The sequence below is a fragment of the Oncorhynchus nerka genome, linkage group LG4, assembly GCF_034236695.1.
Source record: "Oncorhynchus nerka isolate Pitt River linkage group LG4, Oner_Uvic_2.0, whole genome shotgun sequence".
In the NCBI taxonomy this organism is placed as follows: Eukaryota; Metazoa; Chordata; class Actinopteri; order Salmoniformes; family Salmonidae; genus Oncorhynchus; species Oncorhynchus nerka.
In genome coordinates this window covers 35,396,543-35,540,721 of record NC_088399.1, presented here as the reverse complement: position 1 = coordinate 35,540,721, position 144,179 = coordinate 35,396,543, and the positions used below count along the sequence as shown (strand labels likewise).

General features: G+C 42.3%; 1 protein-coding gene across 1 annotated transcript; it reads left to right on the top strand.

Moving 5' to 3' along the window:
• The first annotated feature begins 49,662 nt into the window (after window positions 1–49,662).
• LOC135571396 (astrotactin-2-like) lies at window positions 49,663–113,897 on the top strand. The gene is made up of 3 exons (XM_065017484.1): window positions 49,663–50,023; window positions 111,511–111,698; window positions 113,446–113,897. The coding sequence occupies exons 1-3, from the start codon at window positions 49,690–49,692 to the stop codon at window positions 113,548–113,550; spliced, it is 627 nt and encodes a 208-aa protein (XP_064873556.1). The 5' UTR covers window positions 49,663–49,689; the 3' UTR covers window positions 113,551–113,897.
• Window positions 113,898–144,179: the final 30,282 nt, after the last annotated feature.

The following is a 144,179-nucleotide window of genomic DNA, read 5'->3' as shown; positions in this document are numbered from 1 at the left end:
GGTACGAGCTCCGCAAATCCATTAGGGATGCAAAAAGACAATACAAGTCCAGCTGTGTGGTGCCCACCGAAGCCTCCCTCCACATTCTCTGCTAAAATCTAATGTTATTTGTTACATCCATCAACAGGTGTAGACTAACAGTGAAATGCTTACTTACACGCGCTTCCCAACAATGCAGAGAGGAAGACAATAAAGAAATAATAGAAAAGTAAAACATGTAGTAATACATCTCCACAAATTATATATACACTACAGGTCAAAGGTTTTAGAACACCTACTCATTCAAGCGTTTTTCTTTCTTTTTACTATTTTCTACACTGTAGATAAATAGTGAAGACATCAAAAACTATGAAATAACACATGGAATAATTTGCTACACGGGGAACCTGTACCGAGTTGATGTGCTGGGGTACGAGGTAATTGAGGTAGATATGCCCATATAACTAGGAATAAGGTGACAGATAGTAAACAGTAGCAGCAGCCTATGTGATGAGTCAAAAGTTTGTGCAAAAAAGGTCAATGCAGACAGTCCAGGTAGCGTTTTGGTTAATTATTCAACAAACTATTTAGCAGTTTTATGGCTTGGGTGTACAAGCTGTTCAGGGTTCTGTTGGTTCCACACTTGCCTTGCTGTAGCAGGCCCATTTTTTGGGCCTTCCTCTAACACTGCCTCGTATAGAGGTCCTGGATGGCAGGGAGCTCGGACCCAGTGATATAATGGCCAACAATTGCCATACCAAGCGGTGATTCAGCCAGTCAAGATGCTCTCAATGGTGGATCTGTATAGAACTATAGAAATCTTTTCAGCCTCCTGATGGGGAAAAGGCATCGTCTTGCCCTTTTAAAGACTGTGTCAGCGTGTGTGGATAGAGCTTTAGTGATGTGGACATGGATTAACTTGAAGCACTCGACACGCTCCACTTCAGCCCCGTCGATGTGAATGGGGGCGTGCTCAGCCCTCCATTTCCTGTAGTCCACAAAGAGCTCCTTTGTCTTGCTGACATTGAGTTAGAGGTTGTTGACCTTGCACCACACTGCCAGATCTCTGAGCTCCTCCCTATAGGCCGTCTCATCGTTGTCAGTGAACAGACCTATCACTGTCGAGTCGTCAGCAAACTTGATGGTGTTGGAGTCGTGCGTAGCCACGCAGTATTGGATGAACAGGGAGTACAGAAGGGGCTCCAAAACTGACAAAGCAAGCACCGCTGAGGAGCCTTTTTGATGGTCAGCATGGCGGATGTGTTGTTACCTACCCTCACAACCTATGGACGGCCCGTCCGGAAGTCCAGGACCCAGTTACAGAGGGAGGTGTTCAGTCCCAGGGTCCTTAGCTTAGTGATGAGCTTGGAGAGCACTATGGTGTTGAATGCTGATCTGCATTCTGCACATTACTGTGCAGCCGTATTCATTGATCTGGCCAAGGCTTTCGACTCGGTCAATCACCACATCCTCATCGGCAGACTCGACAGCCTTGGTTTCTCAAATGATTGCCTCGCCTGGTTCACCAACTACTTCTCTGATAGAGTTCAGTGTGTCAAATCGGAGGGTCTGCTGTCCGGACCTCTGGCAGTCTCTATGGGGGTGCCACAGGGTTCAATTCTTGGACCGACTCTCTTCTCTGTATACATCAATGAGGTCGCTCTTGCTGCTGGTGAGTCTCTGATCCACCTCTACGCAGACGACACCATTCTGTATACTTCCGGCCCTTCTTTGGACACTGTGTTAACAACCCTCCAGGCAAGCTTCAATGCCATACAACTCTCCTTCCGTGGCCTCCAATTGCTCTTAAATAAAGTAAAACTAAATGCATGCTCTTCAACCGATCGCTACCTGCACCTACCCGCCTGTCCAACATCACTACTCTGGACGGCTCTGACTTAGAATACATGGACAACTACAAATGCTTAGGTGTCTGGTTAGACTGTAAACTCTCCTTCCAGACCCATATCAAACATCTCCAATCCAAAGTTAAATCTAGAATTGGCTTCCTATTTCGCAACAAAGCATCCTTCACTCATGCTGCCAAACATACCCTTGTAAAACTGACCATCCTACCAATCCTCGACTTTGGTGATGTCATTTACAAAATAGCCTCCAATACCCTACTCAACAAATTGGATGCAGTCTATCACAGTGCAATCCGTTTTGTCACCAAAGCCCCATATACTACCCACCATTGCGACCTGTACGCTCTCGTTGGCTGGCCCTCGCTTCATACTCATCGCCAAACCCACTGGCTCCATGTCATCTACAAGACCCTGCTAGGTAAAGTCCCCCCTTATCTCAGCTCACTGGTCACCATAGCATCTCCCACCTGTAGCACACGCTCCAGCAGGTTTATCTCTCTAGTCACCCCCAAAACCAATTCTTTCTTTGACCGCCTCTCCTTCCAGTTCTCTGCTGCCAAAACTACAAAAATCTCTGAAACTGGAAACACTTATCTCCCTCACTAGCTTTAAGCACCAACTGTCAGAGCAGCTCACAGATTACTGCACCTGTACATAGCCCACCTATAATTTAGCCCAATCAACTACCTCTTTCCCAACTGTATTTAATTTATTTATTTATTTTGCTCCTTTGCACCCCATTATTTTTATTTCTACTTTGCACATTCTTCCATTGCAAAACTACCATTCCAGTGTTTTATTTGCTATATTGTATTTACTTTGCCACCATGGCCTTTTTTGCCTTTACCTCCCTTCTCACCTCATTTGCTCACATTGTATATAGACTTGTTTATACTGTATTATTGACTGTATGTTTGTTTTACTCCATGTGTAACTCTGTGTCGTTGTATCTGTCAAACTGCTTTGCTTTATCTTGGCCAGGTCGCAATTTTTAATGAGAACTTGTTCTCAACTTGCCTACCTGATTAAATAAAGGTGAAATAAAAAAATAAATAAAAAAATAGGTATTCCTCTTGTCCAGGGGGAAGGGCAGTGTGGAATGCAATAGAGATTGCATAATCTATGGATCTGCTGGGGTGGTATGTAAATTGGAGTGGGTCCAGGGTGTCTGGGATAAAAACAAATAAAACATGTAAAAATGCTGTTGATGTGAGCCATGATCAGCCTTTCAAAGCATTTAATTGGTACAGATGTGAGTGCTACGGGGCGATAGACATTCAGACAGGTTACCTTGGCGTTCTTAGGCACAGGGACTTTGGTGGTCTGCTTGAAACACAGGTATTACAGACTGGGTAAGGCAGAGGTTGAAAATGTCAGTGAAGACACATGCCAGCTGGTCAGCGCATGCTCAGAGTACACGTCCTGGTAATCCTTCTGTCCCATGTTTGCTATCGAGGAAGGCTCTGGATGACCAGGTGCTTTCGCTTTCCAAGGCTGATGTGAGAAGAACTCATAAAAGAGTGAATATTCACCAAGCCACTGGCTAAGATGGCATCCCTGGCCGCATCCTCAGAGTGTGCACTGACCAGCTGGCGGGCATCTTCTCGGACATCTTCAACCTGTCCCTGTCCCAGGCAGTAGTACCCACTTGCTTCAATGAGGCTTCCATCGTCCCAGCGCCCAAGGAAACCAAGATGACATGCCCAAATGACTATCACCCCATCACACTCAACCCTGTCATCATGATCAAGGCCAGCATGCCAGGCACAATGGACCCAGTCCAATTTGTTTACCGCTCCAACAGATCCATGGAAGGTGACATTTCCAATGTTATTCACACGGCCCTAACACATCTGGAAAAGAGGAACACCTATGTGAGAATGCTGTTCATTGACTTCAGTTCAGCATTCAACACTATTGTTCCCTCCAAGCTCATAGCTCTGGGTCTGGACACAACCCTCTGCAGCCAGATCCTGGACTTCCTGACGGGCAGACCACAGGCTGTGAGGATTGGCAACAACACCTCCTCCACACTGATTCTTAACACAGGGGTGTGTCCAATCCACATCAACGGGACTGTAGTAGAGAGAGTCAGCAGTTTAAAATTCCTTGGCATCCACATCACCGATTACTTGACATGGGCCTACAACACCAACACTGTTTTTAAGATTACAGCTCTACTTCCTAAGGTGACTGAAGAAATGTGGCATACCATCCGGGCCCTCTCCAAATATTACCGCTGCACCATCGAGAGCTCCCTGACCAGTTGCATCACAGCCTGGTATGGGAATTGCTCTGTCCACGACCGGAAGGCCATCCAGCCTGTGGTGAAGACAGCCCAGTGTTCCTACCTATCCAGGAGATCTACTTGAAGTCCTGCAGAATAATCAAGAACCCCATACACCCCAGCCACAAGTTGTTTACTCCGTTACCGTTGGGCAGACGGCATCGGAGCATGATGACTGATAGAAACCGTCTCTGAGTCTGTGGGTATCTACAAGCCATCAGACTACTAATCACACAACTGGACTGACCACCTGCACGGACTCTCCGTACCTTAACGACATGCACACTAGAGGTCGGCCGATTATGATTTTTCAAAGCCGATACCGATATCGATTATTGGAGAACCAATCGTCCGATTTAAAAAAATGTTTTTGTAATAATGACAATTACAACAATACTGAATGAACACTTTTTTAAAAACTTAATATAATACATCAATAAAATCAATTTAGCCTCAAATAAATAATGAAACATGTTCAATTTGGTTTAAATAATGCAAAAACAAAGCTGGTGGTTCCTTTTAACATGAGTTTTCAATATTCCCAGGTAAGAAGTTTTAGGATGTAGTTGTTACAGGAATTATAGGACAATTTTTCTCTCTATACGATTTTATTTCATATACATTTGACTATTGGATGTTCTTATAGGCACTATAGTATTGCCAGTGTAACAGTAGAGCTTCTGTCCCTCTCCTCGCCCCTAACTAGGCTCGAACCAGGAACACATCGGGAACAGCCACCCTTGAAGCAGATTTCCCCATGCAGAGCAAGGGGAACAACCACTCCAAGTCTCAGAGCGAGTGACGTTTGAAACCCTAATAGCGCACACCCCGCTAACTAGCTAGCCATTTCACATCGGTTACACCAGCCTAATCTCGGGAGTTGATAGGCTTGAAGTCATAAACAGCTCAATGCTTGAAGCACAGCGAAGGGGTCCTGGCAAAATGCACGACAGTGCTGTTTGAATGAATGCTTATGAGCCTGCTGGTAGCTACCATCGCTCAATCAGACTGCTCTATCAAATCATAGACTTAATTTTAACACAATAACACACAGAAATACGAGCCTTAGGTCATTAATATGGTCAAATCCGGAAACTATCATCTCGAAAACAAGACGTTTATTCTTTCAGTGAAATATGGAACCGTTCTGTATTTCATCTAACGGGTGGCATCCCTAAGTCTAAATATTCCTGTTACATTGCACAACCTTCAATGTTATGTCATAATTACGTAAAATTCTGACAAATTAGGCGGCTCAAACTGTTGCATATACCCTGACTCTGCGTGCAATGAACGCAAGAGAAGTGACACAATTTCACCTGGTTAATATTGACTGCTAACCTGGATTTATTTGAGCTAAATATGCAGGTTTAAAAATATATAGTTCTGTGTATTGATTTATGGTTAGGTAGAGTCGTGCAACGATTGTGCTTTTTTCGCAAATGCGCTTTTGTTAAATCATCCCTCCTTTTGACTGTCTTTGTTAAAAAGAAATAGTCTTCACAGTTCGCAACGAGTCATGTTAGCAGGCAATATTAACTAAATATCCAGGTTTAAAAATATATTATTGTGTATTGATTTTAATAAGAAAGGCATTGATGTTTATGGTTAGGCACACATTGGAGCAACAACAGTCCTTTTTCGTGAATACGCATCGATTATATGCAACACAGGACACACTAGATAAACTAGTAATATCATCAACCATGTGTAGTTAATATGTGATTATAATTGATTGATTGTTTTTTATAAGATACGTTTAATGCTAGCTAGCAACTTACCTTGGCTTCTTACTGCATTCGCGTAACAGGCAGTCTCCTCGTTGACTAATCAGGTGGTTAGAGCATTGGACTAGTTAACTGTAAGGTTGCAAGATTGAGTTTGAGTTTATTTTTTATTTTTACAGGGACAGTGCACATTAATCAACGTTTCAGTAAAAGTGCCGGTTTTAGCCAGCCGGCTAATTTTCAACCGCAGTCCCTGGGCAGGTTATTAAAAACAATTACAATATAGACAATAGCAACATAGAACAAGCAAGACATAGCAACATAGGACAAGCAAGACATAGCATACAGACAGAGCAACATGGGACAAGCAAGACGTAGCATACAGACAGAGCAACATAGAACAAAAAGCAGCAAGACAAAATTCATAAAAGCAACAAAGTGTTTCCACACCTCACAAGCTACAGACAACAGACAACATGGAAAGCGGCAACACACAGCTAGTCTTCAAGCATTTTGTGAAAGTGTGATATGTGGTGCAGTTATGTGTGTCTGATGGCAGTGTATTCCAGACATGGGAAGCTCTCACAGAGAATGCAGATTTACTAAAGGTGCTTTTCCTTAGGGGAACTATACAGTCACCTCTCATGGCAGACCTTGTGGATCTGCTGCCATATGTCTGGGTTTTCTGTTTAACAAAAATTTTGAGTGGAGGGGGAGCCAGGCCATTAAGGATCTTGAATACAAGACATGCGTCGGTGTATTGCACAAGATTTTCCCAACTCAAGAGCTCATGCTTTCTAAGGATTGAATCCCCGAGCTGATAAGGTAAAGATCTGTCATTCTGAACAAGGCAGTTAACCCACCGTTCCTAGGCCGTCATTGAAAATAAGAATGTGTTCTTAACTGACTTGCCTAGTTAAATAAAGGTGTTAAAAAAATACATTTAAAACAATTCAGCCAAATCGGTGTCCAAAAATAGCGATTTCAGATTATGAAAACGTGAAATCGGCCCTAATTAATCGGCCATTCCAATTAATCGGTCAACCTCTAATGCACACAGACACCCACACAGACACCCACACACAGACATACATACATACATATTCATGCTATAACTGCTGCTACCAGACTCGTATTTACTATTGCTAATACTACACAATTTAAGCATTTGCCCCCAATCCCCCCTTCTCTGATACATGTGTAAATATTGTACTATAAATTGTGCTTTCCTGTATTATACTGATGCTAAAATGATTATTCTATTCTACTGAACCATTTACTTTATGTTCGTATTCTTATCTTATTGTTGTTGCATTGTCGAGAAGGATCCTGCAAGTAAGAATTTTCTTGGACGGTGAATACCATGTGTATCCTGTACGACTAATAAAACTTGAAAGTTGAAATTGGTAAAACCGTGAGATTTTGTTGTGCATACAACATGACTGTTTTCCTTTTCATAGACATACCAGATGCAATGGTCAAAAGTGGTAAGCCTTGAAGCAGTATTGTATCATCTTTAAAAAATTTGATCAATACATATACACGGTATAATCAAAGCACAGAACATGTTTGAAGTTGAAAGTTGTCCTAACCTATGAACAAATTATATGCCCTATGAAGAGATGGGAAGATAATTGGTAAGTCTACCAAGGCCTTTCATATGCTTCATATTGCTCATGCACAGTAATTACTATCTTGTTTTGCATATCATCTTTGGTTTTGATACACAGCTCACCATTGCATGCTGCAGTGTTTCCAGATTTCTACGAAATATGTACCATAGTTAATAACAATATTAATTAAATCGTTTTTCCTTCTAAAATTATTTAATTAAGTATGTTAAAACGCAGCTTATCTGTGTTGAAATTGTGTGGGCATACTCAAACAAAATAATGGTGTGGGCGTATACTGGTTCTTAAAAATATTAATGTACAGTTAAAGTCGGAAGTTTACATACCCTTAGGTTGGAGTCATTAAAACTCATTAAAACTATAGTAATTTTTCCAACAATTGTTTACAGGCAGATTATTTCACATATAACTCACTGTATCAAAATTCCAGTGGGTCAGAAGTTTACGTACACTAAGTTGACTGTGCCTTTAAACAGCTTGGAAAATTCCAGGAAATGATGGCATGGCTTTAGAAGCATCTGATAGGCTAATTGACATTATTTGAGTCAATTGGAGGTGTACCTGTGGAAGTATTTCAAGGCCTACCTTCAAAGCCAGTGCCTCTTTGCTTGACATCATGGGAAAATCAAAAGAAATCAGCCAAGACCTCAGAAAGAAAATTGTAGACCTCCACAAGTCTGATTCATCCTTGGGAGCAATTTCCAAACACCTGAAGTTACCACATTCACCTGTACAAAAAATAGTGTGCAAGTATAAACACCATGGAACCATGCAGCCATCACACTGCTCAGGAAGGAGACGCATTCGGTCTCCTAGAGATGAACATACTTTGGTGCGAAAAGTGCAAATCAATCCCAGAACAATCGCTTGTGAAGATGCTGGAGGAAACAGTTACAAAAGTATCTATTTCCACAGTAAAACTAGTCCTATCTTGACATAACCGGAAAGACTGCTCAGCAAGGAAGAAGCCACTGCTCCAAAACCGTCATACAAAAGCCAGACTACAGTTTGCAACTGCACATGGGGGAAAAGATTGTACGTTTTGGAGAAATGGTCTGGTCTGAGGAAATAGAAATGTTCGGCCATAATGACCATCGTAATGTTTGGAGGAAAAATGGGGAGGCTTGCAAGCCAAAGAACACCATCCCAACCGTGGGGTGGCATCATCATGTTGTGGAGGTGCTCTTCTGCAGGAGTGACTGGTGCACTTCACAAAATAGATGGCATCATGAGGCAGGAAAATTATTTGACTATATTGAAGCAACATATCAAGACATCAGTCAGGAAGTTAAAGCTTGGTCGCAAATGGGTCTTCCAAATGGACAATGACCCCAAGCATACTTCCAAAGTTGTGCCAAAATGGCTTAAGGACAACAAAGTCAAGGTAGTGGAATGGCCATCACAAAGCCCTGACCTCAATTCTATAGAAAATTTGTGGGCAGAACTGAAAAAGTGTGTGCGAGCAAGGAGGCCTACAAACCTGACTCAATGACACCAGCTCAGTCAGGAGGAATGGGCCAACATTCACCCACCTTATTGAAGGAAGCTTGTGGAAGGCTATCCGAAACATTTGACCCAAGTTAAACAATTTAAAGGCAATGCTACCAAATACTAATTGAGTGTATGTAAACTTCTGACCCACTGGGAATGTGATGAAAGAAAGAAATGCTGAAATAAATCACTCTCTACTATTATTGTGACATTTCACATTCTTAAAATAAAGTGGTGATCCTAACTGACCTAAGAAAGGGAATTTTTACTGGGATTAAATGTCAGTAATTGTGAAAAACTGAGTTGAAAAAGATTTGGCTAACGTGTATATAAACTTCCGAATGTAACTAAGTAGATCGCTGATTGGTCAGTTCATCTTCCTCAGGAGGGTTACATCATCCTCTGAGGAAATGGCAGGCATTTTTTAAATGGCCTGTTTGAGGTGAGGTTTTTAAAGTGCTTTTCTCCTATTTATGCTTTGGCCACAAATAAGAGTATACGGTGAGTCAACGATTTAACAGAATATGTTATTTTAACAATGGACTGGACTGTCACTGGACAGTTACTTTAAGACATTGTTAATATGGCCACTGTTTTCATAAAAGAGCTCAAAGTATTCAAAGATCACACATTATTGGCTCCTATTTGCTCTAAGCATTATACTACTGATAAGAACTTGGATTTAGTTGATTCAGGTGGATATTGATTGACTAATGGTTCAATGGGCTTGAATAAAAGATCAGTCAAGATCAGTCAGTCAATCAACGTGAGCAGTAGATAGTATGCAAAAAAAGCTGTTACTATGATGTTTCTAACCTGTGTGATTTATACTTGTGGTATTGCCTACTGCCCTCACAAGTTACACTATCCAATCTTATTAGTAAACAGCCTATATTACAAAGCAAAATCAGTCAATACAGTATGAGATTTAACAACAATGGTTTGGAAGTCAGCAACACTGTGAAGTTATTTATAACAAACTGAGGCCTTCATTGTTGCAGCTACAGAATAAAGCCATCAGAAGCATGTGTGGCTTACATTTCCTGTCCACCTCTCAGGATTCAAGGTGGATTATCTACATCGCTGTAGTCTCGGAGGCACTCTCTTTCTGAATGGGCCACGGGCAGCCTGAATACTGTCATGGATTTAGCCAGCGTTTCAATGGCAGGGAATTAACAAGCGGCATAAACAGAACTCTCACTTATTAGCATGCAACAATACAATAAGGAGGATATTCCTGTTCCCCTGTGGCATTCTAGCTCAGTGCTTAATCCCATGTGAATCCACTCTCTCTCCTGCTGTTTTGTCCAGCCAAGTGCTGGTGGGGAGATTATTCATGCAGTTTTTACTGTTTAGGGGGTAGAGGTGGCACTGGCCATGAATGTGGCTTGTGGTGATTGCCTGGCTGACATTGTTCATCAAGTGATGGGGAGCTGGGCACATGCCTGACACATGGCTATGCAGATGCAAGCTAGATGCCTTCGCATGCTCGAGGGCATGTTCAAATACAGCCATCTGTTCTTCAGTTAAAATAATTAAGGGAAGGTGGCAAACCCACGACAACATCCAACCAAGACTAATCCACTGTAAGCAGGCCAGAACCAGTGGTATAAGGCAAGCTCTGAGCAAGCCAACCCCCCAGCTGTTGACAAAACTTACATCACTACACATTTTTGCCATGAGGCAAAAAGAAAAATGTGCAGTTTCATAGCTAATCTCATGCTATTCTACACATTTTGCCATGAGGCTGTGAGATAATGTTGCTGTTTTAAAGGTAATTTCCTGCAATTCTACACATATTGGAGCAGAGAGATGGAGCAGAGAGAAAAAAATGTGTTTTTTTTATAGATGTATAAATACTTTATAGAATTGTTTAAGCTAATTCCTGCTATTACTCAAACTGCCTACAACTGGTTGTGGATGGATATGGATGGATATATAAAAAAAAAAATGACAGAGCTATTTCATTGGCTTTGACAATCTTGTTCCACAATCTGCTTTGCACTCAGTTATTAACCTGGTATTAACATTGAAGTTTCCTGTGGTCAGTGTCCCTGTTTTTCTGACACGGCATGTTAAGAATGCTATGTTTCGGTAGCCTTGAAATGTCACTTATTCGTAAAATGTATATACTTCTTCCACAATTTCAAAGCAGTGCAATAGAAATAATAAAACAAATGTGTTTTTCTTTAAGTGACCTGTTCAACTGAAGAAAAACATTCACATTGTTTGCCCTTGCAATAATCTAAGTGGCTATGTAATTTAAAGAAAAGCTTTTTAGCCATCGTTGAATCTAAATAAACCGCCTGGAAAGTATTCCAAAGAAATACATTTGCTGGAGCTTAGACTGGCCAAAAGTTTTTATGAGGGAAATTATTTAGGCTTGGATGATTATATTATCACGTGTCAAGGTTGAGGTTTTTCATTATTTGTTGAGATGTAATTATGTTGCTCAAACGTTCCTGCTTTCTTTGTAGGGCTGAATGCGCTTTGGAGCAATAAAATACGATTTAATGGAGGAAGAGTTGTCAGGTCTATAGACAGCATTCAAGGTCACTAGCATGCACTTTAAATTAAGAAATATTTTAGCAGGAACATGCCATTAGACATGATTAAGGGCATGTCATTTCTTTGGATAAATTAATTTCATGATGGAAAAGACACTGAAGTTGAATGATGCTTACTCTGATTCTGAAAGAAGCCAGTAAAAAATAGATTTAGAAAGTAGAAGATCATTTTCTTCCCTGGGAAGTGTGAGAAATGGTTCATCCTTACCTTGCTCTGAATTTGTCTTCATTGCTGCTGCAGTTTCTTTAAAGTGGAGCCATTCTGAAAGAAACACAGAGGAAGTATTAAAGAACATATAAAAGCTGTAATACATCAAACTGTCTAAATAAATTGGCTTCTGGTGCCAAGCATTGGAATATTACAAGAGAGAGACCTGTGTCTTACATGTTAGCAGACGCTTTTATCCGGGCGCAATTAGGGTTAAGTGCATTTCTCAAGCGCACATCCACAAGGGAACATCCACATTTCACCTAGTCAGCTGGGGGATTTGAACAAGCAACCTTTTGGTTACTGGCTCAACGATCTTAACTGCCAGGCTACCTACCGCCCTAATGCAATGAACTTACTTAAGTCCAGGACTGGGCTTAATGTGTCCAAGAACTTAGCATTTTGCTATTTGGGAAATATAGTAGTCATGGCTCTCCATGCACATTATGAGTCCCAACGCAAAATGAAAAGGAAAAAGAGTTGATAAAAAACACTCAAAAACAAGCTGATATATACTCCTTGAAACATGTGGAACATATCTTTTACAAGTGCCATGAACACAGTCTTATAATTTAATTTAATTTTTTTCTGCTTAGACACTTGGTACAAGTTGGTACATACATTTTGGTTAAGGGGTTAATTAAGTGTCTCAAGACGTTAATGTAATTTCATCAAACCATATATACAAATTAAGATACTTATACCTCCACGTAGCTTAAACACAGCCGATTTCTGTGTCTTCTCAATAGGCTGTAAGCCCTTTACTTGGATAAAGACACACAATGGTTCCTTGTCTTGGGGTTAGGGAGAGACAGCTAATAAAAGAGGAAGACTATCTTAAGATGGTGAGCGGGATGCTAAAGTGAAAACGCCTTAACTCCGAGTAGTATATGGTCTAACAAGCCCAGATAGGCTTCTTGGCTGTAAAAAAAATAATGAGGGAGATATCGCTGAACAAAAAAGAGAAAGAAAAAGGGAAAAATTGGTAAGGGCACTAAAATGACGAAAGGTCAATTTGTTTTATAAATGACAACCATACAAGATTTCACAGGAGTGTATAATGCTCCAAGGTCTTGGGCTATACAGCAATACAAGTTCATTTGTTATTTCACAGCTAGGCCTCCAACTCAGAAGGATGGAGCCAACCAAAGAGTGAGGCAGATGTGTGGTCTGAATAGAAGGAGCGCAAGGCTAGGTGAGCCTTTGTTTTTTTCCTGCAGTATCACAGTTTGGCTTTTGAATTAGAAAGTCAGAAATAGGAATCAAGATTGGGAACTCTGTTAGTAGACTATTCCTAGCTCCTGGTTTGTCCTTTTTGTAAACCTTGGAAGTACTTTTACTATATAGGCTACAACAGTTTTGATTTAGAATGATTAGGCTATGTTATCAACTAATACTTCTGTAATATATTTGTCACAGTGTAAGGCAATGCTAGCCTACTCTCCCGGTAAAATGAGTTATTGATCAAAATGGTTTATTCATTTCATTTATGTAACGGTTTTCTTCTATCTCCTCCTCGGAAGAGGAGGTGTAGCAAGGATCGGACCAAAACGCAGCGTGTCGATTGCGATTCATGTTTTAATAAACAAACGTAACACGAATCTAAACACTACAAAACAATAAACGAAACGAAAACCGAAAACAGCCTATACATGTGTCAACTAACATCTAACACGGACATCAAGACACTCAGGACAATCACCCACAATACAACCAAAGAATATGGCTGCCTAAATATGGTTCCCAATCAGAGACAACGATAACCACCTGCCTCTGATTGAGAACCACTCCATACAGCCATAGACTTTCCTAGAACACCCTACTAAGCTACAATCCCACTAACATACACACCAAAACCCCCAGACAAAACACACCACAATATAAAAACTCCATGCCACACCCTGGCCTGACCCAATACATAAAGATAAACACAAAATACTTAGACCAGGGCGTGACAATTTATGGGAAGCTTATGAAGTAATTTTTTGGAATTGAGTTGGAATTCGAATTGAAATAGCCAAAAACCCACAGAATGCAGAATTTAAATTTGAGTTTGTGTGGTGGGAAGTATAATTTAATTCAGTGCAATTCAAAGAAATTCCACTCAGTCAGAGAACATGAGTTAAAAAAACAAAATACAGAGTTTGCTGCTTCAGTGTCTTTAGATATTTTTGTCAGATGTTACTATGGAATACTGACGTATAATTACAAGCATTTCATAAGTGTCAAAGGCTTTTATTGACAATTACATGAAGTTGATGCAAAGAGTCAATATTTGCACTGTTGACCCTTCTTTTTCAAGACCTCTGCAATCCCGCCTCTTGAGGATTGACCACAAGTTCTCAATGGGATTAAGGTCTGGGGAGTTTCCTGGCCATGGACCCAACATATTAATGTTTGGTTCCAGAGCCACTTAGTTGTTACTTTTGCCTTATGGCAAGGTGCTCCATCATGCTGGAATATGCACTGTTCGTCACCAAACTGTTCCTGGATGGTTGGGAGAAGTTGCTCTCGGAGGATGTGTTGGTACCATTCTTTATTCATGGCTGTGCTCTTTGGCAAAATTGTGAGGGTCCCACTCCCTTGGCTGAGAAGAAACCCCACACATGAATGGTCTCAGGATGCTTTTCTGTTGGCATGACACACGTTTCCGGACAAACTTTTTTCCGGATGCCCCAAACAATCGGAAAGGGGATTCATCAGAGAAAATGACTTTACCCCAGTCCTCAGCAGTCCAATCCCTGTACCTTTTGCAGAATATCAGTCTGTCCCTGATGTTTTTCCTGAAGAGAAGTGGCTTCTGTGCTGCCCTTCTTGACAACAGGCCATCCTCCAAAGGTCTTCGCCTCACTGTGCGTGCAGATGCACTCACACGTGCCTGCTGCCATTCCTGAGCAAGCTTTGTACTGGTAGTGCCCCGATCCCGCAGCTGAATCAACTTTAGGAGACGCTTGCTGGACTTTCTTGGGCACCCTGAAGCCTTCTTCACAACAATTGAACCGTTCTCCTTGAAGTTCTTGATGATCCGATAAATGTTTGATTTAGGTACAATCTTATTGGCAGCAATATCCTTGCCTGTGAAGCCCTTTTTGTGCAAAGCAATGAAGTCAGCACGTGTTTCCTTGCAGGTAACCATGGTTGACAGAGGAAGAACATTGATTCCAAGCACCACCCTCCTTTTGAAGCTTCCAGTCTGTTATTCGAACTCAATCAGCATGACAGAGTGATCTTCAGCCTTGTCCTATTCAACACTCACACCTGTGTTAACGAGAGAATCACTGACATGATGTCAGCTGGTCCTTTTGTGTCAGGGCTGAAATGCAGTGGAAATGTTTTTTGGGGGATTCAGTTCATTTGCATGGCAAAGAGAGACTTTGCAATTAATTGCAATTCATCTGATCACTCTTCATAACATTCTGGAGTATATGCAAATTGCCATCATACAAACTGAGGCAGCAGACTTCGTGAAGATGAATATTTGTGTCATTCTCAAAACTTTTGGTCATGGCTGTACTCTTTTGACCTTAGAGCTTATAATAGACAATTATACTTCCACCAAACATTTAATTTGTTTGGCTTATTTTTGAAGGCCTTAGGGTCAACTTGAGGGTTAAGCTAATGCATTCACAGAAATGTTGTATTTTCATCATATTGATCCACATTTAAGTGATTCATGAAATATAATAACTTAGAATATTCACATACAGATTCTGTTTTCATTCATTCTAATAGTTTGTCCTGAATTTTCTTTTAACAATATTTTAAATGCATGTAAATAACAACATGTCTGATGTTTTACGTAAAACATTAATATTTGTATAGACTACACCTAATATAGAAAATACATGGAATTTCACTGAATTCAATTATATTTCCTTTAATTTAAATTCGAATTGCAATTCTGTATCCTGTTTACTATTTCAAGTCAAGTTCAATAATATATTTGGAATTCATGACACATTCTCAATTCAATTGTGAATTGAGCCAAACCCTGGCTGTGTCGGGGACAACTGTAACATCTTATCTAAGCCTAACCCTTTTCCTAAACTTAACCTAATTCTCCTAACCTGCTACTTTAAATGTCTTAAAAGGATAGTTCACCCAAATTACATATTGGTTTCCTTACCCTGTAAGTAGTCTATGGACAAGGTATGACAGCAATGTATGGTTTGGTTTCAGTGCCAGGGAAATTAAGCTAAATCATCGATTGCTGCCATACTTTGTCCATAGACTGCTTAATACTAAAGGATAAAGGAAATCATTGTGTAATTTGGGTAAACTATCCCTTTAACCTGCTGCATTAGATTTCCTAACCTGCTATGTAAAGTCACAACCATAGAAGCCATCAGTTTCGATAAACCATCAATATCACTAAACTGGTGATATTTCTGGATTAATCTGTCGAAACAAACCAGGGACCTACATCATTTCATATAAATGGAAGTCTTTCACATAGCAAGGGTTAGAGAGTACAGTACAAAATGCATGACATTGACGTGGAACTTCATACCATTTCACCATGACAGCTAAGGTCAATTGATGACTATGCTCTTTGTCACAAGAAGAAGAGCTCTTTGTCACAAGTAATGGTATATATTTACTATTGTAAAGTGGCTGTTCCACTGGATGTCATAAGGTGAAAGCACCAATTTGTAAGTCGCTCTGGATAAGAGCGTCTGCTAAATGACTTAAATGTAAATGTAAATGTAATATTTCACATCAAACTGAGAAGCATTGTGAATCGCAGGAGCATGCGAGCGCAAATCAACTAAAACTATGATTGATGACGGTCAGGGCATGAAAATGTGTTTTTTTTATCCACTTCTTGAAAAAACAAAGACTATAAAAAAATTACATTATGAAATTACAGCTTTTGAAATATGATATCCAATACGAATTTCAGTTCCAGGTTCCCAAATAATGCTGGAAATGCATAATCTTACCTTATGCAGGAATTATCATAGATTGTACGTCAGATTGTGAAACGAAAACTCCCACTATATCAACAATGGACTAATAAAACAAATACTAAAAGATAGTTTTTAGATGGAATTTTCCTTTAAGTGTTGTACAGGCCCATTATGTGGACATCAACAATGGACATTTTGAAAAGCCTTTTCAAGACTTGATCATTCTTTAGTGATTAATTGCTTGTGCCAAGCTTTTACTGTGGGATTCTATCTACTACAAGATCACCTATTTTGAAGTAAAGTATGTATTTTCTGCTAAGTGCAAGTCTCCATGCCTAATGCCTTTCAACATAATTGATGTACAGGCTCTCACAAGTGCACCTTTTTAATGAAGTGGTGGGTTTTTAAAATCCTCTCTCAACAATAAGAAGTCACAGTACCTCTCCACTTAACATCTCTCCTTTTCAGTTATAGGGTCCTGTACTTATTGAAGTTTGACTGTATTGAACCTCAAATCCAGCGTTGATGTATACTGGATGTCGTGTAAATTAAACACTATTATAATGTATATTGCAGCTCTTATGCATGTACCTCTGTTAATTACATGTAGTTCTTTCAAAATTCAGTGTGCCATCATTAGGTCCTCAATACACAGTACTTATATTACTAAAATAAATGACATGTTTTATATATACAGTCAGATCCATAATTATTTCCACCCTTGATAAAGATGAGGAAAAACAGACTATAAAATAAATACAAATATTGAGCTATATTGTATGCAAAAAACAACAGGAAATTACATTGCATTCTGAAAATATTCAGACCCGTTGACTTTTTCCACATTTTGTTACGTTGCAGCCTTATTCTAAAATGGATCAAATCAAATGTTTTCCTCATCCTTACCTACATTAGTATTCAGACCCTTTGCTATGAGACTTGAAATTGAGCTCCGGTGCATCCTGTTTCCACTGATCATCCTTGAGATGTTTCTACAACTTTATTGGAGTACACCTGTGGTAAATTCAATTGATTGGACATGATTTGGAAAGGCACACACCTGTCTATATACATATAAGGTGCCACAGTTGACAGCGCATGTCAGAGAAAAAAAACAATTGTCCACAAAGCTCCGAGAAAGGATTGTGTCGAGGCACAGATCTGGGGAAGGGTACCAAAACATGTCTGCAGCATTTCAGGTCCCCAAGAACACAGTGGCCACAATGGAAGAAGTTTGGAATCACCAATCGCCTGAGCTCAATTTTGAGTCCCTTTGCAATATTTAATTTATATTATATTGTTTCTATTTTTTTATACATTTGCAAACATTTCTAAAAAACTGTTTTTCGATTAGTCATTATGGGGTATTGTGTGTAGATTTGAGGTATTTAATTGTGTGAATTTTAGAATAAGGCTGTAACGTAACAAAATGTGGATGAAGTCAAGGGTTTGAATACTTGGGTGTCTACTTCAAATATATTTTGATTTAACACTTTTTTGGTTAGTACATGACTCCATATGTGTTATTTCATAGTTCATGTCTTCACTATTATTCTACAATGTAGAAAATAGTAAAAATAAAGAAAAACCCTGGAATGACTTGGTGTGTCAAAACATTTACTGTATACTGTGTACTGTATACACCACCGTTCAAAAGTTTGGGGTCACTTAGAAATGTCTTTGTTTTTGAAAGAAAAGCATAAAATGGTGTCCACTAAATTATCTAATTGATCAGAAATACAGTGTAGACACTGTTGATGTTGTGTATACAGTACCAGTAGCTGGAAAAGGCAGATTTTGTTATGGAATATGTACATAGGCCCATTATTAGTAACCATCACTCCTGTGTTCCAATGGCACGTTGTGTTAGCTAATCCAAGTTTATTATTTTAAAATGCTAATTGATTATTAGAAAACCCTTTTGCAATTATGTTAGCATAGCTGAAAACTGTTGTTCTGATTAAAGAAGCAATAAAACTGGCCTTCTTTTGACTAGTTGAGTATCTGGAGCATCAGCATTTGTGGGTTCGATTACAGGCTCAATATGGCCAGAAACAAATAACTTTATTCTGTAACTCGTCAGTTTATTCTTGTTCTGAGAAATTAAGGCTATTCCATGCGAGACATTGCCAAGAAACTGAAGATCTCGTACAATTCTGTGTACTACTCCCTTCACAGAACAGCGCAAACTGTCTCTAGCCAGAATAGAGAGAGTGGGAGGCCCCGGTGCACAACTGAGCAAGAGGACAAGTACATTAGAGTGTCTAGTTTGAGAAAGAGACGCCTCACAAGTACTCAACTGGCAGCTTCATTAAATAGTTTCCGCAAAACACCAGTCTCAACGTCAACAGTGAAGATGCGACTCCGAGATGCTGGCCTTCTAGGCAGAGTTGCAAAGAAAAAGCCATACTGTATCTCAGACTGGCCAATAAAAAGAAAATATTAAGATGGGCAAAATAACACAGACACTGGACAGAGGAACATTGGAAAAAAGTGTTATGGACAAACATATCTAAGTTTGAGGTGTTCGAATCACAAAGAAAAACATTTGTGAGATGCAGAAAAAATGAAAAGATGCTACGGGAGTGCTTGACGCCATCTGTCAAGCATGGTGGAGGCAATGTGATGGTCTGGGGGTGCTTTGGTGGTGGTAAAGTGTGAGATTTGTACAGGGTAAAAGGGATCTTTTACAAGAAGGAAGGCTTTCACTCCATTTTGCAACACCATGCGGATGGTGGATGGTGCTTAATTTGAGCCAATGTCCTCCTACAACAGGACAATGACCCAAAACACTGCTCCAAACTACGCAATAACTATTTCGGGAAGAAGCAGTCAGCTGGTATTCTGTCTATAATGGAGTGGCCATCACAGTCACCGCATTTCAACCCTATTGAACTGTTGTGGGAGCAGCTTGACCGTATGGTACGTAAGAAGTGCCCATCAAACCAATCCAACTTGTGGGAGGTGCTTCAGGAAGCATGGGGTGAATTCTCTTCAGATAACCTCAACAGATTGACAACTAGAATGCCAAATGTCTGCAAGGCTGTAATTGCTGCAAATGGATTCTTTAACGAAAGCAATGTTAATAAAGGACACAATTTATTAATTCAATTAAAAATCTACATCTATAATGTTGTCAACGTCTTGACTATATTTCCTATTCATTTTGCAACTCATTTCATGTATGTTTTCACAGAAAACAAGGACATGTCTAAGTGACCCCAAACTTTTGAACATTAGGTTTTTTTCTTCAGATTTCAAGTTATTACACTTTTTATGATTTCAGATTTCCTCATGCAGTTACATACATTTAGATGGGTCAGAGGGTCAGGTACATTCAAGGTCATGGACATTTTTACATTGTTCAGAGCCAGTGCTTCTCATACCTGGTCCTGGGGAACCAAAAGCGTTCACATTCCCTTCCCCACACCCATACACCCAACCCCAATGAGGGCTCGATGGGTCCCCAGGGCCAGGATAAAATAAATGACATCTAACCAGTGGTTCAGAAGCTCAAAGACATACATTGCCTTCCTGTTTGCAACCAGCATTAACTAAAGTGTTAATATGCTGACACATTAGAATTGTTGCTGACAGGGTAGAAAGTGGATGAGCAACAATGTTGAGATCAGAATAGTGCATAGGGTATAGCGCTAGTGCCCTTGCTCCGTTCTCATGTGCTTTAGTATGACGTTTGTGCAATTGTTTTCAAATGGCAGAAAGCTTATCAGCAAGCAGGCCACAGTGGAGACATGGGGAGAGGCAATCATAGGAAGGTAGGTAATCAAGATGATAGCGGAGTAATGAAAACTTTCCAAGGAAAATGTGGGACCTAGAATAGCTATTCAAAAAAAATGAAATGGAAATTGCATCAGATCTGTCTCTGAAAACACCAACCTTGACCATAATATTAAACGTTCTACTCAAAGTGTGTGTAAATAAAAAAAGGTTCAGCATAATGCAGCTTTGGATTCAACCGCCATCATATTTACTAACATTGTTTTATGAATTGACTTAACGTTGTGATATGTATTCAGTGGAAAGGGCTCTGTGTATGTTTTACACCCTCTGTTCTTGACACAGATTTTATGTTATAGCCCAGGGGGGACTTGACCCACATGCTTTCCACTTGAAGTGGAGAAACACAATAAATAATCTGCCTTTTGTCAAGCAACGTTTTTATGGATCCAATCATGCAGGAGGCGCGCAAACAATAGATACACTATTTTATAGCGCTGTGGCTGTATATGGTCTTTGTAGCATGCATGTGGGGGCCATGTTTTATGCCATTATGTAACGAATAGAGCTGAAAATGTCAGCTTATGTCCCCAGAGATTGGTTGATCTTTTGTCTGTTAACCCTTTATGGGTGGTAGACTGTAACACAGCAAATGTTTGGTTTTGTTCATTTCTATGCTCTATACAGGGCGAAGGACATCGGTGAAGCCCATCTAATGATAATTATGACTCCGTTCAATTTATTGAAAGCAGTGAAGTGAAGGATTCAATTGAAACTTGTTCTGGAGAAAACTTCAACACATTTGTTGAGGTGAAGGATTAAATTGAAGCCTTAGCAGGAAGGAAACTCCATTTGTAGCTCATTGCCATGAGCAGGGGGTGATAGACTTCGGAAAAGACCCAATCTGATGATGAATTTACTGAATGTAGTGACGTGAAGGATCTCTATAAAGTCCACATGTATAGCTAAAGTGAATGATTAAATGTAAACTTTAGCTGGAGGATCCATCTGTAACTAATTTATGAGCTGAATGGAATGGTTGTAAGGGTCAAACTGTGGTTTTAGCCTTAGCAGGAGGAATTCTTGCATTTCTGTTGTTGTTTTCCTTTCACTCGCATCTATGATTCAATTTATTATTATGAATAGTACTGACGTCAAACTGGATCACCAAGGACACCGGTGGTTCCTAATGTTGTGAGATTATTGCTCGTGTTTACAGAACTGGTTCTGAGAGATTAGGATTGGGACCTGCAATTGTAACAGTAAAGCACTATAACAAAATGGATGACTGCAGTGTAGCCGTTATTATGAGCCGTTATTATGTTGAATGGATTGCTGAGGCATAAAAGTATGAAAGTGTGTAGTATTATTTTGAATGTATCTAGTGCTGTACCTGTCTATTAATGCTATGTTTTGTCAACATTGTGTATATATATATATATATATATATATATATATTTTTTTTTTATAATAATTTATGTAGTTCTGTACCTGTCTAATAATGTTATGTATTATGTCGAGTTTTGTGTTTAGTGTGTTACACAGGAAGAGTAGCTGCAGGTTCGGCTGTAGGTAATGCGGATCCTTATAAACTACTAAATATGAAATACACTTGGATGAGAACAGACGCAACACATTGTTGGAACTACTGAAAGCATAATATTTGCATTGAGACACCGGCATTTCTGGGTGTCCTGTGCATTAGCAGCATTTTTTACAATAATGTTGTTCCAGTGTAGTCATTATGTGATTTTTGTTTTCAATTGATAGAATAGTCTTACGTGCTTCATATGAAGGTTCAATTAATTACGTGATCAACATCAACATATTGTGAATAAGTGATTTCAAGCAATCAGTCATGCTGAGACCAAGGTCTCTTCAACAGATGATCCCTGTATACACGTTAATATACACTATACACATTAATATTCACATAAAAATTCACATCAATACATGAAAAGCAAAATACAATCATAGAAAACAAAAACATTCTTCAGTAAAAAGCTCCTCAGTTAGCCTTTGGAATTGCCCAGGAGGCACCAATTGATCACATTTTAGAGAACCTTTGAGAGTAGTAAAGTGCAAAAAAAACAAATTGCATATTTACTTAACTCTGTGGAGAAAAGGGATGTCCAGAGTTAGCCATCCCCGAGACCGGGTCTGGTATCTCGTACTTCCCTGTAAGTTAACAGTAAAATAGTCTGCGAGGGCTAAACTGAAAATGTGTTATACTTCTTTGCCGTCAAAAGTTGCAATAAATAGTCCTCTATTCAACATTTTGGGAATTTCAATTAGAGGTCGACCGATTATGATGATTTTTCAATGCCGATACCGATACAGTTTATTGGAGGACCAAAAAAGCCGATATCGATTAATTGGCCGATTTTTAAAATGTATTTGTAATAATGACAATTACAATGAACACTTATTTTACCTTAATATAATACATAAATAAAAATCTATTTAGCCTCAAATAAATAATGAAGCATGTTCAATTTGGTTTATTTTTTTTTAACCTTTATTTAACTAGGCAAGTCAGTTAAGAACAAATTCTTATTTTCAATGACAGCCTAGGAATAGTGGGTTAACTGCCTGTTCAGGGGCAGAACAACAGATTTGAACCTTGTCTGCTCGGGGACTTGAACTTGCAACCTTTCAGTTACTAGTCCAACACTCTAACCACCAGGCTACCCTGCCACCCCAAATAATGCAAAAACAAACTGTTGGAGAAGTAAAAGTGCAATATGTGCCATGTAAAAACGCTAACGTTTGAGGTCCTTGCTCAGAACATGAGAACAAATTAAAGTTGGTGGTTCCTTTTAACATGAGACTTCAATATTCCAAGGTAAGAGGTTTTAGGTTGTAGTTAATATAGTATTTATAGGACTATTTCTCTCTATACCATTTGTATTTAATTTACCTTTGACTATTGGATGTTCTTATAGGCACTATAGTATTGCCAGTGTAACAGTATAGCTTCCGTCCCTCTCCTCGCCCCTACCTGGGCTCGAATCAGGAACACATCGACAACAGCCACACTCGAAGCAGCGTTACCCATCGCTCCACAAAAGCCGCAGCCCTTGCAGAGCAAGGGGAATAACTACTCCAAGACTCAGAGCGAGTGACATTTGAAACGCTATTAGCGCACAACCAGCTAACTAGCTAGCCATTTCACATCGGCTACACCAGCCATTACGCTGATAGGCTTGAAGTTATAAACAGCGCTGTGCTTGCGAAGAGCTGCTGGCAAAACGCACAAAAGTGCTGTTTGAATGAATACTTATGAGCCTGCTGCTGCCTACCATCGCTCAGTCAGACTGCTCTATCAAATCATAGACTTAATTATAACATAATAACACACAGAAATACGAGCCTTTGGTCATTAATATGGTCGAATCCGGAAACTATCACTTCGAAAACAAAACGTTTATTATTTCAGTGAAATATGGAACCGTTCGGTATTTTATCTAACGGGTGGCATCCCTAAGTCTAAATATTCTGGTTACATTGCACAACCTTCAATGTTATGTCATAATTACTTACAATTCTGGCAAATTAGTTCGCAATGAGCCAGGCTGCCCAAACTGTTGCATATACCCAGACTCTGCGTGCAATGAACGCAAGAGAAAAATATGCTAAATATGCAGGTCAAAAAATATATACTTCTGTGTATTGATTTTAAGAAAGGCATTGGTGTTTATGGTTAGGTACAGTCGTCCAATGATTGTGCTTTTTTCGCAAATGTGCTTTTGTTAAATCATCCCCCAGCGTTGCATTGAATATATGCAAAGCAGGACACGCTAGATAAATGAGTAATATCATCAACCATGTGTAGTTATAACCAGTGATTATGATTGATTGATTGTTTTTTATGAGATAAGTTTAATGCTAGCTAGCAACTTACCTTGGATTCTACTGTATTCGCGTAACAGGCAGGCTCCTCATGGGGTGCAATGGGAGGCAGGTGGTTAGAGTGTTGGACTAGTTAACTGTAAGGTTGCAAGATTGGATCCCCCGACCTGACAAGTTGAAAATCTGTGGTTCTGAGGGCCCCTGAACAAAGCAGTTAACCCACTGTTCCTAGTCCGTCATTGAAAATAAGAATGTGTTCTTTAACTGACTTGCCTAGTTAAATAAAGGTATAAAAAATAAATACAAAAATTACATTTTTTTTTTTATCAGCAAAATCTGCTCCCAAAAATACCCGATTGTTATGAAAACTTGAAATCGGCCCTAAATAATCGGCCATCTAATTTCAATGGTCCCTGACTGTCTTGTGATTATTAATGAGTTGGACAGTCAAGAAACTATGAATGTAGGCCCATTAACTGCACACAGTGATTATTAGTGAGCTGAACAGTCAAGAAACTGTATGAATATAGGTTCTTTATAATTTCTACACAGATTTGATTTGGTTTTAGACATTTTAAAGTATACTGACTTTGTTCCCTGAACGATTGGGCCGAATGTTTGACACCCCTGATTTAGAGAACCCTCTTTTCCCAACATTTTGTCCTGTTCGTGTAATATTATAGCCTCATTCCAACATCCCCAATTATTGGGTGTTGTCCATTCTTTAGAGTTTAGAGATCTTTGTAGTGAAGTCTTATAAACATTGTGGAAATAGATGGTCTTATGATACATTGATGGAGCCAATGTCCTTGGTAGGATGCACTGATGTTTGCATAACACAGCACTAACTAAAGACATTTGTCCCTTTACCAGTTTCTGGTAAAAGAGCTTTCAGATAAGCCCTTTATTTACACCTACAAACTGGGTCAGAGCCTCCTTTCCAGCGAATGACTTTGACTAATTAATTACGTGATAAGGCACAAGGAGAATTTGGCCAATTCTGCAGTCTCCTCCCAGGACAAGTATTCCCTTGCATGATGTCATGGAGAGTACCCCTCTGTAGCTTTGTTGAGAAAACATGAAATACAGTAGCACTTGATTGTACAGGTTTATCATGACCTGGACCAAATCATAGTTTAACACAAAAGTGCAAAATAAATCACCACTTATTAATGCCATTGAGGTACAATAGTTCAAGCAAACAACATATTTAGAAAAAAAAGAAAAAGGTTCATAATAAATAATTTAATGGCTGCAACATTGGAAACCCATTAGACTGCTGGCATCACGGAAACTGAAGAGACATGCTAAAATGTACTCTGATAATACGTTTTTAATTATGACCATGATTAAAGTTCCAAGAAGAGAAGAAAGCGGACAAATAAGCCATTTTCATCTGCTCTATGGGAGGAAATTGTTAGTCTTGCTAACAAGATGAGCTCCGTTCAAGTTTATCCTACCAATAGGACATTAAAAACTGTAATATCTTATGTTTCACAGAGTCGTGGCTGAATGACGGTTTTCCATGCATCGGTAAGACAGAACAGCTGCCTCCTGTAAAACGAGGGGTAGTGGTCTGTGTCTATTTGTCAATAACAGCTGGTGCGCATAATCTACTATTAGAGGTAGAGTATCTCACGATAAGCTGTAGACCACACTATTTACCAAGATGTTGGCACTAACACCGCACTCAACGAGCTGTATAAGGCCATAAGCTTAACAAGAACATTTTCATCCAGAGGTGGCACTCTTAGTGGCCGGGGACTTAAATGCAGGCAAACTTAAAGAAACATTTCGGACCACCTTTACTACACACACAGAGATGCGTACAAAGCTCTCCCTCGCCCTCCATTTGGCAAACCTGACATTAATTATATCCTCCTGATTCCTGCTTACAAGCTGAAGCAGGGAGTACCAGTGTCTCGCTCAGTACGGAAGCGGTCAGATGACACAGACGCTAAGCTACAGGACTGTTTTGGTAGCACAGACTGGAATATGTTCCGGGATTCATCCGACAGCATTGAGGAGTATACCACATCAGTCACCGGCTTCATCAATTTTATTTTTTATTTTATTTTATTTCACCTTTATTTATCCAGGTAAGCTAGTTGAACAAGTTGTCATTCACAACTGCGACCTGGCCAAGATAAAGCAAAGCAGTGCGACACAAACAACAACACAGAGTTGCACATGGAATAAACAAGAGTACATTCAATAACACAATAGAAAAAAATTAAGTCTATATACAGTGTGTGCAAATGGCGCGAGGAAGTAAGGCAATAAATAGGCCATGGTGGCAAAGTAATTACAATTTAGCAGATTAACACTGGAGTGATAAATGAGCAGATGATGATGTGCAAGTAGAGATACTGGTGTGCAAAAGAACAGAAAAGTAAATAAAAACATTATGGGGATGAGGTAGGTAGATTGGGTGGGTTATTTACAGATCGACTATGTACAGCTGCAGCGATCGGTTAGCTGCTCATATAGCTGATGTTTAAAGTTAGTGAGCGAAATATAAGTCTCCAGCTTCAGCGATTTTTGCGATTTGTTCCAGTCACTGGCAGCAGAGAACTGGAAGGAAAGGCGGCCAAAGGGGGTGTTGGCTTTGGGGATGACCAGTGAGCTATACCTGCTGGAGCGCGGTCTGCGGGTGGGTGTTGTTATTGTGACCAGTAAGCTGAGATAAGGTGGAGCTTTACCTTGCATAGACTTATAGATGACCTGGAGCCAGTGGGTATGGCGACGAAAATGTAGCGAGGGCCAGCCGGCTAAAGCATACATGTCGCAGTGGTGGGTGGTATAAGGGGCTTTGGTAACAAAACGGATGGCACTGTGATTGTGTTGCTGAGTAGAGAATTGGAAGATATTTTGTAGGATCGGTAGAATAGTCAGTTTTACAAGGATAAGTTTGGTGGCGTGAGTCTTTGTTGCGAAGTAGAAAGCAGATTCTAGATTTGATTTGGGATCGCAGCTGTTTAACCTCTTCAACCTATGGGGGCGCTATTTCATTATTGGATAAAAAACGTGCCCGTTTTAAGTGCAATATTTTGTCACAAAAAGATGCTCGACTATGCATATAATTGACAGCTTTGGAAGGAAAACACTCTGACGTTTCCAAAACTGCAAAGATATTATCTGTGAGTGCCACAGAACTGATGCTACAGGCGAAACCAAGATGAAACTTCAAACAGGAAATTAGCAGAATTTTTGAGGCTCTGTTTTCCATTGTCTCCTTATATGGCTGTGAATGCGCCAGGAATGAGCCTGCCCTTTCTGTCGTTTCCCCAAGGTCTCTGCAGCATTGTGACGTATTTGTAGGCATATCATTGGAAGATTGGCCATAAGAGACTACATTTACCAGGTGTCCGCCCGGTGTCCTTTGTCTAAATTGGTGCGTAAATCTTCAGCTGCAGGCATTTTCCCATGGGATTCAGAGGAGAAAGCACACTTCCATGAACGATATATCATCGAAGAGATATGTGAAAAACACCTTGAGGATTGATTCTAAACAACTTTTGCCATGTTTCAGTCGATATTATGGAGTTAATTTGGAAAAAAGTTTGGCGTTTTGATGACTGAATTTTCGTTTTTTTTGGTAGCCAAACGTGATGTACCAAACGGAACGATTTCTCCTATACAAAGAATATTTTTGGACAAACTGAACATTTGCTATCTAACTGAGAGTCTCCTCATTGAAAACATCCGAAGTTCTTCAAAGGTAAATGATTTTATTTGAATGCTTTTCTGGTTTTTGTGAAAATGTTGCCTGCTGAATGCTAACGCTAAAAGCTACACTAGCTATCAATACTGTTACACAAATGCTTGTTTTGCTATGGTTGAGAAGCATATTTTGAAAATCTGAGATGACAGTGTTGTTAACAAAAGGCTAAGCTTGAGAGCCAATATATTTATTTCATTTCATTTGCGATTTTCATGAATAGTTAACGTTGCGTTATGGTAATGAGCTTGAGGCTGTAGTCATTATCCCGGATCCGGGATGGCACGACGCAAGAAGTTAATATGAGTCTGGAAGGAGGGGTTACAGTCTAGCCAGATGCCTAGGTATTTGTAGTTATCCACATATTCTAGGTCAGAACCGTCCAGGGTAGTGATGCTAGTCGGGCGGGCGGGTGCGGACAGCGAACGGTTGAAAAGCATGCATTTGGTTTTACTAGCGTTTAAGAGGAGTTGGAGGCCCCAGAAGGACTGTTGTATGGCATTGAAGCTCGTTTGGAGGTTAGTTAACACAGTGTCCAAAGAAGGGCAAGAAGTATACAGAATGGTGTCTTCAGCATACAGGTGGATCACCCGCAGCAACAGCGACATTTTTTATTTTTTTTATTTTTTTATTTCACCTTTATTTAACCAGGTAGGCTAGTTGAGAACAGGTTCTCATTTGCAACTGCGACCTGGCCAAGATAAAGCATAGCAGAGTGAACAGACAACACAGAGTTACACATGGAGTAAACAATTAACAAGTCAATAACACAGTAGAGAAAAAAAAGGGGAGTCTATATACAATGTGTGCAAAAGGCATGAGGTAGGCGAATAATTACAATATTGCAGATTAACACGAGTGATAAATGATCAGATGATCATGTACAGGTAGAGATATTTGTGTGCAAAAGAGCAGAAAAGTAAATAAATAAAAACTGTGGGGATGAGGTAGGTGAAAATAGGTGGGCTATTTACCAATAGATTATGTACAGCTGCAGCGATCGGTTAGCTGCTCAGATAGCTGATGTTTGAAGTTGGTGAGGGAGATAAAAGTCTCCAACTTCAGCGATTTTGCAATTCGTTCCAGTCACAGGCAGCAGAGTACTGGAACGAAAGGCGGCGAATGAGGTGTTGGCTTTGGGGATGCTCAATGAGATACACCTGCTGGAGCGCGTGCTACAGATGGGTGTTGCCATCGTGACCAGTGAGCTGAGATAAGGCGGAGCTTTGCCTAGCATGGCCTTGTAGATGACCTGGAGCCAGTGGGTCTGGCGACGAATATGTAGCGAGGGCCAGCCGACTAGAGCATACAAGTCGCAGTGGTGGGTAGTATAAGGTGCTTTAGTGACAAAACGGATGGCACTGTGATAAACTGCATCCAGTTTGCTGAGAAGAGTGTTGGAAGCCATTTTGTAGATGACATCGCCGATGTCGAGGATCGGTAGGATAGTCAGTTTTACTAGGGTAAGCTTGGCAGCGTGAGTGAAGGAGGCTTTGTTGCGGAATAGAAAGCCGACTCTTGATTTGATTTTCGATTGGAGATGTTTGATATGGGTCTGGAAGGAGAGTTTGCAGTCTAGCCAGACACCTAGGTACTTATAGGTGTCCACATATTCAAGGTCGGAACCATCCAGTGTGGTGATGCTAGTCGGGCAAGCGGGTGCAGGCAGCGATCGGTTGAAAAGCATGCATTTGGTTTTACTAGCGTTTAAGAGCAGTTGGAGGCCACGGAAGGAGTGTTGTATGGCATTGAAGCTCGATTGGAGGTTAGATAGCACAGTGTCCAATGACGGGCCGAAAGTGTATAGAATGGTGTCGTCTGCGTAGAGGTGGATCAGGGAATCACCCGCAGCAAGAGCAACATCATTGATATACACAGAGAAAAGAGTCGGCCCGAGAATTGAACCCTGTGGCACCCCCATAGAGACTGCCAGAGGACCGGACAACATGCCCTCCGATTTGACACACTGAACTCTGTCTGCAAAGTAATTGGTGAACCAGGCAAGGCAGTCATCCGAAAAACCGAGGCTACTGAGTCTGCCGATAAGAATATGGTGATTGACAGAGTCGAAAGCCTTGGCAAGGTCGATGAAGACGGCTGCACAGTACTGTCTTTTATCGATGGCGGTTATGATGTCGTTTAGTACCTTGAGTGTGGCTGAGGTGCACCCGTGACCGGCTCGGAAACCAGATTGCATAGCGGAGAAGGTACGGTGGGATTCGAGATGGTCAGTGACCTGTTTGTTGACTTGGCTTTCGAAGACCTTAGATAGGCAGGGCAGAATGGATATAGGTCTGTAACAGTTTGGGTCCAGGGTGTCTCCCCCTTTGAAGAGGGGGATGACTGCGGCAGCTTTCCAATCCTTGGGGATCTCAGACGATATGAAAGAGAGGTTGAACAGGCTGGTAATAGGGGTTGCGACAATGGCGGCGGATAGTTTCAGAAATAGAGGGTCCAGATTGTCAAGCCCAGCTGATTTATACGGGTCCAGGTTTTGCAGCTCTTTCAGAACATCTGCTATCTGGATTTGGGTAAAGGAGAACCTGGAGAGGCTTGGGCGAGGAGCTGCGGGGGGGCCGGAGCTGTTGGCCGAGGTAGGAGTAGCCAGGCGGAAGGCAAGGCCAGCCGTTGAGAAATGCTTGTTGAAGTTTTCGATAATCATGGATTTGTCGGTGGTGACCGTGTTCCCTAGCCTCAGTGCAGTGGGCAGCTGGGAGGAGGTGCTCTTGTTCTCCATGGACTTCACAGTGTCCCGGAACTTTTTGGAGTTGGAGCTACAGGATGCAAACTTCTGCCTGAAGAAGCTGGCCTTAGCTTTCCTGACTGACTGCGTGTATTGGTTCCTGACTTCCCTGAATAGTTGCATATCGCGGGGACTGTTCGATGCTATTGCAGTCCGCCACAGGATGTTTTTGTGCTGGTCGAGGGCAGTCAGGTCTGGAGTGAACCAAGGGCTGTATCTGTTCTTAGTTCTGCATTTTTTGAACGGAGCATGCTTATCTAATATGGTGAGGAAGTTACTCTTAAAGAATGACCAGGCATCCTCAACTGACGGGATGAGGTCAATGTCCTTCCAGGATACCCGGGCCAGGTCGATTAGAAAGGCCTGCTCACAGAAGTGTTTTAGGGAGCGCTTGACAGTGATGAGGGGTGGTCGTTTGACTGCGGCACCGTAGCGGATACAGGCAATGAGGCAGTGGTCGCTGAGATCCTGGTTGAAGACAGCGGAGGTGTATTTGGAGGGCCAGTTGGTCAGGATGACGTCTATGAGGGTGCCCTAGCTTACAGCGTTAGGGTTGTACCTGGTGGGTTCCTTGATGATTTGTGTGAGATTGAGGTCATCTAGCTTAGATTGTAGGACTGCCGGGGTGTTAAGCATATCCCAGTTTAGGTCACCTAACAGAACAAACTCAGAAGCTAGATGGGGGGCAATCAATTCACAAATGGTGTCCAGGGCACAGCTGGGAGCTGAGGGGGGTCGGTAGCAGGCGGCAACAGTGAGAGACTTATTTCTGGAGAGAGTAATTTTCAGAATTAGTAGCTCGAACTGTTTGGGTATGGACCTGGAAAGTATGACATTACTTTGCAGGCTATCTCTGCAGTAGACTGCGACTCCTCCCCCTTTGGCAGTTCTATCTTGACGGAAGATGTTATAGTTGGGTATGGAAATCTCTGAATTTTTGGTGGCCTTCCTGAGCCAGGATTCAGACACGGCAAGGACATCAGGGTTAGCAGAGTGTGCTAAAGCAGTGAGTAAAACAAACTTAGGGAGGAGGCTTCTAATGTTGACATGCATGAAACCAAGGCTTTTTCGATCACAGAAGTCAACAAATGAGGGTGCCTGGGGACATGCAGGGCCCGGGTTTACCTCCACATCACCCGCGGAACAGAGAAGGAGTAGTATGAGGGTGCGGCTAAAGGCTATCAAAACTGGTCGCCTAGAGCGTTGGGGGCAGAGGATAAGAGGAGCAGGTTTCTGGGCATGGTAGAATATATTCAGGGCATAATGCACAGACAGGGGTATGGTGGGGTGCGGGTACGGCGGAGGTAAGCCCAGGCACTGGGTGATGATGAGAGAGGTTTTATCTCTGGACATGCTGGTTGTAATGGGTGAGGTCACCGCATATGTGGGAGGTGGGACAAAGGAGGTATCAGGGGTGTGAGGAATAGGACTAGGGGCTCCATTGTGAACTAAAACAATGATAACTAACCTGAGCAATAGTATACAAGGCATATTGACATTTGAGAGAGACATACAGCGATGCATACAGTGAACACAGGTGTTGAATTGGGAAAGCTAGCTAAAACAGTGGGTGAGACAACAGCTAATCAGCTAGCATAACAACAGCAGGTGAGATGGCATTGACTAGGCAACTCGGCCGACAGATAAAACAAACAAGCAGAATGGAGTACCGTGATTAATGGACAGTCCAGCGTGCATCAGCTATGTAGCCAAGTGATCAGAGTCCAGGGGGCAGCGGTGGATGGGGCAGGGGGCTGGGCTGGCGAGTGTTATCCAGGTTAAGAAAACTAACAATGACTAAATAGCTAGAGAGCGACATCATTGATGTATACAGAGAAAAAAGTTGTTTCGAGAATTGAACCCTGTGGTACCCCCATAGAGACTGCCAGAGGTCCGGACAACAGGCCCTCCGATTTAGCACACTGAACTCTGTCTGAAAAGTAGTTGGTAAACCAGGCGAGGCAGTCATTTGAGAAACCAAGGCTATTGAGTCTGCCGATAAGAATACGGTGATTGACAGAGTCGAAAGCCTTGGCCAGGTCGATGAAGACGGCTGCACAGTACTGTCTTTTATTAATGGCAGTTATGATATCGTTTAGTACCTTGAGCGTGGCTGAGGTGCAACCGTAACCAGCTCGGAAACCGGATTGCACAGCGTAGAAGGTATGGTGGGATTCGAAATGGTCAGTGATCTGTTTATTAACTTGGCTTTTAAAGACTTTAGAGAGGCAGAGCAGGATGGATATAGGTCTATAGCAATTTGGGTCTAGAGTGTCAACCCCTTTGAAGAGGGGGATGACCGCGGCAGCTTTCCAATCTTTAGGGATCTCGGACGACATGAAAGAGAGGTTGAACAGACTAGTAATAGGGGTTGCAACAATGGCGGCGGATCATTTTAGAAAGAGAGGGTCCAGATTGTCTAGCCCAGCTGATTTGTACGGGTCCAGGTTTTGCAGTTCTTTCAGAACATCTGTTGTCTGGATTTGGGTGAAGGAGAAGCTGGGGGGGCTCGGGCAAGTAGCTGCGGGGGGGGGGGGCTGTTAGCCGGGGTTGGGGTAGCCAGGAGGAAAGCATGGCCAGCCGTAGAGAAATGCTTGTTGAAATGTTTGATTATCATGGATTTATCGGTGGTGACCGTGTTACCTAGGCTCAGTGCAGTGGGCAGCTGGGAGGAGGTGCTCTTGTTCTCCATGGACTTGACAGTGTCCCAGAACTTTTGGGAGTTAGAGCTTCAGGATGCAAATTTCTGTTTGAAATTTCTGCTTTCCTGAGTGACTGCGTGTATTGGTTCCTGACTTCCCTGAACAGTTGCATATCGCGGGGACTATTCCATGCTTGTGTAGTCCGCCACATTATGTTTTTGTGCTGGTCAAGGGCAGTCAGGTCTGGAGTGAACCAAGGGCTATATCTGTTCTTAGTTCTACTTTTTTGAAAGGGGCATGCTTTATTTAAGATAGTGAGGAAGTTCTTTTAAAGAACCGCAGGCATCCTCGACTGACGGGATGAGGTCAATGTCCTTCCAGGATACCTGGGCCAGGTTGATTAGAAAGGCCTGCTTGCAGAAGTGTTTTAGGGAGCATTTGACAGTGATGAGTGGTGGTCGTTTGACCCCGGACCCATAGCGGATGCAGGCAATGAGGCAGAGATCGCTGAGGGCAAGTTGGTCAGGATAATATCTATGAGGGTGCCCATATTTACAGGTTTAAGGTTGTACCTGGTGGGTTCCTTGATCATTTGTGTGACATTGAGGGCATCTAGCTTAGATTGTAGGATGGCCGGGGTGTTAAGCATATCCCAGGTCACCTAACAGAACGAACTCTGAAGATAGATAGGGGGCAATCAATTCACATATGGTGTCCAGGGCACAGCTGGGAGCTGAGGGGGGTCTTTAACAGGCGGCAACAGTGAGAGACTTATTTCTGGAGAGATTAATTTTTGGGCATTGACCTGGAAAGTATGACAGAACTTTGCAGGCTAACTCTGCAGTAGATTGCAACTCCTCCCCCATTGGCAGCTCTATCTTGGCGGAAAATGTTGTAGTTGGGTATGGAAATCTCAGAATTCTTGGTGGCCTTCCTAAGCCAGGATTCAGACATGGCAAGGACATCAGGGTTGGCGGAGTGTGCTAAGGCAGTGAGTAAAACAAACTTAGAGGAGGCTAAAAAGGCTACAGAGAATAAAAGGGGTGGATTTCTGGGCATGGTCGAATAGGTTCAGGGCATAATGTGCAGACAGGAGTATGGTGGGGTGCGGGTACAGTGGAGGTAAGCCCAGACACTGGGTGATGATAAGAGAAGTTGCATCTCTGGACGTGCTGGGTGAGGTCACCGCATGTGTGGGAGGTGGGACAAAGGGTGAATATGAGGCATGTAGAGTGGAACTAGGGGCTCCACTGTAAACTAAAACAATGATGACTATCCTAAACAACAGTAAACAGGGCATATTGACATTTGAGAGAGACATAAAGCAAGGCATAAAGCAACCACAGGTGTTGATGGGGGAGCTAGCTAAGACAACAATGGGTAAGACCACAACAGCAAATCAGCTAAGACAACAACAACAGGTAAAATGGCGATGAATGGGCAAAGAGGGTCGGTTAGCTACACGCAGGGCCTGAGTTCGCGGCTGGGGCCTACAGATGAGCAAAATTAAACAGAATGGAGTACCGTGATTAATGAACAGTCCACCAGGCATCAGCTATGTAGCAAAGTGATCATAGGGTCCAGTAAACAGCAATAGATCTGTACGATCCAATAAGTGCATCGATGACGTCGTCCCCACAAGTGACCGTACATACGCCAACCAGAAGCCATGGATTACACGCAACATCCACACTGAGCTAAAGGGTAGAGCTGCCGCTTTCAAGGAGCAGGATTCTAACCCGGGCGCTTATAAGAAATCTCCCTATGCAGGCAAAGCATCAATACAGGACAAAGATGGAATCACAGTACACCGGCTCTGATGCTCGTCGGATGTATCATGGCTTGCAGACTATTACGGACTAGAAAGGGAAGCTCAGCTGCAAGCTGCCCAGTGACATGAGCCTACCAGACGAGCTAAATTACTTCTATGCACGCTTCCAGGCAAGCAACATTGAATAACTCATGAGAGCACCAGCTGTTCGGGAGGACTGTGTGATCACGCTCTCCATAGCCAATATGAGTGGGACCTTTAAACAGGTCACAAGGCCACAGGGCGAGACGGATTACCAGGACCTGTACTTAGAGCATGCGCTGACCAACTGGCATGTGTCTTCACTGACATTTTCAACCTGTCCCTGACAGAGTCTGTAATACCTACATATTTCAAGCAGACCACCATAGTCCCTGTGCCCAAGAAAACCAAGGTATCCTGCCTAAATGACTACCGACCCGTAGCACTCACATCTGTAGCCCTGAAGTGCTTTGAAAGGCTGGTCATGGCTCACATCAACATCATCATCCCAGAAACCCTAGACCCTCTCCAATTTGCATACCGTCCCAACAGATCCACAGATGACACAGTCACTATTGCACACCACACTGCCATTTCCCACCTGGACAAAACAAACACCTACGTGAGAAGGCTGTTCATTGACTACAGCTCAGTGTTCAACACCATAGTGCCCTCAAAGCTCATCACTAAGGTAAGGACCCTGGGACAAAACACCACCCTCTGCATAAAATGCCAAAGACTCCAACCACCCTAGTCATAGACTGTTCTCTCTGCTACCACACGACAAGTGGTACCAGAGCGCCAAGTCTAGGTCCAAAAAGCTTCTTAACAGATTCTACCCCCAAGCCACGAGACTGCTGTACAACTCATCAAATGGCCACCCAGACTATTTGCGTTAAACCCCCCTTTTTTTACAGGGCTGCTACTCATTGTTAATTATCTACTTACTGTACATCAAATCACATGTTTTGGTCACATACACATGGTTAGCAGATGTTGATGCGAGTGTAGCGAAATGCTTGTGCTTCTAGTTCCGACAGTGCAGTAATATCTAACAAGTAATCTAACAATTCCACAAAAACTACCTAATGCACACAAATCTAGAGGGATGGAATAAAAATATTTACATATAAATATATGGATGAGCGAAGACCGAGCGGTATATTCAAGATGCAATATATGGTATATAATACAGTATAATACAGTATATAAGATGAGTATGTAAGATATGTAAACATTATTATAGTGGCATTATTAAAGTGACTAGTGATCCATGTGTTAAAAGTGGCCAATGACTGGAGTGTGTATAAGGGTAGCAGCCTCTCTGTGTTAATGATGGCTGTTTAACAGTCTGATGGCCTTGAGATAGAAGCTGTTTTTCAGTCTCTCGGTCCCAGCTTTGATGAACCTGTACTGACCTCGCCTTCTGGATGGTAGTGGGGTGAACAGGCAGTGGTTCAGGTGGTTGTTGTTCTTGATGATATTTTTGGCCTTCCTGTGACATTGGGTGCTGTAGGTGTAATGGAGGGCAGTTAGTTTGCCCCCGGTGATGTTTTGTGCAGACCGCACTACCCTCTGGAGAGCCTCGCAGTTGTGGACGGTGCAGTTGCCGTACCAGGTGGTGATACACCCGGACAGGATGCTCTCGATTGTGCATCTGTAAAAGTTTGTAAGGGTTTTAGGTGATAAGCCAAATTTCTTCAGCCTCCTGAGGTTAAAGAGGCGATGTTGCGCCTTCTTCACCACACTGTCTGTGTGGGTGGACCATTTCAGTTTGTCCGTGATGTGTTCGCCGAGGAACTTAAAACTTTCCACCTTCTCCACTGTTGTCCCGTCGATGTGGATAGGGGGGTGCTCCCTCTGCTGTTTCCTGAAGTCCACGATCATATCCTTTGTTTTGTTGATGTTGAGTGAGAGGTGGTTTTCCTGCCAACACACTACGAGTGCCCTCACCTCCTCCCTGTAGGCTGTCTCGTCATTGTTGGTACTCAAGCCCACTACTGTTATGTTGTCTGCAAACTTGATGATCGAGTTGGAGGCGTGCATGGCCACGCAGTCATGGGTGAACAGGGAGTACAGGATGGGGCTAAGCACGCACCCTTGTGGGGCCCAGTTTTGAGGATCACTGAAGTGGAGATGTTGTTTCCTACCTTCACCACCTGAGGGCGGCCCACCAGAAAGTCCAGGACCCAATTGCACAGGGAGGGGGTTGAGACCCAGGGCCTCAAGCTTAATGATGAGCTTGGAGGGTACTATGGTGTTAAATGCTGAGCTGTAGTCAATGAACAGCATTCTGACATAGGTATTCCTCTTGTCCAGATGGGATATGGCAGTGTGCAGTGTGATGGACCTATTGGGGCAGGTAAGGTGAGTCTAGGGTGGCAGGTAAGGTGGAGGTGATATGATCCTTGATTAGTCTCTCAAAGTGCTACGGGGCGATTGTCATTTAGTTCAGTTTTCTTTGCCTTCTTGGGTACAGGGACAATGGTGGCCATCTTGAAGTATGTGGGGACAGCAGACTGGGAAAGGGAGAGATTGAATATGTCCGTAAATACACCAGCCAGCTGGTGTGCGCCTTGCTCTGAGGACACGGCTAGGGATGCCGTCTGGGCATCCTTGCAAGGGTTATCATGGTTAAATATCTTACTCACGTCGGACACGGAGAAGGAGAGGGGGGGCCTGCAGTCCTTGGTAGCGGGTTGCGTCGGTGGCACTGTATTATCCTCAAAGCAGACAAAGAAGGTGTTTAGTTTGTCTGAAAGCAAGACGTTGGTGTCCGTGACGTGGCTGGTTTTCATTTTGAAGTCTGTGATTGCCTGTAGACCCTGCCACATACGTCTCGTGTCTGAGCCGTTGAATTGCGACTCCACTTTGTCCCTATACCGACATTTCGCTTGTTTGATTGCCTTGCCGAGGGAATAACTACACTATTTATATTCAGCCATATTCCCAGGCCTCTTTCCATGGTTAAATGTGGTGGTTCGTGCTTTCAATTTTGCACTTATGCCACCATCTATCCACGGTTTCTGGTTAGGGTAGGTTTTAATAGTCACAGTGGATATAACATCTCCAATTCACTTCCTTATAAACTCTCTCACCGAATCAGCCTATAATTGATGTTATTCTTTAAGGCTGCCCGGAACATTTTCCAGACCGCGTGATCAAAACAATCTTGAAGCGTGGATTCCGATTGGTCAGACCAGCATTGAATAGTTCTTATCACGGGCACATTCTGTTTGAGTTTCTGACTATAGGACATTAGTAGCAAAATTTAGTCATGGTCGGATTTGCCGAAAAGAGGGCGGGGGAGGGCCTTGTTATGCTTTGCAGAAGTTAGGGTAGCAGTGATCCAGTGTATTGCCCGCACGAGTGCTACAATCATTATGCTGGTAGAATTTAGGTAGACTTGCTCTCAAATTTGCTTTATTAAAATCCCCAGCTACAATCAATGCAGCTTCAGGATATATGGTTTCCAGTTTGCGTAGAGTCCAGTGAAGTTCCTTGAGGGCCGTCGTGGTATCGGCTTGAGGGGAATATACACGGCTGTGACAATCACTGACGAGAATTCTCTTGAGATCTAAGAGAGACTAACCTGTAACCCCGCACATTGACTCGGTACTGGTACCCCCTGTATATAGCCTCGCTATTGTTATTTTATTGTGTTACTTTATATTAAAATGTTTTACTTTAGAATTGTAAATATTTTCTCTAACTCTATTTCTTGAACTGCATTGTTGGTTAAGGGCTTGTAAGTAAGCATTTCACAGTAAGGTTTTTTTCACATATGTGACAAATAAAATGTTATTTGATTTTAACTGCAACCTGTTAACATCTCATTAAAAGACCTAGAGCTGGGGGCCTCCCGGGTGGCGCAGTGTGCCACCAGAGACTCTGGGTTCGCGCCCAGGCTCTGTCGTAACCGGCTGCGCCCGGGAGGTCCGTGGGGCGACGCACAATTGGCCTAGCGTTGTCCGGGTTAGGGAGGGTTTGGTCGGTAGGGATATCCTTGTCTCATCGCGCACCAGTGACTCCTGTGGCGGGCCGGGCACGGTGCACGCTAACCAAGGTTTCCAGGTGCACGGTGTTTCCTCTGACACATTGGTGCGGCTGGCTTCCGGGTTGGATGCGCGCTGTGTTAACAAGCAGTGCGGCTCGGGGGACACATGACTTTCGACCTTCGTCTCTCCCGAGCCCGATGAGACAAGATAGTAGCTACTAACAATTGGATACCACGAAATTGGGGAGAAAAAGGGGTAAAAAATACAAATACATTTAAAACATAATTTTTTTTTAAAGACCTAGAGCTTTTTGTTTTACATTGTGTTTCACTTTGAAGACTAACTATTAGTGGCAATGGCCCATAGTAAAGTAGACAGTCGAAATGGGCTATAATCTACAGTAAGTGATGCCTTCTCAACATTGCTCCTCATGTTTAATTCTCTCTGTCACTCAAATAATGTTCCCTGATACCAATTCTGAACATCATGTGCTCATATATAGTAATATTGTCTTATTTCACCAAAGAACGCAGTTCTCCAAGCTTACTGAAATTCTCCCGAAAGGTACGTTTTCATTTTGAGCCCTGACCCCTACAAAAAGACACTGTTGTTGGAGTGCTGACCATGACAAAAATAGGCTATAGATTGTTAATTCCCATCCTCATTCAGAATAAATGTATAATTGGTAACAATATTAAGATATTGAAGCACATTTGATTACTATTCTTGCATAAGAAAATGTTGTGTGTGGGGTTCCCATACAGTAGTTTAATCCAGTATAAGTACCCTTATGCTGCCTGTCACCCTGTCATTTATGATGCAGTCCTATCACTTTGCTTAGGCTAGTCAATGTCTTTCAGGCCTATCATGCAAAGGTGTCATGCAAACAAACACTTATTACTCATTATGTTTGTACAAATACAAAAACTTTCAATCAGTCATTCCCTGGTGTGCCATCACTATAATTTACATTCCAACATTACATGTATCCATCGCAGTGCCATTCTATACCGTCAAAGTACAGTTCTAGGTCATTGTACATACCATATGTAGGTCATATGGACGTCATCCACAACAATTCTGACGATTTTGGAGCTATATGACTGAGGCCAACACATCTCCCCCGGTTTTCCCAAACAGCCTTCCCATTCTTCCAAAGTCAAGGTCGCATGCACCCTCCATATAGCATTCTTGTCTTCCTTCACAACCACCGCTCTGAGACCAGGGCTGTTGCCTCACATATTTGGTCCTCCGTCCACCACAGCCTTTAGTGGGGAGACGACTGTCATTATTTAAGGTTGTTTTCCTAGCTTCTTGAAGAGTGGAACCAGCTAACTAGCTGCTGTGAGCGTACCAAGTAATTAGACGTCACTCTAAAGCGGGAAGGTGGAATAAACGAGTCAGGAAAAAGGTTTTTCTGATTGAACACGGTTCTCTATTGAGAGTATTTTGTCAACAAAAACATTCAAACATAATCAATGAAAAATCTTCCAAGGAAAAACACACATCTTCTTCTCCAGATGAAACAAGAACACAATAGGATAATCTTTAAACTACAACAAACATAAATCACGGTTTTGTCACCGTCTTAGTGGTTCTTTCAGCACAGCTTCTCTCTCTCGGTGGCCATCTTCCAGAGATAGTTTCCCCCCTCTCTTCTGGTTCCATTCTCTCTTTTATAGGGGAAGGAGAGTATCTCATTAGTACCGTCAGCTGTGCTTAATTGACTCTGGTTACCTTGTCTCCCAGGCTCTGTTGGGCAACTATCCATGAGCCCAGCCTGCCCTCTAGTGGTCCGTCCACATACCTTCCCCCCCAGGACCGAACCGGAGGGTCGGGCGCCAGACGCACCGTCTTGGTCGCGTCGGGACAGCGCGTCTGCATTCCCGTTCCTCGATCCGGCCCTGTGGATGACATGGAAAGAGAATGGTTGTAAAGACAAAAACCATCTGGCTATTCTGTTGTTATTGTTTCTCTTACCAGCCATCCACGTGAGGGGCGCATGGTCAGTAACTAATGCAAACCTCCGACTCAGTAGGTAGTACCGGAGATAATCGAGGGCCCACTTGATGGCTAAGGCCTCTTTCTCTACGGTCGCATACCTCTGTTCCCGATCGCTGAGTTTCCTACTAATGAAGAGAATCGGCTTCTCTGCTTCACCTTTACCCTCGAGGCGTCGACCTGCACAATGAACTCTTGTGAGAAGTCCGGAGCCTGTAGAACGGGATCAGAACACAGGCCATCTTTTAACAATTGAAAGGCCTCTTCCGTCTCGTCTTTCCACTCTACCTGGTTTGGCAGGTTTTTTCCTGATGAGGTTTGTGAGGGGGTTGGCAATGGTTGCATATCCCGGGATAAAACGGCGATAATATCCTGTTATCCCTAAGAAGGCCCGAACGTCTCGCTTGGTCCGGTGTCGAGGCCAGTCACGAATTGCCCTGGTCTTCTCTGCCTGTGGGCGTATTTTCCCATTCCCCACGGTGTACCCCAGGTATTCCGCTTCGGACAAACCCAGGCAGCATTTATTTGGATTGGCTGTCAACCCTGTGGCTTCCAAACTCACGAGCACCGCCCGTAATCGCAGGAGGTGACTATCCCAGTCCTCGCTGTGGATGACCACATCGTCTATGTACGCCGCTGCATACTCTTGATGGGGCCGTAGAATGGCATCCATGAGGCGTTGGAAGGTTGCAGCGGCACCGTGCAGTCCGAAGGGCATCCTCACATACTGGAAAAGCCCCTCTGGAGTGGCGAAGGCAGTCTTTGGGCGATCCTCCGGAGCCACCGGCACTTGCCAATATCCCTTCATCAAATCCAGGGTAGTGATGAACTTGGCCTTTCCTAAGCGCTCCAAGAGTTCATCCACGCGGGGCATGGGATACGCATCGAATGTAGAGATGGCATTCACGCCCCTAAAGTCGTTGCAGAGTCTCATACTACCATCGGATTTGGGGACCAGGACTATGGGACTGGACCACTCACTCGTCGAGGGCTCGATCACGCCCATCCTCAACATCTCCCTCACCTCTTTCTTAGCGATGACTCTGCGAGCCTCAGGAATCCTGTAAGGGCGGATATGCACCTTCTTGCCGGGTTCAGTGTGGATATGGTGGAACAGGACATCTGTTTGTCCTGGGAATGGAGAGAATATTCGACCGAAGTTCATAATCAGCTTGTCTAGCTGTCTTGACTGCTCCGGTAGGAGAGTTTGGCCACGGCGCACCTGTGGTAGAGCCTCCTCTTTTCCTTTGCCCTCCAGGGCCATCAAAGCCACCTCCTCCTCTCGTCCATGGTATGTCTTCAGCAGGTTTATGTGATAGATTTGGACCTTCTTCCTCCTGTCAGGTTGCTTGATGAGGTAATTGACCGGTGAGACCCTTTTCATTACCTCTTAGGGCCCCCTCCACTGCGCCAGCAAGCGATGTTCGGCCGTGGGCACAAGCACCATCACTTTCTCTCCCACGGTGAACTCACGGGGGTCGCAGACTTATCATAGGCCCGGCCTTGGGTCCTTTGGGCCTTCTCCATATGCTCCTTGACTATGGGCCACACTGCTGACAGGCGGTCTCTCATCAGGGTAACGTGTTCTATTGTGGATCGAAAGGGGCATGGTTGGGTCTCCCAGGTCTCCTTGGCTAAGTCGAGGATTCCTCAACAGGGTCTGCCATAGAGCAATTCAAACGGAGAGAATCCAGTGGATGCCTGGGGTACTTCTCGCAGGGCAAACATTAAGTGTGGGAGAAGCATGTCCCAGTTTTTCCCATCTCGGGACACCACCCTTCTCAACATGCTTTTTATCGTTTTGTTCAAGCGTTCACACAACCCGTCTGTTTGAGGGTGGAATATGCTTGTACGTATCTGTTGAACCTGATATAACCGACACAAGTCCTTCATCAACCGGGACATGAACGGGGTTCCTTGATCAGTCAAGATAGTCTTGGGAGGCCCACACGAGAGAACATCAGGAATAACTCCTTGGCAATTCCCTTTGACGACATGTTACGCAGGGGTATGGCCTCCGGGAACTTGGTAGCGTAATCTATAACCACTAGGATGTACTCGTGTCCTCTGGCGGATTTTGGGAGGGGTCCTACGAGGTCCATAGCTATGCGTTCAAAGGGAGTCTCTATGATGGGGAGAGGAATCAAAGGGTTACGTAGGTGTGGCCGTGGGGCTGTACGTTGACATTGATCACACGTCCTACAATACCTGGCCACATCCCGGGTGACCGGGGCCAATAGAATCTCTGCATGATTCTGTCAATAGTCTTGTCTCGTGCCAGGTGTCCTCCTAGGACGTGGGAATGGGCTAACTGTAGAACTGTATCTCTGTATGGCCTAGGCACCATTAGTAATTCCTGGTTTTCCCCCTTGTCGTACGACCCAGTATAAGAGACCCCGCCTGATTGCATAGTAAGGAAGAGGGGCTCACCTGATCCGTCGACGTTCCTCCCGTCGATCACCTTCACCTTCCTCATGGCCTCCCTTAGGTCTGGGTCTCTATGCTGCGAGGTGCCGAACTGTCCCTTTAATTCCTGGGGCAGGTCGACCTCGGTAGAGGGATGTGGAGGTTGTTCCACATCCCCATCAGGGATGACCGAGGAGAATCCCTTCCAGGTTCCCTCCTCGGATGGAGCTTCAAATATATCCCTTAACGCCTGGTTGCTCCTTCCTTCCTGCGTTGTGTATAGCCCTTCACATGTGTCTTCATCGGTGGTTTCTTGGAATATCTGTCGTAAACGTTGGGTCGCTATTTCTTCCTCTGCTGCAGAGGACGAGGACGCGGCTACGTCTCCTTGTAGGACTACTACCTCGGGCTTGGATTTTCTCTTCTTTCCTGTCCCCCTTCTTCCCGTGCATAACGTCATCTGCCGAAGCTCCTTATATAAGGGACAGTCTCTCCCGATCAATAATGGCACCTTCAGCTGCGGCACTTTCCCGGCCCTGACTGTACACCTTCCTTTTGGAGTGAGAATAGGCAGATTCACAGTGGGGTAATAGTGGGTGTCTCCATGGATACAGGATACGGCTACTTTGTCTGGTAGCAGTGTTGCGGAGGTCACCATCCGCTCCTCTACTAACGTAACCATACTTCCCGAGTCGAGAATAGCTACCACATCTTGTCCTTCGACTTGCACCGGAATCTCTGAGGCTGGGGCTATCTCTGCTAACCAACAGTGTTGATCCTGCCCCCTCAAAACGGGATGTGTGGGGGTAGGCAGTGATGACTCCGTGACCATGGGCTCATCCTTGCTAGGACATTGTGGGGCATAATGGTTGGGAGACTGACATTTATAACACCGACCCTGCTGTGTGGTGGCTGACTTCTCCCACCTCCGGGAGGGGCTTGGACGTTTCGGTGGCGAGCGCGCCGGGGTGAGTCGTGGTACGGGATTGCAAGACTCCTTCCGTTCCTCCTTGTCACTTTTTAACAACTCCCCTGTAGACCGATATGTTTCCACCGCCTGGGCTATGTCGTCGGCTGACAACGGGTTGGCTTGCCCCACAACCCTTTTTAAGTCACTGGGTAATTCTCTCAATATCTTGTCCACTACGAGAGTCTCTATCACATGTCCTACTCCCTTTCCAGGTTTTAGCCACTGTTTCATCAGTCGTATTAAGGCAAAGATCTGGGCACGGACGGGTTGATCAGCTGTATAGGTCCATTGATGGAACTTTACAGCCCTATCTCTGGCAGTCAGCTGGTACCGGGACAGGATCTCGGTTTTTAGTCGCCCATAGTCCGCAGCTTCGTGGGAATCCAGGTCAAAATAGGCTTCCTGAGCCACCCCGGTCAAAAGAGGGGCTAATGCGCTCGCCCATTCTGTGGGCGGCCACTCTTCCAAGGTGGCCGTCCTTTCGAAGGTCATGAGGAAGGCCTCAATATCATCCTCCTTGGAGAGACGAGGTAAGATGACGTGAGCAGCCGCTCTTGGCTTAACTCTAGGTTCTTCTAGTCGGTTCAGCTGTTGTTGCAGGAGTTCTATGGTTGTCCGCTGTGCCGTGATCAATTGTTGTAGTAGGGCGTTATCCATTGTTCTTGAATGGTTCCTCCGGGTCTACTGGAAGAATCTTGATTTACTCACTTATCCTTGTGTCACTCGTCCACCTAATGCCCGCATCCTCCACCAATGTGAGCGTACCAAGTAATTAGACGTCACTCTAAAGCGGGAAGGTGGAATAAACGAGTCAGGAAAAAGGTTTTTCTGATTGAACACGGTTCTCTATTGAGAGTATTTTGTCAACAAAAACATTCAAACATAATCAATGAAAAATATTCCAAGGAAAAACACACATCTTCTTCTCCAGATGAAACAAGAACACAATAGGATAATCTTTAAACTACAACAAACATAAATCACGGTTTTGTCACCGTCTTAGTGGTTCTTTCAGCACAGCTTCTCTCTCTCGGTGGCCATCTTCCAGAGATAGTTTCCCCCTCTCTTCTGGTTCCATTCTCTCTTTTATAGGGGAAGGAGAGTATCTCATTAGTACCGTCAGCTGTGCTTAATTGACTCTGGTTACCTTGTCTCCCAGGCTCTGTTGGGCAACTATCCATGAGCCCAGCCTGCCCTCTAGTGGTCCGTCCACACTGCTAAATGAGGCTTTTCCCCAAATCCTGTTGGCAAGACCACCAATAAATCCTCCCATAGAACAAAGGCTTGAAATGCTTGAAATTGCTACTATTTTAATTCAATCCCTATGTTGGTTGTTACTATGTGGTAGTGTCATCGTTATATATCTCCTTTTGAGAAAGATTAATCACAGTTTTTCTCCCCATAGTTTAAGTTAGCTATGCTAGCTAACTTTAGCTTGGCTTGTTTACCTCTCTAGTAGGGGCGTAGCAAGTTGACGAGGCAGGGGGTATATGTGCATTCAAATAGCGTGCATATGAGAACCAATCAAAAAGCAGCGAAAATCGCTCAATATTTGAGCTATCCTCCCCTTTTCAAGCCAGAGACTCCAGACCACTGAATCACAGCAAGCTGTGCAGTCACATCAATTGCGGGTCAACCAGGCCCCCTCATCTCTCCATAGATTAATCTGAGAGCCTGCCTTTACATAGCGCATGTCAAATCATGACCCGTCTACGATGAAAAAATAATATCTTATTCAATTATTAAGTTATTTAATTAACAGTTGCTGGCATCCAGGGGTTAAGTGTGTACATATAGTATCAGTCAAAAGTTTGGACACACCTACTCATTCAAGGGTTTTTATTTATTTTTGCTATTTTCTACATTGATAGCCCAAGTATCTATGCCATAATTAATCAGACATCAGAACTATGAAATAACACATATAGTAACTAAAAAAGTGTTAAACAAATCAAAATATATTTTAGATTCTTCAAAGTAGCCATCCTTTGCCTTGATGACAGCTTTGCACACGGTTGGCAAAATAAAATGTCCATCATGCATATTTAAATATAGGGTATTTGTTCCATGAACATAGAGAAATACAATTTGAGTCCAAAATACAATTTCATATGTTTATGTGCAATATTATGTTGGTGACATGGGGCATTACATCCGCCATTACATTGTGGTCGTTGACTGCATAGCTCCCTTAATCCCGAAAAGGGGAGACAAATTGTTCATTCCTTTTTAGGAAATCAGCACACACCCGTCTGTAGCTGTCCTGAAGAAGGGAAGAGACCCGGACTCATTACACTGTGTAAACCTGTTTAACTATCTCCGTCTAGACTAGCGGCCGTTGCCTTGTTGTCTGTCAAATTCAATTTTGGGGAATCAGAAGCCGCCTTGGCATGGAGGTCGAGGCAATTTCGCTGCCAATAAATCTCATATAACCAACAAGGGACTATGTTTAAAAGCCCTCCATTAGCTATTAAGAATGCAGAGATCTTCTTAGACTTGTTAGAGTTGCCCCTCGCAGTACCACTACACACACACAGACTCAGACATCTCCCCCAATGACGCTTGACCACTTGCATGCAAAAGGCCTACAGAGTTCTGTCAAATCCAGCTGCTAAGGAAGTCATGTCTCTAAAAGATATGTGCTCTGTTTCGAACACTGTGTGGCATCACTGTAGAGTTGTTTCTGCATTGTGTCAGCACTTTGGCTTTTAGGCTATTATTTGTAGTCAAAGATATGGTGGAGAGATGCTTTGACACTTGAATATGCTAACATCCTTTAAAGTAATATATAATGAGTTAAAATAGGACTATTTTGAACAATAGTAAATATAGTCCAAAATCAATTCAATATTAATCAAATATTAGGCTAAACATTTGGACATAGTTTATCCAAAGGACCAAGGCACTCTTACCAGAATGTTGATGCAAAGTTAAAAGCCATATAATATAACATAACTATATGGAAATGTTAAAACCCTAGCAGACCACTGCTGGACCAGAATCAGATGGGTTGTAGTAAAATGAATGGGTGGTAAATAGAGGCTGATCTGAGCCAGGTCACACAGCTGTCTGTCTGAAGGGCTGTGTCCTGTGGGAGAAAACATGAAGACTGACACATCTGCTTACTCTCTGTACAGTAAACTATTCACTCCAACACATTACAGTATTATAGTGAAATGACCAAGCACCCTGGTAGCAGCAGTAGAAAGGTATGAATTACGGGGAAGCCAGGGGGGGGCTCCACCCCCTTGAATGAGACTATAGCTCCCTTAAATGCAAAGATGTTCCTTAGTACTTCCTCATTTTCACCATTTGTTTAGCCTTTATTCCAACGGATTAGATTTATCATTGTTTGCTTTTGTCAGTCAGCTGTTTAGAGTGATCATTGCTTTGTTTTCAGGTGCGTGTGAGTACTGGTGTTCTCAGTGCCATCCGTGGACAGAAGTAGTACACCATTTATTTAGCTTTATTTATTTATTTTCTATCAATATTTTTTTTCTTTCCTGGATCAGCTGATGATGATGGTTGACAATATCACTAGACATCTAGCCTACAGCTTTAGACACCATTGTGCATCCAATCCATCCAACAAGTAGTCTATAAGTTAATGACAGTAGGCCCATAAGGTGACTCTTTTGGTTAGAAGAGGTTTTAACATTCAGTTAGAAGCATTCCATTTTGAAATGGCATAGGCCTAGATTGTTTTGGATTTGTGTACCCATGAACTGTATTCACGTCTAAACATAATTAAATGTTACATAGGTATAATTACACTTACAGTGCATTTACAGAGATGTCCAAGATCCAGGAATTATAAAGTGTTTAAGTTCAATGTTCTAATTCAATTGTTAAATGCTTAGTAATGATAACTAATGTGAGGGAAGAACCGTAGTGTTTCATGTCGCACGACCTGTGAAGACTCCAAGTATTAACTCGTGAATTATGGACAACTCATGAAGTAGAGTGTAAAACATGTTTTGATTCAACTCATGTATTATATTCAATGTAGGCTACCTGTGTGTGTTAATGTGTGTAAAATTGAGGGTAGGCCACGGGCAGTGGTGCCGGCCTAGTGGAGGGTAAATGCAAGTACATTCTGTGTTTTCTGCAGAAAGATGCACTGAAAGTATAGGGAGGGGGAATGTCCATAGGGGGAGCAAAATGTAAGGTAAGTGACCGTTGAGGGGGTGTGGGCACACTTTTTTGTGTTTTGTAACAATGGCTTTTTAGGCTACATGCAGTTTGTATGATGGAATTCTTTTGGAGTGAATGAACACAGGTAGCCTACTTTTTGAAGTGATTTGTTTGACAATCAGATGAAAATATCATGACTGGTTGTGTTAATACCGTTTAAATGACGTTTTTATCTTTAGGCTCAAGTGTGTGCACTCAATAAAGACCCCCGAATGTCATGGTGTAATTCCCACTCTGAGCAGTAGACTATCCTTTCTCCACCCTTACTGTAGTTGAAGTCGGGGATGGACTGGCCATCTGGCATTTGCCCAGCTGGTCCATTTTCAGCAAAGTGGGTGCGTTTGTGCAAACTGATCATATCCGGTCCTCAAGCAAACAAATGGGCCGGTGTGTTAGAAATGCCATGGCCGATTGATGGTCCCAGTCCGCCACTGGTTGAAGTGCATTCACAGACAGACACATGACAAAATAGACAGCCTAGCAAAATAGAAGTGACATTTGTCAATCCATCACAAACATAAAATGCTATTTCCCACATGCAAAACCCTTTGTAATTATAAAATGAATGCACCTACACGAAAAATCGAACTTTACCATCAAAACATACATTATAACTTCATAACAGTCGTGGAGACTCGACTTCCATTGGTTGCCTCGAAAAGCATATCCTTGATTGCGTGAAAAAGCTGTTTCAAGACAAATGTATTCCCTATTTCTTTCATTTCATATCTATGGTGAGGTCGCACAGAACCTTATATCCGCATTATGAGAAATGATGTGTATACATCAACACAGAAGGAAGCAAGTTGGAGAAAAAAAAGTATTAGGCTACAGATCTGACTACACCTGTGCTGCCGCCTCCTGGACAGACATGACTACCGAGCGCGTGCAGTGGCTGTAGTATAAACGAACAAGCAGTTTAAGTGCCGCACTCAAAGCTAGAGAACCGCGCATTGGGAGCGGGATGGCAGGGAGAGTAAAGCACCACGTCCTCCTCCTCATGGGGCTCTTGCTGACAGGGACCGCTACAGTCCGGGGAAGCAGAGTGGGAGCGATGCTTGATGAGGAGAGGGAGAAGGAAAACGACGCAGAGAGCCCGTGTGAAGTTAAAACCGTTACCGTTTCTACCCTGCCTGTACTCCGCGAGAATGAGTTCAGTTTCACCGGCGGTGGCTCGGGGAGCGTGGCCGGAGGAGGAGGGGAGTCCCGACTCCTTTTATTCGTTAGAACAGACCTACCTGGACGAATTTCCGTTATGGATGATCTTGACAACACCGCTCTCCCATACTTCACACTGGGTAAGAACATTATAATCTTACTGCCTCTTTACTGTCCCCCAATCCATCACTGGCTTTACAATGGTTGCTCGTAGGGACCACTAACATATGCCTGACCGGTGGTATAGACTATATTTACTGAATTACAATAATTGTTTTCGTACATTCAAAATGTAAATACTTATTCTACACAGTGAAGTGTCATCTGAAAATGATGGCAGTTTAATGTTAACAACATGATAGCCCAAGTAGAGGTGTGTTGGCCAATCAACGGGAAGAGCCACTGTGCCATATCTATCTGGTACAGGGAGTAAAACAGAGTTGGAAACTTATATATGTATCTAAACACCACTCATGTAATGAAAACGCAAGAATGAACTCGACACCATTAGTACATGGCTCTCTCACTCACCGCGCGCACATACACACACCAATTGGGTCATTTTTGTGTACTATGACAAATTATGACTGTAAGTGACATGCATAGCCTTAAGTATTAGGCAGTGAGGGAATGCATAGATTGCAATTTAGCTGTGCAAATCTGCATGAAATTGGTATTTTGTATTTTTATGAACACATTTTTCATAGCAGAAGACTAGGACATGTGCAGCATTGAAGGAAGTTAGATTAAGAAATGCATAATAATGTAAGCTTGCTACAGTGTCGTAATTTTCTCATTGCAAATTGCAAGGTTTAGGCCAGGGCCCACATATGAGGTTGACTCTGCCTTGCATTGATTGAGTAGTGTTTATTTGTGTCCCTTAGAAAAATATCTTTATAAGCACAGCAGTGGGCCACAGCTGTCAATCTTCAAATAACATACACACAGTTAATCCTATATGAAAAACAAGGTTTTGGCTTTCCACACCTCCTGCCCATGAATATAATATATGCGCATGTGTTTACCCATGTGGTTCTGTAATTGAATACCAAATGCCTTAGAAGAACTAAGGGGCTTCAGTGATTGGACAGTGACTGTCGACCGTAGGCCTGTGTTATTGTAATGTGATAGTAAACAGCATGACTGTTTTATATTCACATTCAGAGGTAGTAGTCATCTGTGTGTGGGTCAACAGACTGTGTCAAACTAGTTGATATGTACAACCATATATACATTCCCTGAGTATGAATCATATAGACCCCATGGCAATCGAACAATGCATTGCCTGTTGTGACTATGCACAACACCTGACTAATATAGTAACCCGCACATGTTGTGGAACCCATCTCTCGCTCTCTCTCTCTCTATGTTTCTCTCTCTGTCGGTCTGTCTCTCTGTGTCTCACTTTATCTCTCTCTCAGCCCAGCAGCATTGAGACTGCAGACTAAACAGACTGCAGGGTCTGGAGCATATGCTTGTAAATCACTTTCTTTTCTCATTAAGGACACGCGTCGACTCTTGAGTTAGGACTCTCTGTCCTTCCATTCAGCCAGCCAGCAAATTTGCTGTGCTCGCGCCATGACTGCTCTTTGTGTAGGGGGTGGGGATGGATTTAATCAGGTCTTGATTTAGATTAGTGCCTTCCGAAAGTATTCATACCATTTCTTATTCCACATTTTGTTGTGTTACAGCCTGAATTCAAAGTGAATTAAAAAATATAATAATATTCCCACCCATCTGCACACAATACCCCATAATGATAAAGTGAAAATATGCTATTTTTTGTTTTTGCAAATTTATTGAAAATTAAATACAGAAATATCTAATCTACGTAAGTATTCACATCCCTGATCAGTACATGTTAAAATCCGCATTGAAGTGCTAGCTGTGCCACTAGAGATTCTGGGTTTGAGTCAAGGCTCTGTTAACCCATTGGGCAGTGCACAATTGGCCCAGTGTCGCTCGGGTTAGGGGAGGGCTTGGCCAGCAGGGATGTCCTAGTCCCATCGTGCACTAGTGACACCTGTGGGGGGCTGGTTGCAGTGCACGCTGACACAGTCACCAGGTACACAGTGTTTCCTCTGAAATATTGGTGCGGCTGGCTTCCGGGTCTTGTGGGCAGTGCGGCTTGGTTGGGTTGTGTTTCGGAGAACACACGGCTCTCAACCTTTGCCAGTCCGAATGGGAGTTGCAGCGATGAGACAAGACTGTAGCTACCAATTGGGGAGAAAAAGGGGTAAAAAAAGAAGCACCTTTGGCAGCGATTACAGCTGTGAGTCTTTCTGGTTAAGTCTCTAAGACCTTTGCACACAATATTTGCACATTATTCTTTTTTACAGTTCTTCAAGCTCTGTCAAGTTGGTTGTTGATTATTTCTAGACAGCCATTTTATTCCATTTTAAATTCAGACTGTAACACAACAAAATGTGAAAAAAGTCAAGGGGTGTGAATGCTTTCTGAATGCATTGTAGAAGATCATTCACTGGGCAGCCTGGCTGGGTAGCGGTCAGACGTCAAGCACCACAGCATGCACTGAGGGATTTTCTGGCGTCATCAGAAGCCTTACCGGGTCAGTCAAAGGGGGCTCCAAGGTTATTTGTTGTGAATGGGGGGGGGGGGAGATATGGTAAGGTATCAGAATATTATTTTTGATGATATATTGTATCGTCTTGACAATATCACAATAATTTTTTTTGCTCGTTTTTTGTACCTGCACCAAAAACTCCCGTATTTTCCCTTCATAGCTTGTTTTCCATATAAAAAATAAAAATTGTGCAAATTAGTATGACTGATCAAAACTCGGTTTCTCATGGCTCCCTCGTATCCCGCTGCAGCAGACATGTAGTGAGCAATTTGTTTGTTACACCGAATTATAATTAAATCACAATTATCGAATGACAATACATATAGAATTGTGAGAAGCGCAATACAGATCATATCTGCACCTTAGTATCGTGATGATCTTGTATTGTGAGATCCCTGGAAATTCCCAGACGTACAGTTGAAGTCGAAAGTTTACAAACACTTAGGTTGGAGTCATTAAAACTCGTTTTTCAACCACTCCACAAATTTCATGTTAACAAACTATAGTTTTGGCAAGTCGGTTAGGACATTTACTTTGTGCATGACACAAGTAATTTTTCCAACAATCGTTTACAGACAAATTATTTCACTTATAATTCACTGTATCGCCAGAGAATGTAACGTTCGTCGTTGGGAGAAAGAGAGGAGGACCAAGGTGCAGCGTTGTAATTATTCATATTCTCTTTTAATGAACACGTATACTCAAACAAAACATGAGAACGAAACGTAAACAGTCCTGAACGGTGAAATACAAACACAGAACAGAAAATAAACACCCACGAAACACAAGTGGGAAAAGGCTACCTAAGTATGATTCTCAATCAGAGACAACAAACGACACCTGCCTCTGATTGAGAACCATACCAGGCCAAACGCAAAAACACAACATAGAAAACGGAACATAGACAACCCACCCAACTCACACCATGACCAAACTAAAACAAAGACATAACAAAGGAACTAAGGTCAGAACGTGACAGAGATTAACGTACTTTGGTGGGAAAAGAGCAAATAAATCCCAGAACAACCGTAAAGGACCTCTGAAGATGCTGGAGGAAACAGGTACAAAAGTATCTATATCCACAGTAAAACGAGTCTCCTATATCGGCATAACCTGAAAGGCCGCTCAGCAAGGAAGAAGACACTGCTCCAAAACCGCCATAAAAAAGACAGACAACGGTTTGCAACTGCACATGGGGACAAATATCATACTTTTTGGAGAAATGTCCTCTGGTCTGATGAAACAAAAATAGAACTGTTTGGGCATAATGACCATCGTTATGTTTGGAGGAAAAAGGGGGAGGCTTGCAAGCCGAAGAACACCATCCCAACCGTGAAGCACGGGGGTGGCAGCATCATGTTGTGGGGGTGCTTTGCTAAAGGAGGGACTGGTGCACTTCACAAAATAGATGGCTTCATGAGGAAGGAAAATTATGTGGATATATTGAAGCAACATCTCAAGACATCAGTCAAGAAGTTAAAGCTTGGTCGCAAATGGGTCTTCTAAATGGACAATGACCCCAAGCATACTTCCAACAAAGTCAAGGTATTGGAGTGGCCATCACAAAGCCCTGACCTCAATCCTATAGAAAATGTGTGGGCAGAACTGAAAATGTGTGTGAACAAGGAGGCCTACAATCCTGACTCAGTTACACCAGCTCTGTCAGGAGGAATGGGCCACAATTCACCCAACTTATTATGGAAAGCTTGTGGAAGGCTACCCGAAACATTTGACCCAAGTTAAAAATTTGAAGGCATTGCTACCAAATACTGATTGAGTGTATGTAAACTTCTGACCCACAGGCAATGTGATGAAAGAAATGAAAGCTGAAATAAATAATTCTCTCTACTATTGTGACATTTCACATTCTTAAAATAACGTAGTGATCCTAACTGACCTAAAACAGGGAATTTTTGCTAAGATTAAATGTCAGGAATTGTGAAAAACAGAGTCTAAATGTACTTGGCTAAGGTGTATGTAAACTTCCGACTTCAACTGTAGTTATTTGTAGGAAATGGATAGTAGCTGTATCCAAACTGGCAGTTGATATCCACTTACACGACAGTATGTCCTTGTTGTGGTTTATTTTTTTAAGTAAAGGGCACCTCAGTATGACAGTATTGACAAGTTAACATGAAGATAGATAGCCATACAGTATAGTGATATTATGTGTCAATATGGACTTTTTTCTCCAAGTAATGGTAGTACTACTGACAGTGTATGTGGTGGTATTCCTGACAGTATGTATGCCATGAGGCCATCATATTGTACTCTGTGTTTTTATTCTAAGTAGTGTAGTCTACTGTAATAGTAGCTGACATGTTCCTGATGCTCCCAACAATATAGCTGGCATATTTGTTTGATTTCTGATTGAGCAATAAAGCAAATAGAGGGGATTAAAGGGAAACATTAACTATGAAATCAGAATGACTTGGTGGGAGGGAATCCCACACTATCCCATCAGTATTTTTTTCCGTATCTGTTTTCCCTCTCCTTTCTTACATAACGACAAAATGTTGATGCCCCAGGATGATACCAAGACTTAGGCCTTACTGCACACACGCTAACACATTATGAAAACACAGACGGACACATCTCCCTTTATTCAAAAGCAGAATAGTGAGACTCCACTCGGCTCCCTCAGTTCCCATCTCTGCATTTTAATTTGTGAATGAAGTATGGTGGTCACAGGTAGGCTGGAGGGGGAGTGTTTCACTGACCAGTCTTTCAGATGCTCGCCCCTCTGGCCACAGCGCCCAGTCTTGATTTATTACCATGAATGTCATTGAGAATGGATGAGCATAGAAAGCACAGAAGGAAAAGGACGCAGAGGAATCCTTTCCCCCCCATTTTTCTCTTTCCCATTTTTGTGCATCATTTGAAAGCAGGGCGACACACCAGAGGTATTTCATATGCAGTGGCCACTGCTCTGCTCTGTGTTGGCATCTGCAAGATGGTGCATTTTGTTATGCCTTAGTGTTTTTGGTTAGATCTGTGTGTGGTTGTGTTTGTGTATGCAGTTTTAAGTTTCCTGTTTAAAATTAAAGGCTATAAATAATGCACCTTATAAACTTCTTACTGGCAAATCCAGATGATGAATTTGACAGATTTTAGAGCTACTTGGGCTCAAAGGAAATCACTTTGTTCAGTACTGTACATGGCTGATTTTGAAACACCTCATTACCGACTAACCTTATAAAGCACTGAGGCACCTAGTGGAAGACCAACAGTTCAAATTCAATTCTCCTTTATCTTTTCTGACATCTACACTGTTTCCTTTCTAGCACTTCTCATGTTTCTGTATATCATATTATCACTCTATTGGCTTGTCCTCGCGAACCCTTCCCCATCTCTCTCTCTCACTCACTCACTCACTCACTCACTCACTCACTCACTCACTCACTCACTCACTCACTCACTCACTCACTCACTCACTCACTCACTCACTCACTCACTCACTCACTCACTCACTCACTCACTCACTCACTCACTCACTCACTCACTCACTCACTCACTCACTCACTCACTCACTCACTCGCTCAAACCTGTCTGGCAGATAGGGGATTGAAAGCAACTGTGGAGAGTAAGGGGAGGGGAAAAAATAAATAGAAAAAGCAAGTTGGCTCCAGTGGAGAGGTACATACCCTGTGGCCCAGAGTGCTGTACTCACGGCGGTACGTCTCAATCACACGTCAGGGTTTGAGCTGCATACTGCTGGGGGAGCAGGGAGGGGTGTTGAGAGTGCAGGTGGGGTCAGGGTACACTGTGGAGCTAAGATGGGAGTCTGGAAGCCTCCTGTCATAAAGGACCTGGATCTGTCATGAGTCCCTGGATTTGTTCCATTGTGGGTTTGTGATCAGAATTTTCTCCGTCTGTTGCTTGGTGTTACTCATTGTCTATGACGATAAGAAAATATGTTAAACAGTACGGCAATGTCATATGTCAGTCAAATGATTAGCATTGCTTAACAATGACATCACCTCTCAGCCCTGAGGGTATAGTTGCCTGAGGTGTTGCATTTGTAGGCCGTCAAGTTCTATCGGGTCTTCTTCAGTTGTGTGTAACCTCTGGTCGGGTATTCTCACTACAGCTAAGATACATTCTCATTTTCAGTATTGACTATCACTCTTAGTAAAAGCATTTTTTAAAGAAAGCCATACCGTTATTATTAGCAAAAGCCTCTTTGTTCCACAAGAATTCAGAGATTGTTTCTCACCTTGCCAAACATCCAGTCATTGTGAGTGAACACAGGAAAGGTTGAGGGTGTTTTTGACTAATCAGTGTCAAGGCTCAAGCTCATAGTTAATGTGCCAATTTAACCAGGCTGCAACGGGCTAAGTGATGGCTTCAGCCGTGGAATCGGGAAGGAATTGTGGTCAGCGACCCATGATGATTGCATCTCTCCTCAGCATGACTTGTGTTAGTAATGGAGTGTGTTACAGGAAGCACCGCTCGCTCATGTCGCTGTCAAGTTGTGGTTGTTGTTCAAATCTGGAATCAGCTGGTTCTTTTGGCTATGTTGCAGGGTTTACATTAATTGTGCCATCTTATCCCATGTTAGTAGTAGTGTTGCTTTTCAAATGTTGTATTGTACTGTTCGTTCCTTTGTCCTTCCATCCAAAATGCATCTCAATGGATCAATCATTTATGTGGCAATCAGGTATTTGTCGGATGTCAATAATAGTGTGGGGTTCGTTCCTTGTCAATCATTGGCTCATTGGTGAAATTAGCATTCAGACTATATCTTTAATTAAATCAATCAAAAACCTTTATTAATGCAATTGCAAACAGAAGTTGACAACAGGAACATAGCATGCATGTTTCCGAGTAAGTTCTGCAAAATAGTAAAGGGTCCAAGTTATTTTATTAAGCCCGAAGTTCAGCCTTAGTGATGTCACTGCCTACGTCATTACCTTCTACTCACGAGACCAAGCCCATGCATACACAACTATACAAACAAGAGTTTCAGTGTTATCTAAAGGCTCAGCAGTAAATGTCCACTCCCCAAGTTGATTTATAGTGGAATGTCTGACTAGTCTCTTATCTCGTTCACTCCTTTGCAGAGTTCTGTCTCACAGTCACACATTTCTCAGACCGTTTCTTTATAAGAGGTAGACTAGAAAAGACTGTGGAATAATATTAAACCTTTATAATGAATATAACTATCTATATATCTATATCTGTAGTCTAGGACCCTATACATGTAAGGAGGGAGGGGTCTTATAACTCTTCCCCTTCTATTAATACAACATAAGCATAATCAACTATTATAATACATCAAACATTTGGTACAGCCCCTATCATGACCCCAAGGTGAACCCAACAATAGCTTCACATGAGCATAGCTTAAAGGGCGAATCCGCCACTTTTCAACCTCATTCATTATCTTCAGCACCAAACCAGTGTCTACATATGCGAAAATGGTGTTTCTATGATGTGGTTAAAAACACATGAGAAGAAAGGTCTTTAAAATATGCTTCTGTGACATCATAGGGCATGATTAAAAAGTTATAACCTTTGATGTCATCGGTTAGAACTTTTTAACTTCATTTTTTTTTCTATGTAGAAAGGTGACATTTTCACATAATGTAGACACTGGTATTGTCCTGGAGATAATGAAAATGCTGTTTGAAGATCTGACTAGAGAAAAACAAATGAATCGTTGTGCAAATGGGATAAAATTGCTAGCTATTTCTGCATTTAGATTTTGGCATGACATTTGTTTCAAAATACTGCTTGGTGTGACTGAGGCCAGAATTCAATAGTAACACATTGAGATATGGCGTAGGAGTAGAGAAGACTTTGTTCCCCATCCTCACCAGTCAGTTGCTGTGTAGCTAACACCTTCTTCCACAACCACTCATAGGGCTATATGACTGTCAGAGGAGATGTCATTGACACTCGGCTCACAATTAAAGATAGGCTATAGCTTGAGACGTGTCGAACTAATGACAGGTTGCCTGGTTACTAATCAAGTACCATTCTGTCAATCTGTATTCCACAGAGGCTCTTCTCTGTTTTTGCTCTGAAAGCTTCCAGAGGTTCAGTGACAACCCCAGTGATGGAGCCAGTAGAGGTCATCTTGCCGTCTTCACCTATCTCATCTTTGTTTGGTGTCAGTTGAAACCAGGGGTCCACACTCTTGTCATGACATCAACAGAAAAATAAAGTGCCAGCCAATCTTGCTTCCTCTCTGGCCGGATGAGCCCAATACTGACAGTCAGCCCTTTGATAGATTTCTGTTGGGCTTTGTTGCCGTGGTTATCATATAATATAGTGCCGCTATCCCGCTGTAACTGACTCCCTCCAAGCCCCTCAGTTACACGCTTCTGTCTTTATGGCCAACTTTAACATTCAGTGTAAGGGGATTGAATATCTCAGATGATTTAGCTTTATCTCTTCTTAGTCTGGATCCTTGTCAGAAACAGGAGGAGTGGTACGTCAATCAATCAAATGTATTTATAAAGCCCTTCTTACATCAGCTGATGTCACAAAGTGCTGTACAGAAACCCAGCTTAAAACCCCAAACAGCAAGCAATGCAGGTATAGAAGCACGGTGGCTAGGAAAAACTCCCTAGAAAGGCCAGAACCTAGGAAGAAACCTAGAGAGGAACCAGGTTATGAGGGGTGGCCAGTCCGCTAAATAATTCACCAAAGATGTATAAATGTTCTACACATATACTTTAAAGAGCTGTGCAGTCTGTGGGAAGTAAATGTATATTAACATGACACTGATTTATACAAGTTATTATGTTTAGTTAATCCGCTTGCTCTTTGGTCTGCTCTGGTGTCCCCTGCCACTTAATAAAAAGTAGACTTCCTAATGGATGCCCTCTTAAAATAAAATCATTTTTACAATAGAAGCCAAAGGATAAGGACATGGTGTGGAGTAGAGGGGGGAAAGGGGTGTGCTAGGCTGAATTCTGTCACTTTGCATTAAGAGGCTGTAGAGTGTTCCTCCTCGAACAAAACACTATTTGGATAACATGTTGAATAATTGAATAGTTTCAATGATGCTTGTACTGTGGTTTGGGTTTCCTCTAAAGTACTATCACTTCTGCAATGACAATTTGATTTGGGATATGACAAAAGAGGCTGCTTTTGAGATAACAAAAGACAAAGCTGAGTGACAGGCAGAGAGTAGTACGGAGGGGGGTTGCGGGTTTCAGAACTTAAAAGGATAAAAGAGAATGAAAATGCAACAAACAGTAAAAACAGAGAATTAACAGGACCTCATTTCATTACTGGGTATATTGTATAAATGAATACCAATATGTGGCTTCTACGCAAAGTCATCCAACTCCCAAGGTAGAATTTGATAAACCATGGCACAGATTGAAGCCTGCACTTGAAATGTACTATTAAAACCACTGGCTTTTCCTCCATTGATGCCATTTGACAGGTTATTGTTTTCCTATCCCTATTCCTATTGTACTAGGCACATTTTATTTCTGTCAATATCAGTCCGCGGCAGGCAGATTGAATTTTCAGTTCTCTGCAGTGTGGAATAATGATATGCGCATGACGGTGTCAGGTGATTGAGTTGTAACTAAGTCAACTTAACTTGTGTCTGCTCTCCTCTTCTCCTGTGCCATATACCCGATGCTCTGGCATGTTGTTAAAAACCCAACTGGTTATGCTGGGGGTAGTCTTTCTCCTAGTAGTCCTTCTATAGCTGACATGAGGCCTGTCTTACATGATAAACTGACAATAAACGACCAGGGCCCCCGCTTTAACACATCTATCCAGCCCTGGCAGGGGAAGCGGGTACCTCTGCTAGTCTGCAGATGTCCCTCCGTACCCTTGCTGATCCCCGGCCTGCCATGTTTCCTGTGCCACTCTGCCTGGGAGTCGGATGCTTTCAAACATCGGCGTTGTTTTCACACGCCGTCGTCAAAACCTACTTCTTATAACAAGCAGAGAATGCCACTATTTATTTAAAAAAAAATGTTTTGCTTATTCTACTCTCATCTAAGGACATACATTTTCTGTTGCTGCAAAAAAAATTGTATTTTGTTCCGTATGAGTATTTTTTTGCTTGTCGGTTAAGTAGGTTTAATTTCTCTGAAAAGCCAATGGCACCAGGAAAAGAAGGCCAATTCAATTGTTCAGGATTAGGAGAAAAGGAGAAATGAAAGTGAAATAGAAAATATTGCTTTGCAAAAAGCATTACAAGCGTTACATAACACCTTTTTTTAGATGATAATTTGGCCCTTTGCAATTACATATAGATTCCCAGTTAGTTCTTTCTCCCTTTTGATAATTCAGCTTCAATACATTTTTTTCAGTAAAGCCCAATACGTTTCCAGCATCCAATATTTTCATCGTTTATTTTTGTCTTAGACGATAATAATCTTAATCCTTTTGATACATTTATTTTCTCTAGACAACCAAGTAATCATGAATAAACAACATCAATATCAGATAGAGCCTACACAGTATTAGTATACCATCAGCTTCACCACACCATAAGTACGGACAGCTAGCTAGACAATGTCTAATGTTGGAAGAAGAGTGGGTTTCTACCAGGATCAAAGGCACAGTGGAATCAATGGTCTCTCGGTGGCTGACTCACTCAGTTGGACTGTCATCTCCATCTTCAGCATCAAAGCAAAATGAAATCCAAACGGCCAGCAAACGTCCTCCTCCGGGCTACCAGGCCCCGGTCGCTACAACACGGCCAGGATTAAACACCGTGCATCACTCTGTTTTTGGGCTCCAGTTGTTCTCCAGCTTATCCGAAGGTGACCTCTACCTCTAGCCTGAGTCTTTTTTAGCTACACTTCCTCCTTCTTTCATTTTAATCTGCAGAGAGAAGGCGTGCTGTATACCAGAGTAGAAGAATGATTCAGGGAGACCAAGCATATTTTAAAGCAAGGTGCCTGCTTGACTCTTAGTTTTTTATATTTTGCTGTAGTATGTGTGTAAAGTAATTGCAAAAATGAAATTGTTCAACTTTATTACAAATTGTATTTACTATTTTCATTATTTAAACATGTGGTAACATTAGAAATGGACTTTTAGACAAGCACAGAATCGAAATCTAAAGTGTGATTCATAATTGAATTTGACCATTGTCTTGGCTTAGATACATTATCACTCCGGTAAATATAAAGAACCTGATAATTTGATTCCCTACATAATTCCCTTTAGGTTACACCTTGGAGTGCCGCCACCACAACACATTCTCCCTATGATCACGGATCCCACAGATGCTCCTGAAAATTTTATCTATGCTTATGTATTTGTTCAGATATACCCTGACCTACCTCATCAGTTTCTGTCATTTAAAAAAAAACACAGAGAACAAAGGATAGCTACAAGACATGCAATTAGATTCACATCAGCCTTCATTTCACACCTTGGAGTGAAAACGGAGCCATGTCGTGAGGTACCGAGGTGTTTAGGAAAGTTCACAACTTTCAATGCGTTTTAACAGGGACATTTTACAGAGTCCCATTTCTATTTCCCCCCTCACAATATGTTTCTGTGAGATCCCATCTTAGCTGTAATTCAGCACAGCCAAAAACTACTGCAATGAGTCCCACCAAACATGCACTTCTGGTAAGCCTTGAGGGACATTGGGAGTTGGACCCCACACACTTATACACTATCTCTAATTCAGTCTCATTAGTATGCTATAAACTCTCTCACTTTCTCTATCTTTTCCATTCTGAAGCTTACACACACACACACACACACACACACACACACACACACACACACACACACACGCACACCCGCACACACACACACACTCCCAGTGTGAGTTTGACAGGTATTGTGTATATCTGCTCTGGATTAGTTGGGATCTTGCACTAATTATCCTGTAGAAGAAGTGTTCTAGTGCAAAGCTATATAATACCCAGGTCCTGTAGGTCCCACGTGTTTAGAGTGGGCTAAGAGCCGTGTCAAGGTGAGCGACGGTTACGTGCATAGCATGAATTTACAGCTCTGTGTGTGTGTGTGTGCGTGTGTGTGTGTGTGTGTGTGTGTGTGTGTGTGTGGGTGTGTGTGTGTGTGTGTGTGTCGCCGAGGTTAAGAATACAGGTCGGTGATAGAAACGGCTTGTCCCTCATCACCACTCGACACAACAGAATGCTTGATGTTTTATTTTATTTTATTTGTGAGTATTATGTGTACAGCGAAGGTTAAATCCTCTTGATGGAGGCTATACACAATCACAGTGGAAATTGTCAAGCATGTGTAGTTGAAATTGAGTAAAATTATGATTTTGTGTAATAACTAATACATTCTGTGTTGATGCAACCACATGCATGCGCTTGGGTAGCAAAAAAATAAACCAATGTGTCTCCATCTGGCTTGGCATTTTACCCAATATAAATCATGGAGAAAGAAATATGATCTGCAGTATTCAGCATGCTTTGCAAAGACACCCTTCATTTGGTTGGCAGAACGTTGCTCTCCAACAGGAACAGGTTGCCAACAGAGCTAAATTAAACAGTGATTTCGTGCTTCTCTCTCCCTGAATTGCCAGTTTGCAAAGTGTTTTGGCCTAGTTGTGGTGTCGTTGTGACCACTGGCTATTTGGATTCTGTCGTCCTAACAGCTATCTGTATGTATTAAAATCCCCATGGTGAGAACAGCTGTGTCTTTGATGGTGAGGAGGAAAGTGTTCATCTCCCAATCCCACTGCCAGAGGGGCTTATGCTGAAGTACTGCCGCTTTAACTAGCCATCTCCCCGCAGAGTCAACTTTTTTTTATTTGTGTCATTGTATTTATTGTAACACAATATTTGTTTTTAGCAAGAACGTCCTCACCTTTGATGTTGCGAATAACAATACGGAGACAAACAAATATTTCTGTTAAAATGGAGGTGAATCATAATTTCAGTTATAATGAGTTGATGTGAGTCAGTCAAGCATTCGGTTTACAGAACATCACGGCATCCAAGGCAACTTGGCAGGTTCTCATTTAAAATAATAATAATATTTCCCCCCTCACACACGCAAAACCCTACCCGTGGCGAGTCGAACTGAAGCCAAAGCCGAGCTGTGTGGTAATCGCGTCATGTGCCACTTAGGCATGCAATCAAACAGTGACCCGGGGCCATGAACAAGAGCTGGAGCAGCCATGATCAGGAAGTAGCAGCCTTCTCATGCAGAATTCACCACACTCCAATTACCATTCAGGTGAAAAGAAGGAGTGAAGACGGAAGGAATATTAATGACTTGCTGCTCTGATTCCTAGCTTCTATGGAACATAATGCTAGTGGCATCAACAGGCAGCAGAGAGCAATTTGGTCTGATTGCTGTTAAACATGAAGGCTAGCTAGTGGACACAATCAAGCACTAAATTAATTTGCATTTCATTTGGTTGGGTTATTTGCATCTTGGTTTAATGAGGAAGTAGTGGAAATGTGGAAGCTGTTAGCAAGTTGCAATGACGGGCCGACATCTTCATGTGGATTGTCCTCTCTGACCGTAGAGATCCTATTAAATTCTAATTCCTACTTCTTTGTTTCTGACAGCCGTGACATTAAGCTGATATTATTATATTATTATTTATATTATTATACTGACACAAACAATGGCAATATAGTGATAATGGAAATGCACTCATATGCAGGAATGAAAATACTTTATATAAATAACTAACTAAAATATGTATTTTTTTTTTAAATCTTGTTGGGAAATTATTTTGAAAGATACTTATTGTAAAAACACTTCCCAGCGTAGCATACCTTGAATACACAACATAACTTTATCTGTAGCCCATATGAGCCCAAATTAGCTTTGTAACATTGAACGTGCACCAGTCAGCAAATTTCCCCAGGATTAGTATGCTATTTGCTAAGGATCCCCTTTCATACCTAACAGGATTGTAAGCCGATCCAGAGCTTCCTCAATGTCCTGTTAGCCCACGTTCTTTTTTTTCTCCCATTCATAATCTCCTGTAACATTATTTTATGTGCTTTGAATTAAAAAGGCTGGGTGTAGCATGAGTGCGATTTTGAATTAGGGTACAGTAAGAATGATCATTTGTTTAAGCCTGGACTTCAAGGATACAGAGATACCATGGAAATAGGAGCTGATGGAGGGCTGTCAAATAAAGTGTTTCCATATCCTTTCAGATGTTGATGAAAGCTTGACTAAAGTCAAGTTGTTGCCAAATAGAACATCTCTGAATCCTTTAGCTTTAATCTCAATATCCTTATTTCCAAGACCCTTACTTTATTGAGCCATTAGCTGACAGTAATACACACACACTTGATAAGAACCCAAACAAACAGAAACAAGCTGTATATTGTAGCTCTTTTCACAGGTGGTTGCACACCATGCACAGTGCCTTCTCCACATCAGCACCCAGCAAACGTGTGAGCGCTCTTCCTTAACATGAACAAGTGCAAATGCACTTTTAACTCCATAATAGCGATTGCTCAACGAACATAATTAATGAAACAATTCAAAATGGCAGTCCTAACCAACTGGACACACCACTTGGGGATCCATAATAAAAGTTAGTTGAATTCCCAATGTGTTATCACTAAGATTCAACCATCTAAAAGCACAACCAAATTCCATTGGAAAAACAAACAGTCTGATTGTGGTTTAGTTGTCACCCAAATGTCTATTACTGTGCTTTCAACCATTTTAAAAGCACAGCAAAGTTCAAATGGGAATACTATGTCAGATATTTTATTTCATTTATACAACAGATTGTGTTATCGCTGTGCTTCATCTAATAGCAGAACCAAATGACCGGGATTGCAGTTGAGACTCTACATTAAAAGCACATGGTGGAATTGATCCTTGCCGTTCGAGATTCTGCGCAGATTATTACAGCAACTGTGAAGATCTCCACAGACCTGCGATGACCTATGCATGCTATCTTGAACATGCACACTTTACATGATTACATAGGAAAACATTTATAGTTACTAACCTCAACATGTGGCCATAGATGTTAATACATTTAAGGTTGAATGTTACATTAGTTTGTAAAATTTGCCTTATTTTTTTGGTTATTTATAGAGGCTACAGAAAGTATTCACACCACTTGCTTTTTTTCACATTTTGTTGTGTTACATCCTACACACAATACCGCACAATGTAAAAATGAAAATGTCACATAATAAGTTGCATGGACTTACTCTGTAATAGTGTTAAACATTAATTTTTAATAACTATCTCATCTCTGTACTCTACACATACAATTATCTGTAAGATCCCTCAGTCAAGCAGTGAATTTCAACACAGATTCAACCACAGAGACACAGAGACACAGAGACACAGAGATCTCGCAAAGAAGGGCACCTATTGGTAAAAAAAAAAGAAAAAGCAGACATTGAATATCCCTTTAAGCATAGTGAAGTTATTCATTACAATTTGTATGATGTACAGGCATCTTTCCTAACTCAGTTGCAGGAGAGGAAGGTAACCGCTCAGGGATTTCACCTCGAGGCCAATGGTGACTTTAAAAGAGTTACAGAGTTTAATGGCTGTGATAGTAGAAAACAACTGAGGATGGGTCAACGACATCGTAGTTACTCCATAATACTAACTGATTGAGTGAAAATAAGGAAGCCTATACAGAATAAAAAATATTCAAAAACATAGTTGAAGTCGGAAGTTCACATACACTTAGGTTGGAGTTATTAAAATTTGTTTTTCTACAACTCCGCAAATGTCTTGGTTGGGACATCTATTTTGTGCATGACACAAGTAATTTTTCCAACAATTGTTTACGGACAGATTATTTCACTGTATCACAATTTCAGTGGGTCAGAAGTTTACATACATGAAGTTGACTGTGCCTTTTTAAACAGCTTGGAACATTCCAGAAAATTATGTCATGGCTTTGGAAGCTTCTGTTAGGCTAATTGACATCATTTGAGTCGATTGGAGGTGTTCCTGTGGATGTATTTCAAGGCCTATCTTCAAACTCAGTGCCTATTTGCTTGACATCATGGGAAAATCAAAAGAAATCATCCAAGACCTCACAAAAAAAATTGTAGACATCCACAAGTCTGGTTCATCCTTGGGAGCAATTTCCAAACACCTAAAGGTACCATGTTCATCTGTACAAACAATAGTATGCAAGTATAAACACCATGGGACCACGCAGCCATCCTAATGCTCAGGAAGGAGACACGTTCTGTCTCCTAGAGATTAACATACTTTGGTGTGAAAAGTGCAAATCAATCCCAGAACAACAGCAAAGGACCTTCTGAAGATGCTGGAGGAAACGGGTACAAAAGTATCTATATCCACAGTAAAACGAGTCGTATATCTACATAACCTGAAAGGCCGCTCAGCAAGGAGGAAACCACTGCTCCAAAACCACAATAAAAAAGCCAGACTACGGTTTGCAACTGCACATTGGGACATAGATCGCACTTTTTGGAGAAATGTCTTCTGGTCTGATAAAACAAAAATAGAACTGTTTGGCCATAATGATCATCGTTATGTTTGGAGGAAAAAGGGGGAGGCTTGCAAGCCGAAGAATACCATCCCAACCATGAAGGACAGGGGTGGCAGCATCATGTTGTGGGGGTGCTTTGCTAAAGGAGGGACTGGTGCACTTCACAAAATAGATGGCATCATGCAGAAGAAAAAGTATGTGGATATATTGAAGCAACATCTCAAGACATCAGTCAGGATATTAAAGCTTGGTCGCAAATGGGTCTTCCAAATGGACAATGACCCCAAGCATACTTCCAAAGTTGTGGCAAAATGGCTTAAGGACAACAAAGTCAAGGTATTGGAGTGGCCATCACAAAGCCCTGACCTCAATCCTATAGAAAATGTATGGGCAGAACTGACAAAGCGTGTGCGAGCATGGAGGCCTACAAACCTGACTCAGTTACACCAGCTCTGTCAGGAGGAATGGAACAAAATTCACCCACCTTATTGTGGGAAGCTTGTGGAAGGCTACCTGAAACGTTTGACCCAAATGAAACAATTTAAAGGCAAAGCTACCAAATACTAATTGAGTGTTTGGAAACTTCTGACGCACTGGGAATGTGATGAAAGAAATAAAAGCTGAAATAAATCATACTCTACTATTATTCTGACATTTCACATTCTTAAAATGAAGTGGTGATCCTAACTGACCAAAGACAGGGAATTTTTACTAGGATTAAATATCAGGAATTGTGAAAAACTGAATTTAAATGTATTGGGCTGAGGTGTATGTAAACTTCCAACTTCAACTGTACCTAACATGCGGCTGTTCTGTGTTGAGCGGTTAACAAAGACATAGGTATTCCTATAGGCTTAATTTAGATTTATTAATGTATCTTTAGTTGTTCTACAAATGTTGGCTATATGTTTGGAGAAAATATCCTTTCTATTTTATTCCGCTTTTTTCAATTGTATTCTTCATACCATAAAATAATGGCACAGAATATTTACTTAGAATTCTATCACATTTCAGGGAAGACCCAGATGCAGACAATGTCAAAATAACAAAAGTTTATTCCTAGAACAGGGGGCAGACAAAACGACAGCTCAAGGGCAGGCTGAGGTCAGTAATCCAGGGTGGTGTGGCAAGGTACAGAAAGGGCAGGCAGAATGGTCAAAACCGGGACAACTTGAAACGGACAGGAGCAAGGGGAAACCCGGTGGTAGGCTTGACGAACAAATCGAACTGGGAACAGAGAACACAGGTATAAATACACTGGGGATAATTGGGATGATGTGTGACATCTGGAAGGGGGTGGATACGAGCACAAAGACAGGTGAAACAGATCAGTGTGTGACATTTTCTGCTGAATGAACTAGTGTAGCCCACAACCATTTGGAATGAACAGATCAAGACTAATATAAGGACAATTCAGAGTATGCTTCTCTGTTCTTCTGAAATATTTTCATCATATCATGCTTCTTTAGACCTGTCTAAAATAAAAAAAAATGGATGTATTGTGAAGGTGTAGGCTATATTACATGGACTTTTTTTGACTTTTTAAAATGTAGATGTTCCAAGGGTCTCCATCAGTGGCTTGAAGGCTATATGTGGAAGCCAGGAGATGCTAAATGAGTGTTTGTTCATTAACAGTCAATTACCGTGAGACTGGCAGTTATTTGCTTGACAATCACCGGCTGACAATTTTTTGACCACCACACCCCTACATACACACTGTCTGCCATCTGCCCAGTACAGTTGAAACCGGGATCCGTGAAGAGCATACTTCTCCAGCGTGCTATGGTGAGCATTTGCCTACTGAATTCGGTTACGACTCCGAACTGCAGTCAGGTCAAGACCCTGGTGAGGACGACCAGCACGCAGATGAGCTTCCCAGAGATGGTTTCTGACAGTTTGTGCAGACATTCTAGAACTATTAAGCCTGTAGAGAAGAGCATAGTCTTTGATGGGGCAAAGAAGGATAGCAGTGTTCAGTTGGTAGGCTAATTATACTGAGAAACACGATGTCAAGGCAGACCTGAACACGCGCTGATCCAGCACGTCTCCCCTCCTGCTCTTTGAAGTGAGGAAATGATGGAGGTCACCTCTCTTTCTTCATTTCTTTTTCCCACTTGTATTTACCTAGGAGCCATGTTCATGCATACCCTCCCTTCTAACATGAATAGAAATTAGTAAAGGAGTTGGACATTGCACCTGTTTCCACAGATTTGCATTCTTTTTTTATAGAAGGGAATATTTTCAACTTTTTTAACAGGGCTTCTATATTAAAACTTTGCTTCTTCCAACAACAAAAATACCCTATGTATGCTAACTGTATGAGGAAATGATTCCCTTTTGCTGACATGTATATGTACAGTATACAGTATAAACAGCTTTTAAAATGAGAAGACAAAAGTTCTTGCTTATAAAATTTGCTACACTATTTGTCTTTGTCTATTGAAGTGATAGATACCCTTGTGGAGATCACGTCCACTCTGATTCCATCTGCTTTTGATATACATGGTCAACTAATGTGAATTCAATGTGAAATCCCCCCCAAAATGCACCATGTCATTGGATTTAGGTTCAAAGTTGGGTGAAAAAATTACTCAATTTCCTTACATTGATGACTTTTTTCACATCCAATCACTTTTCCACATTGAGTCAACATCATCACATAGAGTTTTTTGTTGTTGAAATGATGTGGAAACGACATTGATTCAACCAATTGTGTCCAGTAGTTCTTGGCATATCCACAGACAACAGCCTGTAACTTTGTGCTCTTTGTCCTTTCTTCAGGGCTGTACTGGGACTGTGGGATCTGTTTCCCCCAATTGTCACACTCCCTTAAGCTTGCACTCTCCTCCAATTTATTTCACCACATATTTTACACCAGAGCTGTGACATGTTGTGGTCTCAAAGATACTGTAGAGTAACAGAGACACAGGGGTACTACTGCAACATGAGCTGTAAAGTAAGAGAGTAGCACACTTATGTAGATTGTTGTTTTATTAATGCAACAGGACGGCCTATCTGCCACCTAGCTCTTTTGTTATAGATCTCTATAGTATTGTTAGTTACAGTACTAATGTCATGTTTCTCATTATTGTTGTTTCAGGGACTGGCACACTACGGTCTTAGGTACTGCTTGGCCCAAGCTTACACAGTGATAAAGAGTTACACTGAGTGTACAAAATATTAGGCACACCTTCCTAATATTGAGTTGCACTGCCTTTTGCTCTCAGAGCAGCCTCAATTTGTTTGAGCATGGACTCTACAAGGTGTCGAAAGCATTCCACATGGATGCTGGCCCATGTTTACTCCATTGCTTCCCCCAGTTGTCTAATTGTCTGGATGTCCTTTGGGTGGTGGACCTTTATACACACGGTACAGATAAAATGCTTCATAAGTCATGTCAGCTGAGAGAAATGATGGACCAATATACAGTACCATACGTTGAGAAACCAAATGACGTTACTTCTTACAATGTAGCTCAAATTTTGGATGCCATGTTGTTGTGCTTGTGTGGAGTGGCTTTTCTGTGACTGACTTGGGTAGGGTGAGCTATCAGGGAAGCCCCCTCTGATAACATCAACACACCCCACAATCTGGAGAAGGACAAATAGCATACAGCATGCTTTGCACTGCAGCCGTGGTGGTGAACTTTCCATCGCAGCTCACTGCTATTAGATGCTAGCTTGTCTTTGTCCCATGTGTGTGAAATCAATCTGGAACTGGGGGTGGTCATGTTTTTTTTCAGGGTGATAAGAGTTGAAGGAAACGTTAGATTGTTTGTTTACATTTCATCCAAAAATTCATGTCATGGTCATTGAAGCTAACCGTTTTGGTTAAGTGAATGGAGCACCGCACATGGTGTGAGAGCCATTAGCAGTCAATACATGAATTCTTATCCTTTTCTATTCTTGCCACTCATACTGTATCTATTCTTCTGGCACAAGGGATAACCGTCCAAGATCCATGATTCAACATTAAGTATGATGGATACATTCCAGTGGAATTCCAGTATTATATCTACTGATCTATTGGGACTTGCAATGATGACTATGATGATGGAGTCAAATCAACGTCAGGCTGTTGCTGCCCATCCGTCACAATAATTGCATTTATATGTCATTATCTCGGCTCGATAATGGAAGTTACTCGCGGTGTGTTTCGGTCTCCCCAGCTGATGTACAGTAATTTAGTTAGAACCAAAGTTCCTTTCTCCCTAGCGAACTGCAAGAGGAGTGCTATGTTTTCTCATCTCTTGTCAAACGTTTCACTTCCTGTACTACTTAATGTTATTTGTCAGTGTATTTATTAAACATGTGTCTTTCGTTTCCAACCTATCAATTCGGTGACAGCAAAAGGTTACATGGCGTAAAGAAGTCACCTCCAAATGGACTGAGATCAAAACATTTTTAAGAACATACATTTTTAGGTTATTGATTTTTTAAACTGAAATTATATGTCTGCAGGAAGAGAGGAGACATGCTGCTTGTTTTTTTTTTTTTTTTTACTTCAGTTCAAAGTCATTCTCAATAACAGTCATAACCTTTGGTGGAGATGATCAGCTAACAGTTTCAGTCAATGCAGCTCTACAACTATTCACTTCAGTGAATTCAAGACCATGTTTTAAGTTGAGATAATTGGACTGAAGGTTGTCTGCAGGGTTACCTAGTTTTCAGCCTGCTAATTCACATATTTCTCCTTCTCTAAACATACTGTCCATTCCAACTCCATGTAGGCCTAATGCAGTCCAAGGCAGTATGGTCATTTCCATGTAAAAGGACTCGTTCGCCAACATGTGAAGTTCATAGGAGTATGTCAATTTGGGTGTCAAATGAAATCTGAGAGTTTATATTTTATTTGTATTAATTCATATATACATTTTTCAACCATTTTCCATCCCCAAAAAATGTGAATAAGCAAAGGCTTTGATTTCTGTTTATAAATATGGAAAAGGGGTCTTAGTGTAACGTCTGCTACCAACTCACACTCTCAAACACATAGATCCCCTGAAAGCAGCTCACTCTCCAGATCCCAATCACCTGAATTCTGATCACCTGTTCACACACCTGTATGTAATTATCACACACTATTTATTTCAGTTCTTTGCACCCCATCATTGTGAGGTATTGGTTTTGTAAAAGGACTCTTCTATCTGGAGCTCTGTTTTTCCTGTAATTTAATCCTCCAGTGTATGATTGCCTCACTAGTTTTTTCCTGTTATCAACCTATTGCCTGATCTCCTGAATGATGTTACTAGCCTTTTCCCTGCCTGTACTGTTGCCTATTTGGACCCCCTGTGTATGACCTTCTGCTTGCCCCTGGACCCAGCTATCTGCTTGCTCCTGTGGTCCTTTACAAATAAACACCTGCTGCTCCCTGTGCTTGAAACCAGCTCTCTGTCTCTCATGTTCATTACACTTAGAAAACATCTTAAAAGGTATAAGAAAGGCATCAAAACAAACACTTTTATATCTCATGTTGGATACATTTTTCTGCCTTCTGTAAGTTTTAGAAACATTGCTTTGTGTTTTGAAATTCCGTTACCAAAAACCCACATATCTTTAAGATATTTTCTTAGTTCTCTCCATCATGAGGAGGGAGGATAATGGAAGTTCACAGAAGTAAAGGTAGACCTACCAATTAGTTTGTGTTTTTACTATTATCAAATTTGTTTACCAAATCAGAATTAAAAAATATATAATTTATAAAATTTAATTGGCTACAATGGGAAATTATGATAGAGACAAACCACAGTTGGGTTCACAAGTTTGGACAGCACAGTACAGTAGATTTAAATAGTTCTTTATTATCTGAATTTCACTATTGCCTGTTTCTGAATGAGTGAATGTATCCCCATGCCCCTAATATCCTCCTTATTTGTTCATAAGGGTCAGTGTGTGTATGTGTGGCACAAATTAGTTTTTGTTCCGGACCAGTTTGCACAGGGGGAGTCTGTCGCTCTTCCTGGATGGCAGGAGCGCACACTGAGTTGAGCACATGGGAGAGGTCCTCTGCTATTTTGTTTGCCATCCTCAGCATGTTTGTGTGGTAGCTGTGCAGAAGGGTTTGGTTGATAGGCTAGCCAATTATTTTTGAGGCAGTTTTTAAGCAGACTTGTCACACTGGCTTTTGCCTGTACAGTGACACTGTTGTACCAAGCAGTGATGCAGTACTGCAAAACACTCTACAGTAGTGTACAGTACACAGTAGAGCACACTAGAGTTGAATACACTAATGTACTGTACTGAACTCTACTCCTCTGTGTTGTACATGTCGTGTCTTTGGCATCATTAAACTGAGGATTCATCTTTATCAAATGACTCTGTAATTATTATTACGCGATTAAACTGATTAATCATGTAACTGTAATTTAACTAGGAAGTCGGGGCACCAAGGAAAATATTCAGATTACAAAGTTATAATTTTCCTAATATAACTTTTCAGATATTTTCATATCTGATCAATAGTCTTCTGATTAATGAATTCTTCTTTACCTCACGTTAGTCTCATTCCAAATGTTGTAAATTGTTGGTTATCTGCACGAACCCAGTCTTCACTATGAGTCATCCATACATCAATTGTCTTGAAATAATTTATTTACTAACTAAGTAATTCACAGAAATGCATAACCAAACAGTAGATAGTTACAAGGAAATGATAACGGAGTTTCCCTAGTGGGATAAACCGGCATCGTGGAGTTTCCTTCATTAAACAGTCCAAAATCACATTAAACAATTTCACAAACCAGTATCATCCTCACTCATTCATCTTATACAACAATTAGATGTAAAGCCTCATATCTGAGGCTATAATTTGTAAGTCGCTCTGGATAAGAGCGTCTGCTAAATGACTTAAATGTAATGTAAATGCTATTATATAAACAAGAGTTATGTATTGTTTCACAGAATTGTACCAAACGGACCAGTTCATAGCTGGATTCTTCACCGATATTTTATACCTTTTTTTCTGTGCTCGAAAAAGCCTTGGTTTCATGCAGGTCAACATCAGAAGCCTCCTCCCTAAGTTTGTTTTACTCACTGCTTTAGCACACTCTGCCAACCCTGATGTCCTTGCCGTGTCTGAATCCTGGCTTAGGAAGGCCACCAAAAATTCTGAGATTTCCATTCCCAACTATAACATTTTCCGTCAAGATAGAACTGCCAAAGGGGGAGGAGTTGCAGTCGACTGCAGAGATAGCCTGCAAAGTAATGTCATACTTTCCAGGTCAATACCCAAACAGTTCGAACTACTAATTTAAAAAATTACTCTCTCCAGAAATAAGTCTCTCACTGTTGCCGCCTGCAACTGACCCCCCTCAGCTCCCAGCTGTGCCCTGGACACAATTTGTGAATTGATCGCCCCCCATCAAGCTTCAGAGTTTGTTCTGTTAGGTGACCTAAACTGGGATATGCTTAACACCCCGGCAGTTCTATAATCTAAGCTAGATGCCCTCAATCTCACACAAATCATCAAGGAACCCACCAGGTACAACCCTAAATCTGTAAACAAGGGCACCCTCATAGACGTTATCCTGACCAACTGGCCCTCCAAATACACCTCCGCTGTCTTCAAACAGGATCTCAGCGATCACTGCCTCATTGCCTGTATCCGCTACGGGTCCGCAGTCAAACGACCACCCCTCATCACTGTCAAACGCTCCCTAAAACACTTCGGCGAGCAGGCCTTTCTAATCGACCTGGCCCGGGTATCCTGGAAGGATATTGACCTCATCCCGTCAGTTGAGGATGCCTGGTCATTCTTTAAAAGTAACTTCCTCACCATCTTAGATAAGCATGCTCAGTTCAAAAAATGCAGAATTAAGAACAGATGTAGCCCTTGGTTCACTCCAGACCTGACTGCCCTCGACCAGCGCAAAAACATCCTGTGGCGGGCTGCAATAGCATCGAATAGTCCCCGTGATATGCAACTCTCCAGGGAAGTCAGGAACCAATACACACAGTCAGTCAGGAAAGCAAGGGCCAGCTTCTTCAAGCAAAAATTTGCATCCTGTAGCTCAAACTCGAAAAAGTTCTGGGACACTGTAAAGTCCATGGAGAACAAGAGCACCGCCTTCCAGCTGCCCACTGCACTGAGGCTAGGTAACACGATCACCACCGATAAATCCATGATTATCGAAAACTTCAACAAGCATTTCTCAACGGCTGGCCATGCCTTCCTCCTGGCTACTCGAACCTCGGACAACAGCTCCGTCCCCCACGCAGCTACTCGCCCAAGCCTCCCCAGCTTCTCCTTTACCCAAATCCACATAGCAGATGTTCTGAAAGAGCTGCAAAACCTGGACCCGTACAAATCAGCTGGGCTTGACAATCTGGACCCTCTATTTCTGAAACTATCTGCCGACATTGTCGCAACACCTATTACCAGCCTGTTCAACCTCTCTTTCATATCGTCTGAGATCCCCAAGGATTGAAAAGCTGCCGCAGTCATCCCCCTCTTCAAAGGAGGAGACACCCTGGATCCAAACTGTTACAGACCTATATCCATCCTGCCCTGCCTATCTAAGGTCTTCGAAAGCCAAGTCAACAAACAGATCACTGACCATCTCGAATCCCACTATACCTTCTCCGCTGTGCAATCTGGTTTCCGAGCCGGTCACGGGTGCACCTCAGCCACGCTCAAGGTACTAAACAATATCATAACCGCCATCGATAAAACACAGTACTTTGCAGTCGTCTTCATCGACCTGGCCAAGGCTTTCGACTCTGTCAATCACCATATTCTTATCGGCAGACTCAGTAGCCTCGGTTTTTCTAATGACTACCTTGCCTGGTTCACCAACTACTTTGCAGACAGAGTTCAGTGTGTCAAATCGGAGGGCATGTTGTCCGGTCCTCTGGCAGTCTCTATGGGGGTGCCACAGGGTTCAATTCTCGGGCCGACTCTTTTCTCTGTATATATCAATGATGTTGCTCTTGCTGCGGGCGATTCCCTGATCCACCTCTACGCAGACGACACCATTCTGTCTACTTCTGGTCCTTCCTTGGACACTGTGCTATCTAACCTCCAAACGAGTTTCAACGCCATACAACACTTCCTTGGCCTCCAACTACTCTTAAACGCTAGTAAAACCAAATGCATGCTTTTCAACCGTTCGCTGCCTGCACCCGCACGCCCGACTAACATCACCACCCTGGATGGTTCGGACCTAGAATATGTGGACATCTATAAGTACCTAGGAGTCTGGCTAGACTGTAAACTCTCCTTCCAGACTCATATCAAACATCTCCAATCTAAAATCAAATCTAGAGTCGGCTTTCTATTTCGCAACAAAGCCTCCTTCACTCACGCCGCCAAACTTACCCTAGTAAAACTGACTATCCTACCGATCTCAACTTTGGCGATATCTACAAAACTGGATGCAGTTTATCACAGTGCCATCCGTTTTGTTTACTAAAGCACCTTATACCACACACCACTCAACTTTGAGTGGCTGGCCCTCGCTCCAGCTCATCTACAAGTCCATGCTAGGTAAAGCTCCGCCTTTTCTCAGTTCACTGGTCACGAGGGCAACACCCACCCGTAGCACGTGCTCCAGCAGGTGTATCTCACTGATCATCCCTAAAGCCAACACCTCATTTGGCCGCCTTTCCTTCCAGTTCTCTGCTGCCTGTGACTGGAACGAATTGCAAAAATCTCTGAAGTTGTAGACTTTTATTACCCTCACCAACTTTAAACATCTCCTATCTGAGCATCTAACCGATCGCTGCAGCTGTACATAGTCCATCGGTAAATAGCCCACCCAATTTACCTACCTCATCCCCATACTGTTTATATTTATTTACTTTTCTGCTCTTTTGCACACCAGTATCTCTACCTGCACATGACCATCTGATCATTTATCACTCCAGTGTTAATCTGCAAAATTGTAATTATTCACCTACCTCCTCATGCCTTTTGCACACAATGTATATAGACTATTATTTTTCTTTCTACTGTGTTATTGACTTGTTTATTGTTTACTCCATGTGTAACTCTGTGTTGTTGTCTGTTCACACTGCTATGTTTTATCTTGGCCAGGTCGCAGTTGTAAATGAGAACTTGTTCTCAACCAGCCTACTTGGTTAAATAAAGTTGAAAAAAAAAAAAAAAACATAAATGTTGTTCAGACCTCAAGTTCTGTGAGGTGGAAGAAATTCCTTTGTTCTCTTCTACGAAAACTCTACTCTCTCTCTCTCTATACTGCGGCCATGAGGAGATAATCTCCTCCAGGAATTTACGACCGCTATCTGACCACAGCAGCCTGGGTGTAGGAGACAGGGAGAGGGGGAATGGGGCTTGCTCTACCCAAAGAGGGCAACGTCATGACATACTCTACTGAGCTTTACAGTGCTGTACTTTGATGTACAAGCTTGTGAAACATGTCGTGCCTTCAGAAAGTATTCACACCCCTTGACTTTTTCCACATTTAGTTTTTTTACAGCCTGAATTTAAAATGGATTAAATGTACATTTTATGTCACTGGCCTACACATAATACCGCACAATACCGCACAATACCACACAATACACCATAATACCACACAACACCACATAATGTCAAACTGGAATTATGCTTTCCGAAATGTTTACAAATGAATAAAAATGTTGAAGCTGAACTGTCTTGAGTCAATAAGTATTCAACCCTTTTGTTATGGCCTAAATACGTTCAGGAGTACAAATGTGATTAACCAATCATAATCATTTGCATGGACTCACTCTGTGTGCAATACTTGTGTTTAATATTGTTTTTAAACGACTACCTCATCTTTGAACTTCACACATACAATCGTATGTAAGGTCCCTCAGTCGAGCAGTGAAATTCAAAAACCGATTCGACCACAAAGACCATGGAGGTTTTTCCAATGCCTCAAAAAGAAGGGCACCTATTGGTAGATGGGTAAAAATTGTAAAAAAGCAGACATTGAATATCTCTGAGTATGGTGAAGTTATTCATTACACTTTGGATGGTGTATCACTATAACCAATCACTACAAATATACAGGTGTCCTTCCTAGCTCAGGTGTCCTTCCTAGTTGGAAATCGCTCAGGAATTTCACCATGAGGCCAATGGTGACTTTAAAACAGTTACAGAGTTTAATGGCAGTGATAGGAGAAAACTTTAATCATTAAGGACGGGGGAGTTTTTCAGGATAAAAAAGAAATGAAGAGGAGCTAAGCACAGACAAAATCCTAGAAGAAATCTGGTTGTCTGCTTTCCAACAGACACTTTTCCAGCAGGACAATAACCTAAAACACAAGGCCAAATCCACACTGGAGTTGCCTAAGAATGTTCCTCAGTGGCCGAGTTACAGTTTTGACTTAAATCTATTTTAAAATCTATGGCAAGACCTGAAAATGATTGTCTAGCAATGATCAACAACCAATGTGACAAGAATTTTGAAGAATTCTGAAAATAATAATGTGCAAATGTTGCGCAATCCAGATGTGGAAAACTCTTAGACTTACCCAGAAAGACTCACAGCAAAGGTGTTCCTACAAAGTTTTGACTCAGGGGTGTGAATACTTATGTAAATTATACATTTATTTATTTAATTTTCAATACATTTGCAAAACATTGTAATAACATGTTTTAGCTCTGTTATTATGGGGTATTGTGTGTAGAAGGGTGAGAAAAACAATCAATTTAATCCATCTTGAATTCAGGCTGTAACACAACAAAATGTGTAAGTCTAGTGGTATGAATGCTTTCTGAAGTCACGGAAGACGTCTATGATTGGTTCACATTTCTGTGTATAGTACAGACCAGGAACCCATGATACAATTCCGTTACCGCAATCCACTGCACAGAGTGTAGTTCAATAACCATAAGAATTACCGCAAACGATGTCAGTGTAAATTGTTAAAAGTTGTCCTTGTGCATAGAGCTGTATGGTTTGTTAAACTTTGAAATCAATTATTTTTGTTTGCATACTTTTTTTAAATGAAAAATCGGAGTCTCAGTGCAATTCTGTTACCATGGAATTTCCCATATGCATTTTTCCCCAATCTACATAAAGTACATTACATAGAAGTCAGTGCTCTGCATAATCAGTTGCCCCTAATGCTTCTATACTGTTCAGAATAGCCATCTAGCTAAATAGCATTCCATCTATGGCTTCATTCTGTCTGTTGTTTGGCAGAAGCCATTTGATTTGTGGTGGGCCATATTCACGATAATGTCAGATAGATCCAAGGTAGATCCCTAATGAGGTGTCACATGGTTTTATAGACTGACTCCTCCCCTGGGCAGTGATACGCAGCATTAATGAGGCTGACACTGAAGCTAGGTCCTCCATTGTACACAGTAGATATTCATATTCATTTAGATATAGAGAAGGGAAAAGTCATAAACAGGCCTTCACTTTGGATACACTTTTTATTTGCTCCTAATTTTTTTTTACCCAAGGAGATTGACTTCATTCACCTCCATGGAAACGACATTGGATCATATTTGAATGTGTCTTTCCTAATTTGTCTAGATATTGATTTTATGTATGTCCTGTTCTGCTAGTTGACATTGGCTGTCAGATAACTGAGAGCATTAAAGTGTAAAGATGAGATGGGGGGGGGTCGGTAGTATTTTTATCTATGGTCTATTTTCTATGGAAGAACCTTGGATGCATGTACAGCAATATGGATCACGGTTTTGTTCCAATACAGATTCTACGTCTCAAGTGTTCTGCTAATACAGAATGGCTCATGTCAATTAACTGTCATCATGAAGATGGGATGGGCGTATTTGCTTGTATTTTTATCTATTGTCTTGGTTAGCATGTCGACGCTGCCAGAACAATGTGAAACAATCTAAAGGTCCCTGGTTCGTTCCCGGGTTTCGACAGGCGATTATTTAAAAAATTGTAAACATTTTTTGCAAGCATTTCGCTACATTCGTGTCGTGTCTTTGGCTATGCCTGTTACGGTTTTCTTCTATCTCCTCCTCTGACGAAGAGGTGTAGCAAGGATCGGACCAAAATGCAGCGTGGTAATTTTCATACATGTTTAATAAAGATGAAAAAAACGAACAATACAAAAACAACAAACAGAACGTGAAAACCTATACAGCCTATCTGGTGACAACAAACACAGAGACAGGAACAATCACCCACGAAACACTCAAAGAATATGGCTGCCTAAATATGGTTCCCAATCAGAGACAACGATAATCACCTGCCTCTGATTGAGAACCAATTCAGACAGCCATAGACTATGCTAGACAACCCTACTAAGCCACAATCCCGATACCTACTAAAACCCCAATACAAAAACACACCACAAAATAAACCCATGTCACACCCTGGCCTAACCAAAATAATAAAGAAAACACAGAATACTAAGACCAGGGCGTGACAATGCCGGATTAAGTGATATGACATGCTATTCTATAAAAACCTTTCTCTGTCATTAATATTACCTGATTGAGCTAATCAGGTAAATGTAATTAACTAGAAAGTCGGGGCACCACAAAATAACAATTATAGAGCAGTTATCTTCCGAATAAACTCTTAAAGACCTAGTAATATTTTACATCCATAGCAGTCAATATTATTTGTCACCTTATTTCAGTCTCATTTGAAAGTTGTAAATTCTTGGTTATCTTCACGAACCCTGGCTAACAAGTTGAATTAGCAATACAAAATTGGGTTTAATTGTTTATTTACTAAATATCTAACTAATCACACAGGATTACATACACACAGAATGAATCATACCTTGATTACAGATTATGTCATAATGGAAAACGTCCCTAGCAGACGGAACAGATATGACAGCTGGTTACCCAAAGGAAAGGGGGCTGGGTTTGAGTGAAAGAGCGGGAAGACTGAAGAACAAAGGGAGAAGCGATGTCTCTATCGGGCCGGAGGCAACTACTCTATCGTAAATACAGAATCTTATGCATTCTAAATTACTGCCTATTTGGAAACGGAAAATGCAATAAATATTTACTCTGAGCTGCGCTTCGGTAGGTTGGTTGTAGATGGAAGGCCGTGTTGCCCAACAGAGTCCTTTGTCCTTTGAAGAATGTCTCTGATGGTAAATTGGATACGTTGTGTGGTAGACGGGATACTCTGTTCTTTCCTAGCCCACGTTTGCAGCTGCTGTTGCAAACTCAACGGCTAGGATGTCTCACTTCTTTAGTGAGTAAGAGTTCAAAGTTTATAGCATTCACAACCAAAGCTCACGCTGAGGTTGAGTTAGTTCTGTAGTTGACATGTTAGTCCTTTTTAACGTATGGACCGTCGTCCTCACGTCCTCGGAACAGGAGGTTACATTTTCGTCAAGGGCTTATATAGTGGAGGGAGAAGGGTGTGTTTTCATAGTTTTATAACCCATGTCTCTTCACAGGGGCGGGCCACTGATTGAGCAGAGCTCTAACCTTATGAAAACCCAAATCTCTCATTTGGAAGCTAAAATTACATTTAATCTTTTCACCAATAATTTTATATTCAAACATTTAAATTGCACAACAATTCCATGTGAATCTGATAACTATAATGTGTAGACTTTCCACCTGTACCATTTATGTCATCCTATCATTGATGAGAATGTCTCAGAACTGACATCATATTCATTAAGTACCAACACATATGTTCAACTGGTCGGATTACCAAAATATGGTTAATTTCCCCCCACCTTCTGATGTTCTCAGAATCTCTATGTTATCCAAGGGATTTTCAATAGTCAGTAGGGTAGAGAGAGGAAAAAAAGGGGGGGGTATTTATGACTGTCATAAACCTACCCCCAGGCCAGCGTCATGACACTCGCAATAACATCTGCTGACCATGTGGATGTTACCAATAAAATGTAATGTGATTTGAAGTGGACAAGGATCCACCCTTTCTTAACCACAGGTTTATATCTGACCGGCGCTTCAGCTCTGATCTGCTCAGCTAATCAATGTGCCGAGAATTGTATTGGCAAACCCTGCGCCTTCTCACTTTTTCTTCTTCGCTTAGTTAATGATTCATTTTCCAGATTGCTTGTTTCCATTTCATCCAGGGAATAGATGAATATGTACAGTATGTAACTCCAACATGTGTTTTTATTTCCGTCCTGATTATGGCAGGAACCCAGTGAGGAGTGGATAAAAAAGGCACAGAGATTGGGTAGTTTCGTCATCTCTAACGAGTTTAGAGTCCAAATCCCAACACCTGTACACAATTACATGATGAAAGGCATGCAAACCATTCCACTCTCTTTGGAATGATCACCACATCATATATGTTGGGTGTGTCACTTCATCTATAGTTCAGATGCTAACTGTCTTAGCAGCAGTCTTAGTGTTGGAAAAGAGTGCACAGTGCTGTTCAGTAAAAGCTTAATCATTTGGAGCCAACTGTGTGTTATTTGGCATTTGACAATTTTGTACTTATATGCAGCTGTCCAAGCATCAGAGAAAGAACATGGACATTATACTTAGTTAATCTCCACACGTGAGTTGAGAGTAGGGATTTACTCCCCCTGAGTGATCATGATTTGGGAAAGCCTTATCCACTCATGTCTTCCTGTGGACTGTTTGAGAGCGACTGGAAAAGAAATGGGCTTAGGGAAAGCCCTTTATTAAATATTGATAATAATGCTGCCATCACTCTCCGGTGGCAGCATTATTATCCAGCTCACAAGCTGGTCTTGTGTTGACAGGGGCATACAGTGTGTGTGTGTCTGTCCTGTCTGTCTGTCTGCCCGCCCGCCTGCATGCGTGTGGCTGGTTTAATAGGTACACCACCCTGTTCACGAAAATGTTTCACTCTTAAAAACAGTGAGTCGTGTGGCCATGGCTTGCTACATGAAGTAGGCAGACACACATCAAGTTCGATTGATTATTAGAATGGGCAAAACAAGTGACCTAAACAATTTTGAGAGTGATATGATCATCGGTTACAGAAGCACCAGTTCTAGTATGTCAGGAACGACCGGCCTCCTGGGCTTTTCATTCACAACAATGTCTAGGGTTTATCAAGAAGGGTGCGACATACAAAATGTCCAGTTAGCGGCAGTCCTGTGAACAGCTCATTGATTAGAGCGGTCGAAGGGGAATGGCAAGAATTGTGTAAGCTAACAGGAGGGCCACAAACAGGCAAATAATGGCACACCAACAGTGGTGTGCAGAACGGCATCTCGGAACGCACAACTCACGGATGGACTACTTCAGCAGACGACCACACCAGGTTCCACTCCAATAACCTAAAACCAAGAAGAAGAAGCGGCTCCAGTGGGCAAGCTATCACCAACACTGGACAATTGAGGAGTGGAAAAACATTTTCTGGTCCGACGAATCCTCGTTCCTGTTGCGTCATGCTCTTGGCAGAGTCAGGATTTGGCCTTAAGCAGCATGAGTCCATGGCCCCATCCTGCCTGGTGTCAACGGTACATGCTAGTGTCAATGGTACAGGCTGGTGGGGTGGTGTAATGGTGTGGGAATGTTTTCCTGTCACACGTTAGGTCCTTTGATACCATCACCCTATAGAATCGATCCCCGAAGAAATCTGGCTGTTCTGGAGGCAAAGGGGGGTCCGACAAGAGACTAGATGGGTGTACTGAATAGACGGGCCATTGTGTGTATATAGATATGCATGGCTGATGGAACATTTTAAAATGCATTTATTTGATTTCCCTTTTTCTCATGTATAATCTCAGCTCTAGCTAGTTATACTATTAGATGAGGAAGGTTGTGGTACAGTACGGTGCACATAGTCCTACTAAGTTAACATTCAGAATTGAGTTTGTCAAGTGAGGCATGCTGAGGGCCCTGACTAGATTGGTTGACATGCCTCTCCAGGCTCTGTTACAGAGCTGATGCAAGAGAGAGAGTTCATTTCCCTTTGATTTAAACACATATTTGGCCTGGTGACTTAGACTTTGTGCTCTCTTGTGTCCATCCATAGCAAGTGACCACGTCACTACTACTTCAACGGTCTGTATCCTCAGAAAACCTAGGCCTTTTGTTATGGAAGCTTAACATTGTCATGCTCCACTGTGCATCATTATGTATGAGGGTAAAGTTTCCTCCTCCGTCCTTGTCTGTTTCTAGCGGTCTGCATGTAATTACCCCACTCTATCTCCATCTGTGTTTTCTTTGTTTTCCCTAGACTGACACTCATTGTTATCATCCTTTAATGCCCCGCGGCCCCACGTCTGCAGACGGAGAAGCCCTTTAACTGTTCCACTCGCTCTCTCTACCCTATGTGGCGGCCACTCACGCTATCAGTTCCAAACACATTGCTTTGCGAGCCAGTTGTGGAGCTACAAAGCCCGCAGGTGGCCAAGCGCCATGTGACTTCCTGAAGGTTAGCTGTTAGTGCTTGGCGCTTCTTCCACAGATGAATCTGCAGTATACTGTGAAGGTCTGGCTGCAAGGTCCTCTTTTCAACCCCAACCCAAACACTTCCCTGACTGTCTGCCTGGGACGTAATTTTTTTTGTACCGTTCTGAATGTCGGTCCCTGCCGTGATACTAAATAAGACAATGGGCAGACTGGCATTATCTGTTATTACTGTGGCTCAGAATCCCAAACTGCTTTTGGCCTCATAGCATTTACTGCCATGTCAAAAGGTTGGATTGACTTGTTTTCTGTCTGGCTGTGCTCTGACTGGGAGATTGTATTTATTAAAATGTCCAATATATGTTTTGTTATTAACATAATCATAATTCTACACTTTTGTAGAATCATCCAGTTACTTGGAAACCGAATAAGCTCAAATTTGAACAAATTAGTTCTGTACATGTGAGGTAACCACTGAAGGACACTTCAGTTGTGATCATGGCCTTTTGGACATTTCTGGACATGATGATTACAGTTTTTTAAATTAATTAAACATGAAGGGTAAGCTATATTTGCTATGTTAATATGTCATGTGCTTTATGCTTGATACTAAATGTATATTTCTCTTAGGAGGCCAGATCAATTTCTACATTTGGGTTCTCATGTTCAACACACCACAGATGATCAACGTGGTCTTGTGATGTATCGGTTTCTTTTACATTTAAGGCCAGGAGATAAATACTATCATACATAAATACTATCATACACTGAATTATCAGTATGGTACTGTACATGTTATTCCAAACCTGCTTTGTCAGAAAGAGGCATTACACTTCCCCTTCATGTATATTTAGTGTCTGATTGCGACGACGCCACACACTACGGCTCCTTGGTCACTCCCCACAGCTTCCAATCTTGGTTTGGTGTAATTACCATTTTGGTGTAAGTAACACTTCCCCAAGTGCCAGAAGTGAGCTGCGTCAATGTGTTATCCAGAAGTTACATTTTCATGTGCAGGATCTTGTGCAGTATAATTCTCCCACCACTTACAAAAGGTTATCTAAATCTTAGCATAGTTTTGATTTGAGTGATCGCTCAGCCCAAAAAATGGTTAATCAGATAGCTCCCTCTAAGTTAATTCATGAGCATCAATTATGTCCGATAAAGACTCACCCATTATATCATGCTTGTGTTCATTTGAATTAATCAGAGGCGTTGAGCGTTAATACACAGTAATCATGTTTATCGTTATCAAATAAATCATGTATGATTTTTTATTTATTATATCCAGTCTGTTGACACAGAATGCTGGTTACTTAGTGTTCCGAGCAACAACAGACATAATCTGTCTTTGGATAATAATTATGATGGAGTGATATCTAATTATTATTTCAGTGTAAACTTACTGTTGATACAATGCTGTTGAATGTCTCTGTATCACTTCAAATCAAATTGTATTGGTCACATACACATGGTTAGCAGATGTTATTGCGAGTGTAGTGAAATGCTTGTGCTTCTAGTTCCGACAGTGCAGCAGTGTCTAACATGTAATCTAATATCTAACATGTCTGATTGTGTCCAGTGATGCATGTTTTCCCGTGGACAGTAAGCAGTGAACACTAGCGCTGGTCGGGATCAACACTGCTCCTCAGGATCACCCTAAGACATCTACATATCTCTAGGTTTGGTGTGTGTGCATAGCACCAATTTCCTTTCACACTCTACTTGGTTCCATGGCTACTGTATAATTTTTAAGTGGGCAGAGTGGGTGACCTCCTACTAGTTAGTAGCACTGTAAATCCAGCTCTGACTCTGCCCTAACTACTGTACAGTATGCTCTCACTGTTTCCTTATTATGTGGATCCATGGCAGCTTCTTCTACATTCTAAATTGCCCGTTGATGTCCATGCGATCAGTGTCATATGATGAGCATCTCCCTATTTCTCAAAATTTCCAATCAGGAATAGCATTGAGTGTTACATTGTATTTGCTCGTTAGATATCTGTTGCATGGGAAAGATTGGCTTTAATTAAATGGGACTTTATGTACATTGAGCTCCCATCACCACACTCTGTAACATCTGTGCATGGACGCCAGCTCCCATCAACACCTTCTTAATGAACACACACCTCTCAACAATATGCTATTCAATCCCCACTAACTGCACCTATATGGTACACTGTAGGGCCGGGATGATACCAGTATCTCAATATTTTTTCCATGGCAAAAATATGAAGCAGACCAAACTCTTTGGTCCTTTAAAAACCTGCTGTATGTCAAATATTGTGTGCTATAGATTGGAAAATAAATAAATGTGACTCTGGATGACAACATAATGTTTGTTTCCATCATTAGGGCTGTTTTCCTAAAGAAGTTAAATCCACTTCATGTTTTGTTTCCTTCTCCTAGTACACAGCTTATTGCAAGTGATTTTCTCCTCGATTCTGTTAAAGAAAAGGTCCCAAAGCAATTTCCAGCTGCCGATTGTGAACACTTTGAGGGAGACCAATTCCTTTTGAGCAACCTTAGGAGTGGCAATGGGAAGCCACCTTTATTGTGCTATCTGTGATTTTCCACCCTGCTGTATGTGAGGAAATAGTTTTCCCCACAGCCTGTGCACTCTCTGCAAATAGCATGTGGCTTTGACAGTAGTCTGTTTGAATGGTGCCCTAGTGTTTCAGTACTGGACAGCTCCCGTCCAAGCCATTACCAGTGCTGGCCTGCATTTTAGCACCGGACAGCTCCCATGTCCACAGGAAAGCTGGAGTGCATTTCAGCACCGGACAGCTCCCGCAGTGGTTGAGAGATGTGAGTGGAAGGGCCTGTTGTCAGCACGTCTGGTTGGACAGCTGCTGTCTCACCACTCTCCTACAGCAATGGCTGGGAAAGATGATGAATGATATAATGGAAATTAATTATTGCATAATACACTCCATCAAATGAGGGTGCTCATTTTTGGACAGACAGTTATACTGAGTGAATTACATAATAGTTGACAGGAATAGTTATTTTTGTTCTGGTGCACAATGAGATATGACTCCATCACATTATAAATCAAATCAAATCAAATGTATTTATATAGCCCTTCGTACATCAGCTGATATATCAAAGTGCTGTACAGAAACCCAGCCTAAAACCCCAAACATTATACCCTTGTCTATGTGCAGTGACAGACAGTACATTCAAGTAAAACAAATCCTTTGTCTTGTGGCCCCCTTACCTAGCCAATAGGTTTGAAGTTTTAAGTCTGCTTAAAGTTACTTCTGATTGGTGCAAGAAGCAAGTTTTAATTTATCTCTCCTTTGAGCTATGTTCACTAAAGTGGCCAGATGAAAACAGCTGTGCACTGTGGAACGTGTCAGGACTGCAAGTGTGTGTGTGTGTGTGTATGTGTTTGCGTGCACCCGTGCATGTGTGAGTGTGTCTGTGTCTATCTCCATGAGTGTGTGACTCAACTCTTATGTTTAAAGGAAATAGAGTGGCTGGCTAATGAGGGTTGACAGAAGCCATCTATTGTGGTCATGTGATACCAAGGCTCAGAGCGGCTAAGGCCTGCTCAATATACGTGCTGAAACCACACAAACCTCCACGTCGGAAAACAAAACACCAACCCTGACACCCATATTAGGACTGATTTGAATACTTTACACAACATGATTCAGACCACAACAGCATGTTGCATGCTAAAGGAGTGTTTGAATAGCCCTATAGTTTTCTCTGGTCAGGTCATGTAAACTCCTCTGTCTTAGTCATATCATTTGATTTTTCAAACGTAGTTGAGCTGATAATCAGTTGATAATGTAGAAATGTAATGTACACTGAGTGTACAAAACATTATGAACAACATGACATAAACTGACCAGGTGAATCCAGGTGAAAGCTATGATCTCTTATTGGTGTCACTTGTTAAATCCACTTCAGTCAGTGTAGATAAAGGGGACGAGACAGGTTAAAGTAGGATTTTTAAGCCTGGAGACATGGATTGTGTGTGTGTGCCATTCAGAGAGTGAATGAGCAAGATAGAATATTTAAGTGCCTTTGAACGGGGTATGGTAGTAGGTGCCAGGTGTAATGGTTTGCGTCAAGAACTGCAACGCTACTGTTTTTTTTACACTCAACAGTTTACCATGTGTATCAAGAATGGTTCACCACCCAAAGGACATCTAGCCAACTTAACATAACTGTGGGAAGCATTGGCGTCAACACGGGCCAGCATCCCTGTGGAACACTTTCAACATTTTGTAGAGTCCATGCCCAGATGAATTGCCCAGATCAATAGTATGCATAATCTTAATGTTTTGCAAACTCAGTGTATGTTCCTTCTTTATCTGTTCATATCAACAAGACTGACGATATTTAATCAAGAGCACAATAAATGCACACACACCCGTCCTGCAGGATCTTTCTATCTGTAGATATGAATCAATGTGCCAGTGAAGTGTATCTAGGTGAGACTAATGTCAGAGATATGAATCAATGTGAGATGACTGTCAGAGATATGAATCAATGTTCCAGTGAAGTGTATCCAGGTGAGACGACTGTCAGAGATATGAATCAATGTGCCAGTGAAGTGTATCCAGGTGAGACGACTGTCAGAGATATGAATCCTCAGATCTCAATCAGTGTAGTGGAAGATTCCTGGCAGCGGGTATAATTATAATTCAAACCCAAAGCCCCCTTAGACACCACTGTGTCACGATGGGGGACCACAGAGAGCGAGCCATGGATTACATCCCTGAAGCTGTGCACTCTGCCAGGGGGCTCTGACTGTGTGGTTGGGCACTGTGAAGAACCCATAAGGTGGTTTGATTCAGGGTATTGGCACTTTAGATTGTAAGCACATGTGGTCTCAAGGCAGGTATGGTGCCGTGATATGGATACAGCCAAGTGGGTTGCTATTCAGGTATTTGAAGTTGCACGCTGGTTTTTATAAAGGAACACAAGGGCTCCTAACAATATGATGCTGTTATACAACAGCTATCATGCTATCTGTTCCACTGACAACATGGAGCTCTATTGTGGACACACTGTGTTGAAAGGGGAAAGTCGACAAAGGCTCAGCCAGGTATGGTGCTTCTCTGTGATGTGTTGGAGCACAAGAGTCCAGAAATGGCACTGTGAGATGTTCTGAGAACATGGGGTGTTGCTTTGTTTGTGGTGTTTAGACATAGGCGTACAGTTCATGGGGCATGGATGATCAGGTGTAATGCTGTGACCTGTTTGGGAACACCTGGGGCTTCTGACAGGTGTGATGTTGTGTCATATAAAAAGCACAATAATTCTGTTATAATGCTGTTTCCAACAAAGAACCCTAGAATACTTGATGATGACCATCACTCTCAAACAAAGAGGCTTGATTCAAGTGCGGTGCTCTGTGCCTTATAAGAGTCTTGTATAAAGGACATGAGTTCAGGTATGGCACTGTGTGCATGGGGACTAAACCCAGGCTTGGTGCTCTGTACTCTGCATCAGCCCTCCAGGTTGTGCTGGGGCTCCACGCTGCTCTGCTGGGTTGGAAGGCCTGCTGGTCTGCTAATACGCATCTAGCTGGGCCCTGGGCCTGGGAAGGCCTGTTGTTTGTTGTAATCCGAGAACGGATGTAGCAGCCAGGGCTACCCAGCAGCCTGCAGGGGCCCGACTTATAATTAATGGCCCCCCAGCCTGCCTGCCGGAGTGAAGGAGAGGAGAGGGACCTGTGGCAGACTTTCTGGAGCTAGGTGACTGATTCACCTGGATAGTTCCCTTCGTGATAGCCAGGGCCCTACCTATACTCTAAGCGATAAATGCATGGTGAGGTACACTCGTTTGAGCTCTGTACATGTTATTGCATTTCACACCTACACATATGACTTGGGCACTGTTGTCACTTAGTAATGAAATGTGTGCACAGTCCCCTGCTTCAGAAAACATCTATCAGAAGTCAGAATACATCACATAGCCACTGGTGGAAATAGAAACGTCCCACCTTTGCCTGGTATCTAGAAGCTGTGACCTAATGCTATGTAAGATGGCCTTGAAATGAGGCTATACGTGAAAAGAAGTCACAGTCTGCTGCCCACTAAATGAACACACTGTGCAGATGTGTGTGTGTGTGTTTGTTTGTAAGGTGGGGTGTTTAATATGAAGTGTGTACTGTGTACCCCTGTTCTGTTGGGTTAGCCCGCTATCTGTGGCTGCCAGGCAGGCCGACTGCTTCATCACTTAAAGAAACGTATGAATTCTCCCTTCCTGGTAAATGGAGCATGCTGGGAAAGGTTCTGGCCAACGGACCAGCACAGTGTGATATTATTAGAAATATGTAATATGCATATGGGAAGATACTGCACCAGGAGTGCCAGGGAAGGGGATTTGTGGATTTCCGTGAAAAGTATCCCTTGTTATTCAAACGAGATGGATGGAATGGGATTGTGCAGAGGTTTGAAACGCAGCAGTGTTAGGTTGATTTAACAATGGTGGGCCCCAGAAACAGCTTCTACTGACCCACATTTAGCCACTACTACTAGCATTATAGTAAAGAAAAGTGCAGTGGGACTTTGGGAGAGCAAGTGATAGAGGTGCAGGGCTGTACTGAAACTCTCAGCAGTTTTCAACATAGGTCAATAACCTAACATTTACATTTTTCCCCTGATGTTTTTATTTGTGCCTGAATCCAAATCAATGCTACGGTCACTTGGTACTTCTCCTCAAACCCTGATATCCAATAGGCCTGTCACTACTCCTCAAACCCTGATATCCAATAGGCCTGTCACTACTCCTCAAACCCTGATATCCAATAGGCCTGTCACTACTCCTCAAACACTGATATCCAATAGGCCTGTCACTACTCCTCAAACCCTGATATCCAATAGGCCTGTCACTACTCCTCAAACCCTGATATCCAATAGGCCTGTCACTACTCCTCAAACCCTGATATCCAATAGGCCTGTCAGTCAATACTAGACCGCCATTAACGGTGGGTTCCCAATTAGCCGTAGTGCTAATAAGTGATTTCGTTTAACATACCAATCATATAGTACATGTGGAAAATTATGTTTTTAATCAATGGGTAAATGTTACAAAATAATGTTCTTTATCGCAAGGGCAGTTTTTATTAATGGCATTCATACAGAAGTGGTTTTGTCATGCTTGAAGCTAAGGGAAGAGAAATAAATGGTGTATCCAGTGTCATTAGGAGTAAATGTATTGAACCATTGGTGAATCTGGGATGAATGAATTCATTCAGAATGATGACGGGGTCATCACAGAAGCACAGGTTGAGTAAGGTTAGATAAGTGTACTACGCATTATTCACAGTTCTGGTCCTGCTGGGTATCAACACCTTTACAGGTTGAATCATAGACACGCTGGTTGAATAGCAGACAGACTGAAGGTTAAAGTATTGGGGAGGGCCGAACATTGAATATTATGCACATGTTATAGGAGCACTTGTTCAATAACAACTGCCTATAAGTCTACCTGTGAAAGCGATTGGGAAATTGGAGCTGCTACCTTCTGAAGCTCCAGTACTTACAGTCAACATGGTATGTGGAATGGAATAACTGGGTAAATCCATTGCTGAATTAAATTCTGTTGATTCATGACATTCATAAGTGATTCATATGGCCATTTAGCAAATATGTTGAAATGGAACATAACGCTCATTAGCTGTTTCTGAGTATACGTTATGATGGGTTGTTTGCTGATCTACCACATGCTGGCTTCCCTGGCTCCTGCTGGCTTCCCCTGCTCCCTGAGCCTATATCAGTCACATTGCAGCTTTTTTAAGTTGCATTGCTGCTTTATAAAATCTTATTTTACATTTCATTCCATTCTTGTTATTGTTACTGACGTCGTGAGCTGGGTAAAAGGGTATGGCGTACTGTGTGATATTGAAGCTGGGATTGGATAAGCTTCTTAGCCTAATAAAGTCATAGTGACTAGTAACATGCCAAGTTGACTCCTCTTATTTAGCTAGGCAGGCAATACAAAAACAATTGAAAGGCATTAGGTTTGAATCATTTTAGTGCATTTTATTAATTTGTTTCTTGTGGAAGTGGATGTGGACGTAGTGACAGAGGGGAAAGTTCCCCGAAAAAGTTGAAATCCTCATAGCTGAATCATTGGTCTTTCATCGGTTTTCATCATTTTGGAAGCTCTTTTTGTGAACATGAAAAATGTTCCATCTCAAGGGAATATGTCACTACACAGTCGATTACCTCTGCATTACACAGAGATGATGTTAGATAATCAAATCCACGAGCCGGGGAACCACACTCGGTTAATGTTTTACATGCCGGAGTTCAGAAATCAACATAAGAAACTGCATTAGCTTAGGTTCACGCTAGTTTCAGTGACTAGTGAGTGACATCGTAGAGCATGTTCCTCAACCATGCAGGGCTGTGGTTGGCCCCCGTCACATCCTGGGTCATGAATCCAGCCAGAGGGAGCTTGTCGGACAGGGCCAGGGTGTGACAGCATACAATGTACCATTGATTTATCTCCTCTGACAGAGGGACCTTGGCTCCGCATGGCAATGGCATCGCTGTTATAAATCATGCAAGACCTCACCCAGCGCACTGGAAATTAATTAACTCTTAACAAATCAGCATAGGGCTGATTATTCACACTTGCTAATGTTTAGCTTCGTCAAGGAACTGGGCTTTCTGAACTTTTCAAAGGTATAATGCACGTGTAGACCAGCACAGGGTGTCTTTCAGAGAGGGAGGGAGATAGAGATATACGAGAGACGGGGGGTGATAAGGAGAGAGAGAGCTCCTTGGCATGCCGACTAAAACCTAAAACATTGGATGTGATATTAAAGTGTCCTTCCTTAATGACCAAGTAATTCTCTAGATTGAATTACTTTCCATTTTCCAGCTGAACAACCTTAATTAACAGCTTCCCGCATACTTCTCAATATACTTTTCAATATACTTCTCAATATACTTCTCAGTTCCCCTCCATTACAAGGTTGGGCACAAATGTTGCACTCTATGAAATGGGACTACTCGTCCTCAATGACTGTCGGATGGAGCTCTCAAGTCACTGAAGGCTCAATAAACGGCAAACAAAATGTTCTCACTAGATGGAAGTATTCAATTGAATTGATTTGTTTCATCCTTTATGTCAAGAGTCTTCCTTTATGGTAACTAAGCTCTATTGAAGTGCTTGAGAAAGTCATGTACAAGTCCTGTCATGGTCACCACATAAGATTTCAGACCTGTTTAATTCCAAGGTTTTTAATTATTCCTCTGATCTCATTGTCTAATGGATTTCATTACTGAACTAATAGGATAGACCACCATTTTCTAGCTCGTAATCAGTTACTAATGGAAAAGTATAATATCTGAACTGGCTGACCCTCGAGGACCTGTACTGTCTAATAATCTCACCGCTCATAGTGTCTGGAAGGCTCCTTTAAAGAAGTAATTCAGTATGCTCTACCTGTCTTGTCATTTCCCAGGTACTTGTGACCAGAGAATGGCCAATGACTAAACAGAAGTGTAATAGATATTCAGCTCTCATTTTATTGACTGGAGAAAATGACCAAGGTCCTAAAGTGAATTTATTGGTACTTAGTCCCTTTTTAAGAGGCCTTTCTCAAGCTGAATTTGAATAGGAATCGGACGCGGACAATGTTTTAGTGACTACAGCTAGAGGACACCACTTTGACCATTGTAGAGTGGTGTCTGATATACTATACGCTTTCACTCATTTCTTTAGTCTGTGAAACTAGATGAGAGTTTGTATGTTCACTTCTTTCTGAATCCAGATGCCTCCTGTGGATAAGGTCAACACGAATAGCGAGGGATAATTCCTTTTGCTGCAAATGCTTGACATTTGAATCATCAAATGTTCTGACTGAGACAGGAAATAGTTATATTAACATCACACCTACTGTAGGGTGCTAGATTAACAACGTTCTTTTATCCACATGCACCCTCATTGTTTTTACTCAACTTTGTTCTAATCAAAACTTATCAGAACATGAATGCAGTGTTTGTTTACTTATTACTACCATCGTTGCTGTCACAAATACACTATTACTAGTTGTAATATTGTTAGGTCTACTATATGAATCAAATCCTGCCAAAATACAGACCTTTGGTGTTGGTCCAGTTAAGCAATTATTTAATACAAATTCAAAGATCTATTTATGAAGAATTCCAGTCTTTGTTTTCCTCATTTGCTAGGGCCGTGAAAAAGCAGTCAGAACAGCTTCGAAAATGTTAGAGCTTTGGTTCCTTTGTTGTCATGTTCTGATATTTATGACGAATTGCTATGGAAGCACTCAAATCGTTAAAGTTTATTAAAAAAGACCCCCAAAATGACATTGGAAATTGCAATTACAGTAAGTGTCTCCTTTTGGGGAATCAGCACTAAAAAGGATCAAATTCAGCTTCTAGGGGTTTCAAAAAGTTCTCAGGAAATGGAATGAAAAGTGCCCTTTTTTGACTGTGTGCTCAGTGGTGACAAATATGTTCAGTCAGTAGCAATTACTAACGCTCCTCCAATAATGATGCACTTGTACCTATGATTACTACCTGGAACATATACATTCCAAATGATAGGTTTTTAATAGTAGCAAAGAAATAGCAAAGAAAAGCTCCTTTACCAAACTACAACCGTACTCCCACTCAAAACACAGATGGAAAAAAAAGTATGCATTTTATAGTACTTCGCTCCCAATTGATTGCTGCTAGCATTATTACATGCCTTTTATCATTTGCAATATAGTGAGCAGAAGTCAGCAGCATTTTGTACTGTAGTGCTACCTAAACACATTTAACGCTAGGCCATAAATGTTAGTAGTAGTAGTATATTTAAAGGAAGGCTGTTTGTAAGGGCTGTAGTTTTATAAATCTTACCATGTAATCAAACAAGAGCCCACTCTTTTAGCAGAGTTGTTACTGTGTATTCAAAGTGCTAAGCAAGTAGTATATTTTCCAAGGGGTAATATACATTCATATTAGCCATACAATTATTTAACCACACTACAGTATGGTGAGAATCTCCAATAGTGTACGCAAAGTGAAGCTACAGAACAATAGATCCATTATGTTACACAGGATATATATTAATAATGTTTAACACATGCTAAAAGACATGGAGGCAGCATCTACGTATCTATGTGGGCTTTACCATTTCTGTTACAGGTAAAATACCCTTTGGTGAAGCACTGGACTCTACGTTTTGAGCGATGTGCTTCATGGCAGTTTCTTATTCATCATATCCTATGTCATATCATTTCCCTTTGAGCTGATATATCCTCACACTCTTTCTTTCAGAACTGATAATGTCACTTAATTGAAAATACAATAGTAGTGTTCTGAATAAGCATACAGTAATGTAATCTAGTGATGGAGGAAAGAATTGATACAGTTACGTATGGGATATTATTTTATTTATTATTTGAATCATTGCAGTATTATTTTCCAGTATTTTCCCTTCATAGCTTGTTCTCCATCCTCTTTTTAAAAAGGGAGCCAATTTGTTTTCAGCATTTGTATTTCCTTGACTGATCAAAACTCGTTTTCTCATGGCTTTCTCTTGTCCCTCTGCAGCAGACATACAGTGCCCTCTGAAAGAATTCAGACCCTTTGACTTTTCCCACATTTTGTTACGTTACAGCCTTATTCCATTTTTTTTTTACTCAGCAATCTACACACAATACCCCATAATGACAAAGCGAAAACAGGTTTTTAGAATTTTTTGCAAAAGTATTAAAAATAAATACCTTATTTACATAAGTATTCAGACCCTTTGCTATGAGACTTGAAATTTAGCTCAGGTGCATCCTGTTTCCGTTTATCATCCTTGAGATGTTTCTACAACTTAATTAGAGTCCATATGTGGTAAATTAAATTGATTGGACATGATTTGGAAAGGCACACACCTGTCTACGTCTATAAGGTCCCCCAGTTTTTGCTCTGCATGCCAGAGCAAAGACCAAGCCATGAGGTCAAGGAAATTGTCCCAAGAGCTCTGAGACAGGATTTTGCCGAGGCACAGATCTGGGGAAGAGTACCAAAAAATGTCTGCAGCATTGAAGGTCCCCAAGAACACAGTGGCCTCCATCTTTGTTAAATGGAAGAAGTTGGGAACTACCAAGACTCTTCCTAGAGCTGGCCGCCCGGCCAAACTGAGCAATCGGGGGAGAAGGGCCTTGGTCTGGGAGGTGACCAAGAACCCGATGGTCACTCTGACAGAGTTTGAGTTCCTCTGTGGAGATGGGAGAACCTTACAGAAGGACAACCATCTCTGCAGCACTCCACCAATCAGGCTTTTATGGTAGATTGGCCAGACAGAAGCCACTCCCCAGTAAAAGTCACATGACAGCCCGCTTGGAGTTTGCCAAAAGGGACCTAAAGACTCTCAGACCATGAGTAACAAGATTTTCTAGTCTGATGAAACTGAGATGATCTGCAGAGAAGAATGGGAGAATCTCTCCAACTACAGGTGTGCCAAGCTTGTAGCTTCATACCCAAGAAGTCTCAAGGATGTAATCGCTGCCGAAGGTGCTTCAACAAAGTAGGGTCTGGATACTTATGTAAATGTGATATTTCATTTTTTTATTTTGTTTTATAAATTAGAAAACATTTCTAAAAACGTTTTTTTGCTTTGTCATTATTGGGTATTGTGTGTAGATTGATGAAGATTTTTTTTTAAATCAATTTTAGAATAAGGCTGTAAAGTAACAAAATATGGAAAAATATCAAGGGGTCTGAGTACTAAGATCATATGGAGTCGCACTATATTATCACAGTATTGAATCGCAATACATATGTGACTGACCAACTCTATATGGTCTTATGTAGCAAAATTTGAAATTATGTTTTTTACAATGGATAAAGGTAGATACTCTGAGCTAGAAAATTTTATAACATAAACTGCAGTTGAGGAACAATGGGGCAAATAATTCTGCTTTGAAATTTTCTAAACTTCTAACCCCACTTTTGAGAAAAAGGTCATTGAATGTTCTAGTACACCTACTGGAGAGCTCTTCTTTGTCTACAGCCATTCAGCATTGTTCACACCCTCTTAAACCTTAGCCCCACCCATCTCTTTAAGGATTCAGATGTGAGGCCATGTACTAAACAGAGTGAGTAGTTTAGAAAACAACCAATGATTTTGAGACTAAAAGTGGTAAAAGTAGTAGCCTACAACAGCAAAATAATCCAGGTAAAAATACACTTTCTTGTCCTTGGCCTATATCCTAATCTGACTTTGGTGCAGGTCATGTTGTTCTTCACATTATATCACATTATAAACACACACTATATCAAATAAAATATGTGTTTGTATCTTATTTGTCACGTGCACAGATACAGCAGGTGTAAACAGTACAGTGAAATGGTTACGTGCATAGTACCAATATCAAAAACAAAGTGTCCGGATAAAAATATTTGAGCATTATTAGATGACGCTTACCTAAATTGATGGGTCATGTGAAGGAAATGCTATAACCACCCCTCAGCCACATCTAGCTAAGTGGATGGGTCACTATTGTCTAGACATGTACCCAAATCTAACTGCCTGTAGCTCAGGCACAGAAGCAAGGGTATGCATATTCTTGGTACCATTTGCAAGAAAACACTCTGAAGTTTGTGTAAATGTGAATTGAATGTAGGAGAATATAACACAATAGATCTGGTTTGGATAATACAATGAAAAAAACATACGTTTTTTTTTCTTTTTATTGTTGTATCATCTTTAAAATGAACAAGATAAAACAATCATTTAGATAGGATGATGGGGACAATTTCAGTGAAAAACATAAGAGGGCAACAGTACTTGTGCAAAGTTGCAGAATGATAACTTCCAAAATGAGTGTGCTACATGACATTTATCATGAAGTCACCCAGGTGTACCACACAAGTAGCCCAAATGTACCCAAGTGGCCAAATTGGTGAAGTTGTACACATTTTGAATGGAATAACTATATACAAAATACCAAAATGGTATTCTAACCCCCCCCCCCCCCCCCACAAATACTTATTTTCCACTTGCACAATTGGTGGCTGACTAAATAATTTGTTGCTCCACTGTATATATATAGTACAGGGAACATAAGGTTGAATATATTATTATAGACCTGCTAGATTTACTGTCTCATTTATATTATGACATTTCAGCTAGATCTAGTGTCTTTATTATATTACAACAGACCAGCTGTATCTACTGTCTCCATTCCACTTTGGCCATTGTTATGGGCCTGCCCTCCCCTCAACAGCCTCAATAGGCTATTTCATTTCACAAATAATATTTTATATTATTAATTTCAAACAACGGCATTAGCATGAGAAGAACTTAGCAGTCCAAAACGATGTCCTCTCCGTTCAAAAAATATTCCTCCATTAGGGAATCGCTAAATTAATCATCCCCGATAAATTTATTCTAAAATGGTGTGTACATCTGTATATCTAGACTTAGATTTAGCTTTCCCTGACTTAGTAGCCAACCTGATTGATCTATAAACATCTGTATATACGCTTTACCAAAACAATGCTGTGTGTAACATGCGTTGCTCCTTCCGGTATGAATCGTCAATGGCGAATGAACCTCTTTACGCCGGAGTTTACTACATGGGTTGGTCTTCCAACACATACACATTACATATTGCCATTTACCCCAGCTCATTGGCTATCTACCCAGCTAGATTTCAAGATGATCAGTGGTCATTGGGTTAAAATACAGTCAATCAACGAAACAGCGGTCTTATCATTGTGCACAATGATGTCATTACTTGTTGTCTTCAAATCGGTTTCTTTCAGTCAATACGTCCCGCGAAATGACCCATCAGGTTTGGTTGTGTTACAAACAAACCAGTTGATTGCAATGAAAAAAGGAAAAGTCACGTTTTGTGTGTGTATTTACCTCGAATGTGTCGTCGAAAATGGAATGAGACGGAATTCACGACACAAGCGGTTCACAAAATGTTTCGTGTTAGGCTATAAAAATGGATTTTATCAAACAAAAGACCATTCATTGTGTAACAATGAGCATTGGGATTGCAAACAGAGGAAGATCGTCAAAGGTAAACAATTTATTTTATTGCAGTTTGTGATTTTGTTACGCCTGTGCTGGTTGAAATAGTTGTTTTTTATGTGGATCTATCCTCAGATAATCGCATCGTATTCTTTCGCAGTAAATCCTTTTTAAATCTGACAACGCAGTTTGATTAGCAAGATTCTAGGCTTTCGAAACCTGTGAGACACTTGTATTTTCATGAATGTTTAATATGACTATTTATGTAGCGATCACCGTATGTTGTCGAATTTCATCCCGCTAACGTGTTCTGTTCGAGGTTAAATACAAATAAGAATATTAACACTATGCTTTAACTTGCAACAAAAACAACTTTCTGACTAAATTTGAATCTTATAATATCTGAAAAATGTAGCTAAACTCTTACCCGAAAACATGGATGAACACTTCACTGCAGATTGGAACCATTTAACTCTGTTTGGTTTGTAGCTACCTCTTGTTTGGCCAGCTTTGTTTCAAGTCACTCCGGTTCACACTGCACTGCGTACGTGTGCGTACGTGTGCGTGCTCTTTGTTTCTCTTAAGTGTGTTTTGCTTCTCTGGAGGTGAAGGGCACATACCGTAATATCCTGTTTTGGACAGGCAGGTTCTTACACCTTTTCTGTTGCCCCCTTGGGGTGCCATATGCTCCTCACTCTCTCTGTGAAGTGGGAGCATATGCTCCCATGCTGATGAATCATCTTACACAGTAGCTATCAGTAATACCGCTTACATGTGTCTGGCTTCTACTGTACACTACAGATTCTGTCCATCTTGCAGTATCGGCACTAAGTCCTCCTGCTCACTAGGGAGTACACTACACCATCCCTGCTAATGGATTTCATCCTCTACGAGATCAGAACAGAAAGAGACATTTGACCAAGGTCTCATTGGGGAGGGCCCAGAACAATGGATATGTCAATCTCAATGTGTGTATGATTACCCCCCGGCTTCACTCTTTAGCAGGGGGTTGACGGCAGGCACGGGAGAGCAGGAGATGGTGCAATCAGTTGGAGAATGGCCCCTTTAATAGGATTGGACTGTTTAAAAAAAGTATATGTACTCTGTAGATAAGGGGAATGTTTATCCAGTTAATGTGTCACTTTAAATACATTAGGCCCTTTTTGGCTCGCTGCCTCCCTAATCCCAAATAGCATGAGACAAACCATTTATAGATCCGCACATAAATTAGAGTGGCATTGTTTTGGATAATGACACTAATTTCCCTTGTAAGAATAGGGTTTTTGGCCGAAACCAAATTATATTATGACTCAATTGCATATTAAATCTCATAATGTGGGGGGCACTTTGGGTTTTACAGCGTTGTTAAGGTGTGGTGGCTTATTATTAGATGTAAAACAGAGGTGACCTTGGGCTGCTGGGCTAGAGGCAGAGCGATGGGCTCGGAGGAGTGTGTGTGTTCACTATAGAGGAGAGAGAAACATAGGGCTCAATGCAGCACAGCAGCAGCGGTTGATAGCAGGCCACATTTAGTTTACTCTACTCTATGTTCTCTGTCACAACAAACTCCCAAAGATGAGTCAGTTCTAACATAAACCAAACACTCATCCTGCTCTCTAATTCATGGGCGTCTATGCACTTGTCTACATCTACGTTCTAATGAATGGGAAGTGATCATCAAGAACCCAGGATCTGTTGTGGTTTCTAGCCTATCAAAAAATATGTGGGTATTGTTACGTGTAAATGAGTGAAGAGGTGTGGAGTCAGGCGCAGAGAGCAAAGGATGTGGGAAAAACAACACGCTTTAATGTCCTGGAAACATAACATGTACAAAAGTGGAAACACAAATTAACAGAAATATAAACGGACAGCGTGAAACCCAAATGCCAACAAAATACACTCAAACAAAGAAACAGGAGAACAAGCCCGCACGAAACAGAAGCGGGCTGAACAGACTATATATAACCCTATCCTAACAACCAAACAAGAAACAGGTGATACCAATTAGACAGAACTAAACGAACACAGAACAACGGATCAGCGATAGCTAGTAGACCGGCGACGACGACCGCCGAGCGCCACCCGAACAAGAAGGGGAGTCACCTTCGGTAATATTCGTGACAGTACCCCCCTCCTGACGCGCAGCTCCAGCAGCGCGCCGACGCCGGCCTCGGGACGACCCGGGGCCGAGGCGCTGGGCGATCCGGACGGAGGCGATGGAATTCACTCAACATAGATGGGTCTAGAATATCCCTCACCGGGACCCAGCACCTCTCCTCCGGACCGTACCCCTCCCAGTCAACGAGGTACTGCAAGCCTCTCACCCGGCGTCTCGAGTCCAGAATAGCTCGTATCTTGTACGCCGGGGACCCCTCGATGTCCAGAGGGGGCGGAGGAACCTCCGGAACCTCATCTTCCTGCATAGGACCAGCTACCACCGGCCTGAGAAGAGACACATGAAATGAGGGGTTAATACGATAATACGAAGGAAGTAATAATCGATAACAAACCTCATTTATTCTCCTCAGGACTTTAAATGGCCCTATACACTGCGGACCCAGCTTCCGCAGTCTGTAGGGCGGTAGGGAGACCGGGCAATGGGATAAGACGGCAGGACTTAGAGAACCGATCCACAACGACCAGGATTGTAGTGTTACCCTGAGAGGGGGGAGGTCAGTAAGAAAATCTACCGAAAGATGGGTCCACGGCCGTTGTGGAACGGGAAGAGGTTGTAATTTACCTCTTGGCAGGTGTCTAGGAGCCTTACTCTGGGCGCACACCGAACAGGAGGAAACATAGAATCGCACATCCCTCCTCAAAGTGGGCCACCAGTACTTCCTCTCAAGACCTCGCACTGTCCTATAAATACCTGGGTGACCCGCCGAGGGTAGACAATGAGCCCATCGAATCAATTGATCACGGACAGCCAGCGGCACGTACCTACGACCCTCCGGACACTGTGGAGGCGCAGGTTCCCCCCTATGCGCCCGCTCGATGTCTGCGTCCACATCCCATACTACTGGTGCCACCAGCTTAGCTGCCGGAATGATGGGAGTAGGATCGATGGACCTGTCCTCAGTGTCATAGAGTCTTGACAGCGCGTCAGCCTTAGTGTTGAGGGAACCTGGTCAATACGAGATAGTGAAACGAAATCTGGTGAAAAACATGGCCCACCTTGCCTGACGAGGATTCATTCTCCTAGCTGATCGGATATACTCCAGGTTACGATGGTCAGTCCAGATAAGGAAAGGGTGCTTAGCCCCTCAAGCCAGTGTCTCCACACCTTCAGGGCCTCAACCATAGCCAACAACTCCCTATCCCCCACATCATAATTCCGCTCCGCTGGCCCGAGTTTCTTTGAAAAAAGGCACAGGGGCGGAGTTTCGGAGGCACACCCGAACGCTGTGAGAGCACCGCTCCAACCCCAGCCTCGGATGCGTCCACCTCTACTATAAACGCCAAAGAAGGGTCCGGATGTGCCAACACCGGCGCCTCAGTAAACATCGCCTTCAACTTATGAAAAGCTCCGTTCGCCTCTGCTGACCACTGCAAACGCGCCGGCCCCCCCTTCGGCAGTGAGGTAATAGGGGCAGCTACCTGACCAAAACCCTGGATAAACCTCCGGTAGTAATTGGCAAATCCCAAAAACCGCTGCACCTCCTTTACCGTGGTCGGAGTCGGCCAATTACGCACGGCCTTTATGCGGTCACCCTCCATTACCAAACCAGAGCTGGAAATGCGATAACCCAGGAAGGAAACTGATTGTTTGGAAAACTCACATTTCTCCGCCTTCACATACAGGTCATTCTCCAGCAGTCGTCTAAGAACCTTGCGCACAAGAGATACATGCTCAGTGCGTGTAGCGGAGTAGATCAAAATATCGTCAATATACACCACTACACCCTGTCCGTGCAGGTCTCTGAGTATTTCATCCACAAAGGATTGAAATATAGCTGGAGCATTCTTTAAACCGTATGGCATGACGAGGTACTCATAATGGCCCGACGTAGTGCTAAATGCAGTTTTCCACTCATCTCCCTCCCGAATACGCACCAAATTATAAGCACTCCTGAGATCCAGTTTAGTGAAGAACTGCGCTCCGTGAAATGATTCCACTGCTGTAGCAATGAGAGGTAGTGGGTAACTAAAACCCACTGTGATGGAATTTAGACCTCTATAATCAATACACGGACGTAACCCACCATCTTTTTTCTTCACAAAAAAGAAACTCGAAGAGACAGGTGACATGGAGGGCTGAATGTACCCCTGTCCCAGAGCCTCGGTGATATAAGTTTCCATAGCCACCTTCTCCTCCTGGGACAAAGGATACACATGACTCCTGGGGAGTGCAGCGTTACCCTGGAGATTTATCATGCAATCCCCCTGCCTATGGGGTGGTAATTGGGTCGCTTTCTTTTTACTGAAAACGATAGCCAAATCGTCATACTCAGCTGGAATGCGCACGGTGGAAACCTGGTCTGGACTCTCCACCGTTGTTGCACCGATGGAAACGCCTACACACCTGCCTGAACACTCATCAGACCACCCCTGTAGAGTTCCCTGTTTCCACGAAATCGTAGGATTATGAATAGCTAGCCAGGGAATCCCCAGAACAACTGGAAATGCAGGTGAATCGATAAGGAACAAACTAATTCGCTCCTTGTGATTCCCCTGCGTAATCATCTCCAACGAAATTGTGGCTTTCTTTACCAGCCCTGACCCTAATGGTCGACTATCTAAAGAGTGCACGGGAAAAGGGGGGTCTACTTTTACTAACGGAATCCTCACGATTCCCAGATGAATTCCTCCAGCACCGACCAGACGTGTGCCCTCTCCGGCCACAACTGGTACAGGAGGAGCTTCCTCCTCCGATCTCCCTTGACGCAGTCCCTCCTAGCTCCATCGGGATAGGGGCAGGATGATCAGGAGGTAGAACTGACAGGACCCTTTCGGAACGGCCACGAGCAGCTAGCAGATGGTCCAACCTGATCGACAGGTCTATCAGTCCATCCAGGCTAAGCGTAGTATCCCGACAGGCCAGCTCCCTACGGACGTCCTCTCTCAGGCTACACCTGTAATGGTCTATCAGGGCCCTGTCGTTCCAGCCTGCTCCCGCAGCCAAGGTCCGGAACTCCAGCGCAAAGTCCTGCGCGCTCTTCGTCCCCTGTCTAAGATGGAACAATCTCTCACCCGCCGCTCGACCCTCTGGAGGGTGATCAACACGGCCCTGAAACGGCGGATGAACTCCGGGTAGTTGTCCTTCGCTGAGTCGGGCCCGTTCCAGACCGCATTAGCCCACTCCAGGGCTCTACCGGTCAGGCAGGTGATGAGGACCCCTACTCTCTCCTCCTCCGAGGGGGCCGGCCGAACGGTGGCCAGGTAGAGGTCTAATTGCAGCAGGAATCCCTGGCACCCCGTCGCTGCTCCATCGTAATTCCTCGGAGGCGTCATGTGCAGAGCGCTGGAACCGGATCCAGATGGGGGAGATGGTAGAGTTGCTGGTAGGAGGGTCAGTGGGGTAGTAGTAGGGAAACCATTCCTCTCCCAACGATCCATCCTCTCCATCATCTGATCCATCGCTGATCCTAGGCGATGGAGGATGTACGTGTGATGTTGAACTCGCTCTTCCATAGTGGGAAGAGGAGTGGTCGCTGCTCCTGCTGACTCCATAGAAGGTGCGGGCTTCTGTTACGTGTAAATGAGTGAAGAGGTGTGGAGTCAGGCGCAGAGAGCAAAGGATGTGGGAAAAACAACACGCTTTAATGTCCTGGAAACATAACATGTACAAAAGTGGAAACACAAATGAACAGAAATATAAACGGACAGCGTGAAACCCAAATGCCAACAAAATACACTCAAACAAAGAAACAGGAGAACAAGCCCGCACGAAACAGAAGCGGGCTGAACAGACTATATATAACCCTATCCTAACAACCAAACAAGAAACAGGTGATACCAATTAGACAGAACTAAACGAACACAGAACAACGGATCAGCGATAGCTAGTAGACCGGCGACGACGACCGCCGAGCGCCACCCGAACAAGAAGGGGAGTCACCTTCGGTAATATTCGTGACAGGTATGTTGTATTTGTGTGAGTATATGATCATAAATGTGTTTTCTCTTGTCCAGTTTTACACAAAATGCCATAATCTTGAGTTCATCTTTACGTTTACCTCTATAAGGTCTTTCTCTACCCCTGTTATCTTGGTTGTCATAAAGCACCTATATTACAGTATAAGTCAGATAGGTTCACTCCATGAGGGACCATTTTAAGTAGTGTCTGAAATGTGATTGGTTTTTACTGGATCTGGTGGGCACTGCCCTGGCTAGCTGCTGGCTCTGTGATTGAGCACAGTTTGAGTTGGCGTGGGAGTAGGAGTGGGCGCCGGGGTACAGATGGACCTTCAGTCCCACTGGCTCGGCTGATTGTTAACACCTGATTCTCACCGGACCCTTCCCTAGACCCTGGTAGAATCAAATGATCCCACGTTACCTGCTTTTCTTTCTATTTAAAGTGATTGCTGTCCGTTGTACCTCATCAGCAATAGCGAGATGCGCAAAATACATTCTGTGGCATTGGACAGATACATTTCAGCGTGAATATGTCTTGGTGGAATCACACTGTCGGTGTTGCTGCAGTAATTTAGCAGTGCATTGCTAAGATGATTAGGCTTGGGTGGCTTTAAAAATGCATCTGTGGAGATGTCAGATGGTGATGGCGTCCGGGTGGTACAGAGGTCAGGACCAGGTCATCCACTAGGAAGTGATGAGTCGTCAGAATTGGATACCGCTGTGCTGACTGTTTAAAGACAGCTGTCACAGCAGAAGGAGCCTTCAAAGACCCTTAGGACAGGGAGAGACACCTGGTGACAGACCTTTTTATCCAGGAGACAGACGGTACTATTGACTGTCTTTGTGCAATGGCCATGTCATATGTCCATGTCATATAAGGGAATATGACCACGTCATATCAGATCATTTTATGGTATATTGTAACAGTCCTGATTACATTTGCCTGTGATGTAGATTTAAAGACTCTGGAACTTTGGCGACTACTATGTCTTTTTTTAAACCTCCTGCTTTGGGATGGATGTGTCAATGTGTAGTTCATACATGGATAATCTATGAACAGAATTACTGTCTTACCTCAATTAGCCATGAAATCCCTAGTTTGAAAGCGACTGTTTTTCTGGAAGCTGTGCCATTTTCCATACATTTTCTCCCACGTGGGCCAGCACCCTAACAATTCAAGTTCCAGCCATTGAGCTTTAGCCCCTCGCCATTTGAGTGTGTCAGCTAGCAAGATGCACACACAGCAGAGCGAAAGAGAGTGCAATGACGAGGTGTACATATCTCCACATATGTGACGACGTATGCAATTTTCGGGGCCATTTATGGCTCGTGCGAGCTACTTTCAGATCTTCTAGCCAAAAAGTATACAAATGTACTAGAGAATCTTTATTGTGCACATATAAAATTATTTATTTTTCAATGAGCTTACTTTATCACAATACAATAACATCAGGCTCGTTATTATATAACCTCCATGAATCTTTGTTGCTTGTCTCGATGACTCTTAATTAATGATGACTCGCCATGTTTGACTTTAATGACACTGACATGCCAGTTGTAGGCCTTAGGCAGGACCTGAACATGACATTGATGGCCTCCCTCATCTCTATTGTCTTTCTCTCTCTCTCTCTCTCTCTCTCTCTCGCTCGCTTTCTCACCCTCGCCCTCCCTGGGTAACATTATTAGCTGTTCAGTCCTGGCTGGGATGATATGATTTCTCTCTTCACATAGATGGCATGGTAGATTATCTAATGGCCTGGTCCTGCGGTGACTCATTGTGGAGAAATATTCCGCCAATCGAGCCCTGCTGCTCCACCCTCATTAACAATAAGTCCTTTGTCACAGACACACAGTGTTAGGGATCCCTACGTTATGACCCGACTGTGCCAAGGCGCCAGCGGGAATTAGCATATTACAATGCCTTGAAAAATGCGCCTTACTTCTCCTCGCGATACATTTTTTATTGTTTGCATTTTTAATGACCTTTACGTCCATGAATGCCAACTATTTAATTAGGGAGCATAATAAGATGTCTGGGTGACATTAAGTTGCTAAGTGTTTCATTTCAATGGGAAGCAGCCTTTCGGTAATGCCGTATTTGCCTAAATACCCAATATCTCACGTCAACTTGTTTGGAAATGGTAATTGGTACATTCTTTACAGGCATTAGCATTTTCTGAATGGGAGACTTGACATCCCTCCATTTGGTGACTGACTAATCAAATGTACTTCTACGAGCTCATTCATTTCCCCCTAATATGTGGGTAAGTTTTCTTGTGTTAGACTTTACTCTAAATACTCTGTTTCAAATGTGAGGCCATTCAGAGTGGACATTATCGAGGTCAAAGCCTAAACACAGTGAGATGTGTTTGGTATGTGTAATGAATTTAGTAATAGCCTCTGACAGTACTGATGAGGCACTGACTGTCACCGTCTTCTATCCTCTGCATTTGGAGCTGATATATTTAGATTCATCTCAAAGGTTATGGAAGTCTATCATTGTCCTCGCTTATGAATTATTAAATGTACAGCTGCCCGTAATATTGTGACAGGCATGGCAGGCTGAGGCTCTAGGCTAGGCGGCAGCATTATCGGAAGGCTTGCTGGCTGGCTTTCCATGCCACATGGGCAATGACAAACCGCAAAGTGCCTTTAGGGTGCCAACTTTCATCAGGGTAAGCGGGGATGACACGGCCTTGTTACTGAACTGACAAACTGTCACAGTGCTGTCAGTCCACACAGTTACTGACTACATGCAGCTATGATCACCTTTAAATTGATGAGAACGACCTTTGTGTGTGTGTGTGTGTGTGTGTGTGTGTGTGTGTGTCAGAGAGAGAGAGAGCTCACAAACATCTGCTAGTTTTTGTTTATCTCACTCCCATTTGTATATGTGTGCATCTGTCTTGTCTGTGTGTGTTTAGAACCACAACCTTTCTGCTTTACAACGATAGTATTTCGTTACAGCCTGTGGGCTACTGCTATTCATTTTTCTAAAGAGATAGATGAATAGTCCTTATTACTTACAATTCCTTAACACACATTCTTCAGAATCCACCTCGGCTACATGACACCCAATCCTCACTTAGTTGCTGTCACTGTTTTTACTGTAGAATGAAATGAAAGTTGAAATTTCAATTGCATTAAGCAAGCTAAAGGTCAGGCCTATGTTTAATAACCAACATAGTTCAACATCAAAACAAAGGCCAGCCAGCTGACAAACTGAATGCTGTGATCAAGGATATTAAATTTTAGCACAGAATAGAGTAAATTATGTAAAGTTAGCAGACATGAGGACACAGTCACATAATCTTTTAGCTATGTAGGGCACAGTATTTGTATTTATTAGAGATCCCCATTAGGGATCCCCATTAGCTGCTGCCGAGGCATCAGGGATTAGTTCAATTGGATGCTACATTTGAAAATGATCTTAAATTAAACTCAGTTTAAAATAATACATGTGTATTTATCCATTCCCCTTCATAATTAAATCTTGCACGTTGATTTTAGATCAATTTAATCTCTCCAAAATGCCCAACATAGATCACTAACACGTGCGGAAAATGGAAATGAATACCTGAAATACAATATTATACAGTCACTGCAGCTCTGCCGAGACTGGGGAATGGGTCCTGCGTGTGGAGACACTTTGTGTACACAGTGCTGGTAATAAGTGTTATGCTGACAGCAAGTGTTCAGTAGATTTCACTCAGGGACATCTGGGCTACCTTCCGATGCCTCGGCCAAGATTAACAGGGTTTGATCAAGGATTTGGGCTAGCTCCAAACAATCCCGTCCCCCTCTGTGCTGCGAGCTGAATGAGATCACGAGTTAAAGTGGAAAAAGGCCATGGAGTAACTCAGTTTTAGTCTGTTTTCGGGTTTGTCTCATGAATAACCAATGGCTTTGACTGTAACCTTCGTACCTATTTGTACCTTGGTTGCTGTTGACGTGATAAAGGCATTCGCCACACTCATGAGGTCTTGAGAAGGTTGTTCTCGTGGTTGAACCTTTTGTCATTCTATTTGTGTCAAATCTGCCACGCTTCTCCCCTGCTCTCAGTGGCTTGTGGGTACAATGGCACGCCTCAGGGTAGACGTTCCATCCCTGATGCCCTTGCTGGGAGCGTACATGCTTCAACAACATCTTTCCACACACAGGTGTGCAAACACACACACACACACACACACCACACACACACAAGCCAGTGTGTCGTTATTGGTGAAAAGACCTGCGGCTGTACCTCTGTATCCTGTGAACGTCTGGATGTTTGCCCAATAACAACACTCATAGCATTTTGTGACGTTCCCCAGCAAGAAAGCATCATATTGTTGCTCAAACAGATAGGAGGTGATGTTTAAGGAAGGGTTCTGAAAGACACTCATGGGAGAGTCCACTGAAAGCTGACGAGCAGCAACAACTAGAACCTAAATGACACCCACCATGAGCGCCCACTCAATTTTCCCAAGAAGAGGCATACAAAAGAAAGTCCACATCAGGCTCTAAAGTCAGCAAGTGATTGGCAGCCAAAGTGTCTCTCTTATATCTGTCCCCCTCTATTGGTTTAAAATGGCCACCTCTAATGATTGCCACCTCATTTCTAGACCTGCACACAGGAGCACATCCTCTGTCAAGGTCAATAGCCCAATCTCCAAATATGACAAGCTGCAGATAACACATAGTGATGTTCTTTTAGATGAGTGCTTGACATTTCACAGCCTACACATTTTGATCCTACGACAGTACAGTCAGCAGAACTGGTACCACACTGTCCTTTTATGATAAGGAAAGATGCTGAAAGCTTACTTTTTGAAAGGTTTTTGAAAAGCTTTTCACCTGATTGTCCCATGAGGAGCCTAGCCTATAACTTTTGTCCTATTATCATCCACTGTGGATTGTACTGCTGCTGTAGTGTTCTTGGTAGATCATGCTTTCTTTGTTAATAAAGTTCACTTCACCAAAGAAGTGAGGTTATACATTTAAAAGAAATCTGTCTGTGTCGAAGTCCAGACTGGTGGTGTCAGCCTTCCTTATCATACTGTACCATATCAAGTGACTCTGCTTCTCTCCCGGTCTTTAAAGCCCTGTGGTGCTCCTGATGTATTGTATGTGTGTGCCCTGTACTGGAAAGGCTGTGACGAGGGCAGCTCACAGAGCAATCCTCTCCTGCTGTGTCCACTGACCCCAGAGTCAGTAGGTTAATGACCAGCGCCACTGAATACCATCCCTCATACTGTACCTGCAACTAGCCTGGGAGCAGCTCCGTCCCCCTGTCCCTGACCTTGTCACCCACCCCTGACAAATACTGTATCAAGCACATAGCTTCCAGAGGCTGTCTCGGTACCCAGCGACCGCGGAGCCCCAGTTGTCGATAGCGTCACATTCCTGTGCTTTGATCCCTATCTGGCCAGCTTGGTTATTTTCGTGCCTGCTTTATTTCTCTCCCATCAATTTGCCCTCTGAGTCCGATCTCACCTGCCTTCGTTTACATTTTTCAAGGTTGCGCCTTTTCTTTTTCCTTTTTTTAACTGATCCACTTCCCCTCTGGTGTCGTAGCTCTTTATGTTAATGCTGATGGCCTGTTCGCGCTAATGTATTCATTAGGTTTACAGGACTGTTGATGATTTGTGGAGATAGCGAGAGGACGGAGCACAGCGAGGCAGCGTTTTCTCAACCGCTATTGACAATAAAATTGAATCCTAGGTGACAGATAGCTAACAGAATGGCATACCCATTGTCTTATCCCCATTAGTTACTACTCTACTGATTTTAAGTCTGCTCATACAAACAGGGAGTGTGCAAGCAAAGGTCTAAGCTATCCACCATGATGATTAATGTTGTTTGTTAGGCCCGTGACGTTTTACTGACCTAGAGGTTTTGATCAATCAATTCTGGATTAACGGCAGAGTTTTAACTTATTGGTTGGGAAGCAGTCATCATTATACAGATATCATGTAAACTCCTTGGAAATTCAATTCAGTTCCCAAATACCTCTCTACCTATTTGACACAGTGTAGGATTGCACAGAAATGTAGCCTTATCCCTCCTAAGAGTGTCTGTTGATACAGCTAGCTCTACGGAGCAGCCGAGTCTTGACCTTAAGAGAGAGCAAGCACTTCACTAGAATGTTAATACAAAACTTATCACAGACTTCAGTCACCCCTGAACTTTCCGTTCAATTTCCCCAAATGCTCATGTGCCTCTTTCAGACACAGATACACATGCACACATTCACACATGCATGCATCCACACACATACCGATGCAAACATACACACACCCACAAAATAAATTGTGTTAATTGTTAAAAGTGTCAATTGTTTAAGGTTGTCACAAAATCTTTCTTTCTCTTCCTATCTGTAGAGATGTCAGGTTTGGGGGCAGACATCTCTCAGGTGCATTGGAAGCAGCAGTGGCTGGAGAACGGAACGCTGTATTTCCACGTGTCCATGAGCACCTCTGAGCAGCTGATACAGACAACCGTGCCCACGGCCCAGGAGCCTGCTCACGTCCTGCACGAACACATGCACCTGCTGCACATCTCTGTTATGGTAAGAAACACACACTCTTACCCCCTCTTGACCCCGCAACACCCCATCCTCAAATCCTCTCTTTCTCTCTCTTACCACCTCTTCACCACTCTCTCATTTTTCTTTGCCTCTTGACTCACTGTCCTCAGGTGAACTGCTGTATCATGTGTCTCATCCATCCGTGCTGTCCAATGCACTGATATGCTTTAGTCTGCAAATCTCTCACCCACCCTCAGTGTGTTCCTCTGCTGACTAGCACAGCACTGTTCTGGGGCATAAACATCAGCAGGCTCTACTGATATCACTCTACTGAGTGATGAGCCAGAGGTTATTCCAGGTCAGCTGGTTGTGTGATCTAAAGGGGGTTCAGACTCAGAGCAGACCTTATTTCATGCTTTCAGTCACCGCTCTTGGTTTTCTTTTGATACTCCTACTGTGACTTGATGTGAATGGCGGCATGTGTGTCTGTGTGTAATCTCATCATCTGTGAAATGGGGTAAGGATATTGAATAGTAAGGAAGGGGGAGGAAGTACACTACATGGCCAAAGGTATGTGGACAACCCTTCAAATTTGTGGATTCGGCTAGTTCGGCCACACCAATTGCTGACAGGTGTATGAAATCGAGCACACAGCCATGCAATCTCCATAGACAAACATTGGCAGTAGAATGGCCCATACTGAAGAGCTCAGTGACTTTCAATGTGGCACCGTCATAGGATGCTTCCTTTCCAACAAGTCAGTTTGTCAAATTTCTGCGCTGCTAGAGCTGCCCCGGTCAACTGTAAGTGTTACTGTGAAGTGGAAATGTCTAGGAGCAGCAACGGCTCAGCCGTGAAGTGGTAGGTCACACAAGCTCACAGCGCGTAGCGCATAAACCTTGTCTGTCCTTGGTTGCAACGCTCGCTACCGAGTTCCAAACTGCCCCTGGAAGCAACGTCAGCACAAAAACTGTTCGTCGGGAACTTCATGAATGGGTTTACATGGCCAAGCAGCCACACACAAGCCTAAGATCACCAATGCATAGTGCGAACTGTAAAGTTTGGTGGAGGAGGGAATAATGGTCTGGGGCTGTTTTTTTGTGGTTCGGGCTAGGCCCCTTAGCTCCAGAGAAGGGAAATCTTAACATTACAGCATACAATGACATTCTAGACGCCTCTGTGCTTCCAACTTTGGAGTAACAGTTTGGGGAAAGCCCTTTACTTTTTCAGCATGACAATGCCCACGTGCACAAAACGAGGTACATACAGAAATGGTTTGTCGAGGTCGTTATTGAGGAACTTGCCTGGCCTGCACAGAGCCCTGATATTTGCCCCATTGAACACCTTTGGGATGAATTGGAATGCGGACTGCGAGCCAGGCCTAATTGCACACTATCAGTGCCCAACGTCACTGATGCTCTTGTGAATGGAAGCAAGTCCCCACAGCTATGTTCTAACGTCTAGTGGACAACCTTCCCAGAAGAGTGGAGGCTGTTATAGCAGCAAAGGGGGGACCAACTCCATATTAATACCCATGATTTTGGAATTAAGTGTTAAGTGTTCAACAAGCAGGTATCCACATACTTTTACCCATCTAGTGTAGATCTGGCTGGGATGAGGAGTCAAGGTGTACACATGTGGCCTCTGGGCCCAGGATGTCTCCTGGCTCTTTGAGTGAGCATCATTAAGTGTAATTCTGTCAGTTCTGTGGCAGGTTCAAGTCGGAGTACTCTATTCTTTTGGCATTGAGCTGTCTATTTCTCACTCTCTCCATTCCTCCTCCATTTAGTCTCTCCATCACAGACCTCCCTCAGCCTGCTGTGGACATCACCGTCTCTGTCAGGGAGAGGCCGATCTCAATACTGACACATATGTGGGAAAGACATCTTATTGACATGGAACTCTGCATTGATCGTGCAGTTTATTCTGATTTGTGTTGATCGTCCATATTGTTGGAATTGAAATGCTTTTGTCATTTGTGTTAATATAACATTTTTGTGTAAATTACATTGAGATTGTGTGTTCTTGAGTTCTTCCACAGTAAATCAATGGCAGAAATATAGATAAATATAATTGACAAACCAATATACCCTCAATTTTACTCTTTCAGTTCTGCACTTTTTTGCTGTCTATATGCTATGTTAGATAGAGTTCCAAAAGAAACATTGACGCAGGGAATGCTTATGTCCTTGCAACTTGTGCATGATTCCAATCAGTCAATGTGAAAGATGGGATTGTGAAATACGGTTAAAACGTATGTAATACAATATAATAAAGGTAATGCTTTCCAGCTTAAATTCTTAGTAACTTCCCGGATTAATGTGTATGTTTAAGGGTCAGATCTTCCCCAGTCTCATGTGTCTTTATTCAGGGACAGTGGGTTCACATTAAGCATCATATCACCTTAAATAATGTGCGGTATGGAGCTCACAATGGCACATTTCCTGCCCCAGGGGATGCGTTACTTTCAGCAGACCTTCAGGGTTTTATAACAACTGTCCTTTGCAAATCTTTCATTTCTACTTACCGTACCTGTTAATGGAAGATCACTGTTTCATACAATAGCAGTGAAGGGCAGTGATTTGAGATCTTTAGACGGTAGAAACGCTGCCTTCTGTTCAACTTAGTTGCAAAGTGAAGTTTCCTAGCGCATACCGTTTTAACCCTGACAAGTTAAATATGCAGTTTCGTGGGCTAAATAAAAACACAATTACTCTTGTTTTCAAAGTAAACTTTTACACTACAGTGATCATAGCTAATATTTGTATATCCCTATTACCATATCAATGAGAACATAGACATGCGGAATATGATCTTAACATTAACATCCAACTACAATTCCCCCCCCAATACACATTACCTTATTTGAACTGCAATCCCAAAAACAGCACAAAATACAACAATTGAAGCTGCTTTCAAGAAGCTTCGGGCGTCGCATTAAACTCACTTCAGGAACAAGGACATGCTGTCATTCTTCCTCTCTAATTGGCTGGCTTGTCAATCATGTCGAACTAGCGAAGGCACGCCAGGATAATGATAATTTTATAGGTTTCACTTAGACCTTCGCTGTGTCTCAGATCATAGGCTGCTGCCAGCTGTACGAGCTAGAGATTCAGATAATGAGCTTCCTCTTACTCATAAGTAAATAAGGGATTTCAATACAGGTTGTTAAAATTACGGACATGAGGGCCAAAAGGTAAATGTTGTGTTATTCAATGAAGAAAAAGTAGAGTCGGATCATGGGTCTCAACCATGTGGCCCTGTGGCCATTAGCTGCCCAGAATGTGATTTAATTTGGCTCCCACCTGTGCTTCCACCACCAACTTCTCTCATTAGCCTCTCTTAACTTTCCTAGTTATTTGGAAAGATTTGATTAGGGAAAAGGGTACATGACACATGCATAAATTACGCCTTGAGAGAAATGGCCCCTCAGGAAAAATGTATTTATACCTTTGAATTGGTATGCAGTATAGAAATGTGGTCAAGATGGCCATGCTTTCCTTTGCTCTATGTTGACTGCTCACTGGCATATTTAAAACCATTGACTATTAATTCAAGGCAAGTTTTCTGCCGTTACCAAGAATTGTCCTGGTGCTATGAGGCTGGTCAACCAGGATCAGTCAGACTTAGAGCCCCTAGCTTGATCAGTCCTGACTCAGACCCTCCGTCATGACCTCCCACGCCTCAGTCATCCCCCGTCTGGCCTGGTCCGAGCCCGTCTGGTTGTACGGGGGAACATTAGCATGCGCCAGCACTCCTCTGCTCCCTTTACATAAGCGTTTACAGCAGCTCCGCTCCCTGCATGGCTAATGTTGTGTTTGTTCCAGCTGCCTTGCCTGGAGGGCTTTATGGGACGCCATTGATTTTTGCTCTCATCCTCGACGTCGAGTTATCAAACACTCGCATTAAAGGTACCACACTGAATGTAGTGGTGGTCGGCTAGGCTTTTGTTTTTCACTCCTCTTTGGGTGGTTACCTTGGGGCGTTTGCTGACAGGTGTCAGGATAACACTGACCTATAGTTATAAAGCCTGAATAAGTCCATTGGAAATCAGCCCACTACTGTGTTATTAACATGTAATAATAGCTTCGGAAGCACCTTGGTAGGTTTAACATAGGGACTGAAAAGAGGATGGCTTGCTTTGCACTCCCTTGTCATTACCATTGATCCACGCCGTTTACCAGTAATTGGGCATTATGTGTAAACCCAGTTGCTCTGGTGGCCTTCATACTTCTATTATTGTGCAACGGCTGTGGGGAGATCATTTGAAAACATTGAAGAGCAGCTATTTCCAAGCTATAATTTTGGGCTCTGAAAAAGAGAAGGAAATGGAAGGAGAGGAAACAAAAGCCTACTTTAGAATGTTTTCCCTCCCATCTGACAGAGCCATTCATGCACACATAGGAATTAAATGGAATCGATAGTGATGAATCAGTTTCTGACAGATCCTTTTACATTCCCCTCGGAGCGCGGGAAGGAAGTGTGGTGCGTGGAATTATTAACACCTAGCACTAACCACTTTGCCACCACAAAAGAGTCGCAGTGGCTGTTTGATCAGGCATGCGAGATGTACTGCGCCGTGCATTAAACAAAACCACCCGGCGAGAGAGAGAGAGAGAGAGAGAGAGAGCGCAATTTCTGTTCCCTTCCGGCCAGAACAGAATCCATTCATGATGTAGGAATCTTGAGCTAAGACTTGCATAAGGATATGAGGACTAGGTATGTAGATCTGTTTCTGGCATAGTAAGGATCCTCTTGTCTAGTTTCAAAAATGAATAAACTATTTGTTGTCAGCCATAGTGGTGGTAGGGCGGACATTTCTCACATAAATGACACGTTTCCGGTTCATTTGGAGGACAGGTGGTATACTGAATGGGACACAATTCCAGCGTTATGGATGTGACATTTGCACACAAAATGAGAAGCATAATGTCTCAGAGAACTGACTTATCAAGCATAAATGAAAATGTTATTGTGTATATTTATAGAACCCTTTATAGTGGAAGTGTTGACACATAATTACAAAATTCTAAGTCATACTACTTTGAAGTAACGGAATAACAACAACTTGCGTTTTGGATGTGACGTAAATGGACAGACATTTTTGGGAGAGCAGACACATAGGCAAAAGTCTGTGAATCTCAACGTTTTAGGGTAAAATATTAATTAAAGCCAATTTGAAAGTAAAGCTTGGCTACACACTAAAACAACAATGAAGAAAATATACAAATTGTAATATATATTTTAGAGGAAAATGTACCGTTATGGCTGTGACATTCTCTGTTAAGGACCTTATGACACTAAAAATGTGTTTATATATTAAAGATTTCTTCACCAAATTTCATCATGATACTTTTGTTGTCATCTGAAAATGCTGTGCACCTCAAAGAACCAAGAAATCACCAGTACCTTGAATAATTATTGTGTAGGCTATCAAAGTGCACTCATTGTCCCATCTCAATCAAACATAAATGCACAAATGTACAAAAAATGCATTTACAATTCTTTATTTGAAAATCTATATTTTTATTGCAAATTAGAGTGTTGCATACCTCAACAATTACATACATTTTTGCGCTTTCAGTTACAGCCATGAGTCTTCTTGGGTATGACGCTACAAGCTTGGCACACCTGTATTTGGGGAGTTTCTCCCATTCTTCTCTGCAGATCCTCTCAAGCTCTTGTCAGGTTGGATGGGGAGCATCGCTGCACAGCTATTTTCAGGTCTCTCCAGAGATGTTCGATCAGGTTCCAGTCCAGGCTCTGGCTGGGCCTATCAAGGACATTCAGGAACTTGTCCCGAAGCCACTCCTGCGTTGTCTTGGCTGCGTCTTTAGGTTTGTTGTCCTGTTGGAAGCTGAACCTTCACCCCCAGTCTGAGGTCCTGAACGCTCTGGAGCAGGTTTTCATCAAGGATCTCTGTACTTTGCTCCATACATTCTTCCCTCGATCCTGAGGTGTCTCTCAGTCCCTGCTGCTGAAAAACATCCCCACAGCATGCCGCTGCCACCACCGTGCTTCACCTGATGGTGCCAGGTTTCCTCCAGACTTGACACTTGGCGTTTAGGCCAAAGAGTTCAATATTGGTTTCATCAGACCAAAGAATATTGTTTCTCATGGTCTGAGAGTCCTTTAGGTGTCTTTTGGCAAACTCCAAGCGGGCTGTCATGTGCCTTTTACTGAGGAGTGGCTTCCTTCTGGTGAAGTGCTGCAGAGATGGTTGTCCTTCTGGAAGGTTCTCCCATCTCCACCGAGGAACTCTAGAGCTCTGTCAGAATGACCGTTGAGGCCTTGGTCACCTCCCTGACCAAGGTCCTTCTCCCCTGATTGCTCAGTTTGGCCGGGCATCCAGCTCTAGGAAGAGTCGTGGTGGTTCCAAACTTCTTCCATTTAAAAATGATGGAGGCTGTGTTCTTGGGGACCTTCAATGCAGCAGAAATGTTTTGGTACCTTTCCCCAGATCTGTGGCTCGACACAATCATGTCTCTGAGCTCTACGGACAATTCCTTCGACCTCATGGTTTGGTTTTTGCTCTGACATGCAATGCCAACTGTGGGACCTTATATAGACAGGTGTGTGCATTTACATGTCATGTGCAATCAATTGAATTTACCACAGGTGTATCAAGTTGGGTTAGGATTAGCAATGGAAACAGGATGTACTAGAGCTCAATTTCAACTCTCATAGCAAAGGGACTGAATACTTATGTAAATAAGGTGTTTATGTTTGTTATTTTTTTATACATTTGCAAACATTTATAATAACCTGTTTTCACTTTCTCATTATGGGGAAATGTGTGTAGATTGATGAGGCAAAACATTTATTTAATACATTTTAGAATAAGGCTCTAACATAACTGTCAAGGCTTCTATAAGTAGTAGGTGGAGGAGTCAGGCGCAGAGAGCAGGGTAGTTCAAAAGATGTGGATCTTTATTTTCCAAAAACCCAGAGAGAGGGTCACGCCACACACACAAGGGTACGTAAAGACCCAGTCCAAACAAACAGGACGAAACTGATCGGAAAAATGAATACCACAAAATAATCACACACCAATAACAGAAAAACAAGCCCGCACAAAAGCCGGCGGGCCTACTGGGTTTAAATAGCCCACAACCAAAACCTAAACACGAAACAGGTGCAACTAATCAGACACAACTAAATGAAACAGAAAAGGGGATCGGTGGCAGCTAGTAGGCCGGCGACGACGACCGCCGAGCGCCGCCCGAACAGGAAGAGGCACCATCTTCGGCGGGATTCGTGACAGTAACAAAATATGGAAAAAAGGAAAGGGTCTGAATACTTTCTGAATGCACTGTACCTCTAGCCCAAGACTCAGTGATTCATACACCCATTTCATTTCATTTTTAGCTTGCTGAACTCATTCCTCACTCATCCCTTATCATCTCTACTATATCTACTATAAATGTATTTGTTTTCATTACATGAAATGCTAAAAAAAAAGACATTTCATTGAAGTATAACCTACCAGTGGCACAGGGTTTGCACTTTCGTAGACATTTCTTGACAGATCGTAAATCACCTCAGGCTTGACTGCTGCAATTCACAAGCACGTGTAGGGCAGACTACATAGATACAGACCAGTATCAAATCAAATCAAAGTTTATTTGTCAGGTGTGCCAAATACAGCAGGTGTAGACCTTACAGTGAAATGCTTACTTACAGGCTTTAAACAACAGTGCAAAAAAAATGTATTAGGTGAACAATAGGTAAGTAAAGAAATATAAACAACAGTAAAAAGACAGTGAAAAATAACTAGCGAGGCTATATACAATAGCGAGGCTATAACAGTAGCGGCTATAACTCTGGCCGATACCCGTACTTACTCAAGGAGGTCAACAAACTCCGCATGACCGGTGTAAGTTGCTTGTGGATTTTTAAGACCTTTATTATGCCATGTGATCACGAGCAATGCTCCAGTTAGCAGAACAATGCATGATTACAGTTCATATGAGAACTTGAGTACACCCGAAATAGATCACACACACAGATAAAGATTGCCCGCTAGCTTGTTTGCTAACATGAACACACTTCAGAAGCAGTAGGAAGGGGCATTAACATTTTGTCATGATTTCGTTATGCAGCGATGCTGACTAGTGAGTCACTGACCATGCTATGAACCGTCCGTAATGGTCACATCTGTTAAACTTAGAACGAGTACTGTTGAAAGTTAGCTTGCACAGAATGTTTGCATACAATCATACTCGAAACGCGTCCACAGTAACAACCTTTCCACAAAAACATTATGGATGTGACACTGCCTGTCCAAATCAGCATTCTCTCTCCACTAGATTTGTATAATTCCATACATATAGTTTCATTAACCTTCCGACTTGGTCAGAAACATAGGGGGGCGGATGTATCAGAACAAGTTCTGTGAGCCAATGCCAAAAGCTATGAAATCTGGTTGAGTGAAAATACTTATTTTAAGACTTCGTATCCTGTTTTGTAGTAACAATAACATTCAATTTGACAAATAAAAAGGCCAGATGTAGTCTTTACTTCAAAATACACACATTCAAGGTAAATATGAAAGAAGTTTAATTAGTAAAAATAAGCTATTTCTTTTTTCGTGCTCATGTTGACCATACTGTGGAATTGCTAAATAACGCCTAGCAGCTACCGAGCCTTTCATATGTCATGGTACGGAACATAATCTTCACATTGTCTCAGAGATCAAACTGTATTGGTCACATGAGCCGAATGTAAACTTTACAGTGAAATGCTTACTTACGAGTCCATTACCAACAATGCAGAGTTAAAAAAGTAAGACAAATATTTGCTAAATAAAAAGGAAACAGTAACACAATAAAACCAATAGGCTAAAAGGAGTACCAGTACTGAGTCAATGTACAGGGGTATGAGGTAGTTAAGGTAATTTAGGTAATGCAGTATGTACATGTGGGTAGGGGTAAAAGTGACTAGATCTTGGCATGAGTGCTGGGTGTACATACAGTATCTTCCAAAGCAGAAATCGAAAAGGCATCCATTTGTATACTATAAATATGGATATGTGTGAAACGCTACCCTTTAGACCAGCACTGCAGACTATTATTCACTTCTCTTTTACAACCGTGAACCTCGTGAAATTTTCACACCACTCCGTCCATTCCTAGGCTCATTCATTCATATTACGTTTACTGTGTAAAGGTATAGGAATAGTATCCTTATCATCACTCTCCTGCAGGATATGCGCAGAGGAAAAGAGCACCACCCTACAAGCTAGGAACCACCACTTTATAATTAACCAGTCAGTAGTGATCGATGGTCAGAGAGTGGAGGGTCACTAAGGCACACAGAGCTCACAGGTCCCTACACACACAGTGTCCGCCCATAATTGCGGCTTTACCGAAACAAGCTGACATAATGGGCAGGGACACATTCAGTTATTGTTCTGTTTTAATTGTTCCATGTTTAATTGTTCCCGGCCACCTTTCGGTTCCTTTCATTTGACAAATGTGCATGGTATCGCGTCATGAATACCCAATCAATCAATTAAACAGGCACAGTAGCCAGCAGCTGAATGGGACCGGGGTGTAAAGTTCGAGAATGAAGTGTTATTAGGAAAGTGATCTACTCAGAAGAGATAATTGTCCTTTAGACCTATGCCTAAAATTACTCTTCATCTCACTGAATTATACTGGCCAAAAATATAAATGCAACATGCAGCAATTTCAAAGATTTTACTGAGTTACAGTTCATATAAGGAAATCAGTCATTTGATATAAATTCATTAGGCCCTAATCTATGGATTTCACATGACTGTGAATACTGATATGCATCTATTGGTCACAAGTACCTTAAAAAAAGGTAGGGGTGTGGATCAGAAAGCCTGTCAGTATCTGGTGTGACCACCATTTTCCTCATGCAGCGCGACACATCTCCTTCACATAGAGTGGCCTGTGGAATGTTTTCCCACTCCTCTTCAATGGCTGTGCGAAGTTGCATGATATTGGCGGGAACTGGAACACGCTGTCGTAAATCTCAATCCAGAGCTCAATGGATAAAATGTCTGGTGAGTATGTAGGCCATGGAAGAACTGGGACATTTTCAGCTTCCAGGAATTGTGTACAGATCCTTGCAACATCGGGCCGTGCACTATCATGCTGAAACATGAGGTGATGGGTCTCAGGATCTCGTCACGATATCTCTGCATTCAAATTGCTATCAATAAAATGCTGTCTGTTCGTGGTCCGTAGCTTATGCCTACCCATACCATACCCTCACCGCCACTATGGGGCACTCTGTTCACAACGCTGACATCAGCAAACCACTCACCCACACGGCACCATACAGAAGTGAAGATCCCACTGAAGACTGTTACGATGCTGAACTGCGGTCAGGTCAAGACCCTGGTGAGGACATTGCGCATGCATATGAGCTTCCCTGAGACGGTTTCTGACAGTTTGGGCAGAAATTCTTTGGTTGTGGAAACCCACAGTTTCATCAGATGTCCGGGTAGCTGGTCTCAGACGATTCCGCAGGTGAAGAAGCCGGATGTGGAGGTCCTGGGCTGGTGTGGTTACACGTGGTCTGCGGTTGTGAGGCCAGTTTGACGTACTGCCAAATTATCTCAAACAAAGTTGGAGGCGGCTTATGATAGAGGAATTAACATTAAATTATCTGTCAACAGCTCTGGTGGACATTCCTGTAGACAGCATGCTAATTGCTTGAGACATCTGTGGCATTATGTTGTGTGGCAAAATGGCACATTTTAGAGTGGCTGTTTATTGTCCCCCAGCACAAGGTGCACCTGTGTAATGTTCATGCTGTTTAATCAGCTTCTTGATATGCCACACCTGTCAAGTGGATGGATTATCTTGGCAAAGGAGAAATGCTCACTAACAGGGATGTAAACACATTTGTGCATAACATTTGAAAGAAATAAGATTTTTGTGCATATGGAACATTTCTGAGATCTTTTTTTTTTTTGGATCACTAAACATTGGACCAACACTTTATATGTTGTGTTTATATATTTGTTCAGTGACATTCTAAATTGGGTGGTTCTGTGGTAAGACATTTGTCATTAAATTACTTGTTACCATCCACATTTGTATTATAGATGGATATGATTATGGCGGCCATCTTGTGTTTTCATTTTAGGGTTTGTCTTTAATTCAGGAGCATCAAGGCAACTATATCAGTCATTGAAGTTGTAATGGTATCAATACTGCAGCCAATGACAAGCTGTTGTGTGCCATTGGTCAGAGTGCGAGCCAATGGTGGCGAGCTCAAGTTTGGCAGTCAATAAAGGCATTACTTGCTTCCACACTTTTGTTTACACCCTGGTAGTGTTTGATTACAGGCTTTGCTTGGGCCTTGACAGGAACAGATGACAAGGACTGAAGGATTTGTTGTTGTGGAATAGAGAGAAAGGAGAGAACTAGCAGTCAGCCACTGAATTAGAGGGAGATATTTAAATTACAATATGCCAAATAAACACATTAGTGCACTGTGGCAGTGCCTTCCGTTCATGCAGCACAATATTGACAGTATCTGAGCTCGCTTGCAGCCAAAGCAGCATTTTTTTTTTGTCACAGTCAAAATTGTTATGTCCATTCCTATTCCCTTTGGCGTCTCTCTTGGACAGATTCAAATTACACTGCTTAATAAGAAACTACTCTCTCTTTCTATCACACACTCTCTGTCTCTATCTCTCTCTCCTCACTTCAAATGATGAGCAAAGGTAAAGGAATGAATATTCCCCTGACATCATTACAGGGAATATCCAGCGGTGGTATTTCAGCAGACTCCATGATAGCTTCACTAACATTAGCCTATCAAATGTCAAGCCCGTATAAGCCTATGGGGAGATTATATTCAGCTAGCTAATCTCAGTGCTGGGAGGGAAGAAAAGGGTTGATCTCACTTCCAAAGACGAATGGAGGTTCCTCACAACCCATCCATTAAGCCATGTCAGCAGCAATGCCTTTATTGCCGTTTAAACAACAGAGTTTTTCTCTCCTCGGGGACATACAAGCATATATCACTCGCATCCTGTGATAAATACATAGCAAACAATTGTGGTTTAAGTTTCCCCTTTATTTACAACTGTTGTAAAGTGATGTGTTCAAAACTCCGTAGATCATTGGGTATATAACACATAAGGTGGGGTCCGGAATTATTGGATCTCTTGATAAAGATAGTATTTTTTTCCCTCAAATAAATAATACAAATACTGAGCTATATTGTATGCAAAATATGTTTTTACAAAATAATGAATCTTTCCAGATCCTTGATGTCCTTCGTCTGTGCTTATCGACTGCCCTTTTCATTTCAAACCACTGGTTTTCTGAGATGGCCATTGCACAATGTTGATTTTGTGGTCAGTTAATCATTTCTTTGTGCTTAAGGTTATTGTCTTGCTGAAAGATTCACTTGAGGCCACGTTTCAGCCTCCTAGCAGAGGCAACAAGGTTTTTGGCTAAAATGTTCTGGAAGTTAGGATAGCTAATGATGCCGTTTACCTTAACAAGAGTCCCAGGACAAGTGGAAGCAAAATAGCCCCACAACATCAAAGATCTACCATAATATTTTACAGTAGGAATGAGGTATTTTCTGCATATGCATTGTTCTTTCGAAGGCCAAACCCACCACTGGTATGCCTGGGCAGAGACCTCTATTTCAAAATCCGCAAACAAATGCTTAATTGACCACAAAATATAAGTTTGCAATGGCTCGTCTCAGTCTCCGGACTTGAACCCAGTGCTTTTATTTCTTCACTCCTAGATTACTGTAACTCTTTGTACAGTATACATGACTCAATCAACAGTTCATTGAAAATGCTGCAGCAAGACTTTTAACAGTGTCACGGCATTCAAGAGAAGAAGGTGAGGACCAAGGTGCAGGGTGGTACGTGTTCATAATTAATTTATTAGCAACTGAAAACTTAATACAAAAATGACAAAAAGAATACCCGAAACAGTTCTGTCTGGTACAGATAAGAAACAGAAAACAACTACCCACAAAACCCATGTGGGCAAGAGCTACCTAGGTATGGTTCTCAATCAGAGACAACGACAGACAGCTGTCCCTGATTGAGAACCATACCCGGCCAAAAACAAAGAAATACAAAAACATAGAAAAAATAACATAGAATGCCCACCCTAGTCACACCCTGGCCTAACCAAAATAGAGAATAAAAAGCCTCTCTATGGCCAGGGCGTGACAAACAGGCACCAGGAAATGTAACCATATCACACATAGCTTATCTAAACTGGCTACCAGTCACTTTTAGAACCGATGGAAACATTTGAATGATCACATTTGCTTGGCTTGGTTTAGCCCCCTTCTATAGCGCCAGAGCTCCTCTGGCAGGGCACTGTTGACCATTCCAATTCTAGGTTGAAAACGAAAGGAGACCAGACGTTTGCCTTTAGGGACCCTATATAATTGGGAATGGTCTGCCAGTGGAGATCAGGCTTGCAGATTCAGTGCCTCTTTTTAAATCCCTTCTGAAGACACACTTTTATAAAGATGCTCTTAATTGATGATTATATAATTCTCCTTCCTCCTGTATTTGTTTCTTTGTTAGTACTTACATTTTATGATGTGAACCACTTTGTTACTTGTATTGAAAGGCTCTATACAAAAAGTTAGTATTATTATTGAAGACCTGTGGTTTGAATTGGAGAGGACGGAAGTGCAGACAAAGGATATGAAGGATCTGGAAAGATTCTGTATAGTGGACTGTTCTAAGATCCATTCCAATGTGTTCTCCAATCTCATAAAACATTTTAGAAAAAGGCTCAGTGTTGTTATCCTCGCAAAGGGACGGTGCTGGAGTTTTGAAAACGGGATTTTTTTGTTTCTCTGAGCAATTGTATTAGTATAAAATACTATAATTTCTTGTTTTTTGCAAAGAATCTAGCTCAGTATTTGTATTATTTACAATAATATTTACAATAATATTTACAATAATTCCCGATCCCACTGTATGTATCATACAGAAGAGGCTAGATTGCATAAGCTGCTGAAGGTTTTGTTTTCTTGAACAGTCTATTAGTGTGCAAGGTTTCAGAGTAAAATTCCCTTGCTGAAAAGCTGCCAAACTTTAACTGAAACACGTGTATGATTTGCAAGACAGACAAAATCTGAATGTGAATATTTTTCCCATTTTAATGTTCAGAGTAAAAAATAAAGCAGTAGACATTCTGCTGAAATGGGAAGAGCTGAGTGTCACTTTTCCACCCGATCCACATAAATGTATCATCATTCTCCGTGCTGCCTGTCAGGGGTGATCAATGTTTAAAACGTTGCTAGCGTTTTTATGCTAGTGCCGCAACACAACAAAGTGTAGTTCATCTGTCTTGCACTGTGCTGAGCAACTTAGGCCGCCTCCGCGTTTCCGATTCCAATGACTGGAGACATTTTGACTGTGTCAGTATGCCATGAGAGAGAAAGTGAGAGATGCTTTTATTCCCTGGTTAAAGCATAAAGCCCCAGACAAAGTAGGGTTTCCCAAACTAAGGGTTGCATTCCCCATGTGGGGTCACCGGATGTTAAAATAGGGTTGCGTGGTTCATAGAACCGGGGTTATATCAGTAACCTCCGGTAGCTGCTAGGTGCGGTGGTAATAAAAAGAGCGGTTTCTGTTTTCTTCTTAGAAATGTGGCTCTATCTATTGAATGGTTTAAGCTACAAAATATTATCACTGAAAGATAAGGGTCTCAGGAACATGTACGTACGTGCTGTTTCTCTCTGCCCACAAGCCATTGGAACCGAGTGGACATGACCAGGCACTAAACAAACTTTGGGATATATCTCTGATGATATTATTTTCTACTCAGAGTTTGTAACAAAATCTTCTGAAATTCCTTTTCTGATGCATTTCAGTCACTTCAAACTATCCTGTCTTCAGATTGAAATACTGTCAAAATGATTTGTAATAGACTGTCGTAGCCCAAATTTTAAAAGTAAACATTGGCCTTTGATCACATAACTTCTATCTGATGCGAGCCTACCAGATGAGCTAAATGCCTTTTATGTGCACATCGAGGCAAGCAATGTTGAAGCATGCAGGAGAGCACCAGCTGTTCTGGATGACTGTGTGATAACGCTCGCAGTAGCCAATGTGAGCAAGACCTTTAAACAAGTCAACATTCACAAAGCCGCGGGGCCAGATGGATTTTCAGGACGTGTACTCAAAGCATTCATGGACCAACTGGCAAGTGTCTTCACTGACATTTTCAACCTCTCCCTTTCTTAGTCTGTAATTCCTACATGTTTCAAGCAGACCACCATAGTCCCTGTGCCCAAGGAAGCAAAGGTAACCTGCCTAAATGATTACGGCCCCATGGCACTCACCTCAGTAACTATGAAGCCGTGCTTTGAAATACTGGTCATGGCTCACACCCTAGACCCACTCCAATTCACATACCGCCCCAACAGATCCACAGATGACGCAATCTCAATCGTACTCCACACCTCCCTTTCTCACCTGGACATAAGGAACACCTATGTGAGAATGCTGTTCATTGACTACAGCTCAGCGTTCAACACCATAGTGCCCTCTAAACTCATCACTAAGCTAAGGACCCTGGGACTAAACACCTCCCTCTGCGACTGGATCCTGGACTTCCTGACAGGCCGCCCCCAGGTGGTAAGGGTAGGCAGCAACACGTCTGCCACGCTGATCCTCAACACTGTGGCCCCTCAGGGGTGTGTACTTAGTCCCCTCCTGTATTCCCTGTTCACCCACGACTGCGTGGCCAAACACGACTCCAACACCATCATTAAGTTTGCTGATTACACAACAGTGGTAGGCCTGATCCCTGACAACAATGAGACGGCCTATATGGAGGTGGTCAGAGAACTGTCAGTTTGGTACCATGACAACAACCTTTCCCTCAATGTGAGCAAGACAAAGGAGCTGATCGTGGACTACAGGAAATAGCGGGCCGAACAGGCCCCCATTCACATCAACAGGGCTGTAGTGGAGTGGGTCGAGAGTTTCAAGTTCCTTGGTGTCCACATCACCAACGATCTATTATGGTCCAAACACACCAAGGCGGTCGTGAAGAGGGCACGACAAAACCTTTTCCCCCTCAGAAGACTGAAACGGTTTGGCATGGGTCCCCAGATCCTCAAAAAGTTCTACAGCTGCACCATCGAGAGCTTTTATTCCCTGGTTAAAGCACTGGTTACATTACCGCCTGGTATGGCAACTGCTCGGCATCTGACCGCAAGGTGCTACAGAATGTAGTGCGTATGGCCCAGGACATCACTGGGGCCAAGCTTCCTGCAATCCAGGACCTATGTAATAGACGATGTCAGAGGAAAGCCCATAAAATTGTCAGAGACTTCAGTCACACAAGTCATAGACTGTTTTCTCTGCTGCCGCACAGCAGGCGGTACCGGAGCGGCAAGTCTAGGACCATAAACCTCTTTAAAAGCTTCTATCCCCAAGCCATAAGACTCCATTTGTTTTATACAATGCTGCTACTTGCTGTTTATTATCTATGCATAGTCACTTCCCTACCTACATGTACAAAGGATCCTCTAAACCACATATGTCAGAGTCAAGGCCCGCGGGCCACATCCGGCCCGCAAGAAGGTTTTTTACGGCCCCTGGGATGATCTTGATTTATTATTAGAACCGGCCCGCAGCAAGCCGGCAGCCCGCAGATCTTTTACACGCACCAATACTACATTTCCCACAATGCAAAGGTGACGCACCGAGCAGTAGGCTGCTTCATTTCAATATTTATTGGCACAGCAGTCGTCAGCATCACAGTAAAATTAACTTTCAGATACCCATCAAAAATGGCAAAACGGAAGGTGGATACTGAGAACCGGGGGTTTCAAACAAGGTGGGAGTCGGAGTATATGTTCACGAAGGTAGCTGGAAAACCTGTGTGTCTTCTGTGTGGAGAAAGTGTGGCGGTACTGAAAGAGTATAATCTGAGACGACATTATGAAACGAAACACGCGGACAAAAACAAGAATATGGACATGGAACAAAGGCTACAAAAGGCAGAGGAATTAAAACGAGGCCTCAAATCTCGACAGGCTCTGTTCAAAAAAGCCAAATCACAAGGCCAGGCTGCTGTCAAGGCCAGTTTTATTTTGGCAGAAGAGATCGCTAAATCAGCCCGGCCATTTACGGAGGGGGATTTCATCAAAAACTGCATGATTAAAGTTTGTGACGAAGTTTGCCCAGAAAAAGGCAACTCTTTTTAAATGTGAGTCTGAGCAGAAACACCATTGCCGAGAGAGTAGACCAGTTGTCCATCAATCTAAAAGAGCAGCTTGTGAAAAAGGGAAAAGATTTTATTGCATATTCCTTGGCTGTGGATGAGAGCACCGACATTTCTGACATTGCCCAGTTGTCAATTTTCATCCGCGGAGTGGACTCCAACCTAAGCGTGACAGAGGAGTTTTTGGCTTTACGTCCTATGCATGGCACAACTACGGGGCATGATTTGTATGAAGAGGTGTCAAGATGTGTAAATGAGATGGAGCTGCCTTGGGAAAAACTCGTGGGTTTGACAACCGACGGAGCACCTGCGATGTGTGGACACAGGAGCGGACTGGTGGCGAAGATACGGGAAAAGATGCAAGAGGAAAACGCGACAGGTGAGCTGACAGCTTATCATTGTATCATACACCAGGAAGCGTTGTGCGGTAAAGCCTTGAAAATGGAGCATGTAATGAGCATCATCACGCGCACAGTTAACTTTATCAGAGCCAAAGGTTTGAATCACCGCCAGTTCAAGGCATTTCTGACGGAGTTAGAAACGGAGCATGGTGATTTGCCTTATCACACAGAGGTGCGATGGCTAAGCCAGGGAAAGGTGCTTCAAAGATGTTTCGAGCTTCGTGAGGAGATTTGTCTGTTCTTGGACAGCAAAGGGAAAGACACAACACAACTCCGAGACGAAATGTTTCTGTGTGAAATGGCTTTTCTGTGTGACATTACGAGTCATCTGAATGCAATAAACTTGCAGCTGCAGGGTCGGGATCGTGTCATCTCTGATATGTACAGTACAGTGAAGGCATTTAAAACCAAACTGACTCTGTGGGAGACGCAGATGCGGAAAGAAAATTTGAGCCACTTTCCCAGCTGCCAGACCATGAAAGAGAAGCTCTCTACCAGTGCGTTCCCGAGCACACAGTTGGCTGATAAAATAGGTATGCTTGCCGCTGACTTTCGACGCCGATTTGCTGACTTTGAAGCACAAAAAAGCAGGTTGGAACTGCTCGGTAACCCATTTGCTGTTGACGTGGAAAGCTCACCACCAAACCTCCAAATGGAGTTGATTGACCTCCAATGCAATGATGCACTGAGGGCAAAATATGCGGCAGTGGGTGCTGCGGAGTTCGCCCGTTTCCTCCCCGGCACAATGCCCCAGCTGCGCATCCAGGCTGCTCAAACATTGTCTATGTTTGGCAGCACATACCTGTGTGAACAACTGTTTTCTTTGATGAACCTGAACAAAACATCACACAGAAGTCGACTTACTGCTGAACACCTCCACTCAATTCTGAGGATTTCTTCAGCTCAGAGCCTTACCCCGAACATTGATGAACTTGTGGAAAAGATGGGACACCACCAAGTATCACCCTCAACCTCAAACAAGTGAACATTACTGTGCAATCACATATTTAGAGTTTTTACTCAGTTCAAGTTTAAAAGTTAAAATTTAATATTTGTTTTCACTGCATGTTACTTCTCCTTAAACAAAGTGTTGTTTTTGATTAATAGATTTTTGCACTTTATTTTTTTGTATTTCAATCCAATTATATTTTAAAAATATTTCAGTTGAGTGGATGATAGAAAATTGCTATTATTGTTTTTTCTTTGAAGTAAATTTAGCCCACTTTTGCTAAAATAGAAAATATAGTCTACTGATGGTGCCTTGAATACCGGTTTCTTTCATTTAATGTTCATGTTATGGGGATATTTATATAAAGGAAATTTGTCTTTTGTGTCTGTTGAAAATTAAAGATTACTGACAGAGCCATAAGAAAATATTGCTTTATTTATCTGATCATATTGTAATATATTTGTTAGGTTTTCAGTAGGTTCAATTAGGTTCACTAGACTATATGCGTCATTTAAACATTTTTCAATGAACATTCGAACAGTCCGGCCCTCGTCTTGTAGCTGATTTTTTTATTTGGCCCTCCGTCCATTTGACTTTGACACCCCTGCTCTAAACTGTACCCCCGCACACTGACTCGGTACCGGTACCCCCTGTATATAGCCTCGTTACTGACCTGTACCCCCGCACACTGACTCGGTACCGGTACTCCCTGTATATAGCCTCGTTACTGACCTGTACCCCAGCACACTGACTCGGTACCGGTACCCCCTGTATATAGCCTCGTTACTGACCTGTACCCCCGCACACTGACTCGGTACCGGTACCCCCTGTATATAGCCTCGTTACTGACCTGTACCCCGCACACTGACTAGGTACCGGTACCCCTGTATATAGCCTCGTTACTGACCTGTACCCCGCACACTGACTCGGTACCGGTACCCCCTGTATATAGCCTCGTTACTGACCTGTACCCCCGCACACTGACTCGGTACCGGTACCCCCTGTATATAGCCTCGTTACTGACCTGTACCCCCGCACACTGACTCGGTACCGGTACCCCCTGTATATAGCCTCGTTACTGACCTGTACACTGACTCTGTACCGGTACCCCCTGTATATAGCCTCGTTACTGACCTGTACCCCCGCACACTGACTCTGTACCGGTACCCCCTGTATATAGCCTCGTTACTGACCTGTACCCCCGCACACTGACTCTGTACCGGTACCCCTGTATATAGCCTCGTTACTGACCTGTACCCCCGCACACTGACTCTGTACCGGTACCCCCTGTATATAGCCTCGTTACTGACCTGTACCCCGCACACTGACTCTGTACCGGTACCCCCTGTATATAGCCTCGTTACTGACCTGTACCCCGCACACTGACTCTGTACCGGTACCCCCTGTATATAGCCTCGTTACTGACCTGTACCCCCGCACACTGACTCGGTACCAGTACCCCCTGTATATAGCCTCGTTACTGTGTTACTTTTTTATTGTTTTGTTTTATTTGAGTTTATTTCGTAAATATTTTCTTAACTCTTTTTGAACTGCACTGTTGGTTTAAGGGCTTGTAAGTAAACATTTCATGTTAAGGTCTACACTTGTTGTATTCGGGGGAAGTGACAAGTAAAGTTTGATTTGATTTATTAAATTGTGGGGTTGCAACAAAATAAAATGGGATCACAGCCCAAAAAAGTTTTGGAACCCCTGAAGTAAGGAAATAAGAAATAAGCTGTCTGGTATACCGTAGCAATAATTCATATCTACTCCCTTGTAATATAAGCCTTTTTCCATTACTCATGCCCATTTGTTGTCGGTCTGATGTGTTGGTTCAAATTGAGCGCAAACAATATATGTTTCAAGTAAATATCATGAAAAGGGCATTTTAATGACTCCAACCTAAGTGTTTTTAAACTTCAGACTTCAACTGTATATATATATATATATATATATATATATATATCTCTGCACTGTCATTGAAATCAATGCCATTCATCATACACCCTACTCGTTGTTTATTCCACAGTATCCCCATAGCTGTCTTCCCCCGTCTATACACTGTATCCTCTACATATGAATACTGTATATGAGGCCACAGGTAGCAGTGGGACCGCTGTAACTGCCTAATTACCCCAAATTAGCCTGCAATGAGGACACGAGGAGCTGCCTGCCTCCAGCCAGTGCTCTCTTTCTCTAACCAGCGAGCATCACCATATGTGGGAAGGACAGGAGATCCTGCAGGGCCTGGTGCTCTGGGTACCGAGTAATAGTTGTAATAGTACCAGGGGCTGTCCGTTATGAGGCCCTGGCAAGGTTCCCATGCATTTTGCCTGCTTCCTCCCCTGTCCAAGCTTACAGCAGGTCCTTCAACACATGTCCAGGTGCTGTGGAGCCACTTCAAGGGCTGTTGCTGTCTTGATGTTAGGAAGAGGGTGATTTAATTTGAATGATCTGAATGGTAAGGAGGATGAAGAGGGTGGTTTGAATTTAGAACAATAGTGTAATGATGTTGAAGAATAGTGGCCATTGTGGGCTGTCTAATTATTTTATTCTGAAAGGCTGGAAATGAATCTCCTCTAGGCGAGATTCAAATCATACATTGAGTTCAACGTACAGCATGTATAGTTCATCATGGCAAGCCGAACCAAACGAATTGACGCTCTGACAGCGTTGCAGATGTTACAGAATTTGGATGAGCTGGAGTCGGATGAAGGATGAGATATTGAGCCTGAAGTCGACCATGCTGATCAAGAGTCTTCTTCTGATTCTGATGTCGACTTTGAGCCTCAGTTGCCCGAGCCTCATCGAATAAAAAACAGAACAGGCCTAATTGAGACAGGGAAGGCAGCTAAAACATAATTTTCCACACACTCTATAGCTCACACCCGGGAGAGAAAATAAGAAACAGTGCCAGCTCGGCAGGTGCACAAGGAACAAGGCCCATGAAATCTCTATAGAGTGGAACCAATTTCTTTTTGGGTCTTGGTCAGACAAACCACCGAAGCTGTGTGCTGACTGTGAAATCAGGAGCATAATAGAGACGGGGAGATGGATTCATGTGTGAAGGCACGGGTAAGGGCCCAATACAGGTTCCAATACAATCAATAAATTACCCTTGTTCTATTTTTTTCAGGGATACATTCGACAAATATTTCTTTATGCAATTTATTATTTACATGTTACCAAGCATTAGCACTTATGTTTCCGGAAAATAATTTGACCGCGCACCTTGCGGCTTGATATTATTCTGTTTTACGTTTTACTTTGTCAAAATAAGCTCTTACTGGACTGTATTACTTACTATTACTAATAAAATGTGTCACATTGTAGTGTTTTTATTGCAAGAAAATATGTGTTGCAGTAGACCTTTGTAGAATAATACAAAACATATTCGTACAAGCAAATACAAATAAACAAAATATTCTGAAAACATGACCACATTCAGTGATTTATTTTTATTTTTACGATGTTATTTATTTAGGTTGACTGCAACACTGTAGATAAATCTGATGTGTGGGCTAAAGGGAACGCCAGACAGTGTTCTCTAGCGGGTACTTGTAAGCTGAGAACCCCCCTTCATGCACATCGCCTTTCATTTTAATAACTTTTAACTTTGCGAAAGCCTTTCACTTTTGTCTTCTGTGCAATTTGTATTCTCAGTTCAAAGCCAGAGTATTCTCATCATGAGTTATTAACTTTGCACAAGGCTTAAGGTGCTTTTGGAGAACAGCCCCCTGTGGCCCACTGTGTTATTTTTAATTGACCTCCTTTAAAGCACAACAGATGATTTTCCTCCCTCTCTGCCTGCACTCTCCAGCGAGGGCTTGTGTGGATATCTAAAATAAAGAGCTTATATATTAGACGTGTGTGTATGGGGCAAATTAATATTTTACTGGATTTACACCTAATCATTGTGGGGGATGAAGTATTAATGTTCGATTTAAGCGGGACTTGATACGGGACATTTTTAATATCCACTGTTATCAGATACACATGCATCTGTTGTAGACTGTCAGATCCCATACTCCCTGGCATTTAAACCTTTGGCCTACAGACACTTAGCTAGGCCTAAATAGGGTGTTTCATTACTCGTCATTCCTCACACACACATTGTAACTCTACTTAGCGTACGCCTATGTAACAGCACTTTATTGTTGTAAGAGACACTCATAGAAGGACAACATGGGATATGTGTATTATAGGAGTAAATTTACAATGTGAAGGCTGTGGTTATAGAGGATATATAGGTACCTTTACATGTCCCTTAGGGAGAATAGGAGCAGACTGCTATAAGTCTTAGGGAAGCCTGCTGACTGGCTTATGGCTGCCACCTGTATAAAGAACGGAAGAAATCAATAGTTGGAAAGTAGGGGCGTTGAGAGAGTGGGTGGAAGACTGTGGAGTGCTTCAGTGAAGTGTGGGCTGCTGCAAACTGTGGCGAAGAGGTCTATCATGTGAGGGACAGCAGAGAGAGAGAGAGAGAGAGAGAATGTGGAAAAGAGAGATGAAATACAAGTAGGAGAGAGAAGGCGTAGGATAGATTGATGGCGGGAAGAAGGAATAGTCAACGGAATAGCCCCGTCTGCTCCCTTTCAGCACAAGGAGCATCATCTCCAAGCTCCAGACCAGCCCATCAGACCTAACTTGATTGCACTGTAGATCTGCACAGAATTACTCTTTTGTATCCTAGAGGTTCATGAAAACAGATAGAACTCAGCAGGAGGAGAAGCTTGTAAATTCCAATGCCAATGAATTCAATGCTGGTAGAGTTTCCTTCCAGCAATTAAGGCTATACTGTCTATTGGGACATTGCATCAAGTTGAGAACAACTTGAAATGCCTCATACTTGCATTTGAAATGCCTCATATCTCTCCTAAGTATTGGCTCATTGTTTTGTATGGATAGCTCATAGTTTTGTCGGGATAAGTCATTGCTATAGTGCAATATGCTGAGACTATTCAAAGCCTATAGAAGCATCACAAATGCTGCTTTTTTCTGGATGTGCTTTGGTAATACCTCAGAGCACTTTGATTGATGCTCTCTCTCTCTCTCATATTTCCCAATCAGAATTCAATACTGAGGCTTGACAGTTTTTTACATATGAAGACTTCCTGCACTGTGGCTAACGTCAACAGAATATGATGTGTGTGTGTGTGTGTGTGTGTGTGTGTGTGTGTGTGTGTGTGTGTGTGTGTGTGTGTGTGTGTGTGTGTGTGTGTGTGTGTGTGTGTGTGTGTGTGTGTGTGTGTGTGTGTGTGTGTGTGTGCGCGTGTGTGCGTGCGTGCGTGTGCATGCGTCCAAGCGAGCTTGTGTGTGCGTGTGCTATGGTATAGTTCTGCTGTGCATTGTAGTTTAGAAATTTCTACTGCTTTTACAATTACGATGGCTACACACAGTAGGCTAATGTAGTGGCTGGATACTATAGGGATGCATGTGTTTATGTCTTAAATGTTAAGATATCTTACATTTAAAATTTGGGGATTTCATTTTATATTTTATAAACAATACAAAGCATACACATACAGTGGGGCAAAAAAGTATTTAGTCAGCCACCAATTGTGCAAGTTCTCCCACTTAAAAGATGAGAGAGGCCTAATTTTCATCATAGGTACACTTCAACTATGACAGACAAAATGAGGGAAAAAAATCCAGAAAATCACATTGTAGAAATTTTTACTTATTTTCCACCATAATTTGCAAATAAATTCATTAAAAATCCTACAATGTGATTTTCTGGATTTTTTTTCTCATTTTGTCTGTCATAGTTGAAGTGTACCTATGATGAAAATTACAGGCCTCTCTCATCTTTTTAAGTGGGAGAACTTGCACAATTGGTGGCTGACTAAATACTTTTTTGCCCCACTGTATATATGTGTTGTTTGTTGTCACCTTATTAAGCATACTAAGTATTTCATATTTTTTTGTGGTCCACTTAAAGGGTTTCTGTAGATCATGAGATATTTTCTTCTATTGCCATTATGTTTATTTTTTTCATATCCTGAGATTTTGGAGTATTATGAAAATATTTTTTAGCAAAGGGGGCATTGAGCTTTCAATATTGGTCAAGTATTTCAGGAGATCATCTGCAAATAAGTTTCGTTTATATTCATGTTTACCAATACTGATACCTGTTACGTTTGGGTCCTGTCTAATTGCCAGTGCAAACAGGAGGGATGTGATTGGACATTGCTGCCCCTTTCTAAAGCTATTTCATCAGATAATGTATTTTTTGCTTTAGGATATTGATATAAAATGTCTATTTAATGCATTATTTCTGCTGGAAAGTTGAAAGCGTCCAATGTTTTGAATAGAAAAGGCCATTCAAGACAGTCAAAAGCTTTTTCAGCATCAACAGCATTATTGATGAATCTATATCTAGCTATTTTGCTTATTGTTTTCAACTGAAACATGCCCTTGTATTTGTTTGTAAGTGTCTATGTTTACTAAACCCTGTTTGATTGATATGTATAAAGTCTGGTTACACTTTTGCCATTCTATTGCTTATAAGCTTTGTTATTATTTTATTGTCACAGTTCATTAAACGTATAGATCTGTAATCACCAGGGGACTCTCCAGATTTTCCTGGTTTTACTATAACTGAAATAACTTTGATACATGGAACCAGGAAGTACTGAATTGCGCGACGTGTGTTGTCATTTGTGTAAATAGGGGCGCTACTTTGTCCCAAAATATTGAATATGATTCTATGGGAACGCCATCCATTCCTGCTTTTCGACGCATGAATGTTTTAAATGTCTAATGTTTCTTCTTGGGTGATCTATGTTTTTAGTGATCATTTTTTGTCTGCTGATAATTGCTTCAGGGATTTTATGTTATGGCATCTTGTGTGGCTCAGCTTCCTTCTTCTAAACCTAGGCTTGTGAGCACAGTGTTGATTCCAGGCTCCACTCAGCCCAGTCTGGTATTGAATGAGTAGCTACAACTTGTGTGATCGTCTGGCTGGCAAGTCTTAAAGGCTCTATGAAAGGCATTTCTTCTTCCACTGACTCGCGCACACACACAAGCACACACAAGCACACACAAACACATGCACACACACAGACACACCACCGCCACCACCACTGAGGAGAATTGTGCCATTGTGGTGCAGCTGGATTCACGGCCAAAACTGAATTAGTTTCTGAAATGCCATGTAGCTCACATAAAGCAGTGTTCATTGCCATACCATTGTGCCATTGTACCGGTGTACCATGGTTGGATTGTCTTGGGGAAACCATGTCCTGGTTTAGAATTTGTTTTTCTCCTTCCTTCTACCCCACTGCTCACCTTCCCTCGTCTGTTCTGTTGCCTGGGTAACGGTTACCGATGGAGACCAGGAGTTCAGGAATACAAAGACAGGACTGGAGCTTGAGGGAGAGGATTATTGAGTGGGAGCGGGGGTGGGTTAACAGTGAGGTGTATTGAGGCGCTCAGCCTAGCGATAGATTTGATGATCTTCAATAGAGGTACATGGAGACAGGTGAGAGAGCAGTCAAGTGCAGTCTCTCCCTATGAATCCATGTGGATGTGTGATGTGACGTAGGTCTTACTGTACACCCCCCTGGGGGGAAGGCTGTGTTTAAGTAGGGAGAGGAGAGCTTAAGGTTCTATGAAGCTGTGAGATATTGTGAATCACACACTGACATGGAACTAGCTGTGATTTGTGGCTTATATACTGGTGGCAGTGTGTATACACACTTGTGAGTGTGTATGTGTTTGGAGCACAGCAATGTCCCAAAATTCATCTGAGGAAGCTGCAACCTTCAGTGGAGCTGTCAACATACTTTATAGCATTTCACTTCTAACTGATAGGCCTACAGAATCACAGATTATGAATATGTACTGTATTCCAGGATATACACATCACATACACATCAAACTGCTCATATCTTGATCGTTCCCTGGGGGTTCACATGGGGACTCTCTGCTTTTAACCATATGGAATTTTAAAACACTATAGTATGTGATATGCTTCCATATGTCCCTTTTTAAATAGATTTCCACAAAACAACCCAACAAAACCTGTAACAAAAGCAGAAGTATCAACACTATAATTATCCATGGAAACTATGTTGGTTCAAAGCCATTATCACACTGACCATTCCCTTCCAATGGCTCATTGATGAATGTCATAAATTCCCCCTTTGGCCACATTTGAATCTCCTGCACGGTGGCACTCAGCAAGCCCTTCTCTCCTCCGCTTCCTTCCCGTTCACCAGCAAATCATTTACAGTCCTGCTCTGTCCTTAGACAGAGGCAATCCCATCCCAACCTCTCCACAGATTAAAATGTGCCAAAAGTGACCAGTCGACTCATTGATCACAGGGACAGAAGATATGTGGAGGGCAGTATACACTCCCACATTCTCCCAGTACACCAGCGGTAGAGTAATGAAGGAGCTATAGAATGTCACTCAATTATAACCCTCTGCACAGGGCAAAGAACAGCAAAGAGAATGATACTTGGCACTGTGTTTATCTCCCCAGTGAACAAGGCCTTGAAGACAAGGCAACAATTGGCAATATGACTACATCCTCAGCTATCCATGGGTAGTACTAATTCGGTCAGGACATGAAACGCTGTGTTAATAAGAAAGCTGATTACTCCCTTTATGTCCTTTATGACACTGCAATCAACATGAACACAATATCATATCAAACAGATGCCAGTCGCTGCACTGGGTTGGGATTTAGAATACTGGCAGGCGGCAGCTCAATTATCCTAAAACAATTGTTGAGTTAAAAGACATGAAAGTGAGCTAATTTTGGGACTTCCACCTCATTACACCTGCCTGAACCAACAATGTCCGAAATGCACTAGATCACTGGTAGGGGGCACTGTGTTGACACTAACACTCCCCCCACCATTTTTGCCACATTTATTCTATTACAGACCATAATGCATCCTTTTAAGTTATATTATGTGATTTAAACAAAACTATAACAAAAATAATATTTTGCCCACAAAATTTCTATAGGATTGAGGATAGGGCTTTGTGATGGCCACTCCAATATCTTGACTTTGTTGTCCTTAAGCAATTTGCTTCAATATATCCACATGATTTTCGTTCCTCATGATGCCATCTATTTTGCGAAGTGCACCAGTCCCTCCTGCAGCAAAGCACCCCCACAACATGATGCTGCCACCCCCTTGCTTCACAGTTGGGATGGTATTCTTTGGCTTGCAAGCCTCCCCCTTTTTCCTCCAAACATAACGATGGTCATTATGGCCAAACAGTTCTATTTTTGTTTCATCAGACCATAGGACATTTCTCCAAAAAGTACAATCTTTGTCCCCATGTGGAGTTACAAACCGTAGTCTGGCCTTTTTATGGCGGTTTTGGAGCAGTGGCATCTTCCTTGCTGAGCGGCCTTTCAGGTTATGTCGATATAGGACTCGTTTTACTGTGGATATAGATACTTTTGTACCTGTTTCCTCCAGCATCTTCACAAGGTACTTTGCTGTTGTTCTGGGATTGATTTGCACTTTTCACACCAAAGTGCGTTCATTCATCTGTGTGGCCCCTTGGTGTTTATACTTGCGTACTATTGTTTGTACAGATTAATGTGGTACCTTCAGGCATTTGGAAATTGCTCCCAAGGATGAACCAGACTTTTGGAGGTCTACAATTTTTTTCTGAGGTCTTGGCTGACTTCTTTTGTTTTTCCCATGATGTCAAGCAAAGAGGCACTGAGTTTGAAGGTAGGCCTTGAAAGACATCCACAGGTACACCTATTGACTGAAATGAAACACTTCTAAAGCCATGATATAATTTTCTGGAATTTTCCAAGCTGTTTAAAGGCACAGTCAACTTAGTGTTTGTAAACTTCTGACCCACTGGAATTGTGATACAGTGAATTATAAGTGAATTAATCTGTCTGTAAACAATTGTTGGAAAAATTACTTGTGTCATGCACAAAGTAGATGTCCTAACCGACTAGTTTGTTAACAAGACATTTGTGGAGTGGTTGAAAAACGAGTTTTAATGACTCCAACCTAAGTGTATGTCTATGCCTGAAGTGTACGCCTGAACCAAATGAAATATTCTGTTTAGTGAATGTCTGACACCCAAATTGCAGGATCCGATAACCATGGTAAAAGTCCTTTGATTCATGTTGAATCCCTCCACAGTGGATTCAGGGTTAATCTAGTGTGCTATTTCATGTCCCAATGTCTAAAGAGAGATGAGATAAAAAAAAAAAGATATGCAAGCGATAGGACGTGTGTGTGTTTATGTGTACATGTACATGCATGTACTGTATGTGTACATGCTTGTCTCCAGCTTCCTTACGTCCATGGTGTGTGTACACGCGTTGTTATCAGTGTAAATATAATTAGTTCTGCACCAAAGGGCCATGAATAAATACAGCAATCTACTTTGCATTTTCAGCCTGACGTTTCATCATGACTCAAAGGCCAGAGACATAGCAATAGAAGACTACTGGATACAACCCTTACAACACCTGCAGTATCTCCCTCAGAGAAACCAGAATTAATTTAATTAACATTAACCTTGAAAGTCAGTCTACCAGCCCGAACAACGCATCAATTATCTTCCTGTACAAAATATTTCCATGACATAGACTGACCAGGTGAATCCAGGTGAAAGCTATGATCACTTGTTAAATCTACTTCAATAATTGTAGAGGAAGAGGACAAAATATTTAAGCGCCTTTGAACGGGGTATGGTAGTAGGTGCCAGGCACACCAGTTTGTTTCAAGGACTGCAAAGCTGTTGTGTTTTTCATGCTCAACAGTTTCCTTTGTGTATCAAGAATGGTCCACCACCCAAAGGACATCCAGCCAACTTGACACAACTGTGGGAAGCATTGGAGTCAACATGGGCCAGCATCCCTGTGGAACACTTTCGACACCTTGTAGAGTACAAGCCCCGATGAATTGAGGCTACTCTGAGGGCAGAACGCGGTGAATCAATATTAGGAAGGTGTTCGTAATGTTTAAAATATTCGGTGTATATTCCCCACTTAATGCATGAGCAATTTTAGCTTGAGAAAGCTCTGAGGTGATTTCTAGTCTATTCTACGTACTCTGATTTCTAGTCTATTCTATATTCTCAACCATGCTCAACCGGGCAATGTTGGATGGATTATGTGGAGGACACCCAAAACATGGTCGTTCATCTTACCATGGACCGTATTTTAGTGCAAACCCAAACTGTATTGGACTGGCTCAGATATATATTTTAAGTATCATTATTTCCAGCACAATTCCATCAGCTTGGTTCAGTATTATTAAAAGAGCTTAAGTGATAGTTAAAGTGACAGAGCTATTATACACAGACATGGCTTCATATGCATTTACAGTATAACTGCCTACTTGAAGTAATATTCATTTTCCCCCCGTCACCTACTTACGTGTGGCTCTTTTCTGAAGGAACTGTGATTTACCAATGTTATTGACTTGTCACCTATTTAGTACCAACAGGCTATACTGTATATAAGCCTAGTAGATGTACCTTTATTTAGTCTGGCCTTCACTGGCTTCCATTGCATCCATGAATACAGTGCAAGTGTGCTGCCCCAGGTGCTACTAAAAGTGGCACCACATTTGCGAGACAATCCAATGATATTGAGGGAGACATGAATTGTTTGCAAGTGTGCCGAAGATTGGCCTGACTCATTACAAATTAGTCTGTATTTCTCTGTTCTGTTGGGATTTTTTTTATTCAATGGAACCCTTTTTGGATGTTTAGCGCTGAGAAAACAGTCCGAGCCTGTCTTCATATCTCATTAACCTCTCAAAATCCTAAGATAACGCTGTATAGCCATCCCGCCGTCTACACCGTCTTGGCACCGACTTTTCTCTCCTTTGGAATAGTTTTATATCTTTTGATTAATTCCTATCAGCATGGTTTTTAATGGCTTTGTGAAGCTGCAGTGATTAAAGTCTTTACGGAATCTCCTGTTAGCGTTTCCCAGACAATTGTTTTTCTCCCTAAACACTAATGATAGCAGATGTGGACGCTACCGTACATTAATGTCAATGGACAGGTTTTTACCAGTTACTGTTCGATCGTGTTTTTTCAGGTTTATGTCCACGAATGACATCATATGAACCAAAAGGCTCTTGGTCACCGAGTTGTGTAACCTTACTGTCATTAATCATAATATTATGAGTGAGAGGGAGAGAGAGACTTTGATAGCATCTGCTGTGAATGGACAAAGATCCCCCTTCAGGTGCCAGCGTTCCCTGACAGGTCTACTCTGGCAAGCTGTTCCAGCAACACTTGGCCGACAGCTGCAAATACATATAAAGGCCTCTCTTCAACAAAAAAGAGGGAATATACCAAGGGCTGAGCTCGCAGCTGCCGTTAGTAGACACACAGACATATGCACATGCACGCAGACACACGAACATTCTCAAGAAAAAAAAAACATACTATTTTTTGTGTTAAACTCTCTCCATTGGCAAGGTCACTGAACTCACTTACGTTTTTGTAGCCGAGTTACTTGAGCATAAAACACCCAAGTAGTTCTCTTCTCAACAGCAATTTTGATGTTACTTTCTGTGGTGGCCTCACAAGATTTCCGACATTTGGAATGTCATAGTAGTGTATCCCATTTGACCACTCATTATCTGAGCATGTACCAACATGTTGTCAGCAAATAACACTGCCATCGACTGTTGTAAGAGTGAAATCCATCCCATAGTCCCCAATCCCTTCTCTTTGCTAATAAGGGCCACCTCTAGGGCACCATTGTTCTGGTCCTTTTACTGCCTGGTTATCAACAGCAGTTGCAATCTGTATTACCCCCTTGTGCCACGGCTGCAAATATTGGCATTAGCTTCCTAATCACATTTATTTATTCCAAATGTCACAGAAAAGGGCACGTCTGTTTGCAGCTGGCTCGCACTGCTTCAACTCTAAGATATACTACATTACCGAATGCATGTGGACACCTGCTCGTTGAACATTTCATTCCAAAATCATGGGCATTAACATGGAGTTGGTCCCCATTTGCTGCTATAACAGCCTCCATTCGTCTGGGAAGGCTTCCCATTAGATGTTGGAAAATTACTGCGGGGACTTGCTTCCATTCAGCCACAAGAGCATTCGGGAGGTCGGACAATTAGACCTGACTCGCAGTCGGCGTTTCAATTAATCCCCAAAGGTGTTCGATGGGGTTGAGGTCAGGGCTCTGTGCAGGCCATTCAAGTTCTTCCAAACCGATCTTGACAAAACATTTCTGTATGAACCTCAAACTGTTGCACAGAAACGTCTATAATGTCATTGTATGCTGTAGCGTTAAGATTTCCTTTCACTGGAACTGTTCTCCTGGCATCCGCCAAACCCAGATTCGTCTGTCGGACTGCCAGATGGTGGAGCGTGATTCATCACTCCAGAGAACGCGTTTCCACTGCTCCAGAGTCCAATGGTGGCAAGCTTTACACCACTCCAGCCTACGCTTGGCATTGCACACGGTGATCTTAGGCTTGGGTGCGGCTGCTCAGCCATGGAAACCTATTTCATGAAGCTTCCGACAAACAGTTCATGTGCTGAGGCAGTTTGGAACTCGGTAATGAGTTTTGCATCCGAGGACAGAAGATTTTTACAAGCTATGCGCTTCAGCACTCGGTGGTCCTGTTCTGTGAGCTTGTGTGGCCTACCACTTCGCAGCTGAGCCATTGTTGCTCCTAGACGTTTTCACTTCACAATAACAGCACTTACAGTTGACCAGGGTGTCTCTAGCCGGGCAGAAATTTGACAAACTGATTTTTGGGAAAGCTGGTATCCGATGATGGTGCCATGTTGAAAATCAGCAATTGGTGTGGCAGAAATAGCCGCATCCACTAATTTGAAGGGGTGTCCACATACTTTTGTATATGTAGTGTATCATGTATCTTTGGAAGAAAAGAAGAAGAGAAGGGGAAAGGCATTAGGTTGTGAATAGACACACTAATTTGCCACAGTAATGTGCAGGCAGCGATG

Coding starts and splice junctions, on each gene's coding strand:
- LOC135571396 (XM_065017484.1), top strand. CDS start 49,690: ATGGCAGGGAGAGTAAAGCACCACGTCCTCCTCCTCATGGGGCTCTTG. Junction 50,024..111,510: donor TCTCCCATACTTCACACTGG/GTAAGAACATTA, acceptor TCCTATCTGTAG/AGATGTCAGGTTTGGGGGCA. Junction 111,699..113,445: donor TGCTGCACATCTCTGTTATG/GTAAGAAACACA, acceptor TCCTCCATTTAG/TCTCTCCATCACAGACCTCC.